Source organism: Geotrypetes seraphini, chromosome 4, assembly GCF_902459505.1.
Source record: "Geotrypetes seraphini chromosome 4, aGeoSer1.1, whole genome shotgun sequence".
Classification (NCBI taxonomy): Eukaryota; Metazoa; Chordata; class Amphibia; order Gymnophiona; family Dermophiidae; genus Geotrypetes; species Geotrypetes seraphini.
This window is the reverse complement of record NC_047087.1, coordinates 278,512,297-278,627,912: the sequence shown is the minus strand read 5'-3', so window position 1 is coordinate 278,627,912 and position 115,616 is coordinate 278,512,297. Positions and strand designations below refer to the sequence as shown.

The 115,616-nt window shown below is 43.5% G+C and overlaps 2 protein-coding genes across 5 annotated transcripts; one reads left to right on the top strand and one right to left on the bottom strand.

Annotated features, from left to right (window-relative positions):
• The first annotated feature begins 26,663 nt into the window (after positions 1–26,663).
• Positions 26,664–115,062, top strand: ALDH18A1 (aldehyde dehydrogenase 18 family member A1). 4 transcript variants are annotated; one of them, XM_033942472.1, is made up of 18 exons: positions 26,664–26,682; positions 44,496–44,592; positions 46,199–46,422; positions 63,687–63,836; positions 63,987–64,091; positions 65,755–65,913; positions 71,144–71,234; positions 75,497–75,621; positions 80,360–80,504; positions 84,667–84,740; positions 88,714–88,813; positions 91,718–91,938; positions 92,801–92,938; positions 93,098–93,293; positions 100,550–100,671; positions 104,914–105,100; positions 107,132–107,227; positions 113,784–115,062. In XM_033942472.1, the coding sequence occupies exons 2-18, from the start codon at positions 44,520–44,522 to the stop codon at positions 113,963–113,965; spliced, it is 2,388 nt and encodes a 795-aa protein (XP_033798363.1). In that variant the 5' UTR covers positions 26,664–26,682; positions 44,496–44,519; the 3' UTR covers positions 113,966–115,062. The 4 variants fall into 4 exon arrangements, with proteins under 4 accessions (XP_033798363.1, XP_033798362.1, XP_033798364.1 ...); XM_033942471.1 differs by lacking the exon at positions 26,664–26,682 and adding an exon at positions 26,895–27,051; XM_033942473.1 differs by lacking the exon at positions 26,664–26,682 and adding an exon at positions 27,145–27,364 and having other exon boundaries at positions 65,755–65,907.
• On the bottom strand, positions 55,117–55,984 carry LOC117359527 (DDRGK domain-containing protein 1-like). The gene is given in 2 exon segments (XM_033942475.1): positions 55,117–55,855; positions 55,857–55,984. Coding segments are annotated over 2 exon segments (867 nt in total).
• Positions 115,063–115,616: the final 554 nt, after the last annotated feature.

Here is a 115,616-nt window from a genome sequence, read left to right as displayed (position 1 = left end):
TATAAGAAAGATCTAAAGATCCTTTTGGAAGTCAAGAAAGCTTCTGTATGTGTGTTAGTTTAAGAAAATGCTTATAAAATAATAACACAATGGTACTATATTCATGTGAAATTGAAGAAAATGTTTCCATCAGTATCGGAAATGTGTTGCATTGTGGCTGTGGGAGAGGCACTTTCTTGCATATTTGATGATCTTGTACCTTAATACAACAATTTTGGTTAAGAGTGGGGGGTGGAAATGTCTAAAATGTTGAATGCCTCTATTACCTTGATGCCCCAACTATGCTTATTGGGACTACACAATGATTTGGGTGTGAAGCAATAACAGAAGATAAAGCGATTGGGTCTAGCAACAGCCAAGTATGTTATAGACAAGTTTTGGATGTGTGTGAAGGGTGTTATGTTATCATTTTATCAAGGGGGAAAAAACAAAGAAAATATTGTTTTGATTTCATATCTTTGATTGGGAGCACTTTTCTGTAAGGTTTGTTATTGTAGGCTGAGAAATTGCAATCATTGCTCTCTAGCTATCTGTGAATTATTAATTTTTTTTTTTTTAAGTTGCTTATTCTTCAGGTTCTGCACAGCAGAGTCATTAAGATGATGGTTCTAGCAGCACTTTAATTGTTTGGTATTTCCTATTTCTGTGTACTTCGCTTAGAAATTCTATTTATAAGCGTTTTAATCAAATTTTAAATAAACTTGAAACTTCCATTAACATGATCACATGGGCAATGCCCCTTCTTTAAAAAAAAAAAAAAAAAATTATTTATATAAAATGTTCAATATAGTTTACAAAGAATTGCTTTGCACAGTAAATATGCCTTATATCCACAAAAAAGAGGACATGGTACAATCATTAATCCTGAGAAGTAATAACAAGGAAAAGAAAAATAGGAGAAAGCACTGGATTATCAAAATGGCTTACTGTGGTGTTATGCCATGCAAATGGGCTCATCAATATTTAAACGAGCACTCCAGTCGATTTTTCATCATTGCCGAGTGATTCTCCAAGCGTGCCATTGGCTTTTGGCAAACAAAATTCAGCATTCAGATTTATATGTATTGCACTGTTACTACTTGAAAATCAATAAAGATTTATTTTAAAAATTCAGCGACTGGTCCGGGGGATGCCAGTACTGTGCCAGCAGAAGGCCCATCAAGCAGTGATATTCAGCTGGTATCTGTATAACTTATCCATCTATTTCTGAACATTATTCAACTGGCCAGTTGAAAATTCACATGAAGATAGATATATGCTTGATTTATCTGTGTATCTTAAAACAGTGCAAAGAACAAAAATTTTGCTGCTTCAGTAAGCTTATCAGTAGCTTATATTGCCCTCTGGTGGTGTCTATAAATCCAAATGGTGAGAATACTAAAAAGGGCTAAGATTAGAACATGAGGTATCACTCGAGCCCCCAACACACATGTACAGTATTTCCCCCCAAATATTCTGCATCCACAAAACCCCTACCCCTCCTGAAAATGGTGGATGCAGAGTGGAGCTAGGACATTTCCCTATACAACTCACCATACAATCAGGATTTTTTTTTCTCTACTGCTATCTGAATAACAGGCATATTGGGTAAAGTGATACAAACATCTTGGACCAGATAAAGTCTGTCAGAACATTGAACTAATCTACAATGCCAGCACTGATTACAAAACAAGGCCTTCACAGTTTCCTCTCTAGCTTATAGAGATTTTAAAGCATCACTATAATATAGAAAGGGCCAAAAGAATATAGAATATTACCTGGAAAATTCATACTGACAGAATATCTCAGTGATCCACAAACCAAAAACAGATAGTGTAATGCCCTCACGTGGCTTACTCTCCTGGCCATAGTTTGCAGATAGATAAACCTTAGAGTACCAGCACACACAAAGAAAGTTCTCATCAATTTCTGAAATATATTTTATTGAGTAAATATGGTAGATGTACTCACAATTAGTGAATCTCCTAGATGTTGCAGCTGGAGAAGAAAATTTAGATTTGAAGAATGTAGGATGGGCAGAGATGAGGAAATAGGCAGAAAGATTCTCCAAGTTTCAGCGTTGAAATGCTGAGTTATTCATGCATGTGGTTGGGTAGCTTAAAGTGAAAATACTGGTGTTTTGTTGGGGATAGAGCCACATATTCAAGATGGAAGCAAAAGTGTACAGGATTCTGGAGGACAAAGGGTCTGGGGAAAATATCCAAAACACGTCAACAGAGCTAGGGAGGAGGAGAGATGAGACCAATAAAGATAGGGCTTGGCAACAGGTAACAGAGAGAGGTCATACCTTTGCAGACCCATCAGAGCAAAGGTTATAGAGATGACCAGGAAGTACAGCAGTGAGTCAGACTCAAGCTTAGATGAGAGAAAAGGGGAGGAGGTCTTAGGAGAAAGACCACTAGAAACAAAGCTTGGGGGGTCACGTGATGACGTTGAGCTGAGCGGCGGCTCCCTGCTCGTGCTCCAACCCTCTCGCGCTCTAATTTTCGCTTTTTTCAGCCATCCTGCTTTGCCTTTATTATTTTTTTGGTTTATGTTGGAGCGGAGCGCTTTGTGGTGCTAGTAACTGCTTCGGCGGTTCTCTGCAACAGCTTATAGGCAAGTTATGCCCATTAAGACCCCGCGGCCGACTCGGGCTCAGCATGTGTACGGGGCTCTCAAGATGGCGTCTGGATCTGCAACCCCGCCGAGAGTGCTACTCCAAGACGACGCGGTCAAGGAGTTGACCCGGACCATTTCCGCAGCGATTGATGAAAGGCTCACTAAGCTCAAGGCAACTGTGGAGGATGTTCGGGATTGCCTGGAGCGTCATGGTCAGCGTCTCCAGACCGCGGAGTCCCGCGTTGCTGCCCAGGAAGATCGTTCTGGGACGCCGGAGACGCGGATTCAGGCCCTGCAGGCTCAGTGCACTACCCTCCACGAGCGGCTTGAGGACCATCTGCGAGGAGATCTGAGGACCATCTGCGGCTTGAGGACCATCTCCACCAGCTGCGAGAGCTGGTGGAGATGTGGCTGCCTGGAGCAGTGGGCTTTACCCCGGAAGGGTCGCGCACCCTGGTGGAGAGGGTGCATCATCTGGGTCCGCGTAGGGAGGGCGCGGGCAGGCCACGACCTGTTATTGCCAGGTATTTGAACTTTGCTGACAAGGCCCAGGTCATGGCTCTGTACAGAAAAAAGGGTGCGCTGGAGCTTGCGGGCACTAAGATCCTGCTCTTCAACGACTACTCTGCCGAAGTGGTTGCTCGCCGGCGCGCCCTGGCACCTTATTGCACCGAGCTCCGCAACAGAGGCCTCCGTTTCGTGGTGCAATATCCTGCACGGGTCCGGGTCTTTGAGGCCGGGGGACCGAAGACCTGGAAAGACGTGGAGGCGCTACAGGCCTATATAAGATCTCTAGCGCCTGTACCTCCGGTGCCCTAAGCAGATTTGCTTCATTTCCCTAAGACTCTCTTCAGATTTTGCCCTCCCTGGACCGGGGGCTGGACAGTCTTGAGCCTTTGCCCTTTGTTTCAATGTTGTGGGGGCTATAGGGCTCTGGGGCCAGCCTTGACTTTTTGTCAGTTTCATAGCTACCCTGATTGCTGTTTTTGGAGGATGACTATGCTTAGGCCTGGGATCTGGGCTGCCTCCCTGTCTATCGGGATGGTGTTCCTGGCCTTTTTTGGGGGGGGGAGTTTACGGGTGTACTATTCTATTATACCTGCTGCCATTTACGCTTTGACACCTGCACAGGACCTTCCTATCCGGGTCCCTGGACTATGATGCTGGGTTTTTTTTTCCTTTTTGACCTCAGAGATCCTGAACATTGCGTGTCTGGTAATTTGACCTCTGCCCCTTGTTTGCTTTTTTGAACAAATGATGATTCTGTTGCCCTTGGGCATGTTTGTGCTAGGAGGTTTGCTGTTGGGGGTAGGGTGGTTTTTTTAGGCTTTCTGGGTCTTTTTTTGCGTGAGGGGGTTAGGGGGGCTTTCAGTACTATGTTTTTACTGTGGGTGGGGAGGGGACGGATGGGTTGCTGGCTGGGTATGGGAGGGAGGAGCGGGAGGACGAACGGATGGGGTATTGTATGTCTGGTGGGCTGTGGATTGTATGTGTGGGGTGTGCTTGGGTGTGGATGTTTGAGTGGTGCTGCTCTGGGGCGGGGAGGGGGGGTTTGGCTGCGGGGGGGGGGAGGTTCTCTAGTTCAGTGGAGGGTCAGGAGCTCTATTGATTGTTCTTGGGGGTTCGGCTGGGAGAGCCTCAGGGATTGTGTGATGCTTCGTTGGGACTGGGCATTGGTGCTGGGTACTTCCCATGGCTATGGCTTGGTGTGTCTTACGTTGAACGTGGCAGGCATCAACTCTCCTGTGAAGCGCACCAAGGTCCTGTCGTTCTTGAAGAAGGAAAAAGTCTCTGTGGCTTTTCTACAGGAGACTCATCTCACGGCCTGTGAACATCAGAAGTTGCAGCGTGACTGGGTGGGGGAAGTGGTGGCGTCCTCTTATTCTTCCAGGCAGAGGGGGGTGGCTATTCTCATCCACAAGGCGGTTGTAGCGGTCACACACAGGGTTATCCGGGATCCTCAGGGCCGCTTTGTTATCTGGGTGGGGACTTTGACTGATAGACCTGTGGTGCTCTGCAATGTTTACGCTCCTAATGTCTACACTCCCTCTTTCTTCTCTACTCTCTTGGCCCACTTGATAGCGTTACCGAATTATGAACTCCTGGTGGGCGGGGATTTTAACATCACTAGTGATCCTTCCATTGATTGTAAGCCCCCGAGACCTGTGGCGGTGGATAATGAGTGTAGGGGGTGAATTTCCTGATGGGAGAGTTGGACCTCCAGGATGTATGGAGGGTTTACCACCCTGGGGAGGTGGATTTCACCTTTTTTTCGGGGGTTCATCACTGTCATTCCCGTCTGGATTATTTTTTACTCCCCTCTCGTTCCATTGGACGGACAGTGCGTACCCACATATTGGATGTTCCTTTTAGTGATCATGCTGCTGTGTCATTGTCTCTCAAGTGGGGGAGCGGTTCCCTCGTTGATCGCATTTGGCGTTTTAACCCCTCCCTGTATTTAGACGAGGAATTTCACACCTATCTCATCGAGGAATGGTCTAAGTATAAGCAGACGAATGAAGGGACCGAGGTCTCGGATACCATGTTTTGGGAAGCAGCGAAGGCTTATCTTCGTGGTTGTATTATAGCCTACTCTATTCGCAAGCATAAGCTACGGGATGCTGAACTTACGTCGCTGGCAAAACAAATGAGGGAATGCCGGTTATATCATCTGCGGCACAGTTCTGAGGAAGCTCGACAGTCGTATCTCCATTTGTGTAAACAAATTGACGCCATTCTCTCTGCGCGGGCTTTAACTCATCTTGATGTTTACAAGTTTCAACTTTATAGGTGGGGCAATCGGGCGGGGAAGCTTCTAGCCAACCTGGTTCGGCCATTCCGCCGTGCAGCGCGCATTTCCCATATCCGGAACTCCTCTAATGTGTCGCATCGGACGGAGGCGGATATCCAGTCCCAATTTGTACGTTTTTATAGCGACCAGTACAGCGCGGGCGCGTATGATACTGAGGCTCGTGACCTTTTCTTTCGAGACTTAAATCTTCCATATGTCTCTGAGGCGCACCGCGAATTACTCAATGCCCCTATTACTTGTCAGGAGATTTCCACGGCTATTGGACGTTTGAAACTCGCTAAGGCTGCAGGACCGGATGGCATGGGGCCCGAGTTTTATAAGATCTTACAACATCATGTGGGCCCTGCCTTATGCGCTATGTTTGGTGACATGCAGGCCTCGGATAGAATTCTCCCGGAGCAGAACCATGCTCACGTCGTGGTGCTTCCTAAACCGGGCAAGGATCCCACACTGGTGGGCTCTTATAGACCCATATCCTTGCTTAACCAAGACATGAAACTTCTTACAGCTATTTTGGCTAAGCATCTGGCTCAGGTTGTCCCTTTGCTTGTACACCCTAACCAGGTGGGTTTTGTGCCTGGTTGTTTTTCCTCGGCTAACATTCTCAAGGCACTGGTGGCTCTGAGGGAGGGCAGGGGGCGCCCTGGGGACGACTTGCTGGCTAGTTTAGACGCCGAAAAGGCCTTTGATAAGGTTGTTTGGCCTTATCTTTTCTGGGTCTTGCGGCGCTTTGGCATTACCGGTTCATTCCTTGACTGGGTGGTCCATTTGTATACGGCTCCTACCACTCAGCTCCTTATTAATCGTCAGCGCATGGCTCCTTTTCCTTTGCAGAGAGGGACTCTACAGGGGTGTCCTTTGTTGCCATTGTTATTTATACTTTCGCTTGAACCGCTGGCGGCTAAGATCTGAGACGCCCCGGGAATAGAGGGCATTCAAGTGGGGGCAGAGCTATGTAAGATCACCATGTTTGCGGATGATATGCTGCTCTTTGTAGGCAATGCCCGGGTTTCCATCCCTTGCATAACTTCCTTTATTGACTCTTTCGGGGCTTTTTCCGGACTGTGTATTAATTTCAGTAAGTCTGAGGCGCTCCCTGTTACTTCGCCTTGTGCATCGCGAGCTCTGCCCACTTTCCCTTTTCGGTGGGCGGTGGGGGAGCTTAAATACCTAGGGATCTTCCTTAGCGCTGACTGGGCCGTGGTTTATCGGAGCAACATTGTGAATCGCCTTGCTCAGCTTCGGGATGCTTGTCATCGATGGGGGGACCTCCCTTTGTCACTCTTTGGTCGTATTGCCTTAGTGAAAATGGTTCTGTTGCCCAAGATTCTTTATCCTTTACAGATGATTCCTCTATGGCTGCGGGTGACAGAGGAGAGGGCCTACAGGTCTTTTGTTGGTTCTTTTATCTGGCGGAACCGGAGGGCTCGCGTTGGGTTCTGGAGACTCACGCAGAGCAGAGACCGAGGCGATTTAGCGCTTCAGGATCTCCGGTTATATAATGTGGCGGCCCTGATGCGCTGGGTGCATGAACTTTACATGCTAGGTTATCGATTTGCTCCCCCGGGCCTGTTTGATTCTTGGGTGGACCCGCACAGCGCGCTGGCTTGTCTTGATGTCCCTAGTTGGGGGCGCCCCAGGACGGGCTGTAATTCTCTTTGGGTGGATCCGCTGCGGCGGGTGCTGCTCTGGTGGCGACGCCGGATAGGATGGGGATCGCGGGACCACTGGGCTTTTCAATTTGTTCAGGGTAACCCCGCGTTGCCGCCGGGTGTTGGTGGAGCGCGTGGCCTGGAGGCAAGCTTTGGCACTTGTTTCTGTTTGGGGCACGTCAACTCTTCGACATCCGTGGATGGGACTTTCCCTCCCCTTGCTGACCTCCGCCGTCACTGGTCTCTCCCTGATATGCCTTTCTTTGCTTATTTACAGCTGCGTCACTTTTATGAGGCCTCTCGGAGGTGCGCCCCAACTGGCTATCGTTTCCTGAAGGTTGACCACATCTTTCTCTCTCTCCCTGCCTCTTTGAACTTTCTCTCCACTTGGTATAGGATGGCCCGGGCAGAGCGACCGGACGCTCGGCTCCTTGGTTTAGCTTCTCAATGGACTGAGGAGCTGGGGGGGGGGGCCGGTCGGGGTTGAGATGTTGGTGGCCTGTTTTTCTAGCATCCCCAGGGGGGCCCGGAGTGTCTCCCTGCAGGAAATACAATTCAAAATACTACACCGCACATATTTCACTAGGGTGCGGGGCAGGAGGGCGGGCCTTTGGGGATCCGATATCTATGTTAAATGTCAGCGTATGCGTGGTACCCTTGTACACGTTACTAGAATGTCCGCAGCTAGGGACTTACTGGAATGGGGTGTTGGATTTCTTGGCTCGGGTTGTGCAACTGCCTTTTCAGTGGTCATATTTACTTATTCTACTGGGGTGCGAGGGGGAGGTGTTAGACCAGGGCCTAAGTTCGGAACACTGGCGCTTTTTGTACACTGCTCTGTTGGTGGCCAAGCGCGATGTGCTCCGTCTTTGGATGGATGCCAGTGCGCCTGAGGTGCTAGGATGGAAGCGCTCCTTACTCGAAGTGGCTCAATGGGAGCTTCGCACTTGCCCGGAGCCGATGTCGGCATCCCGGCGCCTGTATCGATCTCTATGGGATGCTACCATATTGGAGGTTGGCTCTCTGTGACTGGGTGTGTGCCTTGCCCCTATTCACTTTCACTGGACTGGGAGGGGGAGGGGGGGCTGTCTGTTTCCTCGTTTGCTTGGATGGTTGCTGGTGTGTGAGGGTGCGGGTTGGCATGACTGGGGTATGGATGTTGTGGTGTGTGAGCTGGCTGGATGTTGGGGGTTTCTTTTCTTGTATTCCTTTTGCGGGTTTTGTTTATTGCAAAATGTTGAATTGTACTGCCCAGCTTGAATGCACTCTGTGCTTCTTTCTTATGCAGACTGAGCCGGGATGGCTTTTGCTTTGCTCTTTTCGGGGCCTCGTGGGGTTTGTCTTCCCTTCCTTTGGAGGGGGAGCTCCCCTGTCTGATATGATGTTTTGCTAATTCCTTGCCATGTCTGTATTGTACTGTTTTCTTTGGCTGTTCAGTGCTTTTCTGATTAATAAAAATTATTTCAAACAAAAAAAAAAAGAAACAAAGCTTATACAGGTAAGCAGGAATGGCTGCAGTATGTATGAGACTACATTTTACACAATGCCTTGCTCACATATTATGGCAGGAAATGACTGCAGAATTAATGTACTATGCCTTAGTGGAATGCAAGAAATCAGAAAAACCCGAAAAAATTGGAAGGTAAATAGACAAATCCAACAGCAAAAAACCTCCCAAACCCCAAGAAAAAGAACTAGACAAGGGAGAGAGACAAAAGCAGAGACGGCTCAACTACAGTCACCAACTTATCAATAATGTTTAAGATGTATTGTTAATTTTCTTTGCTAAGAATCTCTTATAAAAAAATTGTGGACTAAATATATTGGAAGTATAAATGAATAACCAAAACACTGATTTAAGTGGAATTGGTTTATAAGTTTTCTTTTTAATAATTTATGTTAATCTGAAATACAAGTAATGTATTGCTTGTTTGTATTGATAAAATTGAATAAACAAATAAAATAAAATAAAAAAAAAAAGATGTAAGTAGATTAAACGGAAGAGCCCTCAGTAACACAGCCACCCACCGGAGAACCAGTGGAAAAGGCTGTCACATGGCTTACACCCAAACGAGTGTTAACTGTGAAACATCCCCGGGCTCTACTCCGTATTTTTTTATAATAAAGTGCACCCAACAGTGCTAAGTGTGAAAAAAGATATACATAAATCAAAAAAACACACTTTACCATTCACTACGATTGTCTCTGCCCCTTGTCCAGGGGGCCAAAAGCGTCCAAGTCCAGCCAAGCAAAAAACAACAGGAAGTACTTAGCTTCTCCGTGAAGACAAACAGCCAGCAAAGATATTCTTCGTCCAACGGGACTCCGTTTCGGGGGTGCACACCCCCTTCTTCAGGAACAGCTGGGCTGCGCTGTGACCATCCAAATCATCCGGCACAGCAAGGATTGACAAAGCAGGAAATGGCCATCCTTGCTTTGTCAATCCTTGCTGTGCCGGACGATTTGGATGGTCACAGCGCAGCCCAGCTGTTCCTGAAGAAGGGGGTGTGCACCCCCGAAACGGAGTCCCGTTGGACGAAGAATATCTTTGCTGGCTGTTTGTCTTCACGGAGAAGCTAAGTACTTCCTGTTGTTTTTTGCTTGGCTGGACTTGGACGCTTTTGGCCCCCTGGACAAGGGGCAGAGACAATCGTAGTGAATGGTAAAGTGTGTTTTTTTGATTTATGTATATCTTTTTTCACACTTAACACTGTTGGGTGCACTTTATTATAAAAAATACGGAGTAGAGCCCGGGGATGTTTCACAGTTAACACTCATTTGGGTGTAAGCCATGTGACAGCCTTTTCCACTGGTTCTCCGGTGGGTGGCTGTGTTACTGAGGGCTCTTCCGTTTAATCTACTTACATCTTAAACATTATTGATAGGTTGGTGACTGTAGTTGAGCCGTCTCTGCTTTTGTCTCTCTCCCTTGTCTAGTTCTTTTTCTTGGGGTTTGGGAGGTTTTTTGCTGTTGGATTAGTGGAATGTAAGACATAGTACAGGAGTTAACTATGTTGGGTCTGCTGGGAAACAGTGATCATAACGTTATCAAATTTGAGCTGATACTGGGAGTGACGTCGCAAAAGAAATTTACTGTAGAGGCATTTAATTTTCAAAAGAAGCTAAAAAGATCAGTTGCAAAGGTTAGGACTGTAAACCAGGTGTGGATGTTATTTAAAAATACCATCGTGGAACCCCAGACCAGATGTATTCCACATATCAGCAAAGGTGGAAAGAAGAGGAAATGAAAGCTGGCATGGTTAAAAGGTAAAATGAAAGAGGCTATTAGAGCCAAAAAAAACATCCTTTAAAGAAAGGAAAAAGGATCTAAATGAATAAAAATAAGAAGAGACAAGCACTGACAAGCTAGATGCAAACCACTAATAAAGAAAGCTAAGAGAGAATATGAAGAGAAACTTGCAAAAGAGGCAAAAACTCAACAGTTTTTTTAGGTACATCAGAAGCAGAAAACCTATAAGGGAATCTGTGGGACCGTTGGATCAAGGAGTAAAAGGAGTGCTCAGGGAGGATAAGACCATAGTGGAGAGACTGAATGAATACTTTGCTTCGGTATTTATGGAAGAAGATGTAAGAGATCTACAGTACCTGAACCGGAAATGGTTTTCAAGGGTGATGATGTGGAGGAACTGAAAGAAATCTCAGTGAATCTGGAAGATATATTAAGCCAAATTGACAAGTTAAAAAGTGATAAATCACCTGGACTGGATGGAATACATCCCAGGATACTAAAAGAACTCAAACATGAAACTGCTGACCTACTGTTAGTGATCTGTAACCTGTCGCTAAAATCTCTGTAGTGCCTAAAGATTGGAGGGTGGCCAATGTAATGCTGATTTTTAACAAGGGTTCCAGGGGAGATCTGGGAAATTACAAACCGGTAAATCTGACTTCAATGCCGAGCAAAATGGTTGAAACAATTCTAAAAAATAAAATTGTGAAACACATAGACAAACATGATTTAATGAGACAGAGTCAGCATGGGTTCAGCCGAGCAATTTGCTTGACTTCTTTGAAGATGTGAATAAACATGTGGATAAAGGTGAGCCGGTTGATGAGAGGCGCCTGAGAAAATTAAAGAGTCATGGGATAGCAAAGTTCATTTGTGGATTAGAAATTGGTTATTGGATAGAAAACAAGAGGGTAGGGTTAAATGGTCATTTTTCTCAATGGAGGAGAGTAAACAGTGGAGTGCCGTAGGGATCTCTACTGGGACTGGTGCTATTTAACTTATTTATAAATGATCTGGAAACTGAAATGACAAGTAAGGTGATTAAATTTGCAGATGACACTAAACTGTTCAAAGTTGTTAAAACTCTTGCAGATTGTGAAAAATTGCAAGCAGATCTTAGGAAATTGGATGACTGGGTCTCCAAGTGACAGATAAAATGTAATGTAGACAAATGCAAAATGATTCACATTGGGAAGAATAACCTGAATCTCACTTACCGAATGCTAGGGTCCACCTTGGGGGTTAGCGCCCAAGAAAAGGATCTGAGTGTCATTGTAGACAATACGATGAAACCTTCCGCCGAATGTGTGGCGGTGGCCAAAAAAGCAAACAGGATGCTAGAAATTATTTTAAAAGGGATAGTTAACAAGATTAAGAATGTTATAATGCCTCTGTATCACTCCATGATGCAACCTCATCTGGATTATTGCGTTCAATTCCGGTCTCCTTATCTCAAGAAAGATATAGCGGCACTAAAAACGTTCAAAAAAGAGCGAATATGATGATAAAGGGGATGGAACTCCTCTTATATGAGGAAAGACTAAAAAGGTTAAGGCTCATTAGCTTGGAAAAGAGACAACTGAGGGGAGATATGATTGAAGTGTACAAAATCCTGAGTGGAGTAAAACAGGTACAAGTGGATTGATTTTTCACTCCGTCAAAAATTACAAACACTAGGGGACACTCGAAGTTACAGGGAAATACTTTTAAAACCAATAGGAGGAAATATTTTTTTACTCAGAGAATAGTTAAGCTCTGGAATGCATTGCTAGAGGTTGCGGTAAGAGCTGATAGCGCAGCTGGTTTTAAGAAAGGTTTGGACAATTTCCTAGAGGAAAAGTCCATAGTCTGTCATTGAGAAAGACATGGGGGAAGCCACTGATTGTCCTGGATCAGTAGCATGGAATGTTGCTACTCTTTGGGTTTTGGCCAGGTACTAGTGACCTGGATTGGCCATGAGAACGGGCTACTGGGCCAGTAAGGCTACTGACCTAATAAGGCTATTCTTATGTACATCTTAAGAGTTATACTATAAACTAGCATGAGGCTGCCCAGGGCAAAACACTCCCCACTATCACTACCACTATCACTATTATTAACAAAACACACATTATCAGAATGCAAAGTCCGTTCAAAGTCCATATATAACTGGAGCTTGAAGGTTGGATGGCTTATGGGGGCTGAGAGACAAACAACAACACTAGAAGACACAGAGGAGAGGAGTCTGAATCTTTTGATCTTTAAAGGTGGATGGCCATCCTTGGCAGTCGCACTTCTTCGTGTGGTTGGGGGAGCACGGTCAGTGTTGAGTCCATAGAGAGTCCTTGAGGCTGGGTTCATGATCAAGATGGCTCTACTTGGCTGGATCCCGGACCAAGAATAATCTTCTGGAGTTGTGAGGCATGTCTCCCAATGAAAGTCGCAACATGCTGTCTCATATCTTGCTTTCTTTTGACGTCTCTGCTGTATAGATCGCTTCTCTCTTGCAGTGTCACAGGAGCTGAAATGAGACTGAAAACAAACACAGACAATACAAAGAAGAAGAAAGAAAAGTCTTTTGGAGTGGAAACAGTCCACATTATCCTTCCTTGTGTACTCTTCTGTCAGTTGTAGAGTAATAGGCTGGGCTCCCTCAGTGCTCTCTTTAATGGGTCAGAGGCAGGCCGGCAGCGATTCTCATAGGCTGCCTGCCTCTAAACCGGAAGCTTCCCCTCTGCCGCGTCCACCCCGCACAGGCAATTTCCTGTTTTTCTATGGCAGAGAAGAGGCTTCTGGGTTAGCAGCAGGCAGCATGTGAGAATCGCTGCCAGTTGCTGCTGATATACAAATAGGAAAGTTACTGCTTCTCAAAATTATAACTGTATTGTTCACATAATGTTAAATAGAACTCTGCTCAGAGACATGAAGGCAATTTGTTCCGCCTCACCACCCAATCATTGCAGTGTTCTAAAAACTATATATGGCTTTGCTCTCACTACTCAATGGCTAGCTGTTACAGCTATGCTAGGTATCTTCATTCAAAGTATAATATTTGAAAAAATAGTAGTTTGAAAAACTTAGCTTAGCAATGTGGCTGGTTCCGACGTGCCACGTTTCGACCCTGCATCAGGGAACCGACAGCAATAGCAATTTGTAAGTAGGAGGTGAAGGCTCATGCAAAAACCGCGATTATACTGCGTGCTGTATCTCTCACATACACATTGTGTGTAAGGGAAAGATGATACATGGGGGGGAGTGGAAAGAGAAATGTTGGACTCAGAGCACAAGGAAAGGAGAAAAAGAGATATTGGACATGGGAGTGAATGAAAGGAAGGGAGAGATACACAGGAGATGGAGAGATGAGAAAAAGGAAGATGGATCCAAAAGCATAAGGGAGTGATACCAGACAGGAAGAATGCTGGACTATGGGAGAGAGAGCAGGAGGGAAGAGAGAAGAGACAGGGAGATGAAAGGCTATGAGGATAGGGAGGAGAAAAAGAAGGAGCAGATGCTAGGCTAGAAGAGACTCGGAGCCAGTACTTGGAGATGTGTCTGCTTATCCCTATGATAAGCTTTTTAAGCTGGTAAATGATCTATACAATATAGAAACATTTATCAACACACCCGAAGAGCCCACTCTAACAGCAAACAGCTTGGCGGATTTCTTCACCTCCAAAATACAAAAACTAAGATCCTCTCTTACCGACCCAACCAAGCCCCACTGGTGTTACCCCATTCTACTAGACTCAGGCGATTCCAGAGCTGACCTGTACTGGAACACATTCTCACCCATAGACTGGCAAACTTTTAATAAACACTACAATAAGTATGCCAACTCCTACTGCAGACTGGACACCTGCCCCCCTAATGTCATGAAATCGGCCCCAGTCCATTTTAAGGCCAAAATGCTGACTTGGATCAACTCTCTACTATCCTCGGGGAAGTTCCCAGTAGAACAAGGGCACATTATGATTACACCAATTAAGAAAAATACTAAAGAGCCTTCTAACATGGCTTCCAACTTTAGACCTATCGCCAATATCCCCCTGGTTACCAAAATAGCAGAAGGGATAGTAAACACCGAACTCACCACATACTTAGAAAAACACAATATCTTGCACGACAATCAATCCGGCTTCCGGTCAGGTCACAGTACCGAAACAATTTTAGCTTCCCTGCTCGACTACCTTCATCAACTATTCAGCCAAGGCTCTTGTGCTCTAATATTGCAACTCGATCTAAGTAGCGCATTTGACTTGGTTGACCACGACACTCTACTAGACTGTCTGACTTCTATTGGAATCTCAGGTCATGTTCTCAATTGGTTCCATGGATTCCTGACAACAAGAACCTACAAGGTGTTCAAGGACGATACTACCTCCTACAGCTGGGACAACCCTTGTGGAGTCCCACAAGGCTCCCCCCTGTCCCCCACCCTATTTAACATCTACCTTGTCTCCCTAGGAAATCTCCTACAAAGCTTAAAGCTCAAATTTTTCATCTACGCTGACGACATCACAATAATCATTCCGCTCTCTTACTTTACCTCAGAGTTTCTAAACTCGCTATCCTTCACCCTAAATCAGATCGAACTTTGGATGTCAGCATTTAGACTAAAGCTAAACCCAGAAAAAACTAAACTTCTCTTAGTATCCCCAAACGACAAAATTAAGGAAACTACGATAACCATCAATGGACTTGACTACTGTATTGAACAATCATTAAAAATATTAGGAGTCACTTTAGACAAGCATCTCACTCTGGAGAAACACACTGACCTAGTATTTAAAAAAAGCATCTCGGTACTCTGGAAACTCCGCACCATTAAAAAATACTTTGATGACACCTCCTTTCGTCTGCTGGTCCAATCTTCCATTCTTGGTGTCCTAGACTACTGTAACATCATTTATCTAGGCGCCTTCAAGAAAATCACCAGGAAACTGAGACTGGTCCAAAATACTGCCATCCGCCTTATCTTTGGCCTGAAGAAATGGGAACACATATCCCCTTTCTACAACAAGTTGCACTGGCTGCCATTCGAATCCAGAATTCTATTTAAGTTTTCTTGCATCTGCTACAAAACCGTATCTGGTATGTCACCAGCCTATCTTTACCCCCACTTCAACCTGAACTATAATAAGAAGAGCTCCCGCAGATCAACTTTGTTCGCTTTTCCCTCACTGAAATCGTGCCATCTTAAAAGATTCTTCGAACGAACCTTCTCTTTTCAAGCGGCCAAACTAAATTCATGGCTCGCCCAAATCATACTTGACTGCTCTTCATACCCCCCCTTCAGAAAAAAGCTCAAAACTCTACTTTTTAACGGACCAAATCCCTAACGCTCCCCTCTTCCGCCATAACGTTTCCCCTTCTCCACCTTAGAAAACAGATCAAACCCTTCTTTGCAACAGACCTATCCCTTAACGCCCCCTTCCCCCATCTCACCCCCCCTCTCCTCTTCCTCTTTTTTCCGCCCCCCCCTTTTTTTCCCAGCTAATATGCTGGGTTCCCCCCCTCTCTTAAACTTAATTGTATCCTACTACAGCACACTCTGTATGTACCCGTATTTGGCCCTTCCCTCACCTAAATTGTTATTGTAAACGAGTTTGACCCTACGATTGCTTTGTTATGTTTCCTCTTTTTCTAATCGCACTGTATGTAATTCATCTATCTGTTGTGAACCGCCTTGAACTCCCTGGGTATGGCGGTATACAAAATAAAATATTATTATTATTATTATTATTATGATCAATGACAGAGCTGGTAAGTCCCCAGACTGAGTCCAACCCCAGGCAGATGTAGTGTCACACACAGAAGCTACACTGTTAACTCTCTCTTCTTCTTACCTGCTGAAGTAACACTACAAGAGAAGGAGAGAGTGAACAGCTGAATATTGGGCTGCTTCCTCCTCTCATGTCTACCTAGCAGCCTAGAATCAATTGCTCATGAACTACAGGGTTATCTACAGTCTCCCGTGGTTTCGAGAATGATGAAGGGAAAAAAATTGTCCTTGTCCCCACCCAGTCAGCTCTGCCCCACCCCCGCAAACTGCCTGATCCCATCCGCACAAGCCTTGAATAGTTATGATTTTATATTGAAATCATTTATTAAAGTATAAAAGGAAACAATATCTGTACAACTGTCATTTTATGTTAAATATATTTATTGATTTTTAAATCATATAATCAAGAATTAACTTGTACAGAAAGCAAATTAGGAATTCCATAAAGCAAGAAACATTCCAATAACATTTAGATCATGTATAAACTAAAATGCTCAAGTCCTCAAATTAGATCCAAGGTTTCTTAGCGAAAGCAAAAGAAAAAGAATTGAACAAAAGTACACTCTTTCATGTAAAGTTAGCTAGAAGGCTGATTACTGGGATTAAACAATAATCTTAGAGCTTATGGTTTTTCTGCCTCCAAACGGGAGAGCGCTAAAAAAGAAGTCAACTGATTAGGCTCAAAGAAAACATATTTGACTGATCGGTGATGTACTATACACTTACAAGGATGTCGTAGATAAAAAGTAGCACCTAAAGATGTAACACCTGGCTTCAACATAAGAAATTCACGGCGACGTTTTTGAGTCTCTCGTGAAAGATCAGGAAATATCTGCACTTTACAACCCATGAATTCTTTCTGTCTATTTTTAAAATATAGTTTTAACAACCAAACTTTATCAATAGAAAGAGCTACTGTTATAATCAAAGTACTTGGTTCTATAGCCTCTTTATCAGATTTTTCCAATAACTCCGATACATCCAATAATCCTTGGTCCGACGACTTTTTTAGCAATTTAGTCTTATTAGGTAAATAATAGACTCGTGATAAAGGAGGTAATGAATCTTCTGAGGCCCCCAAAACTTCAAGAAAATATATTTTAAACATTTCTCTAGGTGGTATCACTGGTAGCCTAGGAAAGTTAATTAATCTTAAGTTATTGTATCTGGAGTTGTCTTCCAAATTCTCCATCTTTCTCCTAAGATTTATATTATCTTTCATTAAAGTTTACAACTGTCATTTTATAAATCACAAACACAGAAAAAGGATCAACAAAACACATCTCCCCTCACAATAACCCCTTCATTATCAGGAAAACTGAATGCTACATAGAAAATTCATCCTAACAAAATACTTTATTTATTTATTTAAAAAAATGTATAAACTGTTTTAAATCAAAGCGGCGCACAAATAAACATACATAATGAATAGCATCCAACATATACTATACAGCATAAAAATAATATCAACATGGCAGAATCATCTAGATGTCATTCCTACTAATTCTTACAAAATTCATACTTTGACACAAAGGGGTCATATAATGTCAAACTATAATCACTTAAAATCAATCCGTATCACATAGGACGTGGAGGTAACATAGTAACATAGTAGATGATGGCAGATAAAGACTCGAATGGTTCATCCAGTCTGCCCAACATGATTCAATTTAAATTTTTAAAATTTTTTTCTTCTTAGCTATTTCTGGACAAGAATCCAAAGCTTTACCCGGTTCTGTGCTTGGGTTCCAACTGCCAAAATCTCCGTTAAACCTACTCCAGCCCATCTACACCCTCCCAGCCCATCCTCCACCAAACAGCCATATACAGACACAGACTGTGCAAGTCTACCCAGAACTGGCCTTAGTTCAATTTTTAAAATTATTTTCTGATTCTAAATCCTCTGTGTTCATCCCATGCTTCTTTGAACTCAGTCACAGTTTTACTCTCCACCACCTCTCTCGGGAGCGCATTCCAGGCATTCACCACCCTCTTCGTAAAGTAGAACTTCCAAACATTGCCTCTGAATCTACCACCCCTCAACCTCAAATTATGTCCTCTGGTTTTACTTAAATTGGATTATACTCAATCACTATAATAGGCAAACAAGTCCTCAAATGAAAATCAAATCCAACCAACACAGAAGAGGACTAAAACAGAAGTCAATCCTTGCTGGTTATAATACCGCTCTCAGAGATCTGTGCTGTCCTCACACTATAGTGTTTGGAACCATTTTCACAGATAAAAGATATCTTTCATTGAGTCGGTATTTTTTATGCAAAAACCATAGTCACACAAGCTCATATAAAGTGCTGAGTGCAAGAAATAAATGACTTTTTTTAAAAAATAGATATCAAAAAACTTTTTGCACTTATCTTATAAAGAGCTGGCTTGTGATTCTTGGTTGTTCATTATATGGCTGAACGCCCTACGGGACCCGTTTCACCGCAAATAAAGGGCTTCTTCAGGGGTCTTATATTATAATTAGAAATGTGCTACAGTATTAGTATTAACACAAAATGGCGCCATTTTGTGTTAATACTAATACTGTAGCACATTTCTAATTATAATATAAGACCCCTGAAGAAGCCCTTTATTTGCGGTGAAACGGGTCCCGTAGGGCGTTCAGCCATATAATGAACAACCAAGAATCACAAGCCAGCTCTTTATAAGATAAGTGCAAAAAGTTTTTTGATATCTATTTTTAAAAAAAAGTCATTTATTTCTTGCACTCAGCACTTTATATGAGCTTGTGTGACTATGGTTTTTGCATAAAAAATACCGACTCAATGAAAGATATCTTTTATCTGTGAAAATGGTTCCAAACACTATAGTGTGAGGACAGCACAGATCTCTGAGAGCGGTATTATAACCAGCAAGGATTGACTTCTGTTTTAGTCCTCTTCTGTGTTGGTTGGATTTACTTAAATTGGGCCAACCTGAACACACAACATAAATACATCAACAAACAGCTGAGTTTTCAGTTGTTTCCTGAAATAAACTCGATCTTTACATAACCTTGGTCACACACACAGAACACACATACCAAATACCTAACTGACCAAAAATGATAAACATAAACCACAATCCCAAGAAGCCACACCTTCCATATAGTACAAGTTTTCAAGTTCCAAGTTTTAATGATAATTTGATATATCACCTATCGTAATACTAAGCGATTATACAAAATATTTTAAAATCAGGTGATACACATCAAAAATTACATGGAGACAAAGACAAAACAGACTAACATGGCATAAAAGGGTCTAGGGGTGAACTACAGAATAGTAAAGAAGAGAGAACGAAAAAAAAGGATCAAACAATAGGAATGGAAGGGTTTCGTTCAGGCTGCCTTGATCAATTTAGGAAGGTAAGTCCAGATATGAAGGAACTTAGATCATTGTTCAAAAGCGTCTCTATATAAAAAACTTTTTAGTGCTCCTTTGATCTAAGCTTGCTTCCTCTCTAATATAAGGGGGCAGAGTGTCCAGGATGAGGGGTGCAGTTACAGCAAAGCAAACACCAAAGAAACAGAAAGATCCATTTCCTCCTATACTGTGCAAAATATAAGGATCACACATGCCAGGGATGGTGTTAGGCCAAGGAGTGCAATTACCATATATACTCGAATATAAGTCAATCCGACTATAAATCGAGACACCCCCCCCCCCAAAAAAAAGGAGAAAAATGGTTGACTCGAATATAAGTCAGGCGGCTTAATATTCAAATACCCTGCCCTGTCAGGCACTGCACCCAGCACCCTTCTTTCCCTCCTTCGCCTGTCAGGCACTGCACCCAGCTCCCTTCCTTCCCTTCTTCGCCTGTCAGGCACTGCACCCAGCTCCCTTCCTGTCAGGAACTGCACCCAGCCCCTTTCCTTCCTTCCCTCCCCTGTCAGACTCTGCACCCTCCCTCCCAGGCTCTGTACCCTGCCCCCCTCCCTGCCCTAGCCTCATACCTCTACAGCCGATCCCCGGTGGAGGTGCAGCAGCGAACTTTCCAAGTTCCTGCCCCGCTGTTAACAGGCTTCTGTGAGTGTCTTCGGCCACGCAAAGCACGAGCAGGTGCGCGATTTGGCGCTGCTGCTCAGTGCTGAGCGGCTTCCTTAATGTATATATTTTGGTGCTGCATGCCATTATTGCTATTTTTTTCTATGATCTCCTATTTTTATAAATATAAATTGTCTGGTTTTGGTTTTTCATTCTTAATGTATTCATGATTTGATGTGCTATTTAATATGATATTTTTTTCTATATGTTTATACATATACTTGTAGATTCCTGAGGCAGGCCTGTTGGCCGAAACATGTACATGTCGAGCCATTGAGTTGTTGGATGTATCATTGTGTCATTGGAAGAATAAAGTTTCTTATATTATCAGATGAGTTGGAGGACACTTTCATTGGTGCACATCATTCTGATTTGGACAATTCCATTCTGTCTTTTACATATTTGTGTTTGTGGTTTTGTTTTCCCCTGTTTTGTTCCTCTTCTTTTTCTGGATCCATAAGGTAATCCCAATGATTCCCCTATTACTGGGGTTCTTTGGGTATAGTCAGGCTATTTGCAGGGTCCATGAACCATGTCCCAGACCTATCTGCTGCACTACAAATCATCCTCTCCCTCTCTTTTGAACTACTACAGACAGTGACATGCAGCAGTAAGACTAGTCTAGCCTGCACTAATGGCTTCTATTACATCCCCACAAACTGCACAGCTCCCCACCCACACATGGAGACACCCACAAACGTTGCTAAAGAGATGGTAGCAGATGAGGGTCAGGGACAGGAGGTATATGGAAACTGAGAAACAAGACAGAGGTGGGGGAGAGGAGAGTACAGGAATATAAATGTTTTCAACAATGCCATGAATACACCAAATCAAATGATTAGAATATGCTTCATAATAAACCTCATTCTCAACTCTCAGGAAAATAACAGAGACACCACTCATTTTAGGTGTTCATCAGAGGAAGTGGACAGATTTTGATATACATTTGTATCATCATGACATCATCAATATGCACCTGGGTGGCAGATTGCTACTGAAAAAAAGGGCTGCTTTTGGCAGCCTAAGATGTGTGCTGGGGTTTCTGACTATATATTTGTTTCCTATGGATTATGAACCCACCACTTGGGGAAGACAAAGCAAGTAGCCTTAACCACTGGGCCATGTCAGCTAGTTTATAGACTTGACTACCTGACGTGGAATTATTCCACTCTAGACAAAGGAAACAAACTGCACAGTGCAGACACAAATGACAAAGTCCTATTGATGACTGTTAGACACCTGCTCACAAAAAGATTATAGATTACAAAAACAGAGCAAATAGTATATGCACCTGAATGGAGTATGCACCTTTAATCACTGAGCCACATCAGATGGTTTATAGGCAGTACTCCCTGACACGTGGCAAAGAAGATGTTGTAAAACAACATGAGGAATTATAGATTGGAAAAAGGGAGAAGTTAGCATACATATCTGATGTGGCTTAGTGGTTAAAGGTGCCTGCACCATTCAAATACATATGCTACTTGATCTGGGTTTACTTTTGAAATTTTTTTTTTTTCCATTTTTCATCTTCTTCCTTTCAATAATACATTTGAAAAAAAAAATTTCTCCCATTTACTCTTTTGCTTGTGCTTTCGCCAAACATATCTCTCTGTTTCACCTGGTAGTAGTCCTTTCTGTACTCCTCGAGTATTTTTATATTTCATGAATGCCAACTCTTTTGCCTTTATTTTCTCCGCCACTAGTTTAGAGAACGGTTTCTTTTTTTCCTCTTGTTTTTATTTATTTTCCTCACATAAAGGTTTGTTGACATTTTTATTGCTCCTTTCAGCTTAGACGACTGTTTTTCCACTTTCCTTATGTCCTCCCATCCTATCAGCTCTTTCTTCAGATGCGCTCCCATTTTACCAAAGTCTGTACATTTGAAATCTAGGACTTTGAGTTTTGTGTGGCCGCCCTCCACTTTAGCTGTTATATCAAACTAAACCATTTGATGATCGCTATTTCCCAGGTGAGCATCCACTCAAACATTAGAGATACTCTCCCCATTTCTGAGGACCAGATCTAGGGCTCCTTTTATTAAGCCACGCTAGCGGGGTTAATGTGTGCGACTTTTCATCACGCGTTAACCCCTGCGCTGGCCGAAAAACTACCGCCTGCTCAAGAGGCGGTAGTAACTAGCGTGGCCAGTGGTTTAGCACGTGTTAAACCTCCAGCACAGCTTTGTAAAGGAGCTCCTAGTATCACCTATCTCAATAGGCGCCTCTTTTTTCTTAGTGTATCTACAAATTTCTAGGCAACCTTTCAAAGAATCGCATTTTATTAATAGGTACCTAGTTTTCAATTATCCCTCATTAACTGTGCTGATTAGGCTTGTTATTCAATTAAGACACTTTTCTCAGTAGCCACCTGAAAAATCAGCATCTAGTGGTAGGCACCGTTTATAGAATTTGTCAGGTAGCAGATTTTCCTTGTTTACTGTAAACAATTCTTAGTTACAGATCATACAGCATCTCATTTTCACAAATTAATAAAATCTATATTTTTCCTAGTAGGAAGGTGAGGGGTCCAAGATGGCCGCGGTTCTCTGAGCTACTACCTGCAAAGTCTTTTCTTCGAAAAATTTTACTTCCGACGTTGTCCGCCAGATTACATACCAGTTATGCCGAAGAGGAGAGGGAAGAGCGTCCCTGGAGCTTCGCAACGCTCTGGAGAGGCTCCCTTCGGAAATATTGAGGACTTGGTGAGGCGGATGCAGGGTGCCATAACTTTGTTGGCGTTGCCTTCGCCCGAGACGCTCCCGGGGAACGGAGCGGAGGCGTCTCTTCGGGCCTTTAAGACCACATTGAGCCCGACATGAGAGCTCCTCCTCTCAACCCTCGAGCCACCAGTTCCCTGGGGGTAGAGAGGCAGTCAGAAGTCGACTTGCGTTCTCCCCCAGAGGTTTCTGGGGACGGTGAGAAAAACAGTGACTCAGGCTCTCAGAGTCTTCATTGGAGCCTGAGTATTCATGAGGATGGATTAACAACAGGGTCAGATCCAACCCAGGAGAGATAGAGAAGAGGAGAACCTTTGGTTGATGAGCAAAACTTTTCATCATCAGACTTGCAAACTTTAAATATTATAAAGCCCCAAGAGGTAACATTAGATCTAATGCCTTGTGGTATCTGACTGCCAATTTAGTTAAAATAGTGAATACTAATTATCTTCAAATTGAAGGGAAGATAAAAACTCAAGAGAAGGAAGTTTTTCAAATAAAACAAGACCTGGGTGAATCAAAAATAGATATTCAGAATATTAAAGATGAACTCAAATCTTCCAAATTGATTCAGGAGACATTAATGAAGGACAATGTTAATTAAAGAAGGAAGATAGAGACATTTGAAAATTTCTCCAGGAGTAACAATCTCAGATTGATTAATTTTCCTGGAATTCTAACAGTTACCCCAAGAGAAATGTTAAAATGTTATTTGTTGGAGATATTAGAAGTGCCTGAAGATTCATTGCCTCCATTTACCCAGGTCTACTATTTGCCGAATAAAAATCAGAATCAACAGGAAAGAAATTAAGGACCAATGCTTTACTTGAACTATTTGATAAAGAAAGTGCAACAATAACAACTTTAGCTCTTACTTTGGACAGAAATTGGTTTTTGAGACTTTTCTTTAAAAATAAAGAGAAAAAGTTTCTTGACTTTAAGATACAAATCTTCCCAGATTTGGCAAGAGACACACAAAAGCGTAGAAAAGAATGTTTATTATTAAAACCTGGAGTATTAGCTCTTGGGGCGACTTTTTATCTTCGTCACCCATGCAAGTGCATAATACAATATAATTCTCAGAAATATGTTTTTTTTGAGCCATATCAGCTAACGGCCTTTCTCTCTTTGCCCCCCTGGAGAAGGAAAAGAAATGAGGACTTTAATGTATTAGATGCCTGTATATCAGTTAATCGTGTACCACGCTTCTTATGTTAGTATTTTCTTTTTTATTCCGTTTATATTACATCTTGGATCTTATTGTGGACTTGAGTTGATTAAGCAATACTTATTTTCTTATATAACTTGGGGGGAAAATTTTTCTTTGTTTTAAATCACTTTCTGTACAAGTTAAATCTTGAATTGAATATTTTGAAAATCATAAATAAATAAATTTTTTTAAAAATCTATATCTTCCCATTTAACAAGTTTACAAAATAAATGGGAGGGAGATCTACAATATACAGTCAAACCTCGGTTTGCGAGTAATGCGGTTTGTGAGTGTTTTGCAAGACGAGCAAAACACTCCCGCAAACCTTAACTCGCAAAACGAGTGTTGACTCGCTAAACGAGCTCTCACTATGGTGGCCCAGGGGTGGGTACCTGCCTGTGGGTGCTGCAGCCCTTGCAGCGTGGTAGCTTCCTTCCTTCGGGGTCCCCGTGCGTCTGCCCTCCCGCTTCGGCCGATGCCTCTGCCGTCCACCAGCGCCTCTCGGCTTCCAATTCAAGCCGGCCGCCATCCTCCAGAAGCATGCGTAGGACCTCTCAACTCCCCAGTCAAGCCGTCCGCCGCTCCAACAACACACGGAGGATGGCGGCCGGCTTGAATTGGAAGTCGGGAGGCGCTGGTGAACGGCAGAGGCATCGGTCGAAGCGGGAGGACAGCCGCACGTGGACCCTGAAGGAAGGAAACCACCACGCTGCAAGGGCTGCAACACCCATAGGCAGGTACCTACCCCTGGGCCACCATAGCAAACCATGGTTGTGGAACGAATTGTTTGAGTTTACATTGTGGCCTATGGGGATCTTTGCTTTGATATACGAGTGCTTTGGCTTACGAGCATGATTCTGGAACGAATTATGCTCGTAAACCAAGGTACCACTGTACTTCCTTTGAAGCGGACTGGGATAATTTTTGGAATATAACTTTTTCATCTTCAAGAATCGCTTCTATTACCTAATGTTTTATATAGCCCATAAGTCTTGCTGGACACCAATTAAATCATTTCATATTAATCCATCAATATCTCATAGTTGTTGGACCTGTAAATTCAATTTAGGCACAATAAAACATATGTTATTTGAATGTAATGCTCAATCCTGGAAAAAAAAAATCATCCTTTTACAAAACTGCGCTAGCATTTTTTAGCACTAGTCACAGCGGTAACAGCTCCAAAGTTCATAGAAATAAGAGTAGTAGTAACCTGTTTATATTAAGGGATTGGGACTTTTATACTGCCTTTTTGTATACAACAGTGTCTCGCAAACTTTGTCAAGCCGTGGCACACTAAATGTAGTGGCCACAGCTTGAGGCATCCGGAAGTGTGCAGATATTGACGCGATGCCATCACATGCATGGGCCAACATTCGTGAATGTGCAAAGACTCTCTAAACAGGCCCTGAGCTGCCAGTGTGTGTGTGTGTGGGGGGGGGGTGCTGGAAGGGAAGATGTGCGGAGAGGAGAAGCGCTGGCTGATTGCCTACAGGATGTGCCTCTCACTATCAGCCAGTGCCAGCCTTTCGTGGCACACCTGAAATCTCAGGCACCACACTAATGTGCCACAGCACTGGTATACAACACTCAAAGCGGTGTATATACAGGTACTTCAAGTATTTTCCCTATCTGCCCCAGTGGGCTCACAATCTAATGTATCTTGCCATACAACTATTTTTTATGATACTGTTATTGTTATATATCTTTGTATTGTTACATGCACAGTATTCAAAATTATTTATTAAAATACAAAGACAAAAAAAAATGAATAAAGGTTTGGACAAGTTCTCGCTATTGAGACAGACGTGGGAAGCCGCTGCTCGCCATGCATAGGTAACACAGAATGTTGCTATTTGGGTTTCTGCAAGGCACTGTGACCTGGATTGGCCACTATTGGAAACATGAAACTGGGTTAGAAGCGCCAGAATGGCTATTCTTACGTTCTTATGAACATTCCTCTGCCTTTGCCCTTATAAGTTTATTTTACTACTGCTACTACTATTTTATAAATGATTTCATTATGTACCTCTAGCTCTTCATGCTCATATTTAGTGATTTCATTCTACATTCATGATGCATGGATAAAGTAGTCTATTTTAAATCATGGAAACATATGTTAATAAATAAAAACAAACACCAAAAAAACCCACAGGTTCAATATCGCAAGAAAAACAGTGGGAACGGATAATGAGCATTCCACAAAGAAGTCAGTGATATAAAAAGGCTCGCTTATTCCAATGAGGGTCCACAGTTTATGCATGTCCTACATTGGAATAAACGAGCCTTTTTATATCACTGACTTCTTTGTGGGGTGCTCATTGTCCGTTCCCACTGAATAAATAAAGACAAACATGGAGGATAAAGTGATGCTTTTTTATTGGACTAATTGAATCCCTCTAAGTGGTCACCACTGATGCATATAAGGTACACCTTTTATTTAGTTAGCGTAAATTGTATTAAGGGCATCTTAATTTCACGCTTTACCTATATAACCTTTGCTGGCCCTTAGTCTTCCACACAATTGTACGCAAACGTTGCATAAAACATATTTGTCGAACCGGCGCGAATTGATAGAGCAAGAGAGAGACAACAACTTATGCGATCAGCCAACTCACAGAGCATTAGGTAACCCGCTTTGGTGGCAAATCAGGGGTTGACTAGAACTCCTCGCGTCAACAATTCAGCGCAGCCGCACTTGCTCTCTACCCGGCAAACGCAGCAAGGCTCACATTGACACGTGCAGGGTCCAGCGACATCAGAGGTCATCTGATCTACCGGTGTATGGATGCGGCATCCTCCACGTGCAGCGATGTGGCGCCACGTGGAGGTCGCCACACGCAAACGCCAAGAGATCACATGACCTCCAATACCGCCGGCCCGTGCATGTGTCAGTACGCGCCTCGCCGCACCTGCTTGAGTGGAAAGCAAGTGCGGCTGCGCTGAATTATTGAAGCCAGGAGGCGGTTCCTGGACGACTTGGAGGACTCTGGATAGGTAAGCGGTCGCCAGGTGGCTCGTACACTCCCATGGGAACTCCACAGAGGAACTAATTCCCTCCCCGCGGAATTCCCGCAGATCCCTTTCCCGTGCAGCTTTCTACTTCCCCGGTGTTGTCTTTGAGATGGCCCTGCAGCTTTCCCTCTCCGACGCCCCGCTCTCGTTTGACACCACGGGGTTCAATTCCTTCCAGCGTCCCGCCCTTTTCTGATGCAACTTCCTGTTTTCAGTAAGGCGGGACTTGTTCAAGGGAGCGAAGGAGGAAAGTTGCGGGACTGCTGGTGGTGGGCGAGTTCGTGCGTAAGGAAGGGTGAGTCCCTGGATCTAGGGGAGAGGGTAGGGAAGACCGGTCCCCTCCCCCACTTCCCAAAAGCGTGTGACTTGGTAACTTTGTTGTGTGTCTTGCCGTGGACGCGCTGGGACGTAAGAGATGCTTCTTGGGTTGGCGAAACTGTTGCCGCGACTTGAAGATGGGTACTGTAGGAATAAAAGCAATGCTTGTACGGGGGCTAAGGCTGCTAGCGTGCTGACCGGTTTACTTTTCTTATTCCTGCACACCAGGGCTTTCCAAATCAGATTCTGGGTTTTCAGGATATCGGGAGTGAATGTGCGAGAGCTAAACCTGTCTATAGTAGACCTATAATCTATGTAAAATTGGGTTATGCACGTCCATTATGAGTGTCTTGAAAACCCCACGAAGAGGAGTCGGGACCCAAGGGGGGGGGGGGGTAAATTGTACTGTGTCTTGACATCCTTAATTATTTTGAAACATTGGTGTCTGCACAGCTGTATGGAGGGGCTTGCCTATGTCTTACTAGATGGGAACATTTCCGAGGTGACTCAGTTGAGATGCTTTTCATTTCAAGATGAATTTACTTTTTTTGATGATTGTTATGGGGAATAAATAATGTAAAGTTATGGGCCTCAGATAAATCAAGGGTAGGGGATGGAGGCAGGAGATGGAGACCTTTTGGATTGATTTAGTTTGGTAGATGCTAGGCCAAATCAAACCAGTGTGAAGATGATCAGGAATAATTATGAAAAGGTGGTATTTGGTGTTTTATAATAAGAGAAAGTTAATATAGAGAAGCAGAAATCATTGCTAATAAATGGGAATCTGCTTGCTGGTCATTGTCTTGTGCTACACCAATTTTAAAATGAGAAATTTATGGGACAGGATGCCTAAATACCTTGATTCTTTGTATGCAAATTCTTGTACACGAATATACTGTAAGGTGTTGACAAGTCTGTGTATCCAAATAGGCACCTACCACTCAGTGACAGTGACAGTTTTTGACAGTTTTTTGTACATGTTCTGCTTTCACTCCATCAAAAATTACAAAGACTAGGGAATACTCAATGAAATTGCAGGGAAATACTTTTAAAACCAATAGGAGGAAATTTTTTCTCACTCATTGAATAGTTAAGCTTAGGAACGAGTTGCCAGAGGATGTGATAAGAGCGGATAGCGTAGCTGGTTTTAAGAAAGGTTTGGATAAGTTCCTGGAGGAAAAGTCCAGAGTCTGTGTTATTGAGAAAGACATGGGAGAAGTCACTGCTTGTCCTGGATCGGTAGCATGGAATATTGCTACTCCTTGGGTTTTGACCAGGTATTAGTGACCTGGATTGGCCACCGTGAGAATGGGCTACTGGGCTTGAGGGACCATTGGTCTGACCCAGTAAGGCTATTCTTATGTTCTTAGTGCAAAATATAAACAGCAGATATAAATTCTCAAAGCTGACACATTTCAGTCACTTGTGAAAATAAAATCATTTTTCTGACCTTTGTTATCTGGTGATTTCATGAGTCTCTGGCTGCACTTCCTTCTGATTATACATCCAATATTTATTTATTTCTGCCACCTGCATGCTTCCTCTCCTCTGGACCTCATTCCCTTCCCTAACCATAATCTCTCTCTGTCCCTCTGAGTCCACTTTTCTTCCTCTCTCCTCCACCCTTATTGGCAACATATCTCCCTCTCACTGTCCATCTGTCTTTCTCTCATTCTCTCTCTTGCTGCAAAGGGAATGGGGAAAAAGAGATCCAGGGTGTATCTGTCGCATTCCCTCTACTGCCACATCTAGTATTTCTCCTTCTCTCACCCCCTGGATCATGTGCAGCATTATTTACCACTACCCACCAGCCCCATGCCCATTTCTCCTTCTATCACCCCTCTCAAGAACCATGCCACATTTCTCCCTCCATCACTATGTCCAGCATTCTTCCCCCTTGCATCCCCTTCAGTCTGTCCCTCTCCACCACCATATCCAACATTTCTTCCTCTCATCCTTCTTTTCCCCATGCATCTCTACTTCTCTCTCTCTCTCTGACCAATAATAATAGGAAGGAACCGTATATGCTGGGAGGAGAGAAGCTGATATGCACGGACGGGGAGAGGGACCTTGGGGTGATAGTGTCCGAAGATCTAAAGGTGAAAAAACAGTGTGACAAGGCAGTGGCTGCTGCCAGAAGGATGCTGGGCTGTATAAAGAGAGGCGTAGTCAGTAGAAGGAAGAAGGTGTTGATGCCCCTGAACAGGTCATTGGTAAGGCCCCACTTGGAATATTGTGTTCAATTTTGGAGACCGTATCTGGCGAAGGACGTAAGAAGACTTGAGGCGGTCCAGAGGAGGGCGACGAAAATGATAGGAGGCTTGCGCCAGAAGACGTATGAGGAGAGACTGGAAGCCCTGAATATGTATACCCTAGAGGAAAGGAGAGACAGGGGAGATATGATTCAGACGTTCAAATACTTGAAGGGTATTAACGTAGAACAAAATCTTTTTCAGAGAAAGGAAAATGGTAGAACCAGAGGACATAATTTGAGGTTGAGGGGTGGTAGATTCAAGAACAATGTTAGGAAATTCTACTTTACGGAGAGGGTGGTGGATGCCTGGAATGCGCTCCCGAGAGAGGTGGTGGAGAGTAAAACTGTGACTGAGTTCAAAGAAGCGTGGGATGAACACAAAGAGTCTAGAATCAAAAAATAAGATTAAATATTGAACTAAGGCCAGTACTGGGCAGACTTGAACGGTTTGTGTCTGTATATGGCCGTTTGGTGGAGGATGGGCTGGGGAGGGCTTCAGTGGCTGGGAGGGTATAGATGGGCTGGAGTAAGTCTTAACATAGATTTCGGCAGTTGGAACCCAAGCACAGTACCGGGTAAAGCTTTGGATTCTTGCCCAGAAATTTAAATTGAATCAGGTTGGGCAGACTGGATGGACCATTCGGGTCTTTATCTGCCGTCATCTACTATGTTACTATGTTTTTCCTCTTTTTTCCTTTTCCCATATGCACCATCTCTTCCTTTCGCACACCCATGCCCAACAATTCTTTCTATTCCCTTCCTCCTTCCTATGTCCCAAATTAGGGCCCCCTTCTTTCTGTGTCCCGAGTTCGTACCCCCTCAGTGCCTTCCAGCCTTTGTCCCAAATTTGTGCTCCTTCCATGTCCCAAATTCATGCTCCTTTCTCCCAGATCATGTCCCCTCTATCCCTTGCTTGCTCCAGGGCTGTACTCACTTCCTTCAGGGCCGTCCAGCTGGGCTGCTCCTTCCTTCGGCACTTGTTGCAGGGATGTAGGCAGTGCCTCTTACACGCTGCAAGTGGCTGACCCATAAGCCTTCCCTCTTGACATTGGAGAGAAGGCTTCCGGGTCAGCCACATGCAGTGCAAGAGCATGTGGCACTTTGAATAATAATCAAGAATGGATGAACAGAACTTCTGATCTTCGTGTGCAGAGGAGGGTAGGGGAGTGGTTGAATATTAAAGAAAGTTGGCTATTTGGGGGGAATGAGCAAGGATAAAGGTGATTATCCCAGGACAAGCAGGCATGATATTCTCACATGTGGGTGACGTCATCTACGGAGCCCCGATGCGGAAGCATTTTCAAGCAAACTTGATTGAAGATTTAAGTTTGCTCTGCTGCTCCACACATGCGTGCCTTCCTGCTCCACTAGGGGGTGCATCCCCTCGTGGTCTCCAGTTCAAAATTTTCCGCGAGCCTAGAAGACGTGTTTTTCAGGCTCTGCCCCAACTGCCTTCTAGCACCGCGATTTTTTCTTGTTTTTTCACGATTAAGTCGCTGTGCGCGAATTCCTTACCTTTTTACTTGATTCCTGCTTCGTTTTCAACGACCCGGAGGCTTCCGGGTCCCCGTGGCCGCGTGGCTAATCGAGCCGCGGCTACTTTCGATTTAATGTCCCGGCCTTTGACCGGCTTTAAAAAGTGCACCCGGTGCGAGCGGCTTCTTTCTCTCACAGACCCGCATCGCCGGTGCATCCTTTGTCTGGGGGCGACTCATCCAACCGACTCCTGCCCCCAGTGCGCTATTTTCCAAAACCGGGCCCTCCGCCGAAGAAAAGCCCGCATGGCGGATCTCTTCACCCCGGACCAACCCCCCACTTCGGCCTCGAGGTCGGCCCTGGCCTCGGCCCCGGCCTTGACCTCGGCCCCGGAAACCTCGGCATCGCCTCGAGACTCGACCCCGAAGTCCTCGGGACAACAGAAAGCCTCGGCTCCGGGTAAGTCCCCTCTTCCCTCTTCAGGTTCTGTAACAGCGAAGAAGCCAGCCTCGGGGACAAGGGCGACGCATGGCGGAAGCCCCATGCTTACAGCCCCGTCTAAGCCCTCCAAGCCTTCGGGCCGTGCCTCCACCACACGGGAATACTCTGATACGAGGTCGCCCCCGGTGGAGCGCACAGAGGCAGGGGACATGCCTTCGATGCTGTCCGTGCCCGTCTTCCAGGACCTACTCCGAGCGATGATCACGTCGGAGCTGTCCGCTGCAATAGCCCAGTTTCAATCGGCCTCGACCTCGAATGCGCCAGACCAACCTGAGCCTCGCACCGAACAACCTCGAGGAAAGGTGCGCAATCCTCGCCGCATCCCATCCTCCTCGGACTCCTCGCCGAGACGCCCGAGACATTCCCCCTCTGCGGACCGCCGAGGGGCAAAACGTCGGGCTAGAACGACAGAAACCTCGAACCGCCGTACCTCCAAGAAGGCCCGAGGTTCACCAACCCTACGAGGCCGTTCCCCCACACCTCGTACAGGACCACTAAGGGTGGCTGAGTTATCACTCTCCAACCCGCGTATCCTCCGAACTCCCCCTCGGACGCATTCTCCGAGGGAGTCCGGATCGAGGTCACCAACCCGACATCGATCGGTACCCCTAACCCCGGCATCGTCTCCGAGGGGCTCCTCGAGACGCCGAAGATCGACAACCCCGGAACACTCTCACAGTGCTTCCCCAACCTCGGAGCATGGATCAGAGCATGAACCTCGATACTCGAGGGAAGCCTCCTTATCCTTCTCCACCCGGCGAAGGTCTCGTTCCCTGACCCCGCACGGGGCTCCGGGGACATCTCGCCCATCCTTCACTCGCTTTGTCCAAGACATGGGCCAAGCATTGGACTTAGATCTCCAGTCCGACTCCAGATACTCTAAAGAGTACCTGGCGGAGCTGGATATGCCATCACTGCCCAGAGAGTCCCTCCGCTTACCACCTAACCCGGTACTCCAACAGGCCTTCTTCAGGAACCTGGAGACCCCCTACATGGTCACAGCCGTACCCTCCAAAATAGAGGCCAAGTACCGCACAGTACCTTATCCGGGATTCGAGCAACCACAGCTCTCCCACCAATCGCTGCTGGTGGAATCCTCCTTGAAAAAGGCTCACCCGTCCCGTGTCTCAGCAGCGGTACCCCCAGGCCGGGAAGGCCGAACCCTGGACAAGTTCGGCAGGAGACTATACCAAAACGCAATGATGGCCTCTAGGGTGCAAAGCTACACTTTCACCTTCACATCATACCTCAAACACCTCATTGGACTATTGAGAGCCTTTGAGACTGACCTACCGGCCTCCCGACAGGAAACGTTCGGCCTGCTTTTAGAGTCCCTCTCCAACCTGCGCCTTCATCTATTCCACGCGGCCTACGATGGCTTCGAACTCTCCTCCAGAGAAGCTGCCTTCGCTATCGCCATGCGCCGACTAGCTTGGCTGCGCCTGGTCGACATGGACCCCAACTTACAGGACCGGTTAGCAAACCTCCCCTGCGTGGGAAAGGAATTGTTCGATGACACTATCGAGGCGGCGACAAAACGCCTCTCCGAACATGAACGCTCATTTGCCTCCCTTGTCCGGCAAAAGCCCAAACCGCCAGCGCCCAGGCCATACAGGGCCCCTCCGCGCCGCTACCCACAAAAGTCCACCCCTGCTTTCTCGCGGCCCCCACCCAGACGTCCGCAAGCCCATCACAGGGCCATGCCCAAGTCCCAACCGCCCGCGACCACCAAACCATCCCCGTCCTTTTGACGGGACACGCGGAAGGGGGCGGGCCCCCTCCGCCATAGTCCCAGACCACCTTCCCATCGGAGGTCGACTCAAAGCCTTTTACCCTCGCTGGGAACAACTCACGACGGACGCATGGGTCCTTGGCGTGATCTCATCAGGGTACTCTCTCAACTTTCGGGCCATTCCCCCGGACAACCCCCCAAGGAATTGCCCTCCCAACAGGACTCAGCTACCTCTACTCCTCTCCGAAGCTCGAGACCTGCTTCGCCTGAGAGCAGTGGAGAAGGTCCCCCCCGACCAACGGGGGAAGGGCTTCTACTCCCGTTACTTTCTGGTACCGAAAAAAACGGGAGACCTACGCCCAATACTAGACTTGAGACGCCTCAACAAATTCCTGGTACGGGAAAAGTTTCGGATGCTCTCACTACCAACACTCTACCCCCTGATCGACGAGGGCGACTGGCTCTGCTCCCTCGATCTCAAGGAGGCGTACACACATGTCCCAGTGCACCCCGCTCACCGCAAGTTTTTGCGTTTCCAAGTAGGGGACTGGCACCTACAATACCGAGTCCTCCCCTTCGGACTAGCATCATCACCTCGGGTCTTCACCAAGTGCCTCGTGGTGGTAGCAGCAACCTTACGCTCCCAGGGCCTCCAGGTATTCCCCTACCTGGACGACTGGCTAATCAAAGCCCCGTCCAAAGAAGGGGCTATCTCAGCGACCCAACAGACTATTACCTATCTACAAAGTCTGGGGTTCGAAATAAACTTCCCAAAATCTCAACTACGCCCCTCACAATCCCTACAGTTCATCGGGGCCACGCTGGACACGGTTCGCCTCCGTTCCTTCCTCCCCCCTCCGCGCCTGGAGGCGTTAGTAAGTCTGAGCCGAAGGATCTCTCGGCTGACCTCAGTATCAGCCCGACAGATGATGATCCTCCTGGGCCACATGGCCTCCACCGTCCATGTCACACCCTTCGCCCGCCTCCATCTGAGAATCCCTCAATGGACCCTGGCGTCTCAATGGCGTCAAGACCGGGACCCGATCGACCACTCAGTGACAGTGACTCCTTCATTGCAACGATCGCTCCGCTGGTGGGCCGACTCTTCAAATCTTTCCAAAGGTTTGCTCTTCCTCACCCCACCCCACAGCAAGGTACTCACCACGGACTCGTCGGAGTACGCTTGGGGAGCCCATCTGGACGGCCTGCGCACCCAAGGAATGTGGTCAGCACAAGACCGACGCTGCCACATCAACGTGCTAGAACTTCGGGCCATCTACCTCGCAGCAGTAGCCTTCCAACATCTGCTCCGCGACCGAGTGGTTCTCATCCGAACCGACAATCAAGTAGCGATGTACTACGTAAACAAACAAGGGGGCACAGGATCTTGGCCCCTTTGCCGGGAAGCTCTGCGCCTCTGGAAATGGGCAATCTCCAACAACACCTTCCTTCGGGCGGTGTACATACAAGGAGAACAAAACTGCCTGGCGGACAGACTCAGCCGCCTCCTCCAGCCACACGAGTGGTCACTACACTCTCAGGCCCTACGAGGAGTGTTCGAACGGTGGGGGACGCCTCAAATAGACCTGTTCGCGTCCCCTCACAACCACAAGCTGCCTCTCTTCTGCTCCCGGATATACTCCCCGGACCGGCTCGAGGCCGACGCCTTCCTCCTCGATTGGGAGGGAAGGTTCCTGTACGCGTTCCCACCGTTCCCTCTGATACTGCGGACGCTTATCCACCTGAAAACGGTACAAGCCACCCTGATCCTGATTGCCCCTCGCTGGCCACGCCAGCCGTGGTTTTCCCTTCTACTTCGACTCAGTGTCAGAGATCCACTGCCTCTGCCTCTGTTTCCCTCTCTACTGTCACAGGGTCAGGGTTCACTGTTACATCCCAATCTTCAATCTCTTCATCTGAATGCTTGGTTTCTCTCCCCCTGACTGCTCTCCCCGTGTCTCAATCAGTCAAGGAGATATTGGAGGCCTCTAGAAAAACCTCGACGAGAACCTGCTACTCCCAAAAGTGGACCAGATTCTCAACCTGGTGCTCCTCCCACAGCCAGGACCCGGTGTCGGTCCCCGTCCCCCTGGTCCTTGACTATCTACTTCAACTATCTCATTCCGGCCTAAAGACCAACTCCATTCGAGTACACCTCAGTGCGATTGCGGCCTTTCATCAGCCCCTGGAAGGGAAAGCCCTCTCGCTCCATCCCTTAGTCACTCGCTTCATGAAGGGCCTGCTGAACGTCCACCCCCCTCTCAAACCTCCCCCGGTGGTTTGGGACCTTAACGTGGTTCTGGCCCAACTAATGAAACCTCCATTTGAGCCCCTAGACAAATGCCATCCAAAATTCCTCACTTGGAAGGTAATTTTCCTACTTGCACTCACGTCCGCACGGCGGGTTAGTGAGCTACAAGCCCTGGTAGCGGACCCACCCTTCACGGTATTCCATCACGACAAGGTGGTACTCCGCACCCATCCAAAGTTCCTACCTAAAGTAGTGTCTGATTTCCATCTAAATCAGTCCATTGTCTTACCTGTGTTTTTCCCCAAGCCCCACTCTCACCCCGGAGAAGTGGCGCTCCACACTCTTGACTGCAAAAGAGCGCTGGCCTTTTACCTCCAACGCACTCAGCCACACCGGAAAGTCCCACAACTGTTTTTGTCCTTCGACCCAAACCGGTTAGGTCACCCAGTTTCCAAACGCACCTTGTCCAACTGGTTGGCCGATTGCATCTCCTTTTGCTACGCTCAGGCTGGTCTCGCGCTGAATGGTCGAGTAACGGGACACAAAGTCCGAGCGATGGCAGCCTCCGTAGCCTTCCTCAGGTCAACACCTATTGAGGAAATCTGCAAGGCTGCCACATGGTCTTCGGTTCATACCTTCACCTCCCACTACTGTCTGGACTCCCTGTCCAGAAGCGATGGCCGATTCGGCCAATCGGTGTTGCGAAATCTATTTGCTTAAATTGCCAACTTCCCTCCATCCCTCTGCAGTAAGCTTGGAGGTCACCCACATGTGAGAATATCATGCCTGCTTGTCCTGGGATAAAGCACAGTTACTTACCGTAACAGGTGTTATCCAGGGACAGCAGGCATATATTCTCACAACCCACCCACCTCCCCGAGGTTGGCTTCTTGGCTAGTTAAGTGAACTGGAGACCACGAGGGGATGCACCCCCTAGTGGAGCAGGAAGGCACGCATGCGTGGAGCAGCAGAGCAAACTTAAATCTTCAATCAAGTTTGCTTGAAAATGCTTCCGCATCGGGGCTCCGTAGATGACGTCACCCACATGTGAGAATATATGCCTGCTGTCCCTGGATAACACCTGTTACGGTAAGTAACTGTGCTTTTAAGCAACTGAAAGTGTAGCATGGATTAGGGAAGAAAATTTGTTCTTCTTAATTCAGATTTTTTTGCTTAGGCCAACAAAATGGGGCTGTTACTCGTGTTGCTCTAAAGTTCAATGATAAATGCAGAAACATTGCAGAAATAATATTTGTGTACCAGGTAGATGTTGTGTTAGCTTGTTTCACTTAAGAGCTGATTGGAACACATAGTTTAACTAGGAATTCATAAACTTTGCACACAGAGTGCATTTACTTTTTTTTTATTTTTTTTTTAATTTTGCTGCCTTTTGACATGTGACATTTATGTTGTAAATCTAGGTAGAAGTTTTAGCAGCTGCCAAGGCACCCTGTGATTTTGTGCTATTGGATAGGAGATAGGCTTTTTAACTGTCTAAACCTGCTCTATTTGGTTACTGTAGAAGAATTACCGTATATACTTGAATATAAGATGCGATTTCTCCCAGACTTGTTGCTGGTGGGCCAGGACAGGAGGGATCCTTCCCGTCTCCTATCCCAGCCAACTATGACAATTTTTTTTACCTCCCTTCCACCTCCTCCTGCGTACCTTTTTGAATCCCTGGTGGTCCAGCAGTGTACCAAGCAGGAGTGAGCTTTTTGTGCTCCTGCCCGGCGCTGAGCCGCTCACTGAATGGCTGCCACCAGTTCTTGTGGGACTCATGAGAACTGGCGGCAGCCATTCAGTGAGTGGCTCAAGGCCGGGCAGGAGCACAAAAAGCTCACTCATACCTGGTACACTCCTGGGCTGTGAGAACGCTCAGCCATTTGGGGAGGTGCTCAGCGCAGGAAACTTGCGCTGGACCACCGCTTCAACAATAATTGTTACTCCTTTGCAGAACTTTTTTTTTTTTTTTGACAATTAAAACGCTTCTTTTGAAGCAACACCCCCCACCCAAATGTACTTCCCTTTTGCTCCCTTTATTTTTTTTTCATCTTGATGTATTTAAATAATTTTTCTTTCCCTATGTACGTCAATGCATAAGTCCTTCCCTCCTTTTAACTTAGACATGCTTTTATTTTTATTTTTTTACTTTTTATATTCTATTTTATTGTATATCAAAAATAAAGAAACTTGAATTCAAAAAGGTACGTGGGGGAGGCGGGAGGGAGGTAATAAAATTGTTAGAGTTGGTTGGGACAGGAGACGAGAAGGATACCTCCTGTTCTGGTCTACCATTGGACCACCAGGTCATATGGCAGGCTCTGTGGAGGCCTGTAGGACATTGGGAGAGAGGGGGACAGGGCACAGGGCAGGGAGGTGGGACAGGGTTCAGAGCCTGGCAGGGAGGGAGGGGGGACAGGGTAGAGAGCCTGATGGGGAAGGAGGGGGGCTGAGTGCAGATCTGGGTAGGACACATGAATATTAACACACATACCCCAGCTTATATTGCAAGTCAAACTTTTTTTTTTCTTTTTTTGGGGAAAAAGGGTACCTTGACTTATATTCAGATTATCTTATATTTGAGTTTATACGGTATGCGGCAGCTTTTAAGGACTTGCTTCAGTACTGCATCTGTAGAAATCAGCATTTCTCTGTTCATTGCCTCAGTCCATACTAGGCACTAGTTGCTGGGTGCAGAACTTCAGCAGGATGACAAAAGGAAAGTTTATGCTTTAGTATTTGCATCTATCCTGCCTTTTGATTTTAAAATGTGGGGAATGTTCACTACTAGTCTTTTCAATAAAAAGGGAGAGTCTCATTGAGGAAGGCATTAGGTTTCCATTCCTTTTAAGAGACTTTGTTTTGTAGTTCAGCTGTGAAAGTGCAATCCACTACCACAGAGTGGTGGCATTTGTAAAACTGATAAAACAATATACCAAGTGTTCAATAAGGATCAGATAATTCTTATGATAGTATCGGGCTCATAAGCAAAAAACATAGACATCCAAAAAGCATCCTAAATCGTCACTTGGACATCCTAATCGCCAGGACGTCCAAGTGCTGATAATCAAAACTGCCTTTCTAGATGTCTAGCGAGGTGTCTCAGTCTCTGTGTGTCCAGAGCAAGAGATGGGTGTGGTGGAGTGATGATATGGGTGGTTCTTTGGGCGTGCCTAAGGACAGGTTAGACTTTGATGTCTTGCAGCGATAAAACGTTTTGCAAGACATCCTGGATAGAACTTAGTCATTTGGAACTAGACCTGTTCTAGAAATGTCTAAGTGCCACAAAGGTGCCCAAACTGACCAGATGACCACTGTATATAAGATACCCCCACACTTCCTCACTCTTCCACCACACAAAAATGAGACCAAAAAGGTACATACTTATCTCTAAAACAGCAGCATCTGGTATGGGGAAGCCTAGTAGAGCTACACAGGTGTCTTAAGTAGCCTGGTGGGTGGACTAGTGAAAACAACAAAACCAAAAAAGAACTGCAGGAAATGTACAAGGTACAGGAATTTTATTCAAACCAATAAAAAGTTTTATATCCAAAAATTAGTCCTTGATATTAAATAGTATGGACCCGATCCAGTCCGTGTTTCGAAAAACACCTTCAGGGGTCCATGATGTTCAGTACATTTCTATACAAGAACCATATGGATAACAGAAATTGGTAGAGGATGAGCAGAAGAGCGAGGGGGAGTGGCTTAAGGAAGATGGCCGCGGGTGGCTGGAGCTAGACGCCACGGATGTTCCCGGACTGCTGTTACCTTTGAAATGGTGAAATGAAAGTCTAAACTTCGGGTTTTTCCCGACGAATCTTTGCCAGCAGCAACGGGCCTGATGGACGCCTTTCTTCAGCGAGGGACGCCAACACAGCCGGAGGCTTTCTCGGCTGGAAGAGACACGCTGGCTGAAGCGTTACAGCTCTCCCTCAAGGCAACATCTTTAACCCCGGAAGAGCGGAGTCCTCCGAGTTGCCCGGGGGCGTTTGACCAGTCAATGGAAGAGCAAAGTCCTCCGAGTTGTTCGGGGGCGTTTGGCCAGTCAACGGTGGAGGAAATGCCCCGGGGTGTTTGCTCTCCAGACCTGCTGAGATCGGGAGTCGGCCCAGCAGGAGGAGGGGTGAAGCCAAATCAACCATCTGTGCATTCGGAGGAGTTGGAACAGAAACTGCCTCAGGATTTCCTGACACTGACTTCATCGCCTGCTGAAGTTCCAGGTACTTTTTCACCAGAGGTTCTGGGTGCTGAACTGATACCAATGCAGAGGCCCAAGGTTTTCAATATGGAGACAATTTGGGAAGCAATATCTAGTTTGCAAATCTCTTTGGGAACTCAAATGCAGCAACTTACCACACGTTATACCTCTGTTGTGTCTGAAAATTTGGAAATGAAAAATAGGATATCCAGCGTTGAAAATAAAGTGGATGGACATGAAACTAGAATAAAAACAGTGGAGTCCCAGGCTTTGGTCTGGGTAAGAGATAGTGGAAACCTTAATTTTAAGGTGGAAATGTTGGAAAATATGACTAGAAGAAGTAATCTTCGGATTATTAACTTTCCAAAATTACCACTTATCTCAGTGCAGGATACATTTAAAAAGTATTTGAAAGAAGTTTTGAAAGTTCCCGAAACCTCCTATCCGCCTCTCACTAAAATATATTATTTACCAACTAGAGCATCTGTTCAAAAACCAAACCAGCAGAATTTGTCTGCTGATAGTTTGGATTTGACAAATTTCCTGGAGAGGTCAGGTGAAGAGATACCGGCAACTGATACGCTACTTGTACAATTTGCTATAGATGCTGACAGGGAATGGATGCTTAAATTGTTTTTTAAGTTTAAAGATGTACCATTTATGACTAAAACAGTGAGAATGTATCCAGACGTGTCACGAATGACCCAAAAGAGAAGAAAACAATTTCTTATTTTGAGACCACGGGTTCTGCAGTTAGGTGCAACGTTTGTACTCAGATTCCCCTGTAAATGTGTAATGACCTATCAAGGGAATAGATTTATTTTCTTTGAACCTCAGCAGTTGATAAAATGTATTTCTGCTAAAGAGCAAACTTTAAATTCTTGAGAGAATTTCAGTCTCAACCTGCTCAAGTATAAGGTTTTTGGTTTTTGTTCTCTCCTGCTACCATCTTTTATTTCCTTGGTATTATTTGATAAAGATTTCAGCCACTGTAAAGCTTTCTCCCCCTTTGATTGAGGTCTAATGATACAAACCAGTAAAAATTCACTTTGGGTCTAATGTTTTTGCCGTATGAGAATGAAAAAATTTTGTTTTTGTATTTCAATTGCATATTTTCATTATTACCTATTGTCTCATTTTAATGTTTGAACTGAGTTGTATTATTTTCTTGTTTTGACTAATATAATGTCAATGCTATAAAATGAAAATAAAGAATTAAAAAAGAAATTGGTAGAGAAGGTTTCGTGCGAATGGCATGCACTGCTTACCTGGGACTGTTCTTTTAGTTGTGAGGTCAGTGCGCGAGGCCCAGAGTGAAAGAGGAATGCGTGTACTAGCACTACCAGATGGGAGGAGGGAGAGTCTCTCCTGTCTGTAGGGTGAATGATATGGGAGGTTTGTGCAATATGAATCTTTTGTTCAATTGCTGTTATCCATATGGTTCTTGTATACAAATGTACTGAAAATCACGGACACCTGAGGAAGAAGTGTTTTTCAAAACACTGGCTGTCAGTTCCGTACTATTACCTTGCAAATGGTTCTCTCAAATTGGAAATCTGCCCCAATGTTAAATATCACTTTCTGATGGGCTAATGTGATAATGTTACACAATTACGAATGTAAAGCAAATTCTCTCACCAACAGAAGTCTCAAATCTAAAAAATTATGTTCTTCTCTAATGAATATCTCCTCTCACCCCTAGTTGTGCCAATGGCATAGGCATTACAGTCAAAGAACAAAAGCAAAAACTGCAGTGATGGTGTACAGGACGCCAAATCTTTATTGGACAAACATAAAAATAAAATCATAAAATAGTTTGTATCCAAAAGGACGGACCTGACATGGTCCGTGTTTCGAAGAAACACTCCTTCCTCAGGGGTCCTAATCTGAATAATTAAAAAATATTACAATAATATATAAATAGAAGTATGTGTGTAAATAATAATGGTGACAGCAAGAAAGTGGTATCGAATAAATGCTGTGTGTGACCCAAGATAAAATGGTGTGAATGCTCTATGGAAATAGAAAGATAATGGTGTGATGCATTCTTATACTGGATGTGAAACAGCCATGTGCAAAATTTGTGATCGTGAACTTGCATAAAATTAAAAATCAATGTGGGCATAATGATGAAGTGACGGTGACACAAGTGAAATGTAGAGGAAGAAATCCATGTATGTATAAAATAACCCATGCGTATGTGAAATAGAATATGCAATCAGTGGAGACCAGAAACCAAGAGAATGAAAATGTGAGGGAATTATAAGCTGTGGGAGCATGTGTAAGGTAAAGATATATACCTGTGATGTATCAATGCAAGAAAACCTGATGGATAACAACTGGATAAAAACTAAAAACAGCAAGAAGAAATGTGTGAATCTATTAACTATAGAGGGAAGAGATATAACAGAAAGAACTTTAAAAAATTAATTAATTAAACAGACTGAAATTATACTAAATTGATACAGAAAGGACAACTGCTTACTGTATGTATTGGTTGATAAGTTCCTCTGGGTATATCCTACTAATATAGATTATACTTATTCATATGGCTTCATGTCTCTGTTGCTCTCTTTCTCATACATATAGGTGCTTGTTGTTCCCATGTTGCACCTATGGCCATGAGTGTATCATCTATACTGTATGATGATCTTATGTTTTCTATTTTCTTTATGAAAAAGTTTTCAATAAAAATATCTTTCAAATGAATATCAAGGCCTAATTTTGAATATAAAACTTTTTGTTGATGTGAATAAAATTTTGGATGTAAAACAAATTTTGGATATAAAACTTTTTATTGATTTAAATAAAATTCCTGTACCTTGTATATTTCCTACAGTTCTTTTCTGGTTTTGTTGTTGCATCTTTACTACAGTTTGTTGGTTTCTTTTTTATTTTGCCTTGTGAACCATAGAGAGGAGGACCTAGGCCTATAAGCCACTTTCACTACTACATTATGGTAGAATATATGAGCCCACCCAAACCCTACTATACTGCCATATAGGTGCCACCTGCAGCCAGAATCGCATGCTGCTGAGCGTGCTAACATGTCTACCTAACACCTAAAATGTAGGCATTGCAAAGCCAGGTCTACTTTTGAGCGTGAGCTGGGCATTCAGTGTGGCATCATCAATAAGCACCTAGATGGAGAATGCCACTAAAAAATAATAGGAACCCCTGCCTAAACAAAAGCTCCTGTGGCTCAGTGGTTAAAGGCACTTCTTCCATCTTCCACAGGTCACCACAACCCCGCCTAGTACCTTAACAGCTTCTTTTTGGTCTCATAAGAGAGTATGAATTGTGGACTTTGTCATTTGCACTCTGGCCTTTCCAGGGTCCAGAAGGAAACTTATTTCTACCCTGAGATAGTTATGATCTCACATGGCAGGAACCCCCTCTCTAAAAGAAAGCACCTGTGGCTCAGTGGTTAAAGGCACTGCTTCCATCTTCCAAAGGTCATGAGTTCAAATCCCAAGTATGGTCAGATACCCCAGCACATATTTGTATTTTTTAGTGGCATTCTGCCATCTAGGTGCATATTGCCAGTTTATATTAGAGTATATATTTCATGTGCTTTACTTGAGTAATGCATTATTAAACATATTTTGACCTTTATATCAAACTGGAGTCCTCTTTAGCCCCCAAAATAAAAGGTTTGGTATGCAAGATATATATATTTTTGCATGTGCTTTGCTTAAGCAATGCATTATTAAACATTAAAAAACAGAAGCCCCATTCACCTATATGCAGACGCCTCCGGCAAGCCTAGGAGACACCTATCTAGTGCCCAACTCGCGCTCAAAAGTAGACCTGCTTTTGCAAGCAGCCCTCTTACCAAAAAGTAGAGCATTTAGTATGATATATATATATATAATTTTTTTTTCCATGTACTTTGAGGAACATAGAGGCCAAAAGAGGAATTGGACAAGTGTTGAAGATACATAGTTTGATATTGAAGGTTGAAGTTACATGGTTTGATATTTATCCTAGAGAAATGGCTACTTGTAAATCAGGAGATATAAACTTGGCTTTGGAATTGACATGCAGTTTACTATCTGAGTGTGTTTGGTGCAATGGTTAGAGCTACAGCCTTAGCACCAATCCCCCACTGCTTCTTGTGACCCTGGGCAACCGGAACAGAAGAGAAATATGATAAAGGAACCACGTGTAAATACCACATAGGATATAAGTAGTATATAAATAATTAAAAGATAAAATATAATAGTGGTGCCAGCCTTTTACTGAATACAATTTGAATGTTAAAAATCCCCAGAATAAAATCGCCATTCTAATGATGTAATAACACTAACACACGATAACGTTATAAGACGTTGTTAGGACGTCTATACAAAGTATAAGAGGTGATTCTGTAAAGGACGTCTTAACAATATAGATACACTTAGATTTGCTCAGCGCAATTTTCTATAGTGCATCTATATATTATAGAATTGCGCTCAGCATTCTGCTGGACATCTAATTTTTAGACGTCCTTTACAGAATCTAGCCCTTATAGTCTGTTAACGATATTGGACTAATTTAAGTACATGCAGAATATAAGTATAGTATTGGGAAGGACTGGTGTAGTAGTTCCATGGGTATTCAGTATATGTATTGTTTTGATGGAGATTCTGTATTTCCTGATAATCAACTTCAAGTACAATGATATGGCTGCCTAATTTCTCTTTTGCAGCTATTGTTCATCTAACGTCTCGTCATGTGGAGGTCTTGCTTCCTTTATTCTGGTAGATACAGTCTTGCACAAATGCGATCCAGTGCTGTTGTACAGTGTAAGTGTTTACAATTGTTAATTCATAATGGCTCAGGTATATTAAAGCAGCATCCTGCTCAATTGATTTAACTGAGAGAATTTTTAGTTTCAGATTATATGTAAATGGTTACATTTTTTGAGTTACCATTCAGGGGGGTTTTTTCTTCCAAAAATAAGCTGATGATCCTATTCTAAAATTCCTCAACACATATTAAATACAGATACTTACTGTATTTTTTTGCTCCATAAGATGCACCTGACCATAAGACACACCCTAGATTTAAGGAGGAAAACACAGAGCTGTACAGAAGGACAGGCTTCTTCCTTAGGATTTATCTTGATAAGATCCCAGTGGTTAAGCAAATTGCTTGGGGTCACAATGAGTAGAGGAAATGAAAATCAAAAGTAGGTGTCCACATTTCACAGTGTCATCTGACAGGCTACAAGGTAATGCAAAACACCCTTCTGGATTTAATTTTTAGAGGTCTTTATTAATGATTTGAAGAAAATCCAAGTTTTCAAAAACAAATGCAAACAAATAAATATATAATCTAATACACGTGAATATTAATACTACCCATCAAGTTCAAGAAACTTTACCAAACTTCTAGTTATAGCAAGGCACAACATACTTTTATCAATTTAAATAAATAGGTTTTATGTTTGTAACTATAGCCACCCCAAATAAAGGAAAAACCCTCCCCTTTCTCACCAACCTTCTAAGGCAGGTAAAACTGAAATGTGACCGTTCTCTAGCAACTCATTAATCAAATATATAGAAAGACAAAGTAGCTTAAATAAGATTCATGATGTTGTCAACATTTGGATAGAAAATATAAACAGGTCTTCTCCCAAAGAGCACCTATGTTCAGCAGTAAGCCTCTTCATCTCGCATATTATTTCATTCATCAATCCTTTTATCTTCCATTGTGCTTTCAGCTTGTAAGTGTGTCTTTCTCTCTTGCTCATATTCCACTGTCTCACACCTCTTCTTTCTGCAGTCTTTTGGATTTTTATGGGTGTGTGGATTCCTACAATAATAATAATTTTATTCTTATATACCGCCAAAGCCATGATAGTTTGAGGCGTTTTACAACAAGAAGCGCTGGACAATCAGCGAAGAGGTCACAATTCAAAGTCATCAATACAATCTTACATAATGGAAGAAGTGGAAAGCTATATAGTTCTTAAGATTACTGGTTGAATTAGCAGTGCTATGAAAGTTTACAAATCGATTGAACAAACTCGTTTTTACCAATTTTCTAAAATTGAAGTAGGTTGAGGAGTGCATGATAACGTTATTCAGCCAGTCGTTCCATTTGCCTGCCTGGAAGGCAAGGGTTCTGGCCAGGAATCTTTTGTAGTGGCAGGCCTTTAGGGTTACCAGACGGCTTTTCAAAACCCGGCACTTTGGGTTTTGAAAAGCCTCCTCAAATCACGTCGGGCAGGGAGGAAGTCCGTGGATGCCATGTCATCGCGTGGCATGCATGGACTTCTCCCTGCCCGACAAGAGCGGGGGGATGGGGGGGTGTTACTGGGCGGGCCTGGGGGCTGGTCTGGATTTTTTGAATTGGAAAATCTGGCAACCCTCTCTCTACATTACTTTTTTCTTCCTGCCATTCTAGATACCCATGTTAACAGTACAGTGTACACAAATGCAGCATTCCGGCACTGGAGCAACATTCCTTTTATCACAATGCCTCTCATCCGTTCTCATGGCAAGTCCTTTGCCCACCGCAGTGAGCTGAAGCATGCCAAACGAATTGTGGTTAAACTGGGAAGTGCTGTTGTAACTCGAGGAGATGAATGTGGACTGGCTCTTGGACGCCTGGCATCTATTGTAGAACAGGTAACTTTGACTATTAAAAGTTTAAATCTTCCTACAAACTCTCTGCAGAACTGACACAGGAAATCTCCTCTCAGACAAACCCATTAAATATTGTCTTAGATTCATTCCTCTGGGGCCACTCAGGCTTCTTCCAAGATCCTAATACTCTTCCTGTTTTATGTAGCCTCTCCCCCACACGCAAATCTCAAATACTATGGATGTCCTAAAAGCAAGACTGCTTAGATGTCTCCAGGACAGGCTTGAGAAAAAGAATGGAGATGTGAAAAATGGAGAGGCTTCCTATCTCTTCCCACCCACCCCTTATAAAAACCTGTGATATATGTAAATGTCGGTAGCTTCTTTGTTTTTTTCTTAATAGCTTTGATTATTTTGCCCAAAAGCAAAGGTGACTAAAATCTCAGATCCAAAATGTTGAGAGTGGGTGATTTCATGTCATGAATTTATAAACAGTCTGAAAAAGTTTCATATTTGAACTTCTGTAACTTAAAAAAAAAAAAAATTCCGTACAAAAGGATGAGATTTGGACTGTTTTATTACAAATGCACATGAGGTGAATCTCTCTTTCTATTAAAAGGAAACTCCAGAGTGAGGGCATAGAATAAGATTAAGAGATGATAGGCTCAGGAGTACATAAGAACATAAGAAATGCCTCCGCTGGGTCAGACCTAAGGTCCATCGCGCCCAGCAGTCCGCTCACGTGGCGGCCCATCAGGTCCAGGACCTGTGCAGTAATCTTTTATCTATACCCCTCTATCCCCTTTTCCAGCAGGAAATTGTCCAATCCTTTCTTAAACCCCAGTACCGTTCGCTGCCCTATAACGTCCTCTGGAAGCGTATTCCAGGTGTCCACCACACGTTGGGTAAAGAAGAACTTCCTAGCATTCGTTTTGAATCTGTCCCCTTTCAACTTTTCTGAATGCCCTCTTGTTTTTTTATGTTCTGAAAGTTTGAAGAATCTGTCCCTTTCTACTCTCTCTATGCCCTTCATGATCTTGTAAGTCTCTATCATATCCCCTCTAAGTCTTCTCTTCTCCAGGGAAAAGAGACCCAGTTTCTCCAATCTCTCAGCGTATGAAAGGCTTTCCATCCCCTTAATCAGTCGTGTCGCTCTCCTCTGAACTCTCTCAAGTAACACCATATCCTTCTTAAGGTATGGTGACCAATACTGGACGCAGTACTCAAGATGCGGACGCACCATTGCCCGGTACAGCGGCAGGATAACTTCTTTCGTTCTTGTTGTAATACCCTTCTTGATTATCCCCAGCATTTTATTCGCTCTCTTGGCGGACGCTGCGCACTGTGCCGTCGGCTTCATTGTCATGTCCACCATTACCCCCAAGTCCCTTTCTTGGGTACTCTCATTCAATAACATCCCTCCCATCGTATAGCTGTGCCTCGGGTTTCTGATTCCCACATGCAATACTTTACATTTCTCAACATTGAACTTCATCTGCCATCTCTCTGCCCATTCCCCCAATTTGTCCAAGTCCCTTTGCAATTTTTCACAGTCCTCCTTTGTCCGAGCTCCACTAAATAGTTTGGTGTCGTCCGCAAATTTTATTATCTCACTCTTTGTTCCTGTTTCTAGATCATTTATGAATATATTAAATAGCAGCGGCCCGAGCACTGAGCCCTGCGGAACACCACTCGTGACCTTCCTCCAGTCTGAGTAGTGTCCCTTCACCCCTACCCTCTGTTTCCTACCAGCTAACCAGTTTCTGATCCATCTATGCACGTCTCCGTCCACCCCATGGTTCTTCAGTTTCCGGAGTAGATGTTCATGAGGCACCTTGTCAAAGGCTTTCTGGAAATCTAGGTATATGATGTCTATGGGGTCTCCTTTGTCCATCTAAGGAATCTAAAGAAATACATTTTTACCAATAGAGTGGTAGATGTATGCAATAATCTCTGAGTAAAGGTGGAGATAGACTGGTATGAATTCAACAAAGCGTGGGACAGGCACATGGGATCTCTTAGCTAGAGGAATGGGGTAGTGGATGTTGTGAATGGGCCATTTGGCCTTTATCTGCCATCATGTTTCTATGCTTTTAACATAATTCATTAAAACCTTATTTTTTGTTCCTAGTGACTTTTAATCACCCTTTCCCAGAGATGGCCTCAAATATATGGTTTATCAGCTTTGATTTTCCTAGATCACATCACATATGTAAATACACCGTTTAATACAAGGGGTTGCTGAAAAGTTCTCAGCCCAACCATGAATATGGTTCAATCAGTGATCTGAAACAATGTCAAAACATAGAATTTCATTTCTGCAAATTGGCACTTAACAAAATAAGAGAACACTCTTTTCAGCTGTAGAGTCAAAATAACGCTCAGAATTTAGGAAGTTGGTTGGTTGGGCTGAGAACTTTTCAGCACCCCTCATAGGAATGAATTAACATGTTTAGCAAAGGGAAGTTTTGCCGTACTAATTTACTAGTTTGTTATCTAATATAATAAAATGGTAAGCCGCGCTTACACACTTCCTATGCGTGCGCCGCTTTTCCGTGAGCTGTAGCGACCCATATGAAGTGCGCATGCGCGGCTTATGGTTCTGTTTTTCGGTCTGGTCTGCTCCCTGCCGTATTGCATTTTTTAGTTGAAAGACACAGCGGTGGCTCCTCTCACGATCCCCGCCTGCGTCGGACTTCCGACGCAGGTGGGGATCATGAGAGGAGCCACCGCCGCGTCTTTCAACTAAAAAAAAAAATACGGCAAGGCGAGCAGGCCAGACCAGACTGAAGCTTAAGACCGCGGGAAGGGAAGGGGGGGCCGACAAAGAAGAGGACTCCAGCTGCGAGGAGCCGAACGGAGCAGCCAGATCGCAGCAGGCCAGAACGTGGGGGAGGGGCCGAATGGAGTAGGCAAGATCACGGTAAGAGAAGGGAAGGGGTGGGGGAAATGCTGCAACTGCTGCACAGGGACCTGGAGGGGAAGACCAATACCGCTGCTGCTGCACAGGGAAGTCGGGGGGGGGGAGGGAAATGCTGTTGCAGGGAAGTGGGGTAGAAATACTACTGCGCAGGGAAATGGAGGGAAAGAATGACAGACAGACAGCAGGAGGGAGGGAGACAGACAGAAAGGAAGAAAGACACAGGGGCAGGGAGAGGGACAGAAAGACAGACAGAAAAAGGGAGTCGTGGAGAGAGAGAGAGAGAGAGAGAGACATTGGGAGAGAGAGAGAGACAGAAAGAAAGAAAGACAGACAGACATATATTCTAGCACCCGTTAATGTAACGGGCTTAAAGACTAGTGAAGATATATACCAGCATGTGGCCAAAGGTAAGTCATTTGATATAGTTTATTTTGGATTTTCTGAAGAGATTTGACAAATTATTTCACAAGAGATTCTTTAGGACCCTGCCTCTTATCCCAAAATTTCTTGTCATGGATTAATAACTAGTTAAAGGAAGAGGACTAAAAGCCATTTTGCAAGATGAAAGGTGGGCATTCGAGGAGTTCTCTCTCTGTACCTGGTTCAGTGCTGTTCAGCATTCGTAAATGATTTAGAGCAGGCTTGTTCAAGTTCAGTCCTCAAGGGCTTTAAACCGACCAGGTTTTCAGCATATCCCCAATAAATATTCATATTAAATATACAATAAGCTAATTCTAAATAACTTTATCCATTTATTATTACACAATACAACCTAATTTCATAACTTATCAATTACATCATATCCCACAATGGAGCCAACCAGTTCATCCAACCCAATTAAAATCTCTTATTAAAGTGCATAGCAATGTCCATAACTTAGCAGCAACTATAGGTCTGCTTAATGTTTTCCTTTGTTAATCATCTTGGTTTTGTAGTATTTTACTGTTCATTTATGGTTTCCTGCTGAGCAGTCGTGATTTGGAAAGCTCAACCGCTTTATTTGCCTGGTGATGAGTTGGTATAATAATGAACAGGAGTGGAGCCGCAACCAGAGAAGCTCCTGAGGACGCCCTTGTGGCGAAACACGGTGTCGAGCGTGATTGTTGCTTGTGGCTAAAGGAGTTATAAAGTTATGGAATGAATAGTGAAATGCTACAAAACTAAGAAGATTAACAAAGGAAAACATTAAGCAGACCTATATTGCTGCTAAGTTATGGACACTGCTGTGCACTTTAATAAGAGATTTTAATTGGGTTGGATGAACTGGTTGGCTCCGTTGTGGGTACTGAATGTATGGTGGGATATGATGTAATTGATAAGTTATGAAATTAGGTTGTATTGTGTAATAATAAATGGATAAAGTTATTTAGAATTAGCTTATTTTATATTTATATATTTATTTAAGCTAATGAGAGTTACTGAAAAGTCCCAATAGGTTAGTAATTATTAATGAATATTCATGAGAGAGATCTGCATGCAAATTTTTCTCATGCATATTTATTGAGGATATGCTGAAAACCTGGTCACTTTGCAGCTCTTAAGGGCTGAACTTGGACAAGCCTGATTTAGAAAGAAGCAATAAGTGAAGTGATTTGTTTTGTAATGGTAGTAGTAGTTGATACAACGTTGTTGAAAGCTGTTAATTTTGAGGACTTCTAAAACATCTTTAGGAATCTTGAATACAGAGCACCTAAATGGCAGATGAAATTGAATAGAGAAAGGTGTATGATGCACATAGGGAAAAAATAACTGCAGGTACCAAATGCCATGTTATGAATTATCACCCAAGCAAAAGGTATCAAAGTAATTGCAGGTAGTACAGTATTTGGAAATGTTTTCCATTGAGCAAATAGAATTTTAAGGATTATTCAGAAAGGAATGGAGAACAAATCTGTGAAATTTTTGTAGCATGAGTATAGGTGCATCTGTACCTTGAATATTACATGGCGTTCTTGTTATCCCATTTGCAAAGAAATAACAGAACTAAAAAGGATAGCAGGATTACAAAATGCAGTAAAGGGTATGAAAAACTTAACAATAGCCTAAATAAATAGACTCTTCATCTCAGAAAAGGGGATGGGATTTAGATTTATTGCCTTTCTGTAGTTACAATCAATGCGGTTTACATATTAAATACAGATACTTACCGTATTTTTTGCTCCATAAGACACACCTGACCATAAGACACACCCTAGATTTAGAGGAGGAAAACAAGAAAAAAAACCATTCTGAACAAAATTATCCCTGCCAGGCTCTGCACCCAACCCCACACTCCTTGCCAGGCTCTGCACGGTACCTTTTTAAAACACCCCCTGTCACCTGCCAGTTAGGAAGCAATTTTGTTGTGCATGACAACCATCCAAGAATCCTAAAGCAGTAAAAGAATGAAAGTAAAAAAGAAAGACGGGAAGAGAAAGAGAGAGTTGTAAGTACAGGACAGAATGAGAAGGAAGGTGCAGCCTTGTCTTCTTGGATGGGGAGTGGCTTATGTGAATTTCCTTGGAGAAGACTGTTACCTAGCGTAGGAAGCACTCTCGCTGAATGGCTGGGAAATAGGTTGCAGGGATCCCAGGTTGTCATGCACATTTCAGAGCTGTGAACTAGAGAATGACATGGCGAGAAAATTCATCACCGTTCCCGTCCCCGCGGATAACCACGGGAAACCATCTTCATGTCATTCTTTAAGGAGAGAGGGAAGAATCAGAGTATGAATGGCCACAACCACTGACCCACAAGCTTTGCTTTGAAGAATGCTGGTGTAGAAGGACTGAGGTTGAGATAGACACTAAAGAATGACAGTCTCTGGTATCCAGAGCAGATATTGTGATGTCATAATGCCTCATTCCACCAGTGCCTAAGAGCCAATCACATCAGTGATGTCACAATGGCTTCATTATCCTTGGCTCACATAAGAATCAGAGTATGAATGGCCACAACCACTGCCCCGCAAGCTTTGCTTTGAAGAATGCTGGTGTAGAAGGATTGAGGTTGAAATAGACACTAGAAAATGACATGGGATTATTTCCCGTGGTTATCCGCGGAGACGGGAATGGTGATGAATTTTCTCACCGTGTCATTCTCTACTGTGAGCTACTGACTACTCATTTAACTGCTCCTCTTGCCTGTCTCTGCCAGGCAGTAAGAAATTAAATCTCTGCTCTAACATAATTGAACTTCCTTTCTAACATAAACTGGAGTTCTCAAACAAAGCAAATGCACAGCATGTCGCACATATAGCTCCTATATAACATAGGAGTTCTGATAATGCTCTAACACAAGCAGCTTATGACCTGAAGCTCCTCTCTAACACAGTGCTGGAGTTCTCAAAGAGTGGAAAAATAAAGCATCTCACCTATAAAACACCTCCCCCTGGTCGTACCTTTTTAAATGCTCCCCCCGTCATAGTATCTTTTTAAAAATGTCCCCCCCCCCTCCCGGTCGTACCTTTTTATATGCCGCTTATAGCCTGATGATCCAGCGGTGTATTGGCTGGCAGATTGAGCTTTCCACGCTCCTGCCTGGGCCGGCGCTGCTTCCTGAATGGCTGCTGTCAGTTCTCGCTGGACTCGCGAGAATTGACTGCAGCCATTCAGGAAGCAGCGCCAGCCCAGACAGGAAAGCGTACTTTGCCGGCCGATACACCGCTGGACCACCAGGCTCTAAGCGACATGTAAAAAGGTACAACGGGGGGGGGGGGGGGAACATTTTTAAAAAGATGCTATGACAGGGGGGCATTTAAAAAGGTAAGATGGGCGGTAAAAAATTTGTATCTTCACTGTATAGGATGCACCAACATTTCCACCCACTTTTGGGTGGAAAAAAGTGTGTCTTACGGAGCAAAAAATACAGTATTTTGTTCCTGAGGCAATGGAGGATTAAGAGACTTGCCCAGTGTCACATGGAGCTGCAGTGAGAATTGGATCCAGTTCCCCAGAATCTCACACCTGTGCCTTTTACCACTAGGCTACTCCTCCACAGGCAGTAGAAAGCACAGGCATTGTACGGCAACATTTCTAAACTTTAATAAGTTTCTGGCTCAGCATTTTTTTCATCATTTTGTTATTATTTACTGAGTCTGTCTCTTGTTTTTTCCATTTTTTAATTAGCAGGAAGTAAAGATATATCTATACTCGCTGTAATCCAGGACTAAAACTCAATATAACCATGATCATTGATGATACTGCTATGGATATATATTGATCTTATTGTATGCCGCAATGAATCCTTGCTGATAATTGCGGGGTATAAGAAACTGTATGGTAATAATACTTTTATCCTTCTGTTACAGAAAGAAGGTGACACAAAGTCAGAACAGATTAGGGCTTTATAGACCAACTTACAATATGTAGGAGGTAGAGCAAAACAGCTGAGCAGTGGGTAGATTTGTGGCATATTATGGAAGGGAGGAGGAAGTAACATAGAAACACAGAGTATGACGGCAGAAAAGGGCCAGCGGCCCAACAAGTCTGCCCACTCAAGAACCCTTTCTCCCTTGAGAATCCATCTTTTAAGCATAACTCTGTAGCAACCCCATCTGTTTGTCCCATCGTCTCTTGAAGTCGAGCATGCTACTGGCCTCGACCACCTGGCATGGAAGACCATTCCATCGATCACTCTTTCGGTGAAGAAGTATTTCCTGGAATCACCTTGAAATCTTCCTCCCTTAAGTTTTAGCGGATGCCCTCTTGTCGCTGTGGGACCCTTAAGAAAAAAGATTTCTTCCTCCACTTCAATGCGGCCCGTGATGTACTTGAATGTTTCTATCATGTCCCCCCTATCTCTGCACTCTTCAAGAGAATATAAGCGCAGTCTGCTCAGATGTTCTTCATATGGGAGATCTTTAAGTCCTCAGACCATCCTAGTGGCCATTCCCTGGATCGACTCCATTCTCTTCACATCCTTTTGATAATGTGGCCTCCAGAACTGGATACAGTACTCCAGGTGAGGTCTCACCATGGATCTGTATAACAGCAGTATGACTTCAGGCTTTCGGCTGATAAAGCTCCTTCTGATGCAACCCAGCATTTGTCTAGCCTTTGCTGAAGCTTTCTCCACCTGATTGGCAGCTTTCATATCTTCCCGGATGATTACTCCCAAGTACCTTTCTGCAACAGTTCTTGTTAAGTTTTCACCGTTCAAGGTGTATGTTCTGCATGGATTTCCGTTTCCAAGATACATTACCTTACATTTTTTGGAATTAAAGTTTAGTTGCCAAGTACTGGACCATTGTTCCAGTAAAAGTAGGTCCTGTTCCATAGTGTTGGGCTTGGTTGCGCTGACAGGTTCTGTTGCCCTGCCCACAATGTTGCATAGTTTAGCCTCATCAGCAAATAATGTAATTTTGCCTCGAAGTTCCTGAGTCAGATCCCTTACAAAGATATTAAATAGCATCGGGCCCAAGACGGAGTCCTGTGACACTCCACTAGTCACTTTCGACGTTTTTGAGGGAATACCGTTTGAAGTCTGCCGCTAAGCAGGTCTTCTACCCATGCTGTCAGTGTTTCTCCTAATCCCAACGTGTTCATCTTGTTCAATAACCTACGGTATGGGACACTATCAAAAGCTTTACTGAAGTCCAAATACGCGATGTCCAGGGACTCTTCCCCATCCAGTTTATTTGTTACCCAGTCAAAGAAACTTATCAGATTGGATTGACAAGACCTTCCCTTCGTAAAGCCATGCTGGTGGGGATCCCTTAATCTTTCGTCATCCAGAATTGTGTCCAATCTGTTTTTTTGGGTTGTTGTCTTTTTTTTTTAGTTTAAAAGATATATTTATTATAATTAAATGTTGGTTGAACACATTTAGACCACGGCCTATGGCATAGATACGGACTCTGATTTCAGGTTGATCAGAGAGTTGCTTGCTTGAGCCAGTTCTGCGATGGAGACTCTGCCACGCTGCTTGATAAACTGAGCCACTGCTGTCATCTCCTCAGGGGTGATATAGATAAACTTTCCTCGATCATCTATCACATCTGTTAAAGATCCATCTGAAAGTAAGTCCTGTATCCTATGAATTGCATCCTGTGCTCTAAGACCAAAATGTGATCCCAAGTCTTCTAGAAGAACCACCTTGGAAGTCTTAATGCAATCGATAAACTCCATTAGAAAGCTATGGGATTCTTCCTCTGTCATTGTTTCTTCAAGCCCCTCTTCCTCAACCTCAAAAGTTTCCTTTAACTTCAGGTATTCTTCATGTTGCCGCTGCTCCTCTTCCTCTTTAGCCTTCCTAGCTTCCTCCTCCTGTCTTTCCTCTTCAAGGCGCAACCTCTCGTCTTCTTTGCATCTTTCCTCCTCTCTTTTTAGCTCCAGTTTCTTGCGTTCTTCACGCTCTGCTTCTTCAGCCTCTCTCTGTGCTTTCCTTGCTTGTTTCTCTTCTAGTTTCTTCTGTTTCTTTGCTCCAATTTTCCCAGACATCTGCGCTTCAGGTGCCTCATCCCATTCTTCCACATCTTCCATCTTTTCCTCAGCCTGCTGTGCTCTTTGGACCATTATTCTATTCATGTTCCTTCTCCGCCTTGGCATTCCTTCTCCTCGCTCCTCAGACTGAGGCCACTGCAGGCACCACATCCTCCTGATGTTCCAGATCAGCCGGCCGTCCCCGTCCTCGGAGAAGACTGCCAAACACCAGCGCCAGCACCAAGACACCAGCGGTTATCAAATACAGCACTGCCGGCTCCATCTTCCACACGTCAATCTGTTTTTAATCAATGTTTCCATGAGTTTACTCACTATTGATGTGAGACTCACTGGTCTATAATTTTCAGCCTCTGACCTGCATCCCTTTTTGTGGAGCGGGATAACGTTGGCAGTTTTCCAGTCCAAGGGAACTTTTCCCTTGTTTAGGGAAAGATTGAAGAGCTCGGCTAACGGTTCTGCCAGGACATCTCTCAATTCTCGAAGTACTCTAGGGTGTAGATTATCTGGGCCCATAGCTTTGTTTACTTTTAGTTTTGATAGCTCGTGGTAGACGTTGTTCGCGGTAAATTCCATATCCCGGAATGGGTCCTCCGAGCTCCCCTTTGTCTGTAGCTTGGGTCCGGATCCTGGCGCTTCGCAGGTGAAGACTGAGCAGAAGTAGTTATTGAGTAGTTCTTCTTTGTCTGCGTCCGATTCTGTAAAGTTACCGTTAGGTTTCTTTAGGCGCCCAATACCGCTTGTGTTCTTGTTCCTGTCGCTAATGTATTTAAAAAAGGATTTCTCCTCTTTCTTAACCTGCCTAGCTATGTTTTCTTCCATCCGGAGTTTAGCCTCTCTGACTGTCGTTTTAACTTTTCTAGATTTCGCCAGATAGGTTTCTTTGTCTTCCGGTCGTTTTGATTGTTTGTAGGTTACGAAAGCTTTTTTCTTTTACTTTACTAGTTCTGAGATCTCTGCGGAGAACCACTGTGGTCTATTTTTTCTGCGTTGTTTGCTCATGGTTTTTATGTATATGTTGGTGGCTTCTAGTAGGGTAGTTTCAGAGCTGACCATAGTACCTCTACACTGTCCGTCATGCTTTGGTTTTGCAGCGCTTTGTGTACATAGTCCCCCATGCCCTGAAAGTTAGTTCCTTTAAAATTTAGGACCTTAGTCGATGTATTTGACCTAGTGGTTCCTTTCTTGAGGTGGAACCACACCATGTTGTGGTCGCTGGAGGCCAAGGTTTCTCCCACCGATACCTCTGTGACACTGTCTCCGTTGGTGAGTAACAGGTCCAGGATTGCCTGATCCCTGGTGGGTTCTAATACCATCTGTTTGAAGTATGAGCTGAAGTATTGACACCATCTAACACCACTGTTGTCTCACCCTGTCAGATAGGCAAGATTGGTTTAGCTGGCATTTAGCTCCCCTCACCCCTAAAATTTTAGGTCTTGGACTTTCCTACATTGAGTTGGAAAAACCCTCAGCTGTGGGATTCCTTACTCATGTGGCTGATTAATTGGGCAAGCCTTTTGTGCTATCCCATTGATCTGAAGTAAACTGAAGGGACTCGGAGGCAGCAGCTGCAAAGGATGGTGAATACATGCTCAGAAAAAAACAAAGCTTTTGTGTGAGACCTGTCCGATATCATCCATTTGTTTGATTTCTGCTGTTGTAGATAGCAAACCCTTTTTTAACAGGTAAGCAGTTTCCTCAGCATGCAGAAAGTTCTGATGTTTTGAAATTATTTTGATAACAGAATAACACACACCTTACCTAATGCTACAGATAGTGATAGAGGGGTGATAAGCTCCACAATATGTCTAGTGCTTGACATCATTTCTAGTAGTTCATAGCCATTAGCAGGCTTGGCTGTCATTCTTAAAGTAATTAAGAGGGTGTAAAGCAATAAAATGCAGAAGTAAAATGCTTACAGCAGTAATACTGGATTATTTTTGCAAAGTGTATTTTTTATTAATAGCACAATGAGTTGGTCTTGCAGATAAATTCTAAAGTCCCTTATATCCCTTCTGTTATGTGCATAAATTGTGAATAACTTATGGGGGCCACCAATTATGTGATAGTTTCTTGGCAAGCTGTTAGTAGAGTGGCTTGCCATTGCCTTCCCCTGTCATCTTTACCTCCCCCTCCCCCACTAGACCTGAGGGAATTCTAAAAATGACCACCTAAAGATAGGTGCTAGGAAAATTCATGCCAGTTCTATAAAGGTCAGCTAGTGGTAAGCAACCTTTTATTGAAAACATTTAATGCAGATTTTATCTCAGCTTTGGGCATGAGAACTTGGTGTAAATACTGGTACACAACCAATGGCAGTTGGGTGTAACGGTCAGACTGCAGAAGAGCTGGGCACACCAGCCTTCTCCCTTCCCCCCCAACGTCAATTCTGGGCCAGCCAATTGTTTCCTGTCTGGCCCAGAACTTCCTCTCCAATGTCAGAATTGACGTCGGGAGGAAGGCTGCTGGCCTGTGACAGCGTTGGGGAGCAAGGAGAACACGGCGGCTTGGGGGCCTGTTCCCAGATGACTGTGGCAGTGGTGGCTTGGGAGAAAGAAAGGACAGACAGAAAGAAAGACAGGGAGACAGAAAGACAGAGACAGACAGGGAGATAGAAAGAAAGAAAGGGGAGACAGTTAGACAGAAAGACAGGGACAGGGAAAGAAAGACAGACGGGGAGACAGAAAGACAGAAAGTACGTCCAAAATTTATTTTTTCAAAAATCGTCTGTCTATATGTCCAGGCATTTGATCGTCCAGACCGCCATTACGTCTATCTTTATACCACATTCTAGACCAAAAAATTTGTTGAAGTCTGAAATGTCCAGAACAAGACCTTTTGTATATGGGAGAGGCCAGCATTGTCATGGACTGGCCACCTACACATGGCAAGAGAACAGTGGGGCACTTTGCAGGGCACTGCTGTGAACTTCACAAAAAGAGTGCCATCTCACAAGAACTAATCTAATCCTTAGGTTTGTATACCGCATCATCTCCACGTTCGTAGAGCTCGACGCGGTTTACAGTAGGAGAAATAGGAAGGAACTACAACAGAGGGTTAGAGGTAGAAGTGTGAAGAAAATTTAGAGGACTTGGGATGCCAAGATATAAGAGTTTCCTTGATTCCTAAGTTGGAGGGAGACTTACATTTTTTCCCTTTAGGTCATGATGAGCCCCCCAAAACCCACTATATCCACCTGTCTACAACCCCAATAGCCCTTATGGCTGCAGGTGGTACTTATATGGCAGTACAGTAGGGTTTTGGTGGCCTCGCATATATATATATTTTTTTTAATGCTTTTTATTTATGGAAGAAAAATAGGAAGCAGCATCAAATAGGAACAAAGCTGGTGATGAGTACATACAAGTACAGCCAGTAAAGGACAGTACAACCAGTAAAAAACAATACAGCGAAAGCATGCTCAATAAAACAAACAAATACAAACCGAAACCCCACAGTAGCAACCACCCCCCTCAGGACAGATACCATAGCCCATACCACAGCTAAGCAATTAGTCTCTTCCAACAAAATAAAGACCAAAGTAGCAGAAGATCACCCCCCAACCACTCCCCCAACCCAGAGGGCCAAACACACTCCACCCATCTCCAACCCTACTACGGAAACCTACACAAAGCTCACCCGGAATTTTCTCCATATATATGAATACCCATGCTGTTTGCCAAGCTGCAGAGCCGTAAGATGGTTCAAAAGCTGCCAGTGCTGCAGACGCTGGTGGCCTCACATTTTCTACCATGAATGTAGTATTTAGAGTGGTTTATGGGCCTGGGTCCTCCTTTCTTTTTTTTTTTTTTTTTTTTCAAAGCAGTTTATTGAACGACAAAGTACAAACCAACAAAGCAGCTGATACAACATTTTCAGAATACTGAATACAGTGCACAAAACAACAAACCACCAGAACAGGCGGAGACAGTCAGAGTCAGCCAAGCCCCACCCTACAGTAAGATCCCCACCGCCCCCCACCCTTAACCTGGGTCCTCCTTTCTACGGTTCACGAACCCACCCTCCCAGACTTAAAACCACCTCTGTGCAGCTCTACTAGGCCTTCCTATGCCAAGTCTGATGTTCCGGAGGCAAGTATGCACATTTTTATTCTGAATTTGAGGGGGTGCGATGGAGTGTGTGTGTGTGTGGGGGGGGGGGGTTCTTTACTTTGTCCCTGCAGTAGTTATCTAGTCTTTAGATCTCTTTTGGGCACTTATACCTGTTTTTACATCGTCTAAGTCACAACATATAAGTTCCGTCTAGGCAGTCTCGTCAAACCTTCGACTATCCCTACAGGATGATTAAGTCTAGGTCGGCCCACATCCTGCCCAACCACTCCTCCAAAAATGCCCCTTTCTGCTCTGGGCACCCAGCGAGATTCAGAGGCCTAAAAACTCTCTGGATATGTCTAAAAAGTTGTTTTGATTATCGACACTGGGTGACCTGCCTTTTTGATTGTCCAAGTGCTGACTTGAGCAGGTTTTTAGACTTATTTCAGTTTCGATTATGAGCCCCATACGGCCTCAAATATGGCAACAGTTCTCTCTCACAATGGAGAAGGGCAGGGCTTCAGCTCTGTGGATGCGGCCTAGATCTCTGAGAGAAGCAAAACTCTCTGGGAATTTTAAGTCCACAGAGCATACTTTTCTCATACATTTTAGCATACATTTATACAAGAAACTTATAAGCTTATTCATCATCTTCTAGCAAATGTCTACAAACAGCTGACAGCTAAAGAATGGACCTAGGTGACAAAAAAGTATTGGGGCACCAAATCCTGGTACTAGGGTGTAGTTTCTAGTTGCAACCTGAGATTTGTCGTGTCCTGCTTTAAGAAATTAATAGTTACCTACACTCACTAATGCAGTTAATGTGCACTACTAGTAACTAGATCCATTGCATTAAATGGTACCTGTGATAAAATAACACACACTAATGTGTGCATGGGCAGACTTTTTTTTTTTAATAAATTCTTTATTCATTTTAAATCATAAACAAGTGTGCAATAATATATCCATAAAATTTCAATGTAACACTTGAAAATCTTAATCATATCATCATCAAGAACAAAAGAATATATCCCCACCCCCCACCCTACTGAAATTAAAATTCATGAATCATTTTCAAACAGACAATAAGTGTACAGAAATACAATCATTATACTTTCAATACAACACTTAAACATCTTTCCAAATCATATAAATAAATAAATAAATAAAGGTGCGACCTGTTTGGCAAGGCAGTACATTTAGATTTTGTTTTCCCCAATCAGCATTTATACCTGCTTCATTGAGGCATAAGTGCCAGCTAACTGCTTGTTTTGGACATGGGCGGGAGGGGGGGGGAATGATATAAGAAGGAAGTGTGCTTATCTCGGAAACAAACAAAAGAGCTCCGGAGCTTGTCCCCAATTGATTCCACTTGGACATGCAATTTTGCAGAATCTGTTGCTTACGTATGTGGATGCCAGTGCTTATAGGTACAAAGTCCCAAGCAATGCTGCTCTCTTTAACAAAATGGCTTTCTGCTGTGTATGCCGCAGTAATGGATGCAGTCTTATGCAGCAGACCTATCCATTCAGGGAGGACAGGTGAATGAGCCCAAACCAGGGGTTCTCAACTAAGTTCTTGTAAGTCAATCCAGGTTTCAGGATACCAAGATTTGTATTCGTTGCCTCCATTGTATACAAATCATCTTCATTGTGGATTCCTGAAAATCTGACTGGCTGGGTGTGTCCCAAGGACTTGGTTGAGGGCCCTTGGTCCAAACCTATCGATTTTTTGAAGCTAGGATAACTGTCTGTCATTCTTCTAAATGTGTGTCCATAGTGGTTGGATATAGCTGCTATACTGAAATTTAGGCTCGCTTTTTAGTAAATGGATAGATGTGTTTGGTAGCCCTGTTTCTTTACAAAATAATTATGTAGTCAACAACTACTCCTGACTGCATATGTACTTTCAGAATATTAACCCTAATTTAATATAGGTTGTCCAAGACAAAATGTTAATAGTTTGCAGCCTATTCTACCAAATGTTCATGAATTCCAAGCCTTTTGTAAAATATGCTTATGGACAACACTCTTTTCCTCCCTGTCTTAAGAACATAAGTATTGCCTCTGCTGGGTCAGACCAGGGGTCCATCGCGCCCAGCAGCCCGCTCCCATGGTGGCCCTCCAGGTCCTTGACCTGTAAGTTCACACCACCTGAATTGTTTATGTCTTGTCAGCTTGCAACCTCGGGGTCATCTTTGATTCCTCTCTCTCCTTCTCCGCTCATTTCCAACAAACCGCTAAAGCCTGGCGCCGCTTCCTCTCTAACATTACCAAAATCCGACCTCTCTAAGCACACTGCCAAAATTCTTATCCACACCCTTATCTCACATCTTGATTACTGCAACTTGCTTCTCAAAGGTCTGCTTTACCATCTCTCCCCCCGTCAATCTGGAAAAGGGGATAGAGGGGTATAGATAGAAGATTACTGCACAGGTCCTGGACCTGTTGGGCCACCGCGTGAGTGGACTGCTGGGCACGATGGACCTCGGGTCTGACCCAGCAGAGGCATTTCTTATGTTCTTATGTTCAAAATTCTCCTGCATGACTCATATTCTGTGAGATCTGCCATACTCGCATTTCTCCTCTCCTCAAGTCACTTCATTAGCTCTCCATCCATTTCCGAATACAAACTCCTCTTACTGCTCCTTGTGACCATGGGCAAGTCACTCAGTCCTCCATAGCCCCAGGTACATTAGATAGATTGTTGTTTTTTTTTTTAATTCTTTATTCATTTTCAAATTGAACAGCAAGTGCACAAAAGAATATATTATACAAGATTTTCCACAATAGCACATTAATCTCTACCACATAAAAATCTAGTGATGCAATATCCCCCCCAACCACCCATCCTTTATCACATTTTCAAAAGGAATAAACACACATTATATAGCATATTATAACATATTATGTAAAATTATTCCCAACTCCCTCCCCCCTTTTGTGTGCTAAAAAAAGAAAAGGAAAAGAGAAGAATCAATGACTATTCACCACAATATTTTGCCAATGGCCCCCATATTTTTATAAAGTTAGTATATGTCCCTCTTTGTACTGCTATTGCATGTTCCATTTTAAATATATGACACCAAAATGTGTAGCTAAGGTTTTTGTGATTTTTCCAATTATTGGTTATATGTTACTGACTTACAAGTGCATTTACTCTGCAGCTCCTCAATATCTCTCCTCATTCATTTCACCCTATGCTTCCCCCCACCTCCCCCCATTGAACTCTGTTCATCGGGTAAGTCCCTCCTATCCGTATCCTTCTTCACTGCCAACTCCAGACTCCGTCCTTTTATCTTGCTGTGCCATAAGCCTGGAACAGACTGCCTGAATCAATTTGTCCGGCTCCATCTCTAGCAGTATTCAAATCTAGGCTAAAAGCCCATTTTTTTCGAGGCTGCTTTCAACTCCTATCTCCCACCCGCCATAAGATACCTATTTCTATATTATCGTTCTCTCTGCTAGAAACTCTCCAGCCCCTATATGTCCTGTATGTCTGTCCAAATTAGATTGTTAGCTGTTCTGAGCAGGGACAGCGTGCCAGACTTTAAGAATAAATGGGATACCCATGTGGGGTCCCTACAAGGGTCAAGATAAGGAAATTGGGTCATTAGGGCATAGACAGGGGGTGGGTAAGCAGAGTGGGCAGACTTGATGGGCTGTAGCCCTTTTCTGCCGTCATCTTCTATGTTTCTATGGACTGTCTTTCACATGTTAAATGTACTGCGCTGCGTACGCCTTTCAGCGCTATAGAAATGTTAAATAGTAGTTGTGCAGTGGCCAGCCTTTTTAATATTGCCACAAACAAGTACAAGCTTTGTTTAGACCTTAAAGCAGAATAAGGTGTGTTTTTGTCATAAGGTCCTATGAAGATCCATGATGCAAGATCTTTTGCTTGTTATGTCGCCATCAGGTTTCCATGCTTCAGAATCAAGGAAGGGAGATGATGATTGTCACTAGCGGTGCCGTGGCTTTTGGCAAACAGCGATTACGTCATGAAATCCTGCTCTCTCAGAGTGTCAGGCAAGCTCTGCATTCTGGGCAAAATCAGCTCAAGGAAATGGTAAGTACCTTTCCATAGCAAGGCATGTCTTTCTGTTCATAGCCATTGCATCCATGGGCAGGATTTTTTTTAAGGGAGTAGGGGGAGCTGTTGTAAGCTTGGTGAAAACAGTTCACAACACACATTCCTTTCCACTTTTTTTATTTTCAGGCTATCCCTGTCCTAGAAGCACGAGCTTGTGCAGCCGCTGGGCAGAGTGGGCTGATGGCCCTCTATGAAGCCATGTTTACCCAGTACAGCATTTGTGCAGCACAGGTAAAGAGAGCTACTGTTTTCTGTACATTTTTAACAATCTTGCTTTTAGTTATCTAGATTTATTGGACCAGGCCACACAAGCATTCTGTTTATCACAGTCCCCGTTACTATGCATATCTGTTAATGTCTAATAGTTTGAGCAGTTTTAATAGAACATGCTTGGAACTTTTGGGAGTACTTAACTTTTTTTTTAAAGTTTAATTATTATATAGACTAACTCTTTTTTTTTTTAATTTTTTTTTTATAAATCTTGATTGAGTTTCAAAAGCAACAAAAATGCAATACAATATCCCTACAAATAATAATAATCATATATGCATTTATAATCAATCAAAATACATACAACAATAAAAAAACCCACCCAACCAACATTTCATAAGGGAATAGAACCATACAAAGAAATACCCCCCTCCCTCCCTCCCCCTGGGTGTGTGTGCAATATAGCAACAGGAACAAAGGAAAAGACAACTACAATGAATCCATAAAAGATGTCAAAGGGCCCCAGATTAACTTAAATCTCTTAGTATGTCCCAGCATATCCACATTCATTTTTTTTAAATCTATAAATTAAACATAAATTTGCCCATCAAAAATTAAAATTAAGGCGATCCTAGTTCTTCCAGTTGCAGGTAACCATTTTTATAGACTAACTCTTAATACAATTCAGTTAAAGATGATTTGGATAGGATGGTTTTGATTGTCTCAAGTCAATTACAAATAGATGGAGGATAGTAATTGCTTCTTGAAATATAATCCACAATTTTAGGATGTTCAAACTCTTTAGAGTTGTTTAGGGTTCTAAAGGAGAAGTCTGGAGCTTGTCCTAGGTAAACAAAGCAGCATATACGTGGAATTACTACTTCATCCTGAACATTGCTAATGCTTTTTCACCCCTTTATAGTGCTCTTAAATCACTGTTCTTACTGCCACCCCATTATCCCTTCAGCGTTTCACATTCGTTTGTTCCCTTTCATGATCACCACAAGCTTTTGCTCCTCACCTCATTTAGCTGCTGGTGGACACTTTAGCCCTTCACATCTGCTCATAGGCTACTACTACTAAACAAAACCCTCCACTCCACCCCTGGCGTAGCTGTCACACTTCATCTTTTTGTAACTTTAAAGTATGCATCTCCTTCTTAAAACTTTCTTTCTGCATAATTGCTAGGAGTGATGCAGCTGCCACATTAAATCATTAATAATACTGCTTTTCCATACATGTGTATACTTTATCCCAGGATAAGCAGGCAGTATATTCTCACATATGGGTGACGTCATCCACAGTGCAAAAGTGTACTGTCACTTTAAAGTTTTTGACGGTCTCAAGACTGACTGCATGCGCCCGATATTGGCTCTTGGGACCAATGAGTTCTCAGTTTTCTGCGGAGCTGGACAGCTATGTTTGTTTAGAGTCAGTCTAAACTTGAGAAAACCTTGATTTTTTTTTTTTTTTTTGGTGGATTCCCGGCTTCTTTTGTCTCAGTTTTGTGTTTTATTTTACAAACCTAATTTTCCAATCCCTTCCTCTTGTAATGTGGAATGTCCCTTTTGTCTACCCTTTCTGCCTGCCACCAGCACTTAATGAATGTGTATCGAGGACAAAATCTAAGAATGAACTTGCGGGCACATGACATACTCATTTTAATTTTGAATTTCTTTCCCAGATTTTAGTTACAAACTTGGATTTTCATGATGAACAGAAGCGCCGGAATTTAAATGGCACACTGCATGAGCTGTTACGGATGAATATTGTGCCGATCATCAATACCAATGATGCGGTGGTTCCACCTCCAGAACCCAATAGTGATCTGCAGGGGGTAAATGTGGGTATAGTACTGCAGTGGGTGGAAACTGTTCTAGAGCAACTTGGCAGTAATGCATGGCTATAGCTGTAAATCACTTGGCTGCAGCTGCTGAAGTAACCTGCTTGGAAAACCTGTGGCTGATGTATAGTTAACGGTGACGGGACAAACGCGCGCCAACATTTCAGAGCTGACAATTGAGCGCAAGACTTCAGCACGCTGCCCTAAAAGCTTATTTTAAAGGGCTCCGACGGGGGTGTGGGAACCCCCCCACTTTACTTAATAGTGTTCGCGCTGCCGTGTTGGGAGGGGTGTAACCCCCAACATAATACAGAAAACTTAACTTTTCCCCTAAAAAATAGGTAAAAAGTTAAGTTTCCTCTATAATGGGGGTTAAAAACCCCCAAAACCACCCCCAATGGCAGCGCCAACACTATTAAGCCACACACCCCCGTCGGAGCCCTTTAAAATAAGCTTTTAAGGTGGCGCGCTGAAGTCTTGCGCTCAATTGTCCGCTCTGAAATGTCGGCGCGCGTTTATGACTATGAACCATAGTTAACAGTAGGTAATGCACTGTTGCATGCCTGGTGTACTTGCATGCTAATCAAGCAAGGCTTTCCTAAATCTAAATTACCCTGAGAAGGCCTTGAGATGAATGCTGATGCTTTTGTCTGAATGTGTAGACAATTTCTGTTGAAAAGAGGGAACTAGCAAAGCATCATAAGAACAATCAACTTTATTTGATGCGCTGCAAAGTGGACAGCTCGTGTAATTTTCTTTTACTGAAGCGTCAGAATTTTTTCTAGCAGTATAGGACCCAATCTTCATCTGGCGGTAATCAGTGTTTTGCTGACTGCCACTAGCGTTAAACCCAGAAATTCAGTGGCAGTTTGTGTTCGGGCACTGACATTAAATTTCTAGGATTCTGGAGCCGGCTGATACATAGCCAGTTAAATGCGATATCTGGCACTTAACTGGCTATGGGTTACTGCATAAACGGGGTCTTTTACTCGGGCGCGCTAGCCGATTTAGTGCGTGCTAAATGCTAACGCACCTATTATATTCTATGGCCGCGCTAAATTGGCTAGCGCGCCTTAGTAAAAGACCCATAAAGTTAGGACTGACATTTACGTGTTCCTGTTTGTGCAGTTACCCTAGCCATTTAAGTGCTGAGTGTTGGCTGCCCCAGAATAGGCGGTTTTCAGTTCGGCATTAATCAGACACCTTCAGTGGCACTAACCAGTTAAATGCCACTGAGCAGGCAATGGAACTGGCTCTTTGTAAATCAACACTAGGTGCTGCAAAATTGGGACAAGATGTTCAAAATGCGAAGTCCTAGAGATCAAAATGCACAATTACATTTTGAGCAACTTGTATTGCACACAATGCGACTAAGGCATGTTCTGAAATTCCAAGAAAGAATGCGTTGCAGTTATCAAACAATGAAATAACATACGACTACACAGTATGAAAATTCTCAGGACTTTAGAAATTCTGAAGGCGCACTGTCTTCAATTTGAAAACCAATTCTGAATAATATTAAAAGATAATTTAGAATGACTCTTAAATAACACATTTCTCTAGTAATAGAAATCTTGATACCTTCAAACATAAACATGGAAGGAAAATCTGTCAAATATGAATCAAAAAGAAAAAGTACTTCTGTCTTGGCTATATTTAGTCAAAATCTATTTGTCGATAGAACATAAGAATAGCCTTACTGGATCAGACCAAGGGCCAATCTAGCCCGGTATCCCATCTTCACGAAGACCAATCCAAGTCACAAGTACCTGGTAAAAACCCTAATAGTAGCAGCATTCCATGCCACCGATCCAGGGCAAGCAGTGGCTTCTATCATGTCTCGACAGCAGTTTATGGACTTTTTATCCAGGAACTTACCTTTTTTAAAACCAGCTACATTAATTGCTCTTACTACTTCCTCTGGCAACGCATTCCAGAACTTAGCTATTCTCCTGAGTGAAAAAATATTTCCTCCTATTTGTTTTAACCAGATAACCATGTTTATGCATAAAACAAAAAAAAAAAAGCAATGGTTCCAACAGAATGTTTATGTTTATTTTATTAATTTGATGAATCGCCTATCCATAATTTACTAAGCGATTTACAATAAGATACATAAGCATTTTAAAAAACATACTAATAATATTAAGTAAAAGGTAAAAAACAGACATAAACAGACGAAAACAAGAACACATAATGATAAAAGGGGAAAAGTTACATAATAAATGCTTTGAAAAGAAGAAAGGGAACATTCAAGGAAAAAACATAAGGAGGGATGACTTAACTACAGTAATTAAAAGTATTTGTGTTAAAGACTAAAAGCATCTTTAAAAAGGAAAGTTTTTAATTTATTTTTAAAGAGACTGAGTTCCTTTTCATCTCTTATGTATTGTGGCAAAGAGTTCCAAGTCTGGGGGGCCACAATTGAGAACATGTCATGACGTCTGGTACCTACCACTTTTAAAGAAGGGACTGCCAGTAATCCTTGTGCTAAAGATCGAAGAGAGCGTGATAAATTATATGGGATAAGCATCCGATTTATAAATGATGGTTCATTTGTGGATAGAGTTTTAAATACCAGCAACAAAATTTTATACGTAATGCGATGAGTAATGGGGAGCCAATGCGACTCGATCAAGTAAGGAGTCACATGGTCATACTTTTTACCAATGTCCAGAAACGGGGGAAACTCCCCCTGTAAATTTGTGTATAGTCGGTACTTAACCCATAAGTACTCAAGCTTTCTGCTTAGAGGGGCCAAATAGGCCCTGATTCTCCAAAGTGCCATCCCGATTTTGGGCAGCTGTAGGCGTCCTACAGCTGTCTAATCAGCCAATCGGGATGCACGTTTAAAAAAAAAAAAAATGCTCCCCAGGCAGGCCTGAAGGCACCTCCGGGAGCCTAGGGAGATCCGCAAGATGCCTAAGCTCGTCTAAGGGCCTTAGGCGAACCTAGGCGGCCCTATGCGTCTCCCTAGTAGAGGAGAAGCTTAAAATGTAGGCCAGCAAAATGCTGGTCTACATTGTAATTAGACGCGGCCGCTATACTTATCGCAGCAAGGGATCTCTCTGCCACTATAAGTATAGTGGGTCGCGGCCTGTCCGATCGCTGGTAGGAGGGTGCCCAATCCCTCCTGCCCGAAGACGCACCCCCCCGACACTACCGACCGCCTCCCCCCCCCCCCCCCCCGACAATATCGATTGCTGGCAGGAGGGTGCCCAATCCCTCCTGCCCGAAGACGCACCCCCCCCGGCGCTAACAACCCCCAAACCTCCACTCCACCAAACCTGTTCTTACGGCCAGATGGGTCTTGCACGTCCAGCCGGCAGGCACGCCTCGTCGAAATGAGGCGGGCCCGCCCCTTCCCGGCCCATCCCGCCGAAGCCTAAGGCCTGATTGGCCCAGGCTCTAGAAGCCTGGACCAATCAGGCCTTAGGCATAGCGGGTCCGCCCATCCCCACTAAGTCTAAGGTCTGATTGGCCAATCAGGCCTTAGATTAAGTGGGGATGGGCGGACCCGCTATGCCTAAGGCCTGATTGGTCCAGGCTTCTAGAGCCTGGGCCAATCAGGCCTTAGGCTTCGGCGGGAAGGGGCGGGCCCACCTCATTTCGACGAGGCGTGCCTGCTGTCTGGACGTGCAAGACCCATCTGGACGTAAGAACAGGTTTGGTAGAGTGGAGGTTTGGGGATTGTTAACGCCGGGGGGGTGCGTCTTCGGGCAGGAGGGATTGGGCACCCTCCTGCCAGCGATCGATATTGTCAGGGGGGGCATCTTCTGGCAGGAGGGTTTGAGCACCCTCCTGCCAGCGATCGGTCAGGGGGCAGCAGCCCGCTATACTTATAGCGGCAGAGAGATCCCTTGCCGCGATAAGTGTAGCGGGCTTTGTCTAATCTAACCCGATTCTCTAAGCAGCGTCTGTAACATGGACACCGGTTACAGAATCGGGGTTTAGTTTAGGCCGATTCTGAATAGGACGCCTCTCCCGGGCGTCCTATACAGAATCAGGGCCTAGGTGTCTTGCGGGCCTCGCCTTCAATATAGGCGGCCTGCCTGGGGAGCATTTTTTTAAAAAAACGTGCATCCCGATTGGCTGATTAGACAGCTGTAGGATGCCTACTGCTGCCTAACATCTGGACGCACTTTTGGAGAATCAGGGCCTTAGTGCTTTGCTAAAATCTGTTCTACTACTTTCTTCCTAGGGGAGGAAGTTAGTGTATTGGCCTATAAAAATGTGAGTGACTGCTTGCTGCTGAAGTGTCTTGGTTATCATACTAAATTGCTTCATTGCTTATCTGACTTCCTAGAAATATGCTATAGTTTGCTTTATCTAATGGAACTCTTGCCTGAGTTAAATGGTGATAAAATTGTTAATCATTTCAAAGAATAAAATATAGCTTTATTGACTATTTTATTGTGTGTCCTGTAACACAGTAACTTACCTTCTTGAAATTGGTGCCAAGAGCTTGAGGGTTGGTAGTTTGGGTTTGTTTTTGTTTACTGCATCCTAGCCAGGACACCTGCTGGGGGGAGGAAAGGGAGGCTCTGGAGGAGAACCAGCTGTGCCAGGTGGAAATCTACCCCAACTTCCTCATACCTGTTTTCAAAAAGGCTAGCCACGCTTGTCCTCAAACCCCTTTTACACCAGCACGCCTCTCCTGAATGCAAGCATCACAACAGCTTTCCGAACACACAGGCCAGGCATTATGAGATTAGGCATAACCAGCCCACAGTTTTGAAAACAACTATAGTACCTACATTCAGGAGAGAGGTTGGTGACTCCCTGGACCAGCTGATGGCATATTTTAAGCTTTCAAATGTGTAAAGCTTTATAAGGTTGCTAAAGTATTAGCCATTGTAATAATTATTCCAGAAAACAGAGACTAGCTGCCGCCACTAAAAAAATCCCTTTGTTTAGGATTTAAAAAGTTCATCTATTTTTAACCTGGGAAAGAAACCTTTTAAAAAGTTGCTGAATAATTCAAGGCAATACCAAGGCTGATTATTTTATTTTATTTTTTTTAAATTGAAGCACAGCTCTTGTGTATAAAGGCCTATCTAATGCTAAATAGGTCTATCTAATGCTAAATAGGTCTAAGTATTGCTTCCTGGTTTATTTCCCACACAGTTGTTGGGTCGGTTGGGCTTCATGATTTAGTTTTTCTGCTTTGCCTTACTGTAATACTTATGCACTATTAATATAACAATGAATTCTGTTTTTCATTTTGCAGGTGATCAGCGTTAAGGATAATGACAGTCTGGCAGCTCGATTGGCTGTTGAAATGAAAGCAGATCTAATTATTGTCTTATCAGATGTAGAAGGTTGGTAATATCCCTTTTTTTAAAAAAGATTTTTACCAGTGTGGAGTAAGGCGACGGTCCCTCTTTATTCTCATATTCTAGTGCAATAGGTGAGTCATTCTAAACAAGTGGGTAGTAAAGCCAAACCCACATGCTTTGCAGAAGGTATCAGTCACAGTTTTCAATTCCTCCTCCTTCCTCAATGGAGTTTTCTGCCTCCTTCAGTTTTTTTCTTCCCCACACTTATTGTAAGGCAGTGTCTCTCAAACCATTTTATCTCTTGCACACTAAACAGAGCAAATGGTCTTTCACAACACATTATAATTGAAATTATAAAATTGCAAAACCAACAATAAGTCCCTCCCACACAGCCTACGAGGTCTCACCCCCCACATTAAAATTAAAATTCAAGACTCCACAGTTTTCCTCAAACCTGGATCATCCAACAAACTATCATTGAATCTCCAGTAAGTCTGCCCCTATCCCTCCTCGCAGTCAGGCAATTCAACTCAGACAGGGGCATAATCCAACCATGTCACCTGTTCTATGGGTGGCCCACCCTTGGTAATAATATTTTCTCCACATAGATCTGGTCAATCCTAGAGTAGGAGCCATGGGCTGCAGAATAATGGGTGTAATACCTACTACAGGGGTGAAGCCAGTGCCACTCATCTTCCACAGTAAGTGTTTGTATCCCTCAAGAGTCTCCTATCCCTTTTCCCATACTGGATTGCCCTACCCGAATTGTCCAGAAAAGAGAAAATAGTCAAATTAAAGTTCCCCCCCCAAAAAAAAAATCAAGTTGCCTTCTTTAGAGTGAAGTTGTATTTTGGCCACTACAGCTTGTAAGAAGTCTCCCTGCTTATCATTAGGGACATATACATTGACCAGGGTGTACAGGGAGCCATCGAACATCAGCACTAAAATTAAGTATCTGCCTTGCAGGTCCTGGTATACTCAAAAGAACATAAGTATAGCCTTACTGGGTCAGACCAGTGGTCCATCTAGTCCAGTATCCTGTCTTTGTGGAGGCCAATCCAAGTCACAAGTACCTGGCAAAAACCTAAATAGTAGCAGCAATCCATGCTACCACTCCATGTCTAGCTCAACAGCAGACTATGGACTTTTCCTCCAGGAATTTGTCCAAACTTTAAAAAAAAACACTACATTAACCGCTCTTACAACATCTTTTGGCAATGCGTTCTGGAGCTTAACTATTCTCTGAGTGAAAAAATAGTTCTTCCTATTGGTTTTAACATCTACTTTGTGTCTCCTAGCAAATAATATCCCAACCCCCTTTTCATAGAAGAATCTCCCCCAGAGGCCCAGTATACCTCTGGAAAGAGGGAATCAAGTACATTCTTCTTGTGTGCTTGGATCAGATGGTTTTCCTGTACAAAGCAGATTGAGGATTGCAACCAAGTTAATTCCTGGAAAAATGCTTTCCTCTCTTGAGAAGAGTTGAGTCCGGTATCTAAGATTTGTCATCTGCTATTGTCTGCTTCCAAGCCCATGCTGTGTGAGCCACGGCTCGATCCTTTGTGGATGATACACTGGACTCCCCGTTCACCTTCACACTTCTTTGTGGCCATCGGGAGGTCCAGCTGTACGGTTTTGAAAATGGTCATTTCTCAGATGTGCTTGTCCTCAGTGCATCTATCTTTTCGAACCATTTTTGAAAAACAAAAAGTCCAAAAGAAAAATGCACAAAACAAGGAGGGGCCAGCATTTTTAGTACACTGGCCACACAGACATCCAGCAGAGCAGTAGGGCACCTTAGGGGGACTATGGTGAATTACACATAAAAGGTCTCAGGTGCACATCTCACCATAAGCCTGATGCAGGCCGGTGGGCCAAAACACTGGGAAACCTCCAAAACCCACCCAAACCTATGGGACCCAACTGTACACCAGACAAATAGCCCTATGCCTGCAGGTGTCACTTATATATAAGTACAGTAAGATTTAGGTGGTATTGGGAAGCACTGTCCTTTGGCCTGGCAATGGCACTCACTCATTCACCAAAGTGTTGGTGGTGCAAGCCTGCCATAAAATGCTACACCAGAATTCAAGCGCAGAAGATGTGATTTAATCCCCCCCACACCCCATCCTCATCATCCTGGCAGTTGTGGATTATGTAGTTGACATGATCTATGATATGCTCTGAGTTATGAGTAAAGTCTCAGCTTATACAGTCTCAGCCTGCAGAATTCTCTGGATCAGGCAATAGATGAGAGATTCCATGTATAGATGGCTACTTGGAGCAGACTCCCCTTTAAGGGGCAAATACTCTTTGGCAAAGGACTGGATGACCTGATGATATGTGTAATTTACCATCGTCCTAAATCTTTGCCAGAGAGTAAATAACGAGGATCAGACAGCTCCATTCATGGTTCCTTTCATGGCTACAGAAGACCGTGTTATGGATCTACAGGATCCTCGTCAAAAAGGTCCTATCAAGAATCTAGACAAAGGTTTGGTTGCTCCGTGAGAGCTCAGATATCCAGCTTGTGCTCAACAGCCAATTCTGAGAAGTACCAATGATGCCAGTGGGTGCTGGACATAATTTTATCACCCACTCCAGGACCTCTTCTTGGACTCTGTGACCTTGAAAGCTTACTTCTTGGCTTCTTGGGCAGAGTTCAAGGCATTGTTGCCTGATGAAATTTGCAGGGCAGCCACACTTTCCACTCTTCATACCTTTACAAAATTTTACAGAGTGGATAAGAACATAAGAATTACCATCTCCGGAGCAGACCTAAGGTCCATCGAGTCTGGTGATCCGCACTCACGGAGGCCCAGTCAGGTGTACACCTGATGTAGTTTTAGTCACCCATATCTCTCTATGCCTCTCATAAGGAGATGTGCATCTAATTTGCTTTTGAATCCTAGAACGGTGGATTCCATAATAACTTCCTCTGGGAGAGCATTCCAGGTGTCCACCACTCGCTGCGTGAAGCAGAACTTCCTGATATTTGTCCTGGACTTGTCCCCCCTTAGCTTCAGTCCATGTCCTCTTGTCCATGTCACGTTGGACAATGTAAATAAATTTTTTTCCTGCTCTATTTTGTCGATTCCTTTCAGTATTTTGAAAGTCTCAATCAGCACATGCAAATTTGGCCTTTGGGTCCTCAGGGCTTGTTCAGGCTCATTTGTCTCGCCCTAGACTCAAGGAAGTACTCTGGTATGTTCCATCTGTAAAGAATTGTATGCTGTTTGCACAGGAAGGAAGGATTAGGTTCTTACCTCAATAATCCTCTTTCCTGTAGAACAACATATAATTCCTTACACCCTGCCCCGATCAGAGATGGATACAGCTTGTGTTGAAGAATAATAGTCTGGATTGAATTTCAGGTGGCTTGGCATGTGGCAGCCAAAAGAGAAGAAAAGAAAATTATTGTAAGGCTGTGGGTTAGAGTTCTGCTGTTTTCACAGAACTATACAAGTATTAATGTTGGTTGCACACAGGTTGGTGCTGAGTAGAATCCACCTTTAGTTTTGCAATTACATAATTTACTGTTTTTTGTTCCTATTGCATAGCAAAGTTAACATTATCTTGGAGCTCCCCAAATCCCTCCTTGTTATCATTTCCTTTTTTAGGAGTTATTGCTTTCTTTGGTATGTACTGAAGAGAGAGGGCACTGCCCAGGGAGACAAGGAGGTGGAGTTGAACAAATGATTGATTAGCTTCTACAATCCAATACATGAGTTGGGGTACACAACCCATTCATAAGGAATCGTATGCTGTTCTACAGGGAAGAGGATAATCAAGGTAAAAGAACCTAATCCTTTCTTTTGAGCACTTGTCCATGGGCTCCAGTCCTATGCATAGTTTTCAAGTATAACAAAAAACCCAGCTTAAGGAGCCAGTCTACACACTCATACTGCTAGCTTCAGGTTTTAGAATGTTAACTGGAGTGAAGTGGCCTTGTTTCACGTGACCTAATTCACTAAATTTTGTGTGCTTCCACCACTCTCTGTGAGGTAATGACCTCCAATTTCAGAGTGACTGAGTTAGATTAGCAGATGAGCATACCTATCTGACTTGACTAAAAAATAAATATCTGTCTTGTCTTGTTTAACAGTCTGCCTTATTGATGTGCAATTAAATAATGTAGACCATGGAAGAATGACTAGACAATTCAATTGTTTACGCTTATATAAAAATACTTTTCTAGTTAGAAAAAAACTGTTTGGTATTAATGTAAACCTCTTTTGCATCTACTCCAGTACTTGGATCTGGAATTAGAAAGGGATAGCACTGACATGTGTCTCTTATTTCAGGACTTTTTGATAGTCCACCAGGATCAGATGATGCAAAGCTTATAGACACATTTTATCCAGGCGATCAACAGTCTGTTACATTTGGAACCAAATCAAGGGTTGGAATGGGAGGCATGGAGGCAAAGGTAAGTGCCCAGATGTTACAGCTAGCTAGAAAAGAAATCAGGAGACCAATATTCAGCCCAAACTGGTCTGCTACTAACAGCCATAGGCAGAATTACACCGAAATAATCAATATCAGGCCAAGGCATTAAATATCCAGGTTTGCTAGCATTCCAGAAGTTATGTGGGTAAAGCTAAGACTGCTTTTTCTATGGTTCTGTCTGTCTGCATAGCTGAACACCGGGACTGAAAACATGGCTGGTGTTTGCATAATTGTTGGCTGCTACCAGACTCTATCCCCAGTACTAACTGGACAGTTCTGCAGTAGTCAGAACCAATATTCAGAGGCACTGTGCATTCAGTATCTGGGGATAGCCACAGAGCATGTGTTAAGTGAATTGGAGGTTCTCCTGCCCTCTTAAATCCTCCTTTGATACGCAGCTTCTGATTGGTGAGGCCCGACTTTAGTACAGGAAGAGGCGGTCGGAGCGTACCGCGAGTGATTTCCTTCACTCGCCGGCACTCCGGCTGCCTTCTCCTGTCTCCCCTGATAAAAAACGTATTTGCGGTTTTTCAACATTCGTGGGGGTTCCTGGAACGGAACCCCCGTGAATATCTGAGGAGTACCGTACTTTTTTGGAGTCTTCACCCAGTTTTGTTGTGCTTTTCCTGTTCCTTAAGAAAAACAAAATTGCCACCTAGTGTCAAAATTAAAATTTGATTGAAAATCAAAGATATTTCAAGTGCAATAGGTGTGTCATTCTGAACGGTCAGGTAATATCCTAGTGCTTGTGAGCCTTGCAGAAGGAATCCACTCCAGCTTTTGAATCCCTCCTACTTCACCAGAGGGCTCTTGCTGTTCCTGTCATAGAAACATAGAAAAATGACGGCAGAAAAGGGCCAAAGCCCATCAAGTCTGCCCACTCCAGTGACCCTTCTCCCCTGAGTTTGCTCACCAACCTCCTGTCCTTACCTCATTAGAGATCCCACATGAATATCCCATTTATTTTTGAAATCTGCCACGCTGTTGGCCTCAGTCACCTGCCGTGGGAGTTCATTCCAATGATCGACCACCCTCTCAGTGAAGAAATACTTTCTGGAATCACCATGAAATTTCCCTCCCCTGATTTTCAGCAGATGCCCTCTGGTGGACGAAGGTCCCATAAGACGAAAGATATCCTCTTCCACCTCGATACGACCCGTGATATATTTAAATGTCTCAATCATATCCCCTCTCTCTCTTCGTTCTTCAAGTGAGTACAGCTGCAATTTATTCAGCCTTACTTCGTACGGAAGATCCTTGAGCCCCGAGACCATCCTGGTGGCCATCCGCTGAACTGACTCAACTCTCAGCACATCTTTCCGGTAATGTGGTCTCCAGAATTGAACACAATATTCCAAATGAGGTCTCACCATGGACCTGTACAGTGGCATTTTGATCTCTGGCATCCTGCTGATAAAACCTCTACGGATACAACCCATCATTTGCCTTGCCTTGGAGGAAGCCTTTTCCACTTGATTGGCAGTTTTCATGTCATCACTAATGATTACTCCTAAATCCCGTTCTTCCGTAGTTCTAACTAAGGTCTCACCATTTAACGTGTAAGTCCTGCACAGATTTCTTTTACCCAGGTGCATCACTTTGCATTTTTTAGCATTGAAGTTGAGCTGCCAAGTCGATGACCATTGTTCTAATAGTAGTAGGTCCTGCGTCATACTGTCAGGCATAGTGCTTTTACCTACTATGTTGCACAGTTTGGCGTCATCGGCGAACAATGATATTTTTCCTCTGAGCCCTTGGGTCATATCACTTATGAATATGTTGAATAGGATTGGACCCAAGACCGAGCCCTGTGGCACTCCACTGGTCACATCTGATGTTTTGGATGGGGTACCATTTACCATCACCCTCTGAAATCTACCGCTCAGCCAATCCTTAACCCATGCAGTGTTCCTTCGGCATGCAAGCCGGAAGGAGTCTTTCTGATCTGCTCTGCTTATTTCGTTTCGTGGTCGTTTCGTGGTCATTTTGCTTCATTTCGATTCAAAGAGCTCCTGTACTTGAAGGTACAGCTCTACCTGCATGGAGGAGAAGCAGACTACAGTCTGCAGCTGACAGGCCAATCCCTTGTGGTACCTGTTGGCCTGTCTGCAGAAACTTTTTTTTTTGGAGCTCAGGATCTGTGTTACCTACTGCATTGCAGGGGCTTGAGTGCAGACTGTTAGGCATCTGTAGGGGGCTCAGCAGGGTCTCGCAAGATGCCAGCTGTTTGCCTCCCCCTTTTGTGGCAACATGATTTGGAGGCTTAGACTGTCAGCCCGAAGATTCAGTGCTGGAAGAATGTTTTGAAGCAGAGACTTCTCCCAGATCCAGCTACCTTTTGAGCTGAGGCAGGCTGCAGCACATTGCCAGCACAGGTCACAGTGAGTAAGGTTGTTAGAGCCTATGAGGAAAATCAGGGAATCTGTAAATCTTGTTTTTGAAGGTTTCTGCCTGTCCCTTTGGGTTCCCCCAACTAAAATCACGGTCATCTTGGATTTCCCTTTTTTTTAAGTTCTTAAGCTTCAAATCACCTTGTTTTGTTTAAAAACATAGGGATGGAGTCCTTTTAACCCTAACTCATGCCATATTTGTGCTAGATGAGCACCTGAAGAGTGCCTTTGCTCCACTTGCCAAGCAGCACATGAAGGGAGGGTGGGAGCGATTGGCTTAGCCCTAGGGCTGAGGAATGGACGGGAAGCCTGTTGGTTGGGGTTAAGTTCCTTCTAGAGCTTCGGAATGGCAGGCATCCTAAATGCAAGGGTGTGTAGGCTGCAGAGCTCAATAGACGTAAGTTGGAGTCCTCCACAGGACTTGCTGCGCTGCCTAGTACAACATTTTCTCTGGAATTTGTTAATTTGATGTAGAAAGCCTTTCAGAATAGCCAAAATTCCAAAGGAAAGTCTGAGGCCCTTGAGGTGACGCAGGCTCCCAGAGTGCATCTTCCTCACTGACTGATGCTAGCTAGAATCTAGGATGCCTTTCCAAGGGAGATTGAGAAGATGAAGGGTCTCTTACCATGCCTTACTGTCTCACGTGCCCTCCCTGTCAGGAGATGCAGGGTTGCAGACAGGTGCATATGCTTTAGATCTAGTGGTGGCCCTCGATCAAGGGAATGATCCCATAGTTTTCTGTCTGTTCAAACCCTCTGATCTGTTGGATCTTATTACTGCCCCTGTATCGCTCCATGATACAACCTCACCCTGGAATACTGCATTCAATTCCAGACTCCTTATCTCAAGAAAGATATAGTGGCATTAGTAAAGGTTCAAGAAGAGCGACCAAGATGATAAAGGGGATGGAATTCCTCTCGTATGAGGAAAGACTAAAAAGGTTAGGGGAGATATGATTGAAGTTTACAAAATCCTGAGTGGAGTAGAATGGGTACAAGAGGTTTGATTTTCACTCTGTCAAAAATTACAAAGACTAGGGGACACTCGATGAAGATAAAGGGAAATACTTTTCATGGTTCCAGGTGTGTTCGGCAGCACTCGGGGGGAACCACCTCTCAGATATCCTTCCAAGGAACCAAACCTTTTTATGTTTTTCAGATAAATAATGTATCGGGTTTTTTCCCTCATGGTTAATTCTATAACTAGTTAAAAACATTAAGAGAAACCAAGAAATATATATTGTAAAAGAAATACTTATCTGATATTGCTGATTCTGTCCTGGTAGAAAGGTTAAATAAGAAGTTTAGAATTGAATAAATCTTCAGCTATATTTCCATATTGAGTACATTTTAAATGCTATTTAAGGGTTTTAAGTAATCCTATTTGAATGTGCACAGTTTTAACAGATATTTGTAAAATTTTTTAATCATTTTTTTTACTAGTTTAATATTTAAAACTTCTTAATTAGAAAATAAAATTATTTAAATTATTCATACTATGGATCCTATTTATTTACCGTATTTTTCGCTCTATACGATGCACCTGACCTTAAGACTTACCCTAGATTTAGAGGAGGAAAATAAGAAAAAAAACCCATTCTGAACCAAATTGTGCACCCAGCCCTCCTCACTCCCTGCCAGGCTCTGCACCCAACCCCACACTCCCTACCAGGCTCTGCACCCTGTTCCCCCTTCCCTGCCCTGTAACCTGCCCCCCCCCCCCCCTCACCTCTCGTGGTCTAGTGGTAGGCTTGGACCGGAGGGATCCGTCCCAGCCGACTAATAATTTTTTTCCTCCTCTCTCCCCCCCCCCCCCCTTTTCCTGATAATTTTTTAATCCCCTCCCCGGTACCATTTTAAAACACACACACACCCCTGCCTGCCCTTTTAAAATACCCCCGCTCAATAGTACCTTTTTAAACACCCTTTAAGCCTGTTGGTCCAGCGGTGTATCAGCCGGCAGGAGCGTGCTTTCTGCGTTCCTGCCTGGGCCTGGGCCAGTTTGTGAATGGCTGCTGTGTTCTCGCGGGACTCGCGTTAACTACTTCCATGCTCTGGTATTCACTGTTACTGGCAGCTATAAATGAAACAAGCCTGTAATATCCAATAATATTAAAGTACTTTTGAGAAATCATATTTTATAGTTTCTGTCATTAAGTTTCTCTGAAGCAAGAGTAATAGAATAAGCACATCAGAACAGTCATGTGGGAACTGAAGTGAAACTTGAACCTAGAATGTTCTCTGGACATTCTTAGAACTGTAAAAGTAAAATTATACACAAAACAGGGAAAGACACAACCTGGATAACATAGGCTGCTAACCTTCACAGGTGAAAGCTGCTCTCTGGGCCCTTCAGGGTGGTACATCTGTTGTGATTGCAAATGGAACCCACCCTAAGATCTCTGGCCATGTCATCACAGATATTGTGGAAGGGAAGAAAGTGGGCACCTTCTTTTCGGAAGTAAAACCTGCAGGTAAGTTGGCACACTGAAGCTGCATACTTGTATCCTAAAGCAACTGGAACAAAGGAAAGGGGCTTTTGTGTTTTGTGCATGGTAGTTTTCTGATTTTGTTATGAATGAAATATTAGGTATAAATGGAACAAATGTAGAATTTGTTAGTTTAACAAAATGATTGTTTACCAGAAAATTACATTTCATTGCTATGAAAAATCATTTATATGGCTTTCTCATGCCTTTTGGGACAATTATTCAAGTTAATAAATTAAGAATTCTTATAGATTCACCATGAGCATCGGAGACCTTATGTATGGTGAAGCAAATCCATTACTTGAGACTGATTTTAAAGCAAATGGTACATGTTATTTACTGTAACTTTTATGGTATCTAGACTTACTAATAAAGCCCTTGGCCAGATGCAGCTGGTTACATAATATAGCTGCTAATATGGAAAGAGAAAAGGTGGAAAGAGCAATGGCTGTTGCTCAAGAGGTATACTATATATACCTGAACATAAACCTAGATTTTTGGGCCCAAAAATGGGGGGTTATATTTGAGTCCTCCCCCTCTCAGACCCATTGCAGGCCTTTCCCTAGGCCTACCTTAAGTCCTGCTGAGCCAGGACAAGAGCGATCCTCCTATGCTCCTGCCCTGTGTAGTCTAACTACCCAAAATTGGCTCCCACAATAACTTTGCAAGTTTCGTGAGTTTGGTTTATATTCGAGTCAGCCTTCCCCCCCCCCTCTTTTTTATGGGAAAAATATTTTGGAATATATTCAGATGGGTTTATATTCAAGTGCAGTGTATACAGTAACCAGCAGAAGAAAGGTGGTATCGGTACCCTTTACAAGTTTTTGGTGAGGCCCTACTTGCGGTATTGTATCCAGTTTTGGAGATCATACCTCTCCAAGGACATAAAACAAACTTGAGGTGGTTCAGAGGAATGCAACAAAAATGGTACAGGGTTTGTGCCATAAAACATATGAGGCAATATGATATAGACCTTTAAGTACTTGAAAGGTAGTGTTATACAAACAAACCTCTTCCAGAGCTATAGAACTAGAGGGCATGAATGGAGATTGCAGGGAGATAGTCTTAGGAGTAACATCAAGAAATATATTTACACACAGAGGGTATTAGAGCCTGAAGCGCTTTTCCAGGAGAGGTGGTAGTCAAAAACAGTGAGTTAATTCAAGAATGCATAGGATAGATATAGGAAATGCCTAAATAGAAAGAAGATGGAAATGTAACATGGCTGTTGAGGTATTATATTGGGCAAGAGTAGAGGGAACTAAGACCAAAGCCAGACAGAATTCTATGATCTGTGTCCCATAAATGGCAAAAGACAGGTGAAACTTTAGCAACTCATGTTATGGATCACTTTATTGTCACATGCTGTAAGTGAGAACGCTGTGCAGCTCGGGGGAGGGAGGGGAAGACATTTTCACTGGTAAAATGAATACTGTCGGCCATACTTGAGGGGATGATGTGTGCTTATAACCAAGACTCCATTTTTAGCTGCCTATATGGTTGACATGGTAGAGATTTGAGAACCAGTGTTTAAGCATGGGTGAGAGGAGTCTGAACAGAGTGGCGGCCAGGTCATTGGGAAGATAGGATGGATCATCTAGTTCTTTATCTGCTGTGCATTCGATTTTCCTACTCTGGTGAACCTTGGATCTAAAGATAGCTTTCATGTTCTTATTGAAATTCTCCATGGTGTAGTCCCAAAATATCTTTCCATGTTTGCTGTTCAGGACCATACAGCATGAATTCATGACTCACAATCAGATTTTCAGTTTGCTAAGGAATTAAGGCTGGTCTACTCCATACACCAGATTTCTATTGCTGATATCAGAGGGAAGGCTTGTGGGTCAGCCACTTGCAGTGTGTAAGAGCCGCTGCCCATGATGCGTCCCTGTGTGGCTGAAGGCAGAAAGGAGCAGCCAAGATGGATGTCCCTGAAGGGAGAAAGTGCGTTGTAGCAAGTAAGGGAGAGAGGGGACATGATCGTAGAACATAGGGAGAAAGGAGAGAGAGAATTTGGGACAAAAGGCTGGAAGGCAGGGGGGAGGGCATGAACTCGGGACACAGAAGGAAGGGAGGGTTCATGAACACGGGACACAGAAGGGAGGGAGGAAGAAAGCACTAACTTGGGAGAATAGTTGGGCATGAGTGAGTGAGAGGGAAAGAGATGGTGCACATGGGGAAAGGAAGAAAGAGGAAAATTGTTGGGCATAGAAAGAGAGAGGATTGAGATAGAGATGCAAGGGGAAGAGAAGGATGAGAGGGAGAAAAGTTGGATATGGTGGTGAAGAGGGAACAGAGGGACAGATTGAAGGGGATGCAAGGGGGAGGAATGTTGGACATAGTGATGAAGGGAGATATGTGGCATGGTGCTAGAAATGGGTGATACTTGAGAAATGGGCATGGGGGCTGATGGGCAGTGGTGAAAAATGCTGCAGATGATCCAGGGGATGAGAGTGGGAGAAATGTTGGATGTGGCAGTAGAGGGGGTGGGAGAGATGCACCCTGGATCACTCTCTCATTCTCCACTCCTTTTGCTACAAGGGAGAGAATGAGAGCAAGACAGATTGACAGAGAGAGAGGGAGACATGTTTCCAATAAGAGTGGAGGAGAGAGGAAGAAAATTTGGACTCATGGAGGGACAGACAGAGATGTTGGTTGGGGAAGGGAATGAGGTCTGGAAGAGAGGCAGCATGCAGGAGGCAGAAAGAAAGAAATATTGGATGCACAGTCAGAAGGAAGTGCAACCAGAGACTCATGAAATCACCAGACAACAAAAATAGGAAAAATGATTTTATTTTCAATTTAATGATTGAAATGTCAGTTTTGAGAATTTATATCTGCTGTCTATATTTTGCACTATTTATTTATTAAAAAATGTATATACTGCATACAACTATGCAGTTTCCACATCACGTACATAAAATCTTGTTTCCTTGTGATTGTCACATATAACATAGACATGTCTAAACAAAATCATTAATCATTGTTACTGAGGTGACATTGCATATTTTAAAGTTATCTGCCTTGACCGCTTTGAAAACCCCCCGAATATAAATGATAATTAACATTTTCTCTGCATACAGTGTGCTTTGTGTTTTTTTTTATTTTTTTGGTTACCATTATGTATTAATAAGATTATATTGTGTGTAGTGCTGTGTAGAAAGATGAGTCTATTGGCAAAAAAATGTATTCTTCAATATTGTTCGATCCCTGACCCTCCGAAGTTTTGGCATTGGCGGAACCAGTTACATCAGTTGGCCATCTGGAAAGCTAGAGATGCTGGAAGGGCTAGGAAGCGAAAGCTGTTGTTTATGCAAATCTGGGATCCATATTTGCAAGCTTTACATCCTAAAGGCCGAAGATGGATATCCTAATTGTGCTTTTATTTAGTAGGATTGAGATAGAAATGGTGTGTTTTGATAAGGTGGGGTAGAGAGTACCATTGGGTGGGGAGGAGAAGGGGGGGTTTGGGGAGGGGAGGTTGAGGGTATTGAAAGTTTTGAAAACATAGTCATATATTTAGTGGGGTTTGTTTGGGGGTTGAAGATATTATTTATATGTGTTTATTACATTTTTGTATTTGATGCATCATTATTGTATTAAGCATATTATGTTGTATTTGATGTTGTTTGCATCAATAAAAATTGTTTGATTCTAGTACTATTATTATGGGGGTGGGGTCAGGGCGGAGCTTGAGCAGAAGTATTCAGTTGCTATTTGTTAGACTTAGGGGGTACTTGGCTTGACGAAGCTGAAAAGCTCTGCAGTAGAAGGTGTCAGAGATATTCTAAAAGCCAATACAGAAGCAGAGTATGCAGGGGTTTTGCATCATCTAGCTATTGTTTGGGTTCCTCATTCCCACATGCATCACTTTGTACTTGCTCACATTAAATGTCGTCTGCCATTTTGATACCCAGTCTCACAAGGTCCTCTTTCACAATCCTATTGCGACTTAACAACTTTGAACAACTTGACCTAGGTTCCTAAGATTACAGTTTGCTCTACCAACCATTAGGCTACTTCTTAGATGTATTTCTTTGTGAAGCAGTTTGTTTGTTTGCTTTTTGGAGGGAGGGAGGGAGAAGAAGGTTCTCCTGGTTTTGTTTAGCTCAAATTTTAAAGCTACTATCATTTCAATTGTTCACAGGTCCCACAGTGGAACAGCAGGCTGAAATGGCTCGAAGTGGAGGCAGGACCTTAGCAGCTCTGCAACCAGAGCAGGTAATCAGACAGCATGTAATGTGATGCTAGTACAAACAAAATGTTACATAAAAATAAGGATATCCATAAAATCTGACATGGCTGTGTTTCAGCAAGCCTGCATCAGGGATATATAATCTAAAATAGACTAAAAATTGTAACATAATCTTCTTGTCACATATCTATTTTAGATTGAAATATATCAGTCATACCTATCAAACTCATCTTTTAAGCTATTAAATTATAAAATTTGGACCATTCAAAGATTATAGTAGATGCACTGTAATGGGAAAACAGAAAATTCCATAAAATTTTTTTAAAAAACACTGATCAACTTGATTATCAGAATGACTGATAAAATCTTGCTCAACACAATAAAGGAAATAGAAATAAAACAAAATAAGACAGGAAAATTAATGGTACATTTTGGAAAGATTTCAGAGGCAGAGCTGTTGTCTTCAGCGCAGTTATGAACAAAAAATGACAATTTCAAAATATATCTAGTGAAACATGAAAAGCATTCCACTATCTCTCTCAAGGGAGAGGTGACAAAGCAATGTGAATGGAACCCCAGATCCTATTTTAAGTCCTGCCTAGTCAATATTGAAATAGTTCATTGTTTTAATATTCTAGAATGTGTTGAAGTTAGTAAACATTCAACATAAATGTGTCATACTCGTGCTTCTCCTTAAAAGCATGCCTTTATAAAAAAATTTTGGATAGGGCCTTGGCATTCCAAGCAGGAGTAATGAATTCATGTTTGAATGCTCTCATTTCCCCATCCCTTACTTATTATCAATTTCGGAAAGCTCTTAAAAACTTGTTTATTTAAACAATACAAAACACATTATTGATTTTATTTTTAAATTTGTTATTATAGTCAGTTTCTACTATCTTATGATCATTTGTTTAAACAATTCTACAGACTATTTTTATTTATTTTAGTATAATCAATTTGTATTGTGTAATTACTATCTTTTATAAGTTTTTATAGGGCTGTATTTTGCTATCTAGTATTTTATTCTGAACTGTTATTTTCATTTATAATAATTGTTACATGTCTGTATTTCTAATTGCTTAGTGTAATTATGATTGTGTAAACCGCCATGAACTGATGGTTTGGCGGTATATAAAAATAAACTATTATTATTATTTGTAGTGCAAAAAGAATATGGGGCTCATAATCAAAACTTAAACACGTCTAAAAACCTGCCCAGGTTGGTGCTTGGACGACCTAAAAGAAAGGTCAAACCAACTTTCTGGATGTGTCATGGGACTTTTTATGCCTCTGAATGCCGCTGTGTGCCCAGAGCTGAAAGGGGTGTATCTGGAGGAGTGGTTAGGGCAATATATGGGCAAGATGTGGGCCAACCTAGACTTTGTCGTCTTGCAGGGATAATCAAATGTTTTGCGAGACATCCTGGATGAAACTTAAAGACATTATGAGTTAGAAGATGTGAAAACAGGTATAAGTGCCAAGAAAATATCCAAAGTGACCAGATAACCAACACTGCAGAGACAAAGTAAAGACCCGCACACAGTCCCCCAGTGTTTACTGACCCCCCTCACACCCCACAGAGATCAAAAATAAAAACGTACATGCCTTTCTCCAGAACATCAGCACCTGGTATAGGAAAGCCTAGTAGAGCTGCACACAAGTGTCTTAAATAGCCTGGGGTGGGATAGTGAACATAAATGCAAATGTCAAGAGTCTCAAAAAGAGTCCATGTGGATATCTCAGCAATCTAATGAGGAATAGTAACCAAAGTAGTCCGTTGAAGTTTCATCCAGTGAAAACAACGTCCTGACTAGGAACCCAGTTTTGGCATGCTTAAAATGCCTTCTTCAGGGGACACTTGAATAAATAAACAATGATATGTATAGAGAAATTATATAAATACTTGATGATGTCATAAAGCACTACTCCAAAAATAATGGAAAAGAACCTCTTCAAAATCACAATAATAAATACAGGTTCCACATGCAATTGACTTGTACTAAATCAAGAGGGAAAGACCTCAGCAACCTGCTCCATGCACCGAATAGTAAATTCAAGCACTTGACAAAAATGTATATATATAATGCACTTATCTGTTCACAAATAAGAGCCCGACGGGACCCGTTTCGCCCTCCTATTGGCTTCTTCGGGGGACTTTCTGACAGTGCATTCAGTTTAGACTAAACTGAATGCACTGTCAGAAAGTCCCCCGAAGAAGCCAATAGGAGGGCGAAACGGGTCCCGTCGGGCTCTTATTTGTGAACAGATAAGTGCATTATATATATACATTTTTGTCAACCACTTACCGATTGAAAAAGTTTGGTGCTATAGACACTATCATAAAAAGTTTTTTCGGGTGGTTGCGAGGGTTTTATGACCTATGATGGTAACTTTGTCCTGCTGAAGAAACCATTGCTTGAATTTACTATTCGGTGCATGGAGCAGGTTGCTGAGGTCTTTCCCTCTTGATTTAGTACAAGTCAATTGCATGTGGAACCTGTATTTATTATTGTGATGTCATAAAGCAGACAGATATATGGAAAAGAATATTCCCATGGGACATGTTGCAAACACAATAGACTGCATGTGGAAAGCATATAAATACATAATAAAAATAACAATAAACAAAAGTGATTAAAAGTAAATAAAACTACAGTATAAGTATTTAATAAAACATTGTAAAACCCAAGATATTACATGGTACAAGTAAAAATATATGAATACAAATTAAAATGTAAATAATAAATCAAAGTTCAAATTTAAAATTCAAAACCAAATAATGAAACAGTGGAGACCAGCAGAAGACTGAAAAAAACCACACAAAAGTCCTGGCTAAGGGTCTTTGGACAGTGTTGCATTAAAAAAAAAAAAACGGCTACAGGAAAGGGATAACCACTGATAGATCAAAACAAAAGCGTTAGCCACGAAAAACGGGTGCTTGAGTGATGAGCAATTTCGGAAGAGACATACCTGGTATATATTCATTTAAACAAATGCAATGTGACCTTAAAGTGAACAAGAAGAGAAAGTGTGGGTGAGTCAGTAAATGCAAAGCCGGAAACTGATGACGCTACAAATATAAACAAAGCAACTGAGGTACTTAAATATTGATATACTGGCACAACTTACAAGGCCTACAGAGCAGTAAAGGGATAAGAAAGTAATTATAAACCTGAGAGTAATCACCAAAGTTAAGAACAGAAAACATTAAAACAAACCCAAAACTTTAAGCTCGCGTTACATTTCTGTTGTAAACAGGTGAGTATATAATGGGTTTTGGGGGGCTCACCATAACCTATAAAAGAGTTCTGGTGAGATGTTTATGTGGCACCATTTTTGCGAAGTTTACAGCAGTGACCTGTAAGGTGCCCCACTTCTCTGTTGCCATGTCTGAGTGGCCAGTCCATTACAAGAATGGCCCCTCCCACATCCAAATGGTCTTGCTCTGGGCTTTTGGGACCTGGACGAAATTTTGTTTGAAAATGTGGTATAAAGATAGACATCCTGGCGGTCCAGACATATTTGATGTAGGCTAGAGAGTTGCTGGTGATTTGATGGTTAAGAGATGAGATTGTTTGGTGCAATTGTAATTTGCTTCAGTTTAAAATTGATTGCCTCCAATAAATCTGTGGCAAAAAGATGATTGTTCAAATTTTTAGTGTATTTTAGTTTACGAATCCCTGATGCAGGCTTAGCTGAAACATGGCTGTGTTTTATGAATATTCTTTTTTGTTGTAATATTAGAAATTTCTTAGGGTTTTTTTTTTTGTTTGTTTTTTTTTTTACTCGTTTGGAATATCCTGAAAATAAGTCAGGCTAGGGAGTTTCTAAAGAAGATTATGGAAATCACTGCACAATAGGGCTAGTATTAGTGAGAAGGGTGTTGTGGCAGAAATAAAATGTACTTTAAGCCCAGTAAGACACCAGCCTTAATTTCTCTCTGGACTGCTGGTAAGTGTGCTTTGAGAATGTCTGTCTGTTTTTGTTTCCCTTCAGAGAGCAGAGATTATCTTTTGTCTGGCAGATCTGCTGACTGATAACAGAGAGGAAATTATTTCTGCCAACAGAAAAGACATGGAAGAGGCAGAGAGCAAAGGTAATGGGAGTACTGATTAACTTTATTGTACCTTTCCATAAGGTGATCTGAAAACTGTGCTATTAAAAGCTGTGTGTTAGGATATGGAGATAATTGAGAGCATACCGAAGTGTTAATTACCAGTCAACTATGTCCTGGATTTCTCTAGGAGGCATGTTTTTGCTGCTCTTGTAGTCCTGGAATCTACTTTTGATTGCTCACCAATGTTTTAGGCAGTTTATCCTTTTAAAGGAGTGGAAGAGTTGCCTAATGGCCTGAGAACCAGGGGAGCCTGGTTTAATTCTTACTGCAGCTCCTTATGACCATGGGCAAGTCACCTAACCCTCCAGTGCCTCAGGTACAAAATAAGCACATAAGAACATAAGAGTTGCCATACTGAGACAGATCGAAGATCCATCAAACCTGTATCCTGTTTCCAATAGTGACCAACCCAGGTCACAACTACCTGGCAAGATTCCAAGGGAGAAAAACAGATTTTATGCTGCTTATCCTAGGAATAAGCCGTGCATTTCCCTAAGGCTTCTCAATAATGGCTTATAAACTTCTCTTTTAGGAAATTATCCAAACCTTTTAAAACCCTGCTAAGCTAACTACTTTCACTACTACATTCTCCAGCAACAAATTCCAGAGTTTAATTACTTGTTGAATGAAGAAATATTTTCTTCTATTTGTTTTAAAAATATACTACTTAGTAGCTTCATCGCATACCTCCTGTATATAAGAACATAGCACATAAGCATTGCCTCTGCCGGGTCAGACCAGGGGTCCATTGTGCCCAGCAGTCCGCTCCCGCAGCGGCCCCCCCAGGTCCATGACCTGTAAGTGATCCTCTGCCTAAATCTTTTATTCCCTAATCATTTAATATCTTGTATATTAACCCTCTATCTATACCCTTCAATCCCGTTCTCCTTCAGGTAGTCATCCAATCCGTTTTGAAACCCAGTATCGTACTCTGTCCTATCACCTCTTCTGGAAGCGCATTCCATGTGTCCACCACCCTCTGAATGAAGAAGAACTTCCTAGCATTCATTCTGAATCTGTCTCCTTTCAATTTTTCTGAGTGCCCTCTTGTTTTTGTTGTCCCCGCTAGTCTGAAGAATCTGTCCCTCTCCACCTTCTCTATGCCTTTCATGATCTTATAAGTCTCTATCATGTCCTCTCTTTTCCAGGGAAAAGAGCCCCAGCTTCTCTAGCCTTTCAGCATATGAAAGGTTTTCCATGCCTTTTATCATCCTTGTTGCTCTCCCTATGTATCTCTACCTCACTCGTCTCTATGTCCAATTTTCCTCTCCCTTCCCCCCGTGCACCATCTCTTTCCCTCTCACTCACACACTCAGGCCCAACAATTGTCTCTTACTATTCCCTCCCTCCTTCCTATGTCCCAAGTTAGTGCCCCTCTTCCTCCTTCCTGTGTCCCAAGTTAGGGCCCGCTTCCTCCCTGCCTTCCTCCCTCCCTTGTGTAAAATGGCTGCATTTACTATTTTTCCTATTAATACCCCCTCCCTTCCTTCTGTGTCCCAAGTTCGTACCCCCGCCAACTCCATTTAATTATCCCCTGCCACCGCTGCAACTCCGGAAAGGGAAGGGCAAAGCATGTGCAACGATTGCACGCCGCCAGCCCACAAGCCTTCCCCCCGACATCAATTCTGACATTAGAGAGAAGGTCCGGCAAGCAGCGATTGCCCAGAACTAGGGCTCTCTCTCTGCAACTCTGGCATGGTATCTCCATCCTCCTCTTCCCTCAAACAGTCCTGAACTGCCATATTACTACACTCAAGAAGGGCTTCATGCCTCAGGAGAATGAAAACTCCCTCAGATCAATGAACTTTCATTTGGTTACCATCACTCTCCCTATCCCTCAGCTGTGTGCAACATTTTCCAATACCATGTTACTATTTTTATGCCTGGAAACTGCTCATTTTAGTGTTATTTGAACCCAGTTATGTGCTGCTCTTAGCTTGGGCTTCCATTCCAGGCTTTGATATCACTTCCTTTCTGGTTTTGTATACATATCAGTGAAACAGTGGCCATTATCAGTGTGTTACACCAGTTGATTTTAATTTTACAACACGATGCCTGGCTCTACATGATGTTCTTAGCAAATATGTGACTTCTCTTTTAAAATTGTACAGTATGGAATGCCTCTCATTTTCATTTAAAGGTAAATTGAATTTTCATGTGCCTAGTCAGAGTCTATATGAATGAGCTGAAATTTTTAAATGATAACATAAACCACTATCAGAATTGTAAAAATTATAAAATAAGTTTTAAAAGTTATAGGATTGTATTCACACAAGAATGAATGTGTTTTTAAAAAAAATATAATTGTAATATATTAGGTTGGATAAGCTCTGAACTGCAAAAATCATCGTGGAAGTTTGCCAGTTAGGCCTTTTTCTCTGTTCCATTACATCCACTATAATAAAACCCTTAGTGCGCATGCACAGTTGAAACTCCGTACGTCCATGCTCCATGCCGCCGCATGCGCAGTAGGAGCCTGCGGCAGTTTCTCCATTGGCCTCCGTCCTCATGCGCATATGCGGCAATGGCTTCCCCCTACACACCCCAGCCAGCCTGTGCCTCAACAAACGGCAAATGGCCAGCCCTCTAGGGGTCAAGGCACCACTGCCAGGCACACAGACAGGGTCCAGCAGGGTTTCCCTAGCCCGAGGGTAGCCACTGGGCATGGGGGAGCATATAATGTGTACCTGTATGTAATATGTAAACTGCTTTGATTATAACCATAGAAATGTGGTATATCAAATCCAATCTTCTTTTTCTATTCCCTTAAATATTGTATAATTTTATTAGATTTTAATTCTTAATTTTCTTTGGACCATTGTGCAATTGGAAAGTCAGAATATAAAATTTAAGTATTGAACTCTCCCAATCCTCTCTCCATAGGAAGATTAGCGGCTCCTTTGTTGAAACGACTGAGTCTATCAACAGCAAAGCTGAACAGTCTGGCCATTGGGCTTCGTCAGATAGCAGCCTCTTCTCATGATAGCGTGGGACGTGTTATTCGCAGAACACGTGTAGCTAAAGATCTAGAGTTGGAACAAGTGACTGTTCCAATTGGAGTCCTGCTGGTGATCTTTGAGTCTCGACCTGATTGTCTGCCTCAGGTATGCTCCTAGAACACATCTTGTGTGAAAGAAGGTTTCAGATAGGCTTTACTGTTGCATGTGAACAAACTGATATACAGTGGTACCTTGGATTACGAGCATAATCCGTTCCAGGAGCATGCTCGTAATCCAAATGCTGTATATCAAAGGAAGTTTCCCCATAGGAAGTAAGGGAAACTTGCTTTGATATGTTCTTCCCCCCCCCCCGAGGCCAGCAGCGCTGTTCCCCCCCCCACGAGAACCGGCATTGCTCCCCCCGAAGGCCCCCCTGCGAACCGGCACCCTCCCCCCCGCAATCCGGCACCCCTCGCCGCCATCAGGCACCTTCCCGCCGCGACCTGAGATCCCCCAACCCACCCGAACCCTCTTCTTACTTCCAGTGTAGCCTCCACATTGGCACCGACACCAGCATGTCCTGTGCGTTGGTGCCGGTGCCCGAAAATCTGCTTCCTGTGCCGGGCCTTGAGCATGCGCGCATGCTCAAGGCCTGAGAGTTCACGTTGACACGCAGTTCCTGATTGGTGAGGCCCGACTTTAGTGCAGGAAGAGGCGGTCAGAGCATACTGTGAGTGATTTCCTTCACTCACCGGCGCTCTGGCTGCTCTCTCCTACCTCTCTGACTGCCCTCTTCTGCCGGGTCATTCGCGGTCGGAAAATACCGCAAATGACCGGGACTGCGAATGACAGGGGGAGCACTGTATTTAAAATATCTTAGTGGTATCTTAAGTTTCATCCTGTTTTGGTATAATGCAAAGCTTTTTATTTATTTTTTTAAAGAAGTATTTTGGATCTTTTAGTGCTGCGTTTTCCCGACTCATTTTGAATTTGTTTGTGCTTGTCTGACCTCTAATCATGTTAACAGGTATCAGCCTTGGCAATCGCTAGTGGAAATGGTTTATTACTGAAAGGAGGGAGAGAGGCAACGTATAGCAATCAGATTCTTCACCGCTTGACTCAAGAGGCACTTTCTATTCATAGTGTCAGGGATGCTGTGCAGCTGGTGAGAGCTTTAGCATTTTCTACCATAGTTTTTTTTTAATCTTATTTCACAATGGGGATTACACTGTTTTCTAGCACAAGAGTTGGTGTCATCTTCCATAAATTCTCCACTGTTGTCAACCTGCACACTGAGAAATAACATTTGGTTTGATTGTTGCAGGTGAACACGAGAGAAGAAGTGGAGGACTTGTGCCGCTTGAATAAACTAATCGACTTGATCATTCCACGTGGCTCCTCACAGCTTGTCAGGGATATCCAAAAAGCTGCTAAGGCAATCCCTGTCATGGGCCACAGTGAGGGGATCTGTCATGTTTATGTGGATTCAGAAGCTGCTGTAGAAAAGGTTACAAGGATTGGTAAGGTCAAAAATAACCCTTCTATTTTGTGATTATATTCTTCCTTCCTCCCCAGAAAGTTATTTTTACATAATGCTATTTGTGAATATTTCAAAGCACTTGTGACATTTTAAATTTGGGATTGATGATGCCTTCTAGACACAAGGGGGGAAATAGTAATTTTCTAATGAGATGTCCTAAAAGGTACTTATACCAAAACCAATCACAGTAGCATACAAATTTGTCCCTGTCCCTGCAGGAACTCAATTTCCCCATTCCGTCCCCGCAAGTTTTGTCGCTGTCCCTGCTCCATTCCTATAAGCTCTGCTTTAACCGTACAAGCCTCGAACGCTTATGATTTCAAAGTGTTTGAGGCTTGTGCAGATGAGGACAGAGCTTAGGCATTGGTGGAATGAGGCATTATGACATCACAATCTGAGCTCTAGAATGTTGCTACTTCTGATTTTAAAGTGTTTGAGGCTTGTGCAGATGAGGATGGAGCTTGCAGGAATGGGACAGGGACAGGAAAAGAACTCATCAGGACAGGATGGGAAAACAAGTTCCTACGGGGAACAATTTGTCTCCATGTCATTCTCTAATACAAATCGACACCATCTCTGAAAAAGGTGGAAAATGTTGGAATACGTGTGCACCTTACAACTGTACACAAATTACATTCCCAGCAATACCTGCACAAGAATCATATAATAAAAGGCACACTTTTTCTGTGCACCCATTTTTCATACAAGGCTGTAAAGAACAAGGAGGTTGTTATTTTCTTACTGCTAGTTGACGTCATCCCAGCACAGAAATACTCCCCAGCATCTTTTCTAGAAACCTTTAGGAGCAATTTCACTACACGTGCACATGCCTTTTCCCCACCATTGCACAGGACCAGTTCAGTCTTCATATTTCTGTGGATCAATAAAGATGTGTTTCTTTTTCTGTCCCTCTAGCTCAGTGGTCTCAAACTCAAACCTTTGCAGGGCAACGTTTTGGATTTGTAGGTATTTGGAAGGCCTCAGAAAAAATAGTTAATGTCTTATTAAAGAAATGACAATTTTGCATGAGGTAAAACTCTTTATAGTTTATAAATCTTTCCTTTTGGCTAAGTCTTAATAATAATATTGTCATTTATAGCTAAAGAGACATCGGTCCAGAGGAGGGCGACGAAAATGATAGGAGGCTTGCGCCAGAAGACGTATGAGGAGAGACTGGAAGCCCTGAATATGTATACCCTAGAGGAAAGGAGAGACAGGGGAGATATGATTCAGACGTTCAAATACTTAAAGGGTATTAACGTAGAACAAAATATTTTCCAGAGAAAGGAAAATGGTAAAACCAGAGGACATAATTTGAGGTTGAGGGGTGGTAGATTCAGGGGCAATGTTAGGAAATTCTACTTTACGGAGAGGGTGGTGGATGCCTGGAATGCGCTCCCGAGAGAGGTGGTGGAGAGTAAAACTGTGACTGAGTTCAAAGAAGCGTGGGATGAACACAGAAGATTTAGAATCAGAAAATAATATTAAAGATTGAACTAGGCCAGTTACTGGGCAGACTTATACGGTCTGTGTCTGTGCATGGCCGTTTGGAGGAGGATGGGCAGGGGAGGGCTTCAATGGCTGGGAGGGTGTAGATGGGCTGGAGTAAGTCTTAACAGAGATTTCGGCAGTTGGAACCCAAGCACAGTACCGGGTAAAGCTTTGGATTCTCGCCCAGAAATAGCTAAGAAGAAAAAAAAAAAAAAAATTTAAATTGAATCAGGTTGGGCAGACTGGATGGACCATTCGGGTCTTTATCTGCCGTCATCTACTATGTTACTATGATCAAGAAACTGTTTTATTTTACTTTTGTGATTATGATAAACATACTGAGGGCCTCAAAATAGTACCTGGTGGGCCACATGTGGCCTCCTGACTGTGAATTTGAGACCACTACTCTAGCTCATATCGCCTCATTCATGGATGTTGCAGTGCTTGGTCCCTGTGGTCAAAACTTGAATGTGTAAGTCCAGTAGCACAGGGCCAGGCCACTTTCCCAGTACTGTTAGGTTTTTAGCCCGTTTTTAAGTTCTTTCCAAGGCCCGCTTGGCCCCTTTATCCTTGGATACCCAACTGATTTTATTTCAATATTGAGTTGTTTGATTTTGCTGCACTTATTTTTCCCAATATGTCTCAGAAGACTGGTTTCAAAAAGCACAACTAATCTGACAGGACTGTGTTCATCATGGACACTCACAGTTGGTGCCTGCAAGGCCTGAGCCCGATCATGTTTCTTCTTATAAATTTCTGTTTGCAAACATCAAGAAGAGGCATCAAAGTTTAAGAAAAGCAGCACAAAAGAATTTTTGTCACAGACAAGTCCATTCCATCATGCGAATGTTCAAAAAGTTTGCTAGAAAGGTAACTTTGATTCAGTTACTACTCCAGATAATTTAGATATACAGTATTTCATTTCATAGAATCATCTCATGATATTATCACTAAAAGGGTGACTGTTAGTTTTCCATAGAGAGGAACAAAAGATGTTAGTATTGAAAACCTTTCTTTTAAAAAACTCCCCCCAAAACCTGTTCTGTGGGCAACCTATAATGATGTTCCCAAATGTTTGTAGACCAGGGGTGGGCAAACTTTTTGACTCATGGGCCACAATGGGTTCTTAAATTTGACAGAGGGGCCGGGTGACCCATGGTGTGCGAGGAGTTGCTATGATACTGTCATTTCTGCGAGCCTTTCCCTCTCGCACCCCGCGCCTCACTATACCTCTTAAATCTGTAGTTCCTAAAATTCTTTTAATGTTAAACCTTCCCAAACTTTCACTTATATTCCAATCGTATCTTATTTAAAACACATTGGCATAACCCCCCCAACATCAAGCAACTTACTTCATTAATTACTTCATGCAGTTTACAAAACTTCCCTGTCACATATACATAATGCTCATAAGTGTCCAATCACTCACTGATATAGACTCCTCACCTCATTTGATTCAGCAGCATGGAAAAGAAAGGGAAAAAGCCCATCTCGTCCTCTAACTGAAGCACAGATTTTGTGGATTTTTTCAGGATTTGCATTTCGTTACTTTAAAACCGCACTCTTTCTATCCTCTTCTCGGGGACCAAGGCTCCCCTCCAAGCAGCACTCACATCTCTATTCCAAGGGGGCTTACAAGGGGCCAAAAGGCCACAACCTCTTCCCATCTGGATGTAGTTGTTCTCACAGTAGTCAGCTACCCTCTCCAGGTTCGTGAAGCTGTTAAGCAAGGCCCGCCCAGGATCTCCTCCAGCAGCATCTGCAGCTCCGCCATCTTCACATCCTTAAACCGCTACTGCGGCGAGAAGGCGAGGGTGCTGAGCGAAGGGAAGGAGGAGGGGGGTGGGACCAGGAAAGCATGCAGGGATGCAAGCGCCTAGTAGAGGGATTGAGGAGGTGGGGCCGTGAGACCACGTGGGGGCAAAAACACTGAGCTGAAGGAGCACGCGCAAGTGAGCGTCACGGAGAGATCCAATGAGAATGTCAAAACCAGGACGGGACTGCCAGTGCAGGTTCTCCTTCTGAATGTAATCCAAATAAACGAGGCATTTCAACTAGTAACTAGACAAATTCGGTGGGCTGGATTAAAAACCTAAACAGGCCAAATATGGCCCATAGGCCGTAGTTTGCCCATGTCTGTTCTAGACCAACACAATGAGAAGTAAGGTGTTTCTACAGATGAAACATAGAGTTTTGTCTTTGGGAGCCACATTTTTCTTTAAATTTCCTTATAAATGATAGTTCTTATGGTTTTTTTAGATCCCATATACTTATAGAAATTTCATTTGGGAAAAGTTTCCATTCCAGTGTACTGAGAAGAAGTGAAATTTTCTTTTGCTTTCTATTTGCAGGAATAGAGGGCTCTAATTTAAACTTGTGCTTGAGTGAAAAGGTGTGTTAGTCCACTCTTCAAGGTAATGTGTAAAAATAAAACAAAAAACATAAAGGAAAACAAATAATATCTTTTTTTATTGGACTAACTTAATGTAGTGCTTCCTCATATCAGAAATTAGCAAATGTAAAGGGAAACATGAAAGCATTTCAGTGGTAGTTGGAGACAAAGCAGTTTTAATTCCTTTGTAGTAGAAAAAGCCAATCCACTTCTCCCTCAATATTCGCGGGAGTTATGGGCAGAGTCGGCCCGTGAATATTTTAAAAAACGTGAATAATATTCAGGCCGGTTCTGGCCCACCCCCCACCTTACCCCAGAATACCGGGCGTTACCTTAAGCCCTCCGAGACTCCCCGGAACCGTACCTGGTGGTCTAGCAGGCTTTCAGGGCAGGAGCGATCTTCTTACGCTCCTGCCCCGTGCAGATCACTCACAGGAAATGGCTGCCGTGAGCTCCCGTCATAGCCTCTGAAGATCCATGAAGACTGGAGTGATTTCTGACCTTTATCACTCAGAACAGGTGACCCCTTTTGCATCCTGACCTTCAGTCCTTGGCCCTCACAACTTGAATGTCGAGAGGTTAGAAGCAGATTCCCTGAACTTACCATATGGTGTCTTCCAAGCCCTACTTGTGTCCAGGAGAGATTTGAAGGCCTCGTGGTCTAAAATGGAAGAGGTTTACTGGCATGTGTGAGGACAAGAACTGCTTGAATACCTTCTATATTTTAGTCAGGTCTCAAGACCATCTCCATAAAAGTTAATCTTGGTGCAGTTGGATCTTATCTCCATGTAAAAGCAACTCTAGGTATTCTCTTTATATGGGGCTTTCTTCTGCTTAAACCCCCCCCCCCCCCACACACACACACACACTTCATGCCCACAACAGGGTAATGGGATTTCAACACTGTCATTATCCAGCTAACAATAGCTCCCTTTGAGCAACTTGAAACCTTCATCTGAAGTAGCTGATATGGAAGATCCTGTTTTTGGTGGCAGTTAGTGAGCTCCAGGCCCTAGTAGCTGATCCACATTATTAAAGAAACCATGGATTCTGCACTCTACCAGAAAATTCATAAGGAGAATATATGGCCATCTGTCTGAGCTGAAACTGACATGTACAGTAATTGGATTTTGCAGCAAGACAATTATCTAAAACACAAAAACAAGTCTACATCTGAATGCCTGAGGAGAAACAAAATAAATTCAGTTGTGGATTAGCCTAGTCAAAGTCCTGACTTGAACCCAACAGAGATGCTGTGGTGAGACCTGAAATGAGCATATCGTGCACAAAAATCTCTGAATATGCCTGCAATAAGGCAGTTCTGCAAAGAATGGACAAAGAAGGTTCCTCAACAGTGATGTGAAATACTAGTATAAAATTATAGGAAGGTTTGGCTGCAATTACAGCAACTAAAGGTGGTACCACCAGTTATTAAAGTTTAGGGGGTAGTTACTTTTTCACATGGACTATATGGGTATTGGCTAACTTAATTTATTTAAGGAACATTTATAAAATGTTTACTCTGGTTTCCTTTATCTACTATAATTTTACATTTCTTTTAAAATTCAGCAACCATTCAGTGTGAAATATATTTAATAATGGAAATTGAGATGGGGAAAAGAACTTTTTAACATTATATGATTGAAAGTTGCATAGAATTTGCAATTTAGTGTGGGTGTAAAAAGTTTTTTTTATTTTTTTTTGTAATTCTTTATTCATTTTCAAATTACAATAAGTGTTAAATATGGTCAATCAAAATAACACTTAACTATCATTGGTACAATACATAAACTCTTATCCCTCCCCCTTCCCACCCCTCCCTACCATGTATTCTATTATCTTATACAATATGTAATAATAAAATATCCCCCCTTCACTATTAAACTTATAAATTTAAGGGAAACAATGTCAACTAATCCGTACAATATTTTGTTAATGGTTCCCACACATCCTGAAATTTCCTGAAATATCCCCGCTGTATTGCAACAAATCTTTCCATTTTATAGATATGACATAAAGAGTTCCACCAAAAATTATAATTTAATCTACTCCAATCCTTCCAATTATATGTAATTTGTTGAATGGCAACACCAGTCATTATAAGTAATAAAAAGTTTCAATGAAGCACATGTGCTGCCCCTTTGATTCAAACACATTGAAATTTTCTTAAACCCTTCTCCAATTTGTGTTTTTAAAAAGTTTATCCTGTTTATATCTCATAAGCGTCTTGGAAAAGAAAATAATGTAACAGCCTCTAAAGAATAGAAATGACTCTTAACCAGCTGCAGACTTTAGCTTTCCTATTATATTTATTATTCTTTTTGTCCTGTAATCACTGATTTAATCTTGGATCTTGAATTATTGTGGGGTTGAGACAGATTAAGAAAAGCTTTTATTTCTTTATTGTTTAAATTTATATTTTGGATTGGATTGATCGTATACTAGCTTAATCGGACTTTCTGCACAAGATGTTAAATGCTTGGTTGAAGTTTGTTTGAAAATATAAATAAATAAAAGTTTATCCTGGAGTTCTTTTGCTTAGCTCTGTTTGCAGTAAAGATCTAAACTTCAAACGCAGAGCTACCAAATTCACTTTGGGCTCCTTTTATCAAGGTGCGGTAGGGGTTTACCGCGCGTTAAACCGCCTGCCCTGCTAGTCGCTAACACCTCCATTGACGAGGCATTAGTATTTTGGCTTGCCACGGGGGTTAGCGCGTAATGAAATGTCCGACGCGCTAACCCCCGTAGCACACCTTGATGAAAGGAGCCCTTTATGTGACAGCCAACTTGATTCTTTGTCCAGAAATATTTGAATCGGCTTATCTACTGTGATTGGACACAAATTTGTAGAACTTTAGCTGTGGTTCCAAGTGGAGCTAAATTTGTGCTGTGACAGTCTGAAAATTTGTTCAATCAGCTTTCGCTCATCTACACGACACACTATACTTTTTAATATGAATGGACAATTATATAAGGGCTTCAAAAGTAAATTGATTTCTTCATTCTAATCTCTTCCTACTTTAATAAAAAAGTGCCTGAAAAATGTATTAAGGGTAGGAATGACTTTTGGCTATAAATGTTCTCTTAGGGCTCCTTTTACGAAGCTGCGTTAACGCGTGTAATAGCGCACACTAATTTGCTGGCCGCACTAGCCGCTACCGCCTCCTCTTGAGCAGGCGCTAGTTTTTCAGCTAGCGCGGGGGTTAGCACACGCTAAAAAGGTGCCTGCGAAAAAGCTGCTGACGCGCCTTTGTAAAAGGAGCCCTAGGTCTGTGCTTCTAGGCTCAATTCATCCAAAAGTAAAAACTGTCCTGTTATGAAATATGTTGAATTTGTCATCTTTGCCCTGACAGTAAGAGATTCCAAATGTGATTATCCTGCTGCCTGCAATGCCTTGGAAACCTTATTAATTCACCGAGACTTACTGAGGACTGCTCTGTTTGATCAGATCATAGACATGCTGAGAGTGGAACAGGTCAGTCAGAGGCTTTCACTACTCCTAATCTACACCTGTGACCTTGATAAATTTTCACTTCCAACATGCAGTGACTAACGCAATGTGTGACTGTTTTGGGTGATCAGTTTTGTTAATACAGTGGTGTGACATTTACAACAGGCAGTTTAGTAAATATGCCAAGAAACAAGAGGGGCTCAACGGCATGAGCAATAACACCTCCCACCTTCACCAAACCAAAAGGGGTTCAGCAGTTTTAATATTATAGAACATCAATATATCTTTTGCGAAAATAGTAGAAGCCAAATCACTAAATAGAAAATTCATGCAAACAGAATACCTGGTCCCAGTCACATGAACAGAGCATAGATACCAAGTACAGAATAACTAACCATAAATTAGAAATAGAAATATGTAGACAGAAATTAGACTAAAAGCCCAAGAAGCCAGCCTTGAATGTAGCTCAGCACCTGAGAAATTCCCCCCTGTAGTGTGCAAAAAAATAAAAATAGCAGGTGTCAAGGGTGATAGTTGGCAGGTGGGGTGCAACCATTCTTGACCCTCTGGCCAAAGAGGGCCCCAAGCCTGCTGGAATCTGTAGCATGCACAAGCTTGGAAGTAGACTTTGGGGTCCCAACCCATTCCAGAATTTCTGCCCTGGACCCCAGCCATGACTTAAGACCAGATCCGGCAGATGTACATTCCAAAAACTGACATGCGGTATATAAACTTAAGGTTTAGTTTAGTTTAGTTTAAATTGAAAGAAATATGATTTCTCCAAGGACAAACGGGCTTAATATTCTCACATGTGGTCAACTATGGAATCTGGTACCGGCTCTGCCAAATGCACTGTCACTTTAAATCTTTAGACAGTGCCCATACCGTGTGTGTTCCATTGACTTCCCACCCATGCCTGCTTGCTGGACCATCAGTTCTTAGTTTTTTACAGAGTTGAGAAGCTGTATCTTCAGTTTCTCCTCAGTGTGTCAAACTTGGATATCTTCTTGTGCCTTCCCAGTTTTATTTTTTTGCAATTTTCTTTATAATTCTTCATTCTAGTGCAAAGGTACAGTAGTGTTGGGAGTGGAGCTTGCTCTGATTTTTTTAGGCGCTGGAGTGCAGGCTGTGAGTGGCTTTGTGTTGATCCAAAGAACTGTAGCAGGTGCCATCTGCGTCTCTCTCTCCCCCCCCCCACCACGCCAAAGACAAGTGAGAAGCTAGTGGAGTCGAGTGTTTCAGACACGTGGAGGGGCATAATCGAAAGGGACGTCTAAGTCCGTTTACGTCCATCTCGCAAGTTGTCCAAAGTTAAAAAGAGCCTAAGACACATTTTCGAAAGATACGGACAACTTTTTTTTACTTTCGAAAATCGTCTAATTATATGTCCTGTCAATCTGATCGTCCAAGCCACTAAATCATCTATCTTTATACCACATTTCCATCCAACCTTCCGTCCAAATCCAAAACGCCTAGAACAAGCCCTGTTGGACGTGGGAGGGATCTGCAAAGGGATGGACTGAACACCCAGACATGCCACCTAAATAGTGGGGTACCTTACATGGCACTGCTGTCAACTTCACAAAAAAGGTGCCATGTCTTCTCCTCCCTACAGCTTCCTTATAGGTGACGGTGAGCCCCCCAAACCACCTCCAGAATCTCCTAGACCCACTTATCTCCCACCCCAATAGCTCTTATGGCTGTAGGAGCCACTTATTTGCCAGTAAAAAAGGGTTTTAGGGGTGTATAGGGCAGTGCACATGTTTCTGTATCAATGCAGTGATTACAGGGGCTTATGGGCATGGGTCCTCCTCTCTATGGGTCCCTAACCCACCCTCAAGATGTCTTAAGCTGCCTCTGGGCTGGACGACTAGGCTTTCCTATGCCAGGCAGACAGGTGATGATGGTCTGGAGGCTGAAATTTAAAGTTGTGAATAAAATTTTTATGGGGGTGGGGGGAGTTGTGATCACTTGGGGTAGTGTGTGGGGGGTCTGTGTTAATGTGTTTTCAGTGCTGAGTTTAGATGTGGTTTTGTGACTTAGACCATGTTTTACATGGTCTAAGTCACAGCGTCCAAGTTCCTGCGTCCAACGTCTAGGCTCTGTTGTTAAACTTTCGGTTATACATGCTGTACGACTAAGTCTAAGCCGGCCCACGTCTCACCCAACTCCCGCCCTCGACATCCCTCCCGAAACACCCCGTTTAGCTTTGGATGTTGAGTGGCATTATGAAGGTCTAGGTCGTTTAGAAATGCGTCCAAAACCCGATTTTATTATCGGCGCTTGGACATTTTTGAGAAATGTTTGTCCAAGTGCTGACTTAGGCCGGTTTTTGGACGTTTTTCTCTTTCGATTATGAGCCCCTTGGGGTCTAACTAAAACACAGTCCGAAGAGAGAAGTCCCTGGAGGAAATTACAAGTTTGTTTTAGGCAGAAATCTTCTCCATAATCCAGCTACAGTGAGAGCTGATGCATGCACAGCACCTTCCAGTTCTATGAGTACAGTGTATTACTGTCTATGGGGGGGGGGGGGCGGTCCTGAAAATTGAAGTTTGGAGGGTATCTGGAGCTACCCTTAGGGTCCTCCACCTTCCAAAACCCCTTCCCTGAATTTTTGGATCTTCAGCTCTCCCAAGCTGTTTTTTTGGCCCCAAAATGCTGCTTCAGTGGCTGCCTTGGATTTTCCAATTTTATTTTAAAAGCCTCTATCTGCCTCACAACACCTCTATCTCACAGGTTCCTCCTTGTGAACGGGTCCATGCTGTGCTCTCTTTTCTCATCCTCTGTCTAACCACAATCCAGTGGGTTCCTCCTCCCTCCCTCCCTTCACACAGGTTTACCGGAGGTTAGGCCAAAACCAGAGTTCCTTCCCCCAAAGGATCACCTGTGAGAGTCTGTCTCTAAGAAGAAAAATATCTCAGAGACCAATAACTCTATCCTTCTAGGGCTTCCAAACAGTTGGCAATCCTAGTCTCCTGGGGTGAAAAATACCCAGGGGTAAAACATGTGTGGTAGGAGGCACCCAAGGACAAAATGTTAGAGGGGCAAAAGGTGTGGGGGCAACAAAAAGCACCCAGGGGCTACATGTGGAGGGACGAAACATCCCAGGGGCAAAATGTTAAGGGGTGAAACATCCCAGGGGCAAAAGATGTGGGGGCAAACATTCCAGAGATGAAACATACCCGGGGGCAAAATGTGTGTGTGTGTGTGTGGAGGGGGGATGGAAGCTTCCTATATCCACCACATAGAGTCCTCTCAGCAATTTGTTGCCTTTGTTCCTAATAGGCTAAGAGTTGCTATATCCAAAAGAACCATCTCCACTTAGCTAGCTGACTATATCTCCTTTGCTTATACTCAGGCTGGGTTGACGCTACAAGGCTGTGTGACAGCCCACAATGTAAAGACTATGACTGCCTCGGTGGCTCATTTTTGCTCTGTATCTATTGAAGAAATATGTAAAGCAGCTACTTGGTTCTCAATCCATACATTTACTTCTCGCTACTTTTCAGAACACAAATCCAGAAGAGACAGTCAGTTTGGGCAAGCAGTTCTGCAAAATCTATTCTCTATTTAAAACCAACTTTCCCTCCTACCCTATAGGGTTTTGCCGAGATCCTGTTTATTCATTGTTCTTCTAGAGGCAGCTTGGGAATCCCACGTGTGAGGATATTATGTTTGCTTGTCTTTTGAGAAAATGAAGATACTTACCTGTAGCAGGTGTTCTCCAAGGACAGCAGGCATATATTCTCACAACCTGCCCACCTCCCCTAGTTGGCTTCTTAGACTACGGCGAGAGCTCAAGGCAGCCATTTCCTATTGGCGATCTACACGGGGTAGGAGCATAGGAAGATCGCTTCTGCCCCGAAAGCCTGCTAGACCACCAGGTAAGGCCGGGATGCTATGGGGAAGGCTGGAGAGAGGCGGGAACATGATAAAATATGGGTTTTCCCTCCCCCCCCAAAAAATTGCAAATTTGTGAAACCGTGAATGTGGAAACCGTGAATGGGGAGGGGGAAGTGTAAATAAGATATGAAATGGTGGAAAAATGCCTCAGGAAATTGAAAATCATGGTTTATGGTGCTGGATCCTAGCCCTAGTTTTAACAGAGAAGAAGGAAGCTTGACAAGTTTTAAAAAAAAGTAGGTTCAAACAAGCACTTGACATCCGTTCTTGACATTCTTCCATTTACTTGTTGGACTGAGAGCTTTCTGTAGTTGGTTTTACTTCAGCAATGTAAAATAATGAACTTGGGTTTTTCCCATGCAGGTTAAAATCCATGCTGGTCCCAAGTTTGCTTCATATCTGACGTTCAGCCCCTCAGAAGTAAAATCCCTTCGAGTGGAATATGGAGACTTAGAGTGTTGCATTGAAGTGGTAGACAGTATACAGGATGCCATTGAGCATATTCACAAGTATGGTAGCTCGCATACAGATGTTATCATCACTGAGAATGGTATGTATTCAGTTCGGCCCACTTCCACCTTTGATATAGAACCAGTTACCTAAAATTAGCTATTGTGTATGAATATGAGGGTAGGTGAAAAGGAGAAATTAGGTTCTTACCTGCTAATTTTATTTCTTTTAGTCCCTCCAAACCAGCACAGACAGCTAAGTCTGTTCCCAGTCTCCAGCAGGTGGAGACGGTAAGTCTTTGCAGTCTTCTCTTAGGCCTCTGCAGGGTCAAATGCCGGCCACATTAAGCCCTAGGCGGGAACACACTGAGCACTTCTTAGGCTTGCGGGAAGTGCTCATTGTGAACTGTGAGGCAGGCTGAATGAAACTGGCAACTGAATGGGAGAAAAAGAAATATGAAAAAGTCCCTGTAGACCAGCACAGAAAGAAAAAGCACTGCCTTGGGTCTTCTTTTTTTGTTGTTGTTCTTTGTTTGTTTAAAGAAAACTTTAACAGGAGCAGACCCCACAGGCACTCAAACCTGTAGTCTTTGCCCCTTGGCAAGGTGTACAGTTGAGGCTGCTCTAGAGAAAAAAGTGTTGGGGGGGACCTTGGCCATCCGAGTGTGACACCCCCAAGGTGGTAATGGCTCCCTGCAGAACTCCAGCTCAGTCTGACAAGAAAATAGGGGCAGAAGAAAAGGTTACCGCCTAACCTTTCCAACAGACCCTGCCGATGCCTAAAGGAAGACTGCACAGGCTTACCACCTCCACCTGCTGGAGACTGAGAACAGACTTAGCCATCTGTGCTGGTCTGAATGGTTATTAGTCTATGCTATTGCTAAGGGATAGGAGATGAGATTTGATATACCTCCTTTCTGGTTTATATATTATATACAAGTGCTTATTTTGTACCTGGGGCAATGGGACTTGCCCAAGGTCACAAGGAGCTACAATAGGATTTGAACCCAGTTCCACAGGCCACTGCAATAACCATTAGGCTGCTCCTCCACTAATATGCTATAACTAGCTAGACTAGAACTCATAAAGTAAAGTTTTTAAAAATACCATTATTTTGATGCATAGCAATAGTCTTCAAGTCTCCATAATCCTCCTGTAGTGCTTGAAAAAGAGAGATTATTAGTCTACACACAAGGGCACGATAGCCAGACCTATGTGACCTTTAAGAGCATAATTCTAGGAAGGCAGGATTTCTTTGACTGATCTACTTGTACAAGTTCCTTTGTAATTGAATTTAAAAAATTTTCATTCTAGCCGTTTGACAAACCATATGCTTTTTAGAAAAATAAAAAGAACAGATTTTTCCGAAAACCAAAATTGGACATTGTAGGTTCTTAAAACAGTAGTCCTGAACGTCTAACTCTGAGTTGATTTTAAAAAATAACCCATGATATAGAGTAACGAGTTTTAATTAATTTTACTATCCTGCACTATGGCTTCTACCTTTTAGGCGGCTTACATTCTAAATAGTGGAGGAAGGATCTGGGATAAGTGTACATTAGATGAGAGCATGAATGCGAGGAAAAAGGGGTAGATCGCAACACTTTCGCATACATTAATGTATGATGGCAAATTATTTTATGCCAGAACAGCACAGGCTTCACAACAAGTTAAATAGAAGGAAAAGGGCCATCCCACCTCCACAAAAAGTGGTTTATTAAAGGTGGTTGAGCGGTCACCTCATCGGCAAAAAACCTTAATCAAAACTGAGAAAACTCTGTGCTGTGCTGTGCTGTAGAAAACTCAAAAAGATAGAAGAATAATTATTCAACTTATCTTCAGCTGATCGGTACACCGATGGTGGCCAGTGTTTCTGCTGCCTCAGGGTGTAGCACGACCTATCAGACTAGAACCAAAACAAAAATAACATATCATTAAAAAGTTTCTTAATGTTCCAGTCGTTACTTCAATAGCTCAAATAAAGCCCACAAGACATATCTTTGAAATGGGACGAAAAAGGAAAAAAGGGTAGAACCATTAACCTCTTGAATAATGGTTCCACAAACAAGCTTGACTTCATTGAGTTCTTCATATGTTAATGTGTCTTTTAAACGCTTTTTTTTTTCTTTCAGAGCAAACAGCTGAGTATTTTCTGCAGCATGTTGACAGTGCCTGTGTTTTCTGGAATGCCAGCACTAGATTCGCAGATGGATATCGATTTGGACTAGGTAAATACATTTTAAAGTAAAGCAGCCAGGTTTTTTTTTTTGTGATTAAAGTGTGGACTGAAAAATAAAAGCATTGTGATCTCCGAAGTACCACTTAGTTCCAGATTTGCAGCATTTTGTGGGGCAATTTCATGGCCTGAATTTACAGTCCCATCCCTTACAGTTTTTGAGAAGACTTTGTCATCTATTAAGAAAGCAACATAGAATAATGATGGCAGATAAAGGCCAAATGGCCCATCCAGTCTGCCCCTCCACAGCATCCACTATCTCCTCTACCTAAGAGATCCCACATGCCTGTCCCACTCTATCTTGAATTCAGATTCAGACTTCATCTCCACCGGGAGACTGTTCCATGCATCTACCACCCTTTTTGTACCACCCTTTCTGTATTTTCTTACATTTCTCTTAAGCCTATTATCTCTTAATTTCATCCTATGCCCTCCTTCTGGAATTTTCCTTCATTTGAAAAAGACTCACCATGGAGATATTTAATGTCGCTATCATATCCCCTCTCTCTAGCACAGGGGTGTCAAAGTCCCTCCTCGAAAGCCACAATCCAGTAGGGTTTTCAGGATTTCCCCAATGAATATGCATGAGATCTATTAGCATACAATGAAAGCAGTGCATGCAGATAGATCTCATGCATAGTCTTTGGGGAAATCCTGAAAACCCAACTGGATTGCAGCCCTCGAGGAGGGACTTTGACACCTCTGTTGTAGCACATTGGATCCAATCCCTTCTCATTGGCTCTCAGTTTCAAAGCACAGCCAACCATGTAAAGATATGATTAGAAAAAGTCTCTCATTAGCTTTTTTCCATTTCATAGGGATGAAACCTATCGCCCACCCTATTTTGAAAAAGTGTTTATTGGAAATGTCATAACCTGTCACCTGTCAAACCCACCTATTTGTCTCCAAACTATTAGAGCGATTCATTTTCAACAATTAAACCAGCGTGTTGAATCTTTTAACTGTCTACATCCATCCCAATCTGGGATTCTTAAGTATCATTCCACTTAGACTATTATATTATCTCTGTTGAACAATTGTTGTTCAGCACTTGATTAGGGGTAAGGCAACTCTCTTAATCTCCTTGGATTAGACAGCAGTTTTTGACCTTGTGAGTCATTCCCTTCTATTGTCTAGACTGGCCTCTTTTGGGATTTCAGGAACAGTCTTGCAGTGGTTTTATAGCTTTCTCAGTAAAAGAGCTATAGTATCTCGTTCTTCAACATTTTCGGCTTCATGTTTCTTACACCATGGAGTTCAAGGATCAGTCCTTTCTCCACTTCTTCTTAACATCTTTGTTAAGACCATTGGCATTGCTTATCCAAGAACATCAAGTAAAATGTTGCAATTACCTTTTCAGTAAGTTATTTATCATTTTATGAGGTTTTATTAACAAGGGTATAAACTGCTCAACCAGCTGCCAGAATTCTGGATGTAATGAGGCTCCAGAAGCAAAATAATTAAGGGAACCCCATCATGCTGAACAAATCTAAAAGCAATTAATGTGGCCCCAACATAGAAGTCTCCAAACAAGCGGGACAATAGTCCAGTGATTCTCATTGAGTACCAGCAGAGAGTTCCCATAGTTGTATTCAGCTTATCATAACTACAGCAAAAGTTGTTATAGACCCTTCAGGCATAGTCATATGAAAGCCAAACCAACACCAGAAGCATATGTTTGCATCACTCCATTGTTCATGCGAAGAAGTGAAATTAGCCACATAGGTAGTAGCCTCGGGAATGGCCTCAAAAAATCAAGCGTTGCCTTCATGCACAATCTTGAGCTGTGATAGATATAGCAGGCTAAAACAGAGGCACAATTTGACCAAATGTGTCCCATCGGTGTCGACCCCCTCGGTACCGATTAATACCTCCATGCCGGTGCTCTTGGCCGAAACACCTACAGTGCATACCCGTGCTGCTGCCGACCCTGTCCGGTCCCAGGAGCGACATCGGTCTTCCTCACCCGGTACCGCCTCGGTGCGCTCAGGCAAATCTCTCTCAAAGACCCGCCATGCCGAGCCCTCCACGCCGATGTCCAAACGTATGCACCCAGACATTTGGGAAGACTCCCCTCACGGTACCGAAGAGGACGCTTCGTCAATCGACGAAGAACCCTCCATGACCGACACCGTCTCCAAACCAGAGCAATCCTCTTTCTCTAAATTCCTTAGGGAGATGTCAGCAGCTCTTTCCATACCCTTAGAGTCCGACTCTAAGAAGTCTCAGGCTTTCCTCGATGCCCTAGACTTTGAGCAACCTCCCAAGGAATTTTTAAAGTTGCCCGTCCACGACATCTTACGGGAAACTTTCTATAAGAACTGGGAGACTCCCCTCACTGTTCCCGGAGCCCCTCGTAAATTGGATAGCTTGTACCGGGTTATTCCAATCCCAGGGTTTGACAAACCTCAATTGCCCCACGAGTCCCTCCTGGTGGGGAATCTACTTTGAAAAAATCTCAGGGTTCCAGTGTATATGCCTCCACCCCTCCTGGCAGAGAGGGAAAAACCATGGATAAATTTGGTAAGCGCCTTTTCCAAAATGCCATGCTAGCCAATAGAGCCAACAACTACACCTTCCACTTCTCCTTCTACATGAAGCATCTGGTGCAACAGCTCTCCTCCTTACAGAAATATCTTCCTGAACGTAAGGTCCCTCTTTTCCAGCAACAAATTTCCAGCCTCCTCCAACTCAGGAAATTTATGGTTCGCTCCATCTACGACTCTTTTGAGCTGACCTCTCGCGCATCTGCCATGGCGGTGGCCATGCGCCGTTTGGCATGGCTGAGAGTCTCTGACCTAGACATTAACCACCAGGACCGCCTGGCTAACGCACCTTGTCTGGGCGATGAACTCTTCGGAGAGTCCCTGGACTCAACAACCCAGAAACTCTCAGCACATGAGACCAGGTGGGACACTGATCAAACCTAAAAAGAAGACTCCACCTGCTCGTCCCTACAGACAACAGTGTTCTTACCAGTGTAGGTTCTCGGCCAGACCTCTCAACCCGCCTCAACAACAGTCTCGCCGTCCTCGCCACCAACATCAGACTCAGGCTCGCCCACAGACTCAACCTGCCAAACCTCCTCCTTCATCTAAGCTGTCTCAACCCTTTTGACTCTTTTCTCCAGAGCATAGCCATTCTCCCACCATCGCTACCTCTCCCTCAACCTATCGGAGGACGTCTTCAGCTTTTCCTCAGCCGTTGGGAAGTCATCACTTCGGACCAGTGGGTCCTCAACATCATTCGCCACGGCTACTCTCTCAACTACCAGACTCTTCCACCAGACCATCCTCCCGTAGAGTCTGCTTCTCACTCCTCCCAAACCCCCCTCCTCCTGAGGGAGGTCCAATCCCTCCTTCTCCTCAATGCCATCGAAGAGGTACCTCCGGACCAAAGGGGTCAGGGATTCTACTCCCGCTAATTCCTGGTTCCCGAAAAAACAGGAGACCTTCGTCCCATCCTCGATCTCAGGGACCTCAACAAGTGTCTAGTCAAAGAGAAGTTCATAATGCTCTCCCTAGCCACGCTTTACCCTCTTCTCTCCCACCACGACTGGCTATGCTCCCTAGACCTCAAGGAGGCCTACACTTACATCCCAATCCATCCGACTTCACATCGCTATCTACGGTTCCAGATACAGCACCATCACTATCAGTACAAAGTGCTACCCTTTGGCCTCGCATCATCGCCCAGAGTGTTCACCAAGTGCCTTATTGTGGTGGCGGCCTTCCTCAGGTCTCACGACCTTCAGGTGTTCCCCTACTTGGACGATTGGCTGGTGAAAGCACCTACGTCTCCACTTGTGCTACAAGCCACTCATCACACCATCTCGTTCCTCCATCTCTTGGGTTTCGAGATCAACTACCCCAAGTCGCATCTGCTTCCCACACAGCGACTTCAGTTCATTGGAGCAGTTCTCGACACCACCCTAATGAGGGCATTTCTCCCCTCCGACCGCCATCGAACTCTGCTCCACCTCTGCCGTCAGGTGCTCCTTCATCACTCCATCCCAGCTCGACAGATGATGATCCTCCTGGGCCACATGGCCTCGATGGTCCATGTACTTCCTCTGGCGCGACTCCACCTCAGGACACCTCAGTGGACTTTAGCCAACCAATGGTCACAGACAACCGATCCTCTTTCTCATCCCATCTCTGTGACATCGTCTCTTCGGCAATCTCTTCAATGGTGGTTGAACTCCTCCAATCTTTCCAGGGGTCTACTCTTTCATCTACCCCCTCACTCCATGATCATAACCACAGATGCCTCCCCTTATGCGTGGGGAGCCCACCTAGGAGATCTTCGCACCCAGGGACTTGGACCCCTCAGGAGCGTCAACATCACATCAATTTCCTGGAACTCAGGGCCATGTTCTATGCTCTCAAGGCCTTCCAACACCTTCTCTACCCTCAGGTTCTTCTCCTGTGCACAGACAACCAAGTCGCCATGTACTACATAAACAAGCAAGGCGGCACGGGATCGCCCCTCCTCTGTCAGGAGGCCATCCGCATCTGGACCTGGGCCACGGCCCACAGTCTCTTCCTCAAGGCTGTCTATATCCAGGGCGAACAGAACTCCCTGGCCGACAGTCTCAGCCGCATCCTTCAACCTCACGAGTGGACCCTGGATCCTCCCACACTCCACTCCATCTTTGCCCTCCGGGGCACTCCTCAGATGGACCTCTTTGCAGCTCCTCACAACCATCAGCTGCCCCAGTTCTGTTCCAGACTCTACTCCCCTCATCGTCTAGCCCCGGACGCATTCCTGCTCGACTGGACGGATCGGTTCATCTATGCCTTTCCTCCGCTGCCTCTGATGTTGCGGACGTTGTCCAAACTCCGCAGGGACAGAGCCACCATGATTCTCATCGCTCCTCGGTGTCCTCGCCAACACTGATTCTCCCTCCTGCTTCAGCTCAACTCCAGGGAGCCCATTCCTCTTCCTGTGTTTCCTACTCTACTTACACAGCAGCATCAGTCTCTACTACATCCCAATCTGTCCTCGCTCCACCTGACAGCTTGGTTTCTCTCGGGCTGACCTCTCCAGAGAATCTGTCTCAGCCTGTCCATCGTATTCTGGATGCCTCCAGGAAACCGGCCACCCTCCAATGTTACCATCAGAAGTGGACCCGGTTCTCCTCCTGGTGTCTGCTTCATCATCATGACCCCACCTCATTAGCGGTGGAAACTGTACTGGACTATTTGCTCTCTCTCTCCGACGCTGGCCTCAAGTCGACCTCAATCAGAGTCCACCTCAGTGCCATCACTGCGTTTCATGAGCCTATCCTCGGAAAACCTCTTACGGCTCATCTCCTGGTTTCCCAGTTCATGAGAGGCCTCTTCAATGTCAAACCACCTCTGAAGCCTCCTCCAGTCGTCTGGGACCTGAATGTGGTTCTATCAGCCCTCATGAAACCTCCGTTTGAGCCTCTTGCCACAACTTCACTCAAATTTCTTACGTGGAAGGTGCTTTTCCTCGTTGCCATCACCTCTGCCAGGAGGGTTAGTGAGCTGCATGCACTGGTTGCCGACCCACCTTTCACTGTTTTTCACCATGACAAGGTGGTTCTGCGTATCCATCCTAAATTTCTGCCTAAGGTGGTCTCGGACTTCCACCTCAACCAGTCCATTGTGTTGCCTGTCTTTTTTCTTAAGCCCCATTCTCATCCTGGGGAACAGGCGTTGCACACGCTGGACTGTAAGTGTGCCCTTTCATACTACCTTGACCGTACCAGGGCTCACCGCTCTTCACCTCAGCTCTTTCTGTCCTTCGACCCTAACCGTCTAGGTCGCCCTGTCTCTAAGCGAACGCTTTCCAACTGGCTTGCTGCCTGCATTGCGCTCTGTTATGCTCGGGCCGGTCTCTCACTGGAAGGTGCTGTCACGGCCCACAGGGTCAGAGCTATGGCTGCTTCTGTGGCTTTCCTCCGTTCCACGCCCATCGAGGAAATCTGCAAGGCTGCCACTTGGTCCTCAGTTCACACGTTCACTACTCACTACTGTCTGGATACCTTCTCCAGACGGGATGGACACTTCGGCCAATCTGTGTTACAAAATTTATTTTCCTAATGGCCAACCATCCCTCCTCCCTCTCTGTTAGCTTGGAGGTCACCCATACGTTAAGAATATGCTGCCTGCTTGTCCTGGGATAAAGCACAGTTACTTACCGTAACAGGTGTTATCCAGGGACAGCAGGCAGATATTCTTAGGACCCGCCCTCCTCCCTGGGTTGGCTTCTTAGCTGGCTTATCTTAACTGGGGACCATGCTCTCCTCCGTCGAGCGGGAAGGCACCCACGCATGCGCGGTGCGGTCAACTAGAACTTTCTAGTTAAAAGTGTTCGTACCGGGGCTCCGTCGGTGACGTCACCCATACGTTAAGAATATCTGCCTGCTGTCCCTGGATAACACCTGTTACGGTAAGTAACTGTGCTTTATTTGACAAGTATGTTAGTATTGGGCAAAAATTGAAGAAATTGTGTGAAATGAGATCTGTTTGTGTAGGAGTGTGTTAATTGTATTGTATTTGATTTTGCTCACGTTACAGGTGCAGAGGTTGGAATAAGTACTGCTCGCATCCATGCTCGAGGGCCAGTGGGAATTGAGGGACTTCTAACTACAAAATGGTTAATGCGTGGCAAAGATCATGTGGTTTCAGACTTCTCAGAACAAGGGACCATGAAGTATCTTCACGAGAACATGCCTATTCCTCAGAGAAACATTAATTAAAGAAAACTGGGAGCCCCAAGGAGTGTTACGTTTACTGATGTTTGCCTGATTTCAGTATATATGCAGTTCAGTAATGGAGAGGGAACAGACTCCTCCATTAAGACTAAATTGCTCACTCTTCTTGATACAGTTAAGAGCTGCTATTTTTTCCGATTGTCCTTGGTTTTGTTGCAAAATCAGATTTTACTTGTTTTTTTTCACCTAGGTCTCAGAGACTCGGATAGCCTTTTAAATATTAAAGAAAGCACATTGTGGCCCTTTCAGAATGGAGAGTGCTGTTTTAAACTCCAATTTGCCCATAGGAATGACATCCTTCTAAGAATACCTCTTTGTAGCTATACAATGGACAGCTTAACCAAGACAAATATGCAACTTAGTGAACTTTTAACTTCAACCATTTCACTGTCAGTATGATGTGTAGCACAAAAAACTCGTAAGCAAGGTAATAAAACTCGTAAGCAAGGTAATAAAAGCACCCCATCAGGTGATAGCTGTGAAGTGCTCTCATATTCCTAAATGATTCAGATACTCTGAAACTTGCATTTACCCACTAGCCACAATCAGTTATTCTCAGCTTTTAAGGGAAGCCTCATACATTTTATTGGTCATTCCTACCAGTGTAGCTGTTTAATCATTAAATCATTTTCAGGTCAGCAAGGAACTTTAAGATGGAATTCATTGTGTTGATAGTTATATATAGCTGGGGTGTGTAACCCATGAAAAAGACTTGTGAAATATTGTAATAATACTATTTTGTATTTAAATGTAAAATCAAATCTTGTAACAAGACTCCAAAATTCCTAAAGCAGCACATACCTTTTACAGGAAATAATTTTAAGTGTTTTTGTATGTATGTGGAGGGGGGGCAGTGGTTGTTCCATCCAAACTTGAGGTTAACATGTGCCAAGAAATTTGCACCTGCCTGGTAAATGCTTGAGGAGGCATGAGGGTTAGAATAACTGGCTACATGGCACTTCCAGCCTCTGGAAATGAAGAGATCTTTGTATTCAGTTGTGTTTTCCTTTGAGATGTCTCTAGTGCTTTATTTTAGCACTCTGTAAATAAAGAGAGCCTGACTGATAGGCTACTTCAGTATCCATTGACTAAAACTTCTGTACTGGATATGATTGCCATAGATGAGCTGTTTCCAGTGCAAGCTGTTTCCGCCTCTGCAAGTCTGTTGCAGGAGATACTGATCACTGTTTTCAATACCTCCTCCATCTCCCTGCTCTCTGCTGCCCCCAGTCAGTTATTTCTTCTGCAAGTGAGCCTGCAGGAGCAACTGTGATCTGCTCAGTGTTCTTTTTTGTTTTTCATGGGGGGTTTGTTGTGTGATTTTTCGAGGGTTTTGTGTTCCTGTTCAGCTCCAGTGACTGCCTAGCCCAGACATGGGCAACTCCGATCCTCGAGGGCCAGAATCCAATGGGGTATTCAGGATTTCCTCAATGAATATGCATTGAAAGCAGTGCATGCAAATAGATCTCATGCACATTCATTGGGGAAATTCTGAAAACTCGATTGGATTCTGGCCCTCGAGGACCGGAGTTGCCCAATTCTGGCCTAGCCTATGTGACAGGAGTAGCCTTTGGTCTGCAACTGAGAGGTGGATCCTGTGGGGACCTGCTCAGCCAGCCTGCTTGAACTGTGGAGC

Bases quoted from the DNA above. Each gene is read 5' to 3' on its own strand.
- ALDH18A1 (XM_033942472.1), top strand. From the start codon at position 44,520: ATGTGGAGGTCTTGCTTCCTTTATTCTGGTAGATACAGTCTTGCACAA. The intron at 44,593-46,198 runs GTAAGTGTTTAC...CTGCCATTCTAG, and splicing joins ATCCAGTGCTGTTGTACAGT to ATACCCATGTTAACAGTACA. The intron at 88,814-91,717 runs GTAATGGGAGTA...CTCTCTCCATAG, and splicing joins GGAAGAGGCAGAGAGCAAAG to GAAGATTAGCGGCTCCTTTG.